The sequence below is a fragment of the Garra rufa genome, chromosome 23, assembly GCF_049309525.1.
Source record: "Garra rufa chromosome 23, GarRuf1.0, whole genome shotgun sequence".
NCBI lineage: Eukaryota > Metazoa > Chordata > Actinopteri > Cypriniformes > Cyprinidae > Garra > Garra rufa.
In genome coordinates, this window is record NC_133383.1 from 6,688,409 (window position 1) to 6,824,641 (window position 136,233).

At 35.4% G+C, this 136,233-nt stretch overlaps 8 protein-coding genes across 9 annotated transcripts in view; 5 read left to right on the forward strand and 3 right to left on the reverse strand.

Annotated features, from left to right (window-relative positions):
• Nucleotides 1–18,841, reverse strand: part of LOC141299855 (huntingtin-interacting protein 1-related protein-like) — a 28,622-nt gene extending 9,781 nt beyond the window's left edge. Inside the window, exons 1-20 of the mRNA XM_073830224.1 lie at nt 18,746–18,841; nt 16,960–17,023; nt 15,134–15,276; nt 14,984–15,040; nt 14,790–14,870; nt 12,977–13,053; nt 12,827–12,888; nt 12,281–12,421; nt 12,140–12,197; nt 9,745–9,820; nt 9,479–9,607; nt 9,341–9,390; nt 7,797–7,869; nt 7,528–7,711; nt 5,414–5,502; nt 4,527–4,643; nt 3,778–3,879; nt 3,469–3,663; nt 3,261–3,371; nt 434–628 (exon numbers count right to left, since the gene is read on the reverse strand). Coding sequence (XP_073686325.1) covers nt 434–628; nt 3,261–3,371; nt 3,469–3,663; nt 3,778–3,879; nt 4,527–4,643; nt 5,414–5,502; nt 7,528–7,711; nt 7,797–7,869; nt 9,341–9,390; nt 9,479–9,607; nt 9,745–9,820; nt 12,140–12,197; nt 12,281–12,421; nt 12,827–12,888; nt 12,977–13,053; nt 14,790–14,870; nt 14,984–15,040; nt 15,134–15,276; nt 16,960–17,023; nt 18,746–18,841 — 2,100 coding nt within the window. The remainder of the gene's footprint in view (nt 1–433; nt 629–3,260; nt 3,372–3,468; nt 3,664–3,777; nt 3,880–4,526; nt 4,644–5,413; nt 5,503–7,527; nt 7,712–7,796; nt 7,870–9,340; nt 9,391–9,478; nt 9,608–9,744; nt 9,821–12,139; nt 12,198–12,280; nt 12,422–12,826; nt 12,889–12,976; nt 13,054–14,789; nt 14,871–14,983; nt 15,041–15,133; nt 15,277–16,959; nt 17,024–18,745) is intronic.
• Nucleotides 18,842–19,074: 233 nt separating this feature from the next.
• On the reverse strand, nt 19,075–32,762 carry ccdc62 (coiled-coil domain containing 62). Its single transcript, XM_073829388.1, has 13 exons — nt 32,233–32,762; nt 32,099–32,139; nt 30,463–30,600; nt 29,802–29,994; nt 26,872–27,038; nt 26,654–26,755; nt 26,394–26,565; nt 26,077–26,193; nt 24,453–24,541; nt 23,834–23,934; nt 21,587–21,722; nt 19,749–19,958; nt 19,075–19,643 (listed from the first exon to the last, which is right to left on the reverse strand). Exons 1-13 carry the CDS (start codon nt 32,291–32,293, stop codon nt 19,590–19,592), a joined length of 1,581 nt encoding a protein of 526 aa, XP_073685489.1. The 5' UTR covers nt 32,294–32,762; the 3' UTR covers nt 19,075–19,589.
• Nucleotides 32,763–32,899: 137 nt separating this feature from the next.
• denr (density-regulated protein) lies at nt 32,900–37,151 on the forward strand. The gene is made up of 8 exons (XM_073829389.1): nt 32,900–33,049; nt 33,802–33,912; nt 34,040–34,059; nt 34,842–34,926; nt 35,129–35,239; nt 36,421–36,537; nt 36,631–36,770; nt 36,849–37,151. Exons 2-8 carry the CDS (start codon nt 33,813–33,815, stop codon nt 36,891–36,893), a joined length of 618 nt encoding a protein of 205 aa, XP_073685490.1. The 5' UTR covers nt 32,900–33,049; nt 33,802–33,812; the 3' UTR covers nt 36,894–37,151.
• Nucleotides 37,152–39,361: 2,210 nt separating this feature from the next.
• LOC141298817 (hydroxycarboxylic acid receptor 2-like) lies at nt 39,362–40,294 on the forward strand. The gene has a single exon (XM_073829131.1). It carries the CDS (start codon nt 39,362–39,364, stop codon nt 40,292–40,294), a length of 933 nt encoding a protein of 310 aa, XP_073685232.1.
• Nucleotides 40,295–47,170: 6,876 nt separating this feature from the next.
• LOC141298816 (hydroxycarboxylic acid receptor 2-like) lies at nt 47,171–48,157 on the forward strand. The gene has a single exon (XM_073829130.1). The coding sequence runs from the start codon at nt 47,171–47,173 to the stop codon at nt 48,155–48,157; it is 987 nt and encodes a 328-aa protein (XP_073685231.1).
• A 2,103-nt stretch (nt 48,158–50,260) lies between these two features.
• LOC141299704 (B-cell CLL/lymphoma 7 protein family member A-like) lies at nt 50,261–55,506 on the forward strand. The gene is made up of 6 exons (XM_073830086.1): nt 50,261–50,400; nt 52,271–52,352; nt 52,450–52,543; nt 52,633–52,782; nt 54,371–54,471; nt 54,566–55,506. The coding sequence occupies exons 1-6, from the start codon at nt 50,309–50,311 to the stop codon at nt 54,635–54,637; spliced, it is 591 nt and encodes a 196-aa protein (XP_073686187.1). The 5' UTR covers nt 50,261–50,308; the 3' UTR covers nt 54,638–55,506.
• A 6,648-nt stretch (nt 55,507–62,154) lies between these two features.
• clip1b (CAP-GLY domain containing linker protein 1b) lies at nt 62,155–109,514 on the reverse strand. 2 transcript variants are annotated; one of them, XM_073829098.1, is made up of 22 exons: nt 109,380–109,514; nt 106,324–106,481; nt 104,271–104,758; nt 104,064–104,188; nt 101,771–101,972; nt 101,490–101,687; nt 101,292–101,395; nt 101,114–101,174; nt 99,354–99,458; nt 97,526–97,654; nt 97,301–97,417; nt 95,293–95,350; nt 94,758–95,008; nt 92,406–92,468; nt 74,153–74,238; nt 70,669–70,774; nt 70,510–70,553; nt 68,849–68,909; nt 68,454–68,610; nt 67,247–67,299; nt 67,043–67,155; nt 62,155–64,136 (listed from the first exon to the last, which is right to left on the reverse strand). In XM_073829098.1, the coding sequence occupies exons 2-22, from the start codon at nt 106,409–106,411 to the stop codon at nt 63,908–63,910; spliced, it is 2,838 nt and encodes a 945-aa protein (XP_073685199.1). In that variant the 5' UTR covers nt 106,412–106,481; nt 109,380–109,514; the 3' UTR covers nt 62,155–63,907. The 2 variants fall into 2 exon arrangements, with proteins under 2 accessions (XP_073685199.1, XP_073685200.1); XM_073829099.1 differs by lacking the exon at nt 99,354–99,458 and having other exon boundaries at nt 62,156–64,136.
• A 14,661-nt stretch (nt 109,515–124,175) lies between these two features.
• On the forward strand, nt 124,176–132,620 carry LOC141299341 (uncharacterized). Its single transcript, XM_073829696.1, has 2 exons — nt 124,176–131,732; nt 131,960–132,620. The coding sequence occupies exons 1-2, from the start codon at nt 124,197–124,199 to the stop codon at nt 132,461–132,463; spliced, it is 8,040 nt and encodes a 2,679-aa protein (XP_073685797.1). The 5' UTR covers nt 124,176–124,196; the 3' UTR covers nt 132,464–132,620.
• The last annotated feature ends 3,613 nt before the right edge of the window (nt 132,621–136,233 follow it).

The window sequence follows — 136,233 nt, forward strand, 5'->3', positions numbered from 1 at the left end:
TCAAGTTTGAGATTTCTGGCTTTTTGGTTTTTCATTAAGTGTTTTTTCAGATTAGTGGAAAGAAAACATCCAAAAGACACTGTTAAGTGTTTATTATATAGCAATTATTCAATTACAATACATATTTTTAAAGGCCATTTTCTCAAAATGAGTTTTTTCTTCTACACTGAGCCATAAATGTAAAAACGTAAAAACGTTTGACTCTAATATGTAAAAAAAAAAATTAAACAAGAATTAAGTCTGTCTAGTTTATGAATAGTTAGTGTCTCGCCTAATGATAATATGGGGAACTATAACTTAATTAGTTTGTGTTTCCTGCTGTTAAATTTCATATACATAAACAAAAATCTTACACTAAATCTCTCTTTTCTTTACACAAAGTTGATCTAGACAAGCATATGGAAAATTGCCCACAATCCCTAGTTTTTCTGACCTTGGCCTGCATTTGGCTCTGCAGCACTGCCATCTCTCTCTGACTCCTGTCTCTCTCCTGCAGCATCGCGGCCTGGTGGAGTTGGGCGGCCTGACGCAGGTTAGTGATCTCAGCCTCCTGTTCCTTCACTGAACGCAGAAGAACCTCCTTCTGCGCCTGCAGACCCACTAACACACTGCTCAGCTGGTCTCCTGTCTAAAAAACACATGCAAACACAAATAATGTTCAGTTTTGAAAGAGATTACATCCTTTGTTTTTAGTATATAATCGCCAGGCTATTTATATATTATATTATATTTCAGTACAGTCCTCTTCAGGTTGGTGGGGAGTCTCTGCCCCAGGTGGAGGAGTTTAAGTATCTGGGGGTCTTGTTCACGAGTGAGGGAAGGATGGAGCGGGAGATTGACAGACGGATCGGTGCAGCTTCTGCAGTAATGCGGTCGATGTTCCGGTCTGTCGTGGTGAAGAAAGAGCTGAGCTGTAAGGCGAAGCTCTCGATTTACCGGTCGATCTACGTTCCTACTCTCACCTATGGTCATGAGCTTTGGATCATGACCGAAAGGATAAGATCCCGGATACAGGCGGTCGAAATGAGTTTCCTCCGTAGGGTGGCTGGGCGCTCCCTTAGAGATAGGGTGAGGAGCTCAGTCACTCGGGGGGAGCTCGGAGTAGACCCGCTGCTCCTTCACATCGAGAGAGGCCAGCTGAGGTGGCTCGGGCATCTGTTCCGGATGCCTCCTGGACGCCTCCCTGGGGAGGTGTTCCGGGCATGTCCCATCGGGAGGAGGCCCCGGGGAAGACCCAGGACACGCTGGAGGGACTATGTCTCTCGGCTGGCCTGGGAACGCCTCGGCGTTCCACCGGAAGAGCTGGAGGAAGTGTCTGGGGAGAGGGAAGTCTGGGTGTCTCTGCTTAGACTGCTGCCCCCGCGACCCGGTTCCGGATAAGCGGAGGAAAATGGATGGATGGATGGATGGATTTCAGTACTGTATAAGTTATCAGTCAGCCTGCACTCGAAATATTGTACAGTTGAGGTCAAAGTTTACATCCCTTTTCAGAATCTGCAAAATGTTAATTATTTTAACAAAATAAGAGGGATCATACGAAATGCATGTTATTGTTTATATAGTACTGGCCTAAATAATATATTTTACATAAAAGATTTTATATACAGTCCACCAGAGAAAATAATAGTTCAAACCAACCCTGTTCACAAGTTTACATCCCCTTAATTCTTAATACTGTGTTGTTACCTGAATGATCCACAGCTGTGTTTTTTGTTTAGTGATAGTTGTTCATGAGTCCATTGTTTGTCCTGAACAGTTAAACTGCCCGCTGTTCTTCAGAAAAGTCCTTCAGGTCCTACAAATTCTTTGGATTTGCAGCATTTTTGTGTATTTGAACCCTTTCCAACAATAACTGTATGATTTTAAGATCCGCCATTTCACAAAGAGAACAACTGAGGGACTCATATATAACTATTGTAGAAGGTTTAAACGCTCACTGATGCTCCCGAAAAAACAAACAAACAAAAAAAAACATTAAGAGTGCAAAGGGTGCAAACTTTTTTAATTTAAAGATCAGGGTAAATTCAGTGTTGGGGAAAGTTACTTTCAAAAGAAATGCATTACAATATTGCGTTAGACCCTAAAAAAGTAACTAATTTACGCTTTTTATGGAAAGTAATGTGCAATTTTTTGCATTACTTTTTAATTCAGGGCAAGACTTACTTGTTTTGTTTTGTTTTTTATTTAAAAAGTTAAATTTTTAGCCAATGTAAAAGCCCTTTCACACCAAAAAGTGAAATGAATAAGCCTAAGGCTGAAGGAAACATATATTCATGTCTGTAGAACTGTAGGAACAGGAAGTTTAACATTCTTTAGCAATGACAAAAATGAAGCAAAAATGTTAGTTAAATGTTAGTTATGGTAGAATTGAATCAACAAAGGTCAGCAGCAAAGACACTGGTTAATAAAATGCGATTATATACATAACGGAAACAAAAAGTAACTGGCATTACTTTTTTTTTAATAAGTAACTCATATTTTCTTGTAAATAAAAATGTGTTACTTTACTAGTTACTTTAAAAAAAGTAATCTGATTATGCAACGTTATGTAATGCGTTACCCCCAACACAGGGTAAATTAAACTTATTTTGTCTACTGGAAAACACGTCTTATGTAGCCTCTGAAGGGCTCTTTATGCATAGTTTTTCCTTTTGAGCATCAGTGCACATTTGAACTTTCTGTAATAGTTGCATATAAGTCCCTCAGTTGTCCTCAGTGTGAAAAGATGGATCTCAAAATCATACAGTCATTGTTGGAAAGGGTTTAAATGCACAAAATGCTGGAAAACCAAAGAATTTGTGGGACCTGAAGGATTTTTCTGAAGACCAGCGAACAGTTTAATTCAGTTTAATTGTTCAGGACAAACAAGGGACTCATGAACAACAACAGGGTCATTTTTATAAATTCAAATTTTTCTCTTGTGGACTATATGTAAACATCTTTTATGTCAAATGTCTTATTCGGGTCAGTACTAAATAAACAATAACATGTATTTTGTATGATCCCTCTTATTTTGGTAAAATAATTAACATTTTGCAGATTCTGAAAGGGGGGTGTACACTTTTGACCTCAACTGTATCAGCATCTGATTTTGTAAAAATCATACTGGTCACCCGCTAATATGTTCAACTAGTGTCTGCATGCTTGTGTAAATGTGTAGTTGTCATGAAATTCATTGGGAAGCTGGAAAAGAAAGTCACATTATGCATAAGCTGCACGAATGGCAACAGAAACGTCTACTGAAGAGGAAATATATTCACCGTTTCTTTACTATTCAGAGTGCTTTGAGCACGCAGCAGCTCCGATCGCTTCTCCTCCAGCTCACGTCTCAGTTTGTCCATCTCCATCTGCAGCTCCTGTTCGCGAATCAACTGACCACACACACACAGCAAACACACTCATTTAGACCTCATGCTGTCTTGTTTAAAATCACAATAGCAAAACACATGTAAAATCAGTTGCACTGACTTTTTCCTGCAGCTGATTCTGCAGTGCTGTCATCTCTCTCTGATGTCGGTCTCTCTCCTGCTGTAGGGTGGTCTGGTGGAGTTGGGCGGCCTGACGGAGACTAGCGATCTCAGCTTCCTGATCTTTCACTGTACGAAGTAGTGCCTCTTTTTCTGCCTGAAGACCTACTAACACACTGCTCAACTGGTCTCCAGCCTAAACACACACAAATATCAGAGAAACATTACAGTACATACTAGAACGTTTGAATACATTCAGTTGTTCATCTAGAAATCTGGAGTCATTTATGTGCACAGACAGAGCTCTTACCTTCTCCTTGCTCTGCAAAGCATTATGGACTTGGGATACTTCAGCCCTCTCGGTTGCTAGCTCTAGCTTCAAACGTTCGATTTCTGCTCTCTGGGCCTCCAGCTGAAAATTACAGTTCAGTTAAAGTTAATGAGAGGCAGATATTTCAGCCAGGCCAATAAATCAGCAGATATTTTTGAGATTATGTGCAATAGATCCAATTAAATCTTGCAACCATTTGTCCATGGAAGATGTTAACACTTTTATTAAGAAAGATCTAATTTAATTAATCAAAAGTGACAGTAAAGACATTTATAATGTTATAAAATAATCTATTTCAGATAAATGCTGTTCTTTGGAACCTTCTATTCATCAAAGAACTCTGAAAATGTTCTTGAGCAGCAAATTAGAATATTAGAATGATTTCTGAAAGATCATGTGACTCTGAAGACTTGAGTAATGATGCTGAAAATTTAGCTTTAAATAACAAATAAACTATATTTTAAAATATATACAAATAGAAAACAGTTTTTTTATTGTTATAATATTTCACAATACTACTGTATTTTTCAGCATATAAATGCAGGCTTGCTGAGCGTGATTAACTATTGTAACTGCAACTGTTATTGATATTACAATATTGGAATATCTGCATCAGCTTTAAAATCATTGAATGGTCAACCAATAGTATCAGTGGAGCGTAGTGGTAGTGTGAGATTCTAAATCTCAAGAATTTCTGGAATTATCAACATAAATGTGTGTAGTGTGACCTTGGAGTTGTTGTCCTGTTTCAGCTGCTCCATTTCTACTGCCATCTGCTGTTTGTATGTGACCAGCTCCTCCTGTACCTGCTGAGTGTTGCTGACCTGTTTCACCATCTCTGCATTCTGACAGAAAATCATGACCATTAACAAAGACAATAACCATATGGCACAAACATTTCACCACCTTTAAGGGGATAGTTCACCCAAAATGAAAAGTCTGCCATTAATTACTCACCCTCATGTCGTTCCAAACCTGTAAGGACTTTGTTCATCTTCAGAACACAAATTAAGATGTTATAGATGTCAATGGTTCAACTGTAAATTTTACAAAGTGAAAAGAATACTTTTTCTGTGCAAAAAAACAAAACAAAACAAAAAAACTATTTAAAACGATTTGAAAAACTATTTAACATTTTTGTTTGGGTTTTTTCTTTTTGCGCACAAAATGTATTCTCGTAGTTTTACAAAATTAAGGTTGAACCACTGATGTCATATGGACCATTTAGACAATGTTCTTCATACCTTTCTGGTCTTTAAACATGGTTGGACCATTGCTGTCTACGGAGAGGCCAGAGAGCTCTCGCATTTCATCAGAAATATCTTAATTTGTATTCCAAAGATGAATGAAGGTCTTACAGGTTTGGAACAACATGAGCATGAGTAATTAATGAGAAAATTAAAATGTTTTGGTGAACTATCCCTGAGTTTATCTAGGATGAATAAAGATACTTTTTTCTCCAAAACTTCTTATGACAACATATCTGTGGAATATTTTTCACATTAGGCACAACAGAAATAGATTTTACTAGGGGTTCACATAACGCATAATTGATAAAGTTACCAGCACTGTTTGTCAATAATATTTAAAGGAAACAGCACAAAATTGTCTTTACCTTCTGCATGAGATCAGCATGTCTGCTGACCAGCTCGGCGTGTTTCTCTTTGAGTCGAGTGAAATGTATCTGAGCAGTCTGAGCTCTGCCTAGAAAACATTGGAACAAGAGATTTTCGTTCATACGGCTGTTTGAAAAAAGGTTTTTTTTAATGTTTCTGAAAAGCTCTTATGCTCATCAAGGCAGCATTTATTTGATTAAAAATACAGTAAAAATAGTAATATTGTAAAATATCTTTTTGATTTAAAATAGCTGTTTTCTATTTGATTATATTTTTAAAATGTAATTTAAAAATGATGCAAAGCTGAAGCTTTCAGCATCATTACTCCAGTCTTTAGTGTTACATGATCCTTCAGAATTCATTCTAATATGCTAATTTCCTGCTCAAGAAACATTTCTGATTATGATCAATGTTGAAAACAGTATTTTTGTGGAAAACATCACACATTTTTGTTCAGGATTCTTTGTTCAAAAAGAATAAAATAGAAATAGAAAATAGAAATCTTTTGTGACATTATTGCCTTTACTTGCACTTTTGATCAATTTCTTGCATCCATCCAAAAATGACAATTCTGTCATCCTCATGTTGTTCCAAACTTGTAAGACCTTGATTCATCTTCAGAACACAAATTAAGATTTTTTTTATTTTAAATCTGAGAGCTTTGTAACCATGCATAGACAGCAAAGGAACTAGTCATTATTTTAGTATTCTCTGCGCACAAAAAGCATTCTCGTATCTTCATAAAATTACGGCTGAACCACAGATGTCACATGGTTTATTTTAACCATATCCTTACTACATTTCTTTGCCTTGACCTTGGTAGTTCCCTTGCTGTCTACAGAGGGTCAGAAAGCTCTCAGATTTCATAAAAAATAAAGTATCTTAAGGGAATTTTTTTTTTCAGAGTGGAAAGTGGAAAGAAAACACCCAAAAGAAAGCATTAAGTGTTTCTTTTATAGCACTTTATCTATTTATGTCAATAGATTTCTATTACAATGATTCTCAAAATGATTTTTTTTCTCCTACAGTGAGCCATAAATCTCCATTTCAGTAGCACTTACACAAACCAAACTTTACATTTTTATTCCTGTCTATATCCTGAAAGTTTTTACAGAGGGATTTGTTCATATATAATTTGCTTGATTTTATATTTTTTCCCCCCAAAAAACTGTAAAAAATATATTGTTTTCTGCCTGTTCTAAGTATTTTCTGAATCGGAGTGACAAAATGAGATACCCAAAATTCCTTCTGTAAAATCATTTGACTCTAATATGTAAAAAAAAATCAACAAGAATTTTGCAACTGACTTTATCCAGTGTTCAGATTTCTGTACTAGAAATGTATGCAAATTAGCACATATGTGACCCTGGACCACAAAACCAGTCATAAGGTTAAATTTTACAAAACTGAGATGTATATAGAATATGAAAGCTCAGTAAATAAGCTTTCTATTGATGTATGGTTTGTTAGGATAGGACAATATTTGGCCGAGATACATCTATTTGAAAATCTGGAATCTGAGGGTGCAAAAATATCAAAATCCTGAGAAAATCACCTTTAAAGTTGTCCAAATTAAGTTCTTAACAATGCATATTACTAATCAAAAATTACATTTTGATACATTTACAGTAGAAATTTTACAAAAAATCTTCATGGAACATGATCTTTACTTAATTTCCTAATGATTTTTGGCATAAAAGAAAAATCAATAATTTTGACCCATGCAATGTATTTTTGGCTATTGCTACAAATATACCCCAGCGACTTAAGACTGGTTTTGTGGTCCAGGGTCACATATTTCAAATAAATAACGCCTCATTTGCATATTTAAACCTAACATTTTTCAGAAAACTTGTAATACAATTTTTTTTTTGCAATTATCAATGTGATTAATTAACTGAGTAAGTAAGGTGATAACTATTAGTTATTTTTTTTTACCCTATTCACCTGCAGTGTCTCGCCTTAATTTGTGTTCCACAGATGGACAAAGGTCTTACGGGTTTGGAACGACATGAGGGTGAGTAATTAATGAAAGAACTATCCCTTTAATTTCTGCCAAACAAGCAGTATAGTATGCGTTGTGCATGTGTGTCTGGGGTCAGAGGTCACTTACTTCCCGCATCCTCAGCCGTGGCTTGTATGCTGGCAGCGACTGCGGTCTGTGCTCTGAGGTTCTCCACCTCCATGCGCAGACGTTCGTTTTCCACCAGTGCCATCTGCTTGTGTGTCCGCTGGTCCTCAAGCTCCGATTCCAGTTCATTGACCTGACTTTTGAGATGGACCACGGCACGCTGGGCCTGCAGACACACGGATGATGGGAATCAGTGACAAGAGAAGGAAACACTTCTTCCAGACAGATGTAAATAAAGACAAATGTCTAACCTCCACTTTTATGAGCTCCAGCTCTGGTTTCACCACCTCAAGTTCCTTTCTCAGAGTATCAGCCTCAGTCTCTCTGTGTGAGAGTTCATATTATAGAAAAAATGAAAAGAAATAACAAACGTTTGGACATAAATTTGTTCTTTTATTATGTTACTATTATCCACAAATTTAAAATAAAAGTCATCCAAACTCTACAAAATTAATTTAAGCATCAGATTAAAAGGTTTTAAAGGGGTCCTATTATGCTCTTAAAAAAAAAAAAAAAAAAACTTTATTTAGTTTTGGGGGTGCACTATAACATGCTCTCATGCTTGGTGGTTCGAAAAACGCATTATTTTTCACATAATTCACATTATTACAATAGCTTTCTCCCCAGGCTGGCACAAATGGCTTGATTAGCTCCGGGTTTGATGAAGGTCTGCCTTCCGAAAAACTAAATGTGTTCTGATTGGTTTCAGTCCTGCCACGTCCTTTGTACAACTGCACAAACTAGATTGAAGTGATTCTTACATTTTAAATATGGATATTTTCTTATAAAAACACAATGGATCATATACATCTAGGATGCGTGGAGGGCGAGTAAATAGTACGCTACAGTAGTGTTGGTCCTATCAACATCCTGCGAGATCGCCGATACATGATATTATCATTATTGTGCTTGCTTTTTTAATTATTTACATGCCCGAAACCAACTCCAGCATAAGGCTTGTGAAGCTATCTACACTGTATGATAAATAAATCTCTTACCACACAATGCACACGGCACGGCTCCGACACGACCACCGATGATCGTCACTCTAGTCAATGCTTGTGTTTACATCAGCCACGGCTCCGCATGTGTTTCGCTCTATACTGCACACATCAGCGGCGCAGCTCCAGCACTGCTACCGGAGCAGTTTGCAGACACTTTAGTCAATGCTTATATTTATACGGGCTGCCCTGCAGCTCGCTGAAGCATCCCAGAAGCGGCTGTCCATGCTACATTGCTAAAGTTAGGCGAATCCCCCAACTCGTCCCTCCCCACCCGCCAACAATTTGAATTTCCGTAAGCGGGATTTACATTGTGACATCATAGAATCCGGAAAACAAACGCTGTAGTCCGAAGGAGCTGTTCGTTGTAGTTCTTAAAAAGTTTTTTTTTTTTTTTTTTTTTTTTAAACTAAATATCTTCCTTTGGAGTGGACTGTGAGATTTGTAACTTTGTAGATGTTTTTACGCCCAAACATACACACCACACACTGGCTAAAATTCAAAAAGTAAAAAAGCAAAATAGGAGCTCTTTAATGATCATAGCAAACATCATTTCAGTCAAGTACGTCTAAAGATTTGATTGACTTGTAATTTTGAAACAGATATTTCTCCTAAAACTCAGACATATGTGCGATACTAGAGTATTTTTCCAGGAGAACCATCTGAGAGGAAAGCATTTACACTAAAGTCTGCATTTGCTCTCCATTTAGTCTCATTGTTGTCAAGGAAAAAAGATCCAGTATAAAAACAGATCTAATTTGTGCAACAAAAAAAAAATTATTAAGGGGTGTTACCTTTGCACTGATATGTCACTTGGAGGTTCAAACTGGTTGTATCCGTAATTCTGTTGAACAAAATAAAGGAATGTTAAAATTGTCACAAATGTGTAAAAGCATAATCTACAAAGTTTGACCAATCCAGGTTGTTTTTACCATCTGATAGTCTCGGTCACTAAAATCCAGATGTGTGTCCATTTCATTATAGTCAGGTGTTTCATTCTGAATGACCACAGGCTTCACGTGATCAGCGAATGAAGCCGCACGCAGGAAATTCGGAGGCTCCTACAACATTCATAAGAATACATTCATCTGTTCAACATTTTACGCCATCTGATCTGTCAATATTGTTTCTTTGATTGCATTTTGTAAAAATGTTTGATTCAACGAAATTCAATAAAATAAGAGTGTGACAATCTTACATCAGGAAGATCAGGGATCTGAATAATAGATTTGAAAAACTCCATCCCTCTTGCTCTCTCAAAAAACTGTGTCAAACTGAGGAGGACAAAGACAGACCAAAAAAATTCAATGCAGCAGTAATTTCCAAGGGTGTAGAAACTCTGAATCAGTTAAACCATTGCACTACGTATCACGAGTCATTTGATTTAGATCGGGACTTCAGGAGTGGGTTCGCGAATCGTTTGATTCAGATCGGGACTTCTGAGTGGGTTCGCGAATCATTATTCAGATCAAAACTTCGGAGTGGGTTTGCAAATCATTTGATTCAGATATTAACTTTGGACCGGGTTTCACAAATCATTTAATTCAGATCGAAACTTCGGAGTGGGTTTGCAAATCATTTGATTTAGATCAGAACATCGGAGTAGGTTCGCAAATCATTTGATTCAAATCGGAACTTTGAAGAGCGTATCGTGAATCATTTGATGCAAATCGGAACTTTGAAGAGCGTATCGTGAATCATTTGATGCAAATCGGAACTTTGAAGAGCGCATCGTGAATCATTTGATGCAAATCGGAACTTTGAAGAGCGTATTGTGAATCATTTGATTCAAATCGGAACTTTGAAGAGCGTATCGTGAATCATTTGATGCAAATCGAAACTTTGAAGAGCGTATCGTGAATCATTTGATGCAAATCGGAACTTTGAAGAGCGTATTGTGAATCATTTGATTCAAATCGGAACTTTGAAGAGCGTATCGTGAATCATTTGATTCAGATTGGAATTTCAGAGCGGGTTCGCAAATCATTAATCAGATTGGGACCTTGCAGCTTGTTTGCGAATCATTTGATTCAAATCGGAAATTTGAAGAGCGTATCGTGAATCATTTGATGCAAATCGGAACTTTGAAGAGCGTATCGTGAATCATTTGATTCAAATCGGAAATTTGAAGAGCGTATCGTGAATCATTTGATGCAAATCGGAACTTTGAAGAGCGTATCGTGAATCATTTGATGCAAATCGGAACTTTGAAGAGCGTATCGTGAATCATTTGATTCAAATCGGAACTTTGAAGAGCGTTTCGTGAATCATTTGATTCAAATCGGAACTTTGAAGAGCGTATCGTGAATCATTTGATGCAAATCGGAACTTTGAAGAGCGTATCGTGAATCATTTGATGCAAATCGGAACTTTGAAGAGCGTTTCGTGAATCATTTGATTCAAATCGGAACTTTGAAGAGCGTATCGTGAATCATTTGATTCAGATCGGAACTTTGAAGAGCGTATCGTGAATCATTTGATGCAAATCGGAACTTTGAAGAGCGTATCGTGAATCATTTGATTCAAATCGGAACTTTGAAGAGCGTTTCGTGAATCATTTGATTCAAATCGGAACTTTGAAGAGCGTATCGTGAATCATTTGATGCAAATCGGAACTTTGAAGAGCGTATCATGAATCATTTGATGCAAATCGGAACTTTGAAGAGCGTATCGTGAATCATTTGATGCAAATCGGAACTTTGAAGAGCGTATCGTGAATCATTTGATGCAAATCGGAACTTTGAAGAGCGTATCGTGAATCATTTGATTCAGATCGGAACTTTGAAGAGCGTATCGTGAATCATTTGATGCAAATCGGAACTTTGAAGAGCGTATCGTGAATCATTTGATTCAGATTGGAACTTTGAAGAGCGTATTGTGAATCATTTGATTCAAATCGGAACTTTGAAGAGCGTATCGTGAATCATTTGATGCAAATCGGAACTTTGAAGAGCGTATCGTGAATCATTTGAATTGGGTTCGGAACTTCAGGGTGGTTTGCGAAACATTTCACAAACAATTTCTTAGTTTTTTTCTATACACAGATACAAATCCCTTAAGATAATTACCCATGGTTTTATTATAGTAGGCTAAAGGTGTAGTAACCATGTTTTTTGGTGTATTGATTACCATTTGTCTAACCACAGTTTTACTACAAATACCATGGTTAAAGAAAGGTTACTGTAGCAAAACCATGGATAATTTGTGGTTACCATAGTAAAACATTTTTTGTAGTAAACAAAACATGGTTAATTTTCAAAAGGTTAACAAAAATGATAATGAATGTACATCTTAAGAGGACACATAGGATGAATATAAAGATGCTGTATAATCTTTAAGATTAACAGAACATATTATTTTTTACAATATAACTTGTATATAAGGCCAAATGTTTAGTACTTTTAATGTGTGCGTTATATGCGTAATACACACACACCCATTATAATGCATTGATACCTGAATTTACTTGTAAATTTCTACACTGGAGTTTTGGCATGGGGCCTGTTTATTTGAATAAATATTTGTAAAAATATATATTGGTTAGTGGCAATAACAAAAATAATTGTCCGCTTTTTCTACTGCACATCAGTTACCCGTCGAATTGCTCACGGAATCGTTCCCTGTGTCCTAACAGAGCGTCCACCGGTATTCCTGTGACACAGATGCACAACGCTGTTAAGCTCAATGAAAATGATGGATATAAAAGAGAGCAGCATGTAAACAACAAGACTCACGGCTGTGTAACTTGAACAAGAGCTTGACCAGGAAATGGTAGAGCGGACCGCAGTCCTGAATGACGAGAACCAGCGGTGCCAGACGGCACTGACCCACTGGTGTGGTAGAGCTGGTGGAGCTGGACTCCATTTGCCGAAAAACTGCATTTAAAAAGTACACAATATTTATTATACACACACTAACTGCAAAGAAAATATTGTGAAATATTATTATATTTTAAAATAACGGTTTTCTACTTTAATATATTTTTAAAATGTAATTTGTTCCTGTGACGCAAAGTTGAATTTTCAGTATCATTACTTCTGTCTTCAATGTCACATGATCCTTATTATTTATTTAAATTTTGTGCAATTTATGATACATTTTTTCAGGATTCTTTGATGTGTAAAAAGGTTTAAAAGAAAAAAGTGTTTGAAATAGAAATTTTCTGTAACATTATACATGTCTTTACTGTCACTTTTGATCAATTTAATGTGTAATTTATGAATTAAACTATTAAAAGCATTTATTTGGGTTGCATTAAAAACAAAAAACATTATGCTTACCTGTCTCTTGCAGCTTTAGAGCTGCTTCCATGTACTCCAGAACCTCACCTGTCATGTCAAACCTATATAAGTAACGATCATGAGTATGAATTAATTAATTTCTATTAACGGATTATTCAAGATCACTAAAATCATTAGCAATGTACTTACACTTTGTTGATATCAATGGCAATGGCTTTATCAAGAACTTGTTCAGGAGCGTCAAGGTTTGGTGGGATTTCCAGATGCTGTGGTGGAAACAAGATAAATACATACATAATTTGTGCATATATATATATACACACACAGTAAAGCCCGAAATTATTCATACCCCTGTTAAATTTTGACTTAAAGTTAATTTTATTCAACCAGCAAGTTTTTTTTTTGACCGGAAATGACACAGGCTTCTCCCAAAAGATAATAAGACAATGTACACATCAGTGTGGAAAAAAATATTTCTCAGCTTTTATTTACATTTGAACAAAAAGTGTCATGTCCAAAGTTATTCACATCCTTTGCAAAATGTCACAGTCTATAGAAAAATCCAAAGTTCTATACCATTCCAAATAGTCCAAGCTGTTCTAAAGCATCCTAATTACCCTGATTCATTGGGAACAGCTGTTTTAATCAACTCAGCAGGTGAAAAACAGAAGCTCTCTGCTGTTGGTTTGTGGACAGTCATGGCTAAGACAAAGGAGCTCACTGAGGGCCTGCGGCTGCGCATTGTGGCTGCAAGTCAGGAAAGGGCTATAAGACCATATCTAAATGTTTTGAAGTTTCAGTGGCTACAGTGCAAAGTATTATTAAAAAATACAAGACGTTCCGCACTGTGAAAAATCTCAGAGGACGTGGTCGGAAGCCAAAAGTGACACCTGTGCTGGCCAGGAGGATAGTGAGAGAGGTAAAAAATAATCCAAGGATTGCCACCAAGGCCATCCTGATGAATCTGGGCTCTGCTGGTGGCAACATCTCAAGACAGACAGTCCAACGAACACTGCACACCGCTGGGTTCCACAGACGCAGACCAAGGATGACAAAACTTCTCCAGATAAGGCACACAAAAGCCCGCTTGGCCTTTGCAAATGCTCATCTGGACAAAGAAGAAGACTTTTGGTCTTTTGTTTATGGTCAGATGAAACAAAAATTGAATTGTTTGGCCACAATGATGTAGCCTTCACTTGGCGTAAAAAGGAGAAGCCTTTAACCCTAAGAACACCATCCCCACTGTCAAACATGGTGGTGAGAACCTAATGTTTTTGGGGTGTTTTTCAGTCGGTGGACCAGGAAACCTAATCACAGTAAACAGCATCATGAAAAAGGAACAATACATCAAAATTCTCAACAACAACATCACCAGTGGACATTTCCAGTGGACATTTCAGCACGACAACGACCCAAAACACACAGCAAAAGTGGTGAAGAAATGGTTAGCAGACAAAAACATTAACGTTTTACAGTGGCCCAGCCAGAGTCCTGACTTAAATCCAATTGAGAATCTGTGGAGGGAGCTAAAGATCAGGGTGATGTCAAGGAGACCCTCCAACCTGAAAGAGTTGGAGCTCATCGCTAAAGATGAATGGGCAAAAATACCAGTGGAGACATGCAAAAAGCTGGTCAGCAATTATAGGAAGTGTTTGATTGCTGTAATAGCCAATAAAGGCTTTTCTATTGATTATTGAGAAGGGTATGAATCATTTTGGACATGCCACTTTTTGTTCAAATGTAAATAAAGTAAAAAAAAATATTTTTTTTCCACAATGATGCCTCTTGTACATCGTCTTATTATCTTCTGGGAGATGTCTGTGTCATTTCTAATCCAAAAAAACTTGCTGGTTGAATAAAAGTAACTTTAAGTCAGAATTTGTCAGGGGTATGAATAATTTCGGGCTTGACTGTATATATATATATATATATATATATATATATATATATATATATTTTTTTTTTTTTTTTTTTTTGAGCTCAAATGTCACATTAAACTTACCTTCAAATGGAAATCGATTTTAATGCACAGCAGCTTGGCATACAGTGCAACAATATGTCCATATCTATCATGCAGATTCCCCTAAAGCACCGCAAACATACAACATTTAAGTTGAAAGATTCCCATGAAAGATTAATGTGATGATGTAAATGACTCGCTCAACAGAAAAACATCCAGATCATTTCGACACGCACCCATAATGTTCCCATTTGTCTAATGCTTGCGGTGTGACCTCTGCTGTCTCGTAAAGTCTACAAGACAAAATTATATTTGGGTCATTTTAGACAAATAAAGTTAAATGGAAGTCATTTTAATCTTTTGATATTGTGGTAGACAGGACTGACGTTAGGATGACCGTCTCTTAGCAGTTTGTGCACCACGTGGCAGAACTTCCAGCTGAGGATGGCGTTACTGGACAGCGGCAGACTCACGGCATGAGACCAGAACGTGACGGCACCGCCTTCCTTATGTGTGCCTAAAATGATATCTGCGTCAAAGTTAAGGACAATGTACTAGTTCAAATGATATATAGCAAAGATGATTCATAGCATGTCTATTTGTAAATGCCTGAATTTTCAAAATGCAACTATATCATCACCCAGCTCTTTATATAAAGTTGGAAATAAATCCAACTTTATTCATTTACGTACAGTACAATTACATAAAGCTATATACAGGTGAAGTCAAACGTTTACATACACCTTGTAGAATCTGCAAAATGTTGAGGGATCATACAAAATGCATTTCATTTTTTTTATTTAGTACTGACCTGAATAAGATATTTCACATAAAATGACTTGATTCTTAATACTATGTTGTTACCTCATTGATTACATCTGTTTTTTTTTTGTTCAGTGATAGTTGTTCATAAGTCCCTTATTTGTCCTGAACAGTTAAACTGCCTGCTGTTCTTCAGAAAAAATCTTTTAGATCCCACAAAATCTTTGGTTGTTCAGTATTTTTTTTTAGCATTTTTGTGCATTTGAACCCTTTCCAACAATGACTGTATGATTTTGAGATCCATCTTTTCAGACTGAGGACAACTGAGGGACTCACATGCAACTATTACAGAAGGTTCAAACACTCACTGATGCTCCAGTGCTCCTGCTCATTAAGAGCCAGGGGTGTAAACTTTTGAACAGAATAAAAATGTGTACATTTTTCTTATTTTGCCTAAATATTTTTTTTTTCATTTAGTACTGCCCTTTAGAAGCTACAGAAGATACTTACAGTACATATTTCCCAGAAGACAAACTAAGGTAAATTTACCCCGATCTTCAAAATTCAGTGAGCGTTTGAACCTTCTGTAATAGTTGCACATGATAGTCCCTCAGTTGTCCTCAGTGTGAAAAGATGGATCTCAAAATCATACAGTCATTAGAAAGGGTTCAAATACACAAAAATGCTGGAAAAAAAAAAAAAAGAAGAATTTGTGGGACCTGAAGGATTTTTCTGAAGAACAGCGGGCAGTTTAACTGTTCAGGACAATAATGAACAGCTAACTAAATCATTAAAAAAAAAAAACATCTGTGGATCATTCAGGTATCAACATAGTATTAAGAATCAAGTGTATGAAAACTTCTGAACAGGATAATTTTTATGAAAAAGTCTCTTATGTAAAAAAAAAATCTTATTCAGTTCAGTATTAAATAAAAAATAACATGCATTTTGTATGATCCCTCTTATTTTGGTAAAATAACATTTAGCAGATTACGCAAGGTGTGTGTAAACTTTTGACCACAACTGTAGCAAATTTCAAATGCATGAATTTTTTATTGTGTCTCAAAATGCAACTATATTATTACCCAGCTCTTTATATAAATGGAAATATATCCAACTTTATCCAAACACATACAGTACACTCACATAAAGCTATATATACAATATAACAAATCTCAATTGCTGCAAAATGTAAACTATATTATCACCCAGCTATAATCTGCTAAATGTGACTATAAGGCATGAAGATATTAAGATATTATAAACATTTTAACATTTTTTTGTGAAGCGTCTTTGAAACTGTGTATATTGTGAAAAGTGTTACACAACTAAATGACATTCTCTTACTGTAAAGCCTGGGCATCTGTGTGTAAGCTCACTCCAACACACAAAAAGTATGACTTGATTATAAATATAAGAATTGATTTATTAAACCAAAACTAAAGGATACTGCGTCCATATTTCTCTTTGATAGGGGCCTCCGCATTGGTGATGGATTTGGTGATGCTTTGAAGCTGTAAAGCAGATGAAAAGGAGATATACCATCATTAATAAACACAATAAATAATGTATCATCTAATGTAAATGAATATGACGGTTTAAAACATTAAATAATACACTTAACAATAAAGAGAAGCACAAATTAATATCTGTAGCCAGGATGATCATCCAAGTCTGATCTTAGATGCGTTTTCCATTACAAATAGCAGTCCAGGTATAGTATCAGTTATTGGTGATATAATAATACAACACCATATTTATACCATGGTATTTACATGGTGGTACTCTAAAAGTATTTCAAATAATAACATATTCAATATGCATATTCAAATACATAGATATATACACTACCAGTCAAAAGTTGTTTAATGTTTTTAAAAGTATCTTCTGCTCACCAAGCTTGCATTTAATTGCTCCAAAGTACAGCAAAAACAGTAAAAATGTGAAATAATTGTACTAGTTAAAATAACTGTTTTCTATTTGAATACATTTTAAAATGTAATCTATTCCTGTGATTTCAAAGCTGATTTTTTAGCATCATTACTCCAGTCACATGATTCTTCAGAAATCATTCTAATACTCTGACTTGCTGCTCGAAAACATTTAGTAATATTAATATGTTGAAAACAGTTGAGTAGAATTTTTTCAGCTTTCTTTGATGAATAGAAAATTCAGAAGAACAACACTTTTCCGAAACAGAAATCTTTTGCAACATTATAAATGTCTTTTGATAAATTTAAAGCATCCTTCCTAAATAAAAGTATTATTTTCAATAATTTCTTTCTAAAAATAAATAATACATAAATACAAAATCTGACTCTATGCGTTTGAATGGTAGTGTATAAGGTTACAAAAGCTTTTTATTTCAGGTAAATGCTTATTTTTGGATCTTTTTATTCATCAAAGAATCCTGAAAAAAATTACTCAACTGTTAAATGTTGATAATAATAATAATAATAATAATAATAACAACAACAATAATAATAATAATAATAATAATAATAATAATAATAATAAATGTTTATTTTTTTAAACAGAAAATCAGCATATTAAATTGATTTTTGAAGGATCATGTGACACTGAAGACTGGAGTAATGATGCTTAAAATTCTGCTTTGATAACAGGAATAAATTACATTTTAAAATATATTCAAATAAAAAGCTATTTTTTAATGGTACAAATATTTCACTATTTTTGCTGCATTTTAGATCAAATAAACGCACGCTTGGTGAGCAGAAGAGACTTAAACAAAAAAATAAAAAAAACATTAACATCTTACTGTCCATTGACTGGTAGTGTATTACTATGGTAAAAGACATTACCATGGTACAAATCCAAACTATTTCTGGATTACAATTCCATACAAAACATAAAAAAAAGACTACTGTATTAAACGGACTGTTATATCAGGCCCAAAAAAACAAACACGTTATTACCGTAGTACATACCCAGAAGCATTATTACCGTGATACATATCAAAAAAACATGGAAATATAATGGCGCAAGTCCAAAAATAAATAAATAAAAAAATGTAAACGAGGCGACACGTGACGTAACGTATATACAATCTCGCGGGGATTCAAAGCGATCTAAAGTGAGGATTTAAACGCTGAAAACAATTTATGAGGTGTTTTCTGCCACATTACTTTTAGTATTGTCGAAAGAAAAAGTAAAATCCAGTAAATAAAGAAGCGACCACTAAATATCAAATACGTGAATAAATGCGTAAATCTCACCTGAAGTTTGACGAATTGCTCCTTTTCCGCAGCTAAAGCCTTTTCGGATTTATCCGTTTTCTCGTTTTTCTTCGATTCGGTTTTCTTTGAGGCCATGTTTAACTCCTTCCTCAGATGAAACCAGATGTACAAATGATCGATTGAGCCGCGATACACGCACCTGAGATCTACCTGTCACGTAAACGAGTCACACACAGGTGAGTTTCCTCACACACGCTCTATAAACAGAGCTGACTCAATATGAAAATGCATTTCAGTCAAAATAAAATTACATTCCAATTCCAATTAAAATGAGAGTCACTCAAAATCACCCTTTAAACGAAAAAAGGTTAATGACAAAGACCTTTATTGTTCTTTTATATGTCCTGAGATGAGGCAAATAAACTGCCTCTCAATGGCTTTTGAAACGGCTGATGGCTCCTTGTCCTTTCTGTGAGAACAAGACTGCATTTCGGGTGTAAAACACAATGATCTAGACAAGAGCCACATCACAGTTCATTATCTTTGAAAGCAAACAGGTTCGATGACAGTGAAACTGGAATGACAAAAAACAACCAGCACCATTGTGTCATCTTGTAAGACAGGTTTAACACTTGAAGAAAGTAGTTTATAAATAACAACAGTCTTTTCATTGCTCAGAGGTAGTGCTTCTGTAGGAGAAATCAGTAATGCCTTTTTTTGTGCATACATCATTAAAATATATTTTGATAAAATCTGTAAAAACTACTTGTTAGCTTCACAAAACTCTTTGTTTGCCAAAAACTGATTTATTTTCTGCATTGAGCATTGAGAGAAGATGCCAGTAAATGGGGATTTGCTGCTTCTTGTGGTTTTACGGATCACATTACTGGCTTCCTTGTTGCAGGCGTGGGCTGCTTTCGATCTGAGAGTCAGTTTCCTTTAGAAAAAATCAAGGAGAAAATGCCATTCAGTTGCAGTTTCATCCCAAAGCATCATATGCATTAAACTATTATGTAAATGAGTTTAGTGAGGTAATAGGTACCCCATGTGTTTGGCTGCCCTCCTGGTGATGGGTGGAGGTTTGGGAGTGGCTGCCATTACTTTGGAGGCGACGGCCGGCGTCGCAGTTCATTGGGCTTTGAGGTTTTGTCGGGCTGACAGATTTTTTGGTAGAGCTCTCCAAACATGCCACCATTTCCTGAGACTCAGCCAGCAGACGCTGTAACCGTGTTGTGGATGAGCTGTAGCCCTCCTGTGTGATATGAAAATGCACATGCAATAAGGCCAGAGATTGATAACACTGATACCTTCATTCAAACATTCATAAAACAGGCATTAGGACAAAAAGAAATAATGTTTTTAATTCCATTCAATATGACTATAATAATAATAATAATAATAGACTTATTATTTCTTAAATTATACAAATTAAATATATTACTTTTGCAATAATACTACTGTACAGTAAAAATGTGTATTTATTAACTAAAAATTTCTTAATATTATTATTAACCAAAATACTATTTTTTAATTTATTGTTAATTAAATGATAAAAATCTTTTATTTAAATCTTTTTTTACTATTGCAATAATGCACAAAATCATTTAAATTACAAAAACTATATAAAGAAATGTACTATAATTTACTATGAAACTATACAAAATTAGTCTTTCATAATTAAATATTGTACTATTGCAATAATACTACTGTATTGTAAAAATGTGTATTTATTAACTGGAAACATTATTAATATTATTATTCATCAAAATAGTTTTTAATTTATTGTTATTTAAAATATACAAAATAAATCTGGAAAAATGTACTATTGCAAGAATACTGTACAAAATAAGTAAAATATTAATATTATTTAATTAGTTATTTAATGATGGAAAATTAATTTAAAAAATGTATTGCTATTGCAATTATACTATTGTACTGTACAAAATGAGCATTTAACAACAATCATAATCATAATTAACTATTATAAATCTACTGTTTTATAATAGTTAATTATATTATTATTATTATAAAAAATAAATAATTGAAAAAACCTTACTAATACAATAACACTGCACAAAATAATATAAAAAATAATATTATTTAAAATACAATTTTAATTGATTACTGTACTGTAAAAAATGTTTATTTATTAAATGGAAACATTAATATTATTATTGATCGAAATACTATTTTTAATTTATTGTTATTTAAATGATAAAATTATATAATTAAAAAAACTTTACTATTGCAATAACACTGCACAAAATAAGCATAAAACAATACTATAATGCAAAATTAAATGAAGAAATGTATTGCTATTGCAATTATACTATTGTACTGTACAAAATGAGTACTTAATAATATTCATTACAACAATAATTAATATTATTAGAAATGTTTTTTTTTTAAATTATATAAATTAAATCAATGAAATATTTTACTATTGCAATACTACTACTGTACTGTAAAATAAATAAATAATTGGAAACATTATTAATATTATTATTAATCAAAATACTTTTTTGAATTAATTATCATTTAAATGATAGAAATTAAATAATTTAAGAAAAGTTTTACCATTCCAATCACAAAATAAATATTAACAATAATATTATTATTTTTTAAATACCATTTTATATACTATTGCAATAATACTGTTAAAAAATGTACTTTTAATAATAATAATAAAAATAATAATATATTACAGATAAAAAGAAATGCAATTTAAATGCATTTGAAAATGCAGCAATTACTGCAATTTACATGGATGATACTTTTCTGGTAGGAAAATATGAAAATTCATATCTTTTTCTGTATAAATACAGAAAAATCTAATTCCTGCTATAAAAACATATATATGTATACTGTTTGTTGAGGTACCTCATTGCAGTGGCGAGCTGCATCATTGGCACAAAGTTCAATGGTTAGCATAGAATCAGGTAAACAGACGGAGCTCCGCCTACTTCTGTGAGAAGGGGAGGGGCAATCCAGATGAAGAAGGCTCAGATCTGCTGTGCTAGTTAACAAAGAGAAGGTCACAGTTAACATCAGTCCAACAAACTTAGCATGATTTTTTTGCATGCTCGATCTGAAAAGGGTCATTGGATGCAAAACTGACTTTTACATGTTGTTTGAACATTAATGTGTGTTGGCAGTTTGTGTACACAACCACCCTACAAAGATAAAAATCCACCCAGTGGTATTTTTTTCAACTCAAAAAATATCCCCTTTTTAAAATCAGGTCATTTTCAGCTTCTTGTCAGTATGCGTCTATGTTCGTGCAAATCATTCGTGATGCAGCTTCACCCACAGCAGAAGTGAGTACAAAGGTGTTTTATGCATCTTTGCAAATGGCCTTTCTTAATAATGTGTTAGTTAGCAAGTTTTGCAGCTAAACATGGCTAAAGTAAACATTACGGCTCGTCATCCCATGGCAGAGAGGGGCGGGGCGAGCAGAACTCATTAGCATTTAAAGAAACATGCAACACAATAGCTTGCTCTAAAAAGGGCTGATTTTGACAAGGTAAAAAGAGTGTTTTTTACACTACCATTGAGAAATTTTAACCAAAGTATGTTATAGAATTATCATTAAGACCCTAAAGAATCATATCAACTTGTGGAAAATGGGCATCCAGTGACCCCTTTAAAACACACCTACATAAAATCTGCAATTAGATAAAAGCATGTCACATAAATGTTAATGCTTTTATCTAAATAAGGGGAAAAAACAAGCAACTTTGGTTTCAGATTCATTGGAGTTTTTGTACAAACCAATGACTACAACCTAACTCTCAAGATGTTTTAATAACACTAGAGAAGCCTACCAAGAGATTCTTGGACTGATATCCACATCGACTACACAGACAGGAGTTCCTGTCTCTGAATCATAGTCAATGACAGCCATTAAATCCACGTCGGCTCTGGTGTCAGAACACACTGCCCGACTCTGTGGATCTTCTGACAGGTTGTCAGCATTATCACAGCAGCAAGACTGGGATGACAACTCAACACAGTTGTTCGCTCTTTTCTTCAATTCCTTCTTGGGTGATTGGCGTTCACTGATGTCACACTTGCCAGTTGCACAGTTGTTCTTCTTGTTGGCGCCAGAGCAACTTTTCCCTATGGCTGACTGCTCTGCGACTTCATGATTTGTGGTGCTCAAAGCTGCACCGACGTCATGCTCAAAGTCAGTCTGCGTTTCCATTTCGACACAAGGCTGCTGCATTAAAACCGATGGGGCATTTTGGCTTCTGCTGTGGCACAAGGTGGACACTAGCCCTGTTTCTAGTTCTGTCCCTTCCTGATGATCACTGTATTTTAGCACATGACTTTCTCCTAAACCAGAATCAGCCCTACGAACACAATAACACTCATAACTCAAGACGTCTATAGTAGTCAACATCTGAAGAGGATCAAAACTTTTTATCTAAGTTGTTCTAAAACCAAAACAATACTTGTTCTTGTCTTAGCACATTTTTGATTAACTTTTTTGGTCCTCTTTAAATTGACTACTGTAAACCAGGGTTGTCAACTAGAACTGAAATAAAAATTTAAAAATACTAAATGGAAATAAATAAACTGAAACTGAAATCAAACTAAAATAAAAATTAATTTAAGCTATATAGTAATATTGTAATATTAAAAATAAAGTTTATAATTTAAAATGAATTAAAACTACGACTGAACTAAAACTAAAACTGAAAACTACTATAACAAAATGTTTACAATATTACTAAAGACACTAAATACATTTCTAAAAATAAATTAAAGTGGAAATGAAAACTGAGAACATATACAAATAAAAATTAATTGAAAATAAAAATGAACAAAAACTAAAGCTGAAATAAAATTATATTAAACATATATTTAAATATATTAAACTTAATATTTAAAAAAGGATAGTACTATATCAAACTTTCTACATGCAACAAAATTACTAAAAAATTACCTAAAATTAAAATGAAAACTTAAAATATAAGAGAAAGTTCAATGTATTAATAAAAACTACATTAAAATAAAATAATTTAAATTAATTATATGAATAAATAAATAACACTGGTCTGGACAGAAGTAAAGCCAGTTGCTGAAGTAAACAATTTAATTTTGTAAAACATTGTAGATGCCCACCTCCCCCGTGACTTTTGACCCTCGTGATGTCGGAGTGCCTCTCTGGTGCTCTCCAAGTTCAACTTTAGCAGCTGGAGGTCATTCTGTTGGTTTTCACACACCTGTCACAAACATATGCATATATCATAACCCTGTCAATGATTCATTATTTGTGCTGACTTAGTGTGAAGCAAATCCTTACCAATCAGAACATACCTGATGCTTTACATACAGTATGTGGAGCAGGATTTTAGAGAAATATGAAATGGCCTATCATAAGTACTTAAAATAAGAAAATTATTTATATTTTTTTAAATGAAAAAAGGTTGAATCAGAGTATATAAGTAAATGGAAATGACAAAATACCCAACAGAATTATTTAAAAATTAAAATTACACTGAAAACTGTAAAATGTAAAAACAAGCATGTCAATAATACTAAAGTAGCACTTGGTTATAGCCTGTTCTTAAGATTCTGTTCTACGAGATTACGACCATGGTAAAATCAGTAAGTCATGAAAAAGGAATGCAGGAAGTCTTACAAGCATGCTGAAAAACCGGAAAAACGGACAGAGATTTCTAAAAATGAACGTAGGCTGGCATTGGATAATGTAAAGAGAGGGAGTTTTGAAAGACAGTACCTGACGCAGACAGAGCAGCTCAGATTCGGCACGAGCTTGTTTTGATCGGGAAAGTTCAAGTAAATCATCCCTCCAGCTCTTCTCTTCATCTGGGAAACAGAACGCTCATGAAAAGACTATAAAATATGTTTCTGCACCAATCAGTGTTTAGGCATCTAAGCTGTTTATTATCAGTTTTTGACAGATGCAGTCTACAGCTCTGTTCTGAACCTTCTGAAACCCTCTCTAAAAGATCTCCTAACATGAAATAAAAAAAAAAGACCTGCATCAACAAATTCCCTTTTTTGGTATTAATAAAAAAAAAAATTAAATATTAAAAGTTATAAAGGTGTTTAATTTACTGACAATTTTTCAACTTCTAAACATATTTTCCAAAATACACCTTTAAAAATGTCATTACAGCAAAAGCCTGCTAGACAATACATTTTCAGATTTTTTTTATGCACAGTTGTTTAAAAATAATAGAGATGCCTCGCTGTCTACATACATAAGCAAAAAGACAAGGTTCCCAAACTAGAGAATACTGCAGGACTGATGAAAAGCTAATAATTAAATAATTAAAATGTCAAATAAAAAAAAAATAAAATAAAAATAGAACTTCAAATAGAACTCAGGGTTCGTACAGATACTGTAAAATTAAATTCCAGGACTTTTAAGGACTTTTCAAGCAGATATTTCCCTTATCAAACAATGTCTTCTATTTCAAATTCAAAAAAATAGAAATAAACAAAAATATACTAATAAAAAACTGCAAAAATAAAGTGAAGCACATGCAGAGTAATACTACTGAAGTATTGCAAAGTATAGTACACTTTTACTATTATAATAAAAATTCTTTGCAATTGTGTATACTTTCTTTTTTCTTTGTTTTGTTTTATAACGGTACTGCCTTAATGGTTTGATGTTTTCTACTGTTTGAAAAAAAAAAAAAAAAAAAAAAGATTAGCAAAATCCTGATCTGAAAAAAATGATCCACAAACCCACACTGAAGTCCCGATCTGAATCAAATGATTTGCAATCCATACTCCGAAGTTCTGACCTAAAGCAAAAGATTTGCGAACCCACACCAAAGTCCAGATCTAAATCAAATTACTCCTGAAGTCCTGTTCTGATTTTTTTTGCAGGAGCACTCTAAGTGCTTGAAGTTGAAAAAAAGCAACTCTGAGCGGAAAAACATCCGTCGTCCAATCGAATGAATGGAGAGGCGGGCCTTCTGTTGTGGTGACAAAAGTTTACCGTTACTTAGAAAGTCCGGAGACTGCAATAATGGAGGAGAGACTTTTTGTGTCTGTCGCGGGTAACCTGGAGCTGTATTTAAGGTTTCTACTAATATGACAGTTTACTTAACAGCAAAAACCAAAGATTTTAGAGCGCTGGCGCTATAATCCTTTGATTAGACTGACAGGACAGTTGTTTTGGTCCTTGCCTAGCAACATAAAAAAACTGCACCACACTGCTCTTTTTTAAAAGTCACTAAAAAAAGGCAGTGCGGTGCGCCTCACGTTTTCAGACATAAAAAACGCACTTGGTGTAATCGGGCATTATGATGCCATCTAAGTAGACAGGTCACTAGGCTTTGAAACAGAGCCTTTATCACACAATGAAACGTGTATTAGTGACATACTCATCATCTGAAATTCAACGGCAGTGATGTCTTTCTTCAACAGCTGGTTTTCCTGCTTTAAACGGATGAGCTCTTCTCTCTGGCTGTTGTTCTCAATGGTTTTCTCCTGAAGCTCAGCTGCAAAAAAAAATGTAACATGTACAGACAACATCCTGATGAATCAAGCATGAATTCATTCATACTACACACATTAATGCCATTTAGAACATTCTTTTTAACAGTCATGAAGTATGTTTCAAACCAAATAAACCTAAACAGTACTTATACAGTATTCAATATCGGATGCAGGAAAGTAGATGTGACATCACACTGTCTACCTTTCAGTTGTGTGTTTTCGTGTCTGCTCTCTCTGAAACGGTGCTTGTGTTCCTCCAATTCTCGCAACGTTTTGCTCTCACGTGTTCGCAGCTCTTCATTGGATTTCTCTAGTTCACACAGACGACCAGACAGCTCTAAAATGTGATTGGTGGCCTCAATCACATCTTTATCCTTATGAAAAAAAAATCATATACTTAATGTGTCTGAATAAACATGATATAAGTCAATGGATGTGCGTGAGCGTTTGAGTCTCTGTTACCTTCAGTTTAAGCATGGAGCTGAGCTCCTCCTCGCGTACCTGCAGCTGCCCCACCTGTGATGACAGCATCATAACTGTGGAGTTCAGACTCTGGTTCCTCTCCTATGAATAACATATGGAGCATTTAAGAGAGTGGACAAGAAAAGATGTGGGAAGATGGAGGAATGGGAACAGGATATGGGCCAAACGTTCAGACCTAAAAAGAGATCTGACTTCACCTCTAAGTCCTGCTCATGTCTGGTGGTGTTCATCTCTCTGCGACTCAGCTCGTGTAGCTGCTGTTGGGTGCTGTTGAGCTCTCTGTACACGTCTTTTTCTCTCGATTCCGCCACCTTCGTCCGCCTACCGAGAGCTCTGATCACCTCATTACGCTTCTCCAGCTCATCTAGGGAAACACGAGCAGTCAAAATACATTACCATTCAAAACTTTGGGATCAGTATGCTTTTTTTTTTTTTAAAAGATACTTTTAAATCAGCAAGGATGCATAAAATTAACTGTTAACTTAAACAAAAATAAGACGCAGCACAACTGTTTTCAGTATTGATAATAGTAGGAAACGTTTCTTGAACATCTGTAGAATCATGTGACACTTAAGAAACTAGTAATGATGCTGAAAATTCAGCTTTGCAACACACAAATAAATTACTTTTTCAAATATATTTAAATAGAAAACAGTTACTTGAAATTAACATAATATTCCACAATTTTAATGTTTTTACTGTTTTTTTTATCACATTAATGCAGACAGGATCTAAGTATTTATAGATTAAAGGAAAACTTTAAATCAGAAGAGTTCACAGCTTAAAATGATTATTTAAATGTATTTATTTACTGAAAACGTATTTATTTATTGAAACTACGGTGCAAAAGTAGAGCAATGTTTTGAAACTACAGCAGTTTAAGTGTTTACATTTAAAGGTCCCATATTGTCAAAATCGAAATTTCCTGGCTTTTTTATGATAACTAAGGTCTAGGGGCTATGTAACTACCATATGAGTTTCAAAACAGTCAATCCACAGTAAACGTCACACAGCCTGCATAAAGTAGCTGTTCCTTTTCAGGAGCAGCTGTGACTTCCGTAAAAATGTGACGTCCGTTCTACTCAGTCACCGCCTTCAGTCACCACCCCGAGCACCAATCAAGTCCCACCCTCCTTTTGTCAAACCCCAACAACATTGTGTCCATTCCATTGCTAAGCGAAAACCAGTCAAGAATACCCTGTTCAGTCGATAGATGTCGAAACTACATCATTGCGCAGACTTCCACTGGCACGTCAACTTTAGCCTCTTTCACACAGCCATTCCGGAAAATACACTGATAATGTGTCCCATGATTTGTTCCGGAATTGTTTAATTTGGTTCATTCACAGTTGTTTTCCGGAATCTGCGTGCTTTACACACAACTCGTAAAGACGTGACATTTGGATGTGAGATGTAATGCGACGCATACATTTCACCAAACTGAAACTAACCTGATGAAGGATCTGTGCTTCAGCGCTAATAGTGAGGAGCTCCCTGATCGCTGCTTCAATCCAGTTTGCACGTATTTTTCCGTTGTGAAGAGTCGTGTGCATCATCACAACAACACCGCCTTTATGGCATTTGTTTCTGGCTTTTGTTCACACAGCGCTCGTTCCCGTAATTTTCCGGAATCAGCGCGCATTGTGAAAGGGGCAATTACGAAGCTTACTGCATTCGGTGTTTGAAAAAGAAAAAACTTTAATGATCATTCTGAAATATCCTGTTGAGTATCAGCTCTCTCTATGGCTCTGGGCTAGGCAACAGCACACATGACTGTAGTCACTTGTGGTTGGCCTGGCTGTGCGTCAGTCAGAAAACAACAGGCCAATCAGAAGAGAGGCTCACGAATATTAATTAAATGGGCCAAAATCGACCTGTTCTTGACAGAGCTCCTAAAAAAGGAGCTGTAAAAATAAATTGAGATGGATTTTGGCACTTATACCGCAAATATATATTCTTAAGGACATCAAAAACTAAATTAAACCTCCAGAAATGTTTACAATATGGGACCTTTAAGGAGGAATATACAATTCTTAAATGTATAGTAGCAAAAACTACCTAATTCTGAGGGAAAGAAAAAGAGTGGAAATGGTCATTTAAAACTAAATTATAGTGCTTTGGTGCAGGAATTTAAGGATTATATTTTAGTATCTGAATTATACAATTATATTATTCTGTTATTACTATGCTATCGGATTAGCATTTATATTTCCAGTCTTAATTTTTTGGAATGTGTTTTTGATATATATATATATATATATATATATATATATATATATATATACATATATATACACACACACACACACACACACACACACACACACACACACACACACATATAGAGCTACAACTTAAAGGATTAGTTCACTTACAGAACAAAAATGTACAGATAATGTACTCACCCCCTTGTCATCCAAGATGTTCATGTCTTTCTTTCTACAGTCGATAAGAAATTATTTTTTTGAGGAAAACATTTTAGAAATTATCTCCATATAGTGGACTTCAATGGTGCCCCCAAGTTTGAACTTCTAAAATGCAGTTTAAATGCAGCATCAAAGGGCTCTAAACCATCCCCCAAAAACAAATGGACAATTTCTATACTTTATAAACTCAAATGCTTGTCTTGTCTCGTCTCTGCTATGTGCATGCGTAGTCTGTGTAATCTGGGTCAATATAGTTAGGGCATGTCAAAAAACTCCCATCTCATTTTCGTCTTCAACTTCAAAATTGTACTACAACTCTGTTTTAACTTTTTTTGTAAAGGGCGTTTGATTTTCTTTGTATGTTCCCTTTGTAAACACTGGATCGGTACTTCTGCTTAAAGGTGCACTTAAACTGCATTTTTAAAGTTCAAACCTCGGGGCACCACTGAAGTCCACTGTATGGAAATTATTCCTGAAATGTTTTTCTCAAAAAACATAATTTCTTACCGACTGAAGAAAGAAAGACATGAACATCTTGGATGACATGTGGGTACATTATCTGTAAATTTTTGTTCTGGAAGTGAACTAATCCTTGAAACTTATTTAAGTTTTTTTTTTTCATATTTTATTTTAGTTTTAATTCGAGTAACAAAAATGTTTTTTAATAATTTTAGTTAACCCCAATCTGGAGTCACTCTCACCCTCCAGGCGGGCACATCTCTGTTCCAGGATCAACACTCTCTGGCGGTCCTGCTCCCAGGACAGCAGCTGCTTGTGATGGGCTGCTGCCATGATGTTGAGCTCCTGGTCACGGTCCTTCAGTTCGGCTATGAGAAGCTGCAGCTCGAGCCGCTGCCTCTGGATAGTGGAGACCTCTAATCCATTAACTGGAGTCTAGTAACATCACAAAAATGGCCCAATACTTAGTTAACGAAAACACAAACACATACAAGAGTCACCATGCCAGTCAGTTTTAAAGGAGTAATTAAACCAAAAATTAAAATGAGCTAAAAATGGATTTATTACAAACACGCAGCCTTTTGTTTCACAAGACGTTAGTTAATGGACAGGAGTGGTGTGGATAATTGTGATGTTTTTATCAGCTGTTTGGACATTCATTCTGATGGCACCCATTCACCAAAGAGGATCCATTGGTGGGCAAGCGATGTAATGCTAAATTCCCCCAACTCTTTTCCTATGAAAAAATCTCACCTACATCTTGAATGGCCTGAGAATACATTTTCAGCTAATTTTAATTTCTAGCTAAATTCTATATTCTTTTAAAACAGCACCGGGAATTATAAAGCAAATTGCACCAAACAGATTCGAGAAACCGTTTAAGCCATTTCAAACATGTGTTACCTGGAAATCCTGTCCTAATGAGTAAGAGGACATTGGTTTTGAGAGGTCGTGCAGACTTAGCGCTGCAATTCTTGATCTGTTTACATCTCTGAGCTTGGTGGAGGAAATGTCTGGGGTCTCAGTAGCAGCAAAAAGATTCTGAAGGATTGAGAATCATTAAACTCAGAATCAAATCTCTTTGATTCACCAAAAAGTGCAAAATAGAATTTAAAATATAACTGCTCCATATCAAAACAAGGTTACATTAAATACAAAGGAACATGAATACAGATACAATGTGCAATATAAAAAATGCAAACAGAAATGTAAACAATACAAATTCAAAGTGTAATCAGTATTCAATGTTTACAGAGAAAATGCAAGACTTATAATAGAAAGTATCTATTTTCTACATTTAAGGACCATCATAAATGAATCAAATGTATGAAATACGATGGGAATGGAACTATACAGTGACTAAAATGTTTAACAAAAAATTACTACCATTTTATATTTTAAAGGAGTAGTTCACTTTCAGAACAAAAATGTACAGATAATGTACTCACCCCCTTGTCATCCAAGATGTTCATGTCTTTCTTTCTTCAGTCATAAGGAAATTATGTTTTTTGAGGAAAACATTTTAGGATTTCTCTCCATATAATGGACTTCTATGGTGCCCCTGAGTTTGAACTTACAAAATGCAGCTTCAAAGGGCTCTAAATGATCACAGCCGAGGAAAGAAGGGTCTTATCTAGTAAAAAGATCGGTTATTTTCTAAAAAATAATTACAATTTATGGTCACACTTTATATTAGGTAGCCTTAACTATTATGTACTTACATCAAAAGATAAGTAAAATACACTTAATGTGGTCATATTGCATTGCAAAACACTTTTGCTTCTATTAAGGTGGGATATGGGTAAGGTTAGGGACAGGTTTGCTGGTATGGGTAGGTTTAAGGGTGGGTTAGGGTGTAAGGGTTAGTTCAACAATGCTAATTACAGAAATTAATTACAAATGTAGTTACATATAGGTTTTTCAAAATATATAAATACAATGTAAAAGCATGTATGTACACAGTAAGTACATTGCACCAAATTATTAATTTAAATGTAAGTACATAGTAGTTAAGGCCACCTAATGTAAAGTGGGACCCAATTTATATACTTTTAAACCTCAAATGCTCATCTTGTCTAGCTCTGTGTACTCTGTGTAGAGATTAAAAAGTATTTGCTAGATAAGACCCTTCTTCCTCGGCTGGAATCATTTAGAGCCCTTTGAAGCTGAATTTAAACTGCATTTTTGAAAGTTCAAACTCAGGGGCACCATAGAAGTCCATTATATGGAGAGAAATCCTCAAATGTTTTCCTCAAAAAACAATTTCTTTACGAATAAAGAGAGAAAGACATGAACATCTTGGATGACAAGGGGGTGAGTACATTATCTGTAAATGCCTGTTCTGAAAGTGAACTACTCCTTTAAGCTTCTTCAAACTTGAACTAATGTCTCAAATCTAATGTCTTTTTTCTTTTTTTTAAACAGCACTAAATGAGTTCCTATATATTTGCTAAACCTTTCCTGGTAAGCCTCCATTATCCACCAAACTCACCCATTAATAACTCATACTGTGCATAAAACAATAAAAAAAACAACCAACCTTTTTTACAGGAGTACTGTGCCAGGGTTCCATAGGAGATCCTGTAAATCAATACATTAATTAAACGAATCATCATCATGTTTTAGATTTAAGGGTTTTCTAATATTCATTCGTGTTTGCATGATGTTCATCACCTTTCGATATCGAAAAACCTCCAGGAGTTTTGGAGTTTCTTCTTTCATTGTACCCCTCCATTACAAATCACATTGGACAAACACTGACAAGTGGCTGGACTAACAGGCAATACTTCATATTACATCTAACTTTACTTTAAATGAGCAAAGTAGCAGCGTCAACATCACAGCGATGTGCAATATCAATATCTTGTTTTCAATGCCTGGTTATACCACAGTTCAATTTGATTGTTTTTAAAGATGCATTATTTAAGTGTAAACAAGACACTCCGGATTAAAAACAACAACAACAATAAATGCAATATAAACACTATAACTCTTAATCCTAATGACTATTAACTTAAAAAAATGTGCAACTAAAAATTTTAATTCAGAATCGCTATGAAACTTATGTGACAAGAAGCGGGTGATTATTTCGGAATTCTCAAACTGCATGTTGTGATCCGCGTTTAACGGGGCTGACCAACGCAATGCCTGATTTAAAAGATTCGCTCAAAAAACAGTTACTATATATTAATTTCATTAAATTCCGTAAATGTCTTATATATAAAAAATCATATTACATGTTTTACAATTATTAATTCAGTATTACCTGAAAATATTCCAAAACGAAGTACTTACGTAATACGGCAACGCCGCGAACACCGTTGTTGCTCTGCCTCAGAGAGGCGTTGTCAGGACCCAAAGCCAAATCAGACAGTGAAGGTGTGCGAGCAACAGTGGAACTTTCACTCTTTAAGGAACATCCGCACGAGTTAATGTAATAATGATCAAGGTGTTACTCAAAAGCAAGTTGTACTGAGATTATATCGACGGGGTATGTATGAGTTTGAGCGCGTTGCTGCTGTAGGAGAGCTGTGATTAGCAGTGCAGGCTAATGAATGGGTGCTCAATGGTGTGGATGCATGATCATTGTGCGGAGGCTCATAGATTCAACTCGCTGTCAGTGACTAAAAACGACTTTTAAACTATATTTGAATGCATTTATTAGTGTAGTAAAAAAACACCTTTTATTAGATCAATCGCATCTGATCTTAGTGTGTTGGTTAGTATCTCTAAAGCACCAGTAGGGTGTTGCTGGCACTTGACAATTTATGTTTACATGCATTTAAATGCATCTTTTTTTTCTTAGTGATGATCCAAAATAGCGTTTTGAGAGTGTGATTATTTAAAACGATTTTTAAAAATTCCCCAAGGTTGATAAATAGTGCAGAAGTGACATGTGGAAAGTCTCTCTCCTGTCAGATAGGCCTTTTGTAATTAGATGGATAGATTCGCACATCTTTGGTTATGACATTTACCCTTCAACCCAACAATATAAAACAATGCCTGATGTGTGCTTAGTATCGATTATAGGTTTTGAGTAGGCTATAACCATTTTCAGTCAGACCACGTTATTTTATTTATTATGAAGGCACCATATTGTGTGCAGTTTTTACAAACTAAACACTTTATTCTTGATTTGTGTGATTTTAATGTGTATTGCAAATGCAATTTTTTCTTGCATGATATCTTAGAATTCAAGTGGTTTACTGTCAGTCTAAAATAACCCATTTGTATTTTGTGTAGATTTATGTAATATGGCTACTACTGAGAATGCAGAGTCAGGTTCACCAGAAAATAAAGTGGATCGGTTCGACCCAAATGCGAAATACCCACTGAAAGTTCTCTACTGTGGAGGTGAGACAATACAAAAAATGTCATTAATGCACTTCAAATGCTGTCTGAAATGTATTCATTAAAAAATGTAAATGTTTTTGTCTTAATAATAACAATATGACTAACATTTGTCTTCTTTTACTTGCAGTGTGTTCTCTGCCAGTAGAGGTGAGTACATCGCATAATAAAGAAATGGTTCACCCAAAAATGAAAATTTGCTAACAATATACTCGCCCTCAGACTGTCCAAGATGTATTTTGTTTCTTCGTCAAATTTAAAGAAATTTAGCATTACATCACTTGCTCACCATTGGATCCTCTGCAGTGAATGGGTGCCGTCAGAATGAGAGCTGATATAAAACCACTCCAATCCATCAATAACATCTTGTGAAGCAAAAAGCTATCTTTGTAAAAAAGAGACCCTTCATTTAAGCGTTTTATCTACAAACCATTGTTAAAATAAGTAAATTAGTCATAATAATTGCATTCTCCAGTGGAAAAAGTCATCTAGTCTGAATCAGGAGAGAAATATGCACAGATCAAGCACTGTTTATAAGCGAAAACCGTTTTAAACATTATATGTCAGTGGATTTTGGTGTGAGAGGACCTCAGGAAATGGACTTTTTCCATATGAGGAAGCATTTTTATGGATTATGTACTCATATTTTGCCAGGAATCAATGGTATAAAGCTAAAAAGCTTGGAAAAAAATTTAATCAGCTGTTTGGACTCTCATTCTGATGGAACCCATTCACTGCAGAGGATCCATTGGGGAGCAAGTGACGTAATGCTAAATGTCTCCAAATCTGTTTTGATTAAAAAAAAGCATACTCATCTGCATTTTGGATGGCCTGAGGGTAATGAAATTTTCTGCAAAACTATTCCTTTAAAAATGATCACATTCTGTTGGTAGAAAGTGAATTAATAAAATGTTTCTGCTTTGCTCTGCTAGTACTGTGAGTACATGCCTGAGCCGGCCAAATGTAAACATTGGCTTGAGAAGAACTTTCCTGATGTGTTTGCTAAACTGACTCTTGGTAAGTACATTCTCTTTCACAGCACCTTTTAAAATGTCATTATCTTATATAATGTCTTACCATTTTAGACTCTTGCAGGAGTCTTTTTCATATTTGCCACCGAGACAAATAGAATATTTGGTCAGCACCATTATGACGTGCACTGCTGTATGAGTTTGTCAGCAGTTTGCTCACTGATGTCACTGCTGTTGTGTAAGTACAGGACCCAAGCAGGAAACTACAGGAAGAGGTGGAGGTGGTGGTGGTGGTGGTGGAGGTGGTGGAGAGGCGCCCCCTGCAGTCGAGGAAGAGGAGAAGAAGAAACAGAAGAGAGGTTCAACATTTTTTACACACACACACACACACACACACACACACACATATATATATATATATTACACATTTTAACATATTTACACATTTATAAACACAAATATTTTGGAGCAGTGGTAGTGCATGTAGCACATTCCACACTTACCCCCGGTTTCACAGACATAGCTTAAGGCTAGTCCCAGACTAAAATGCATATTTGAGCTGTCTCAACTCAAAATATCTTGCTCTGACATATCTTAAAATGTCAGTGCCCTTTTTTCACTACAGCCCTTTCTCTAGTCGTGTAGCACCAATTTAGAAAAAATGTGTTTGTACTGCAGAAACGGATACCTTTTATTAAAACCCCATTTTGTAAGCAGTAAATGACCATTTATTTAACATTCGTTAAAATTAAATGAGCTAAAGAGAAGTGTAATGTGGTTGTATGGCCTTGGTTATATAAGATTAATTAACAGGTTTTGATTTCTTAAATTTTTATGTCAAGATTAATTTAAACCCAACTCTATTTTAGATTTAATTTTAGTTACAGAAATTTTGTGCTTGTCATATTATATATATATTTTTTTTAGCTTTTTTATGTAAATAAACAATACATTTAATTATTACTATTTCAGTTTTAGCAATTTTAGTACTTCAACTCATTTCAGTTAATTGCCAAGGCAACTTTATACATTTTCATTACAGTTAAAGGCTTTCAGAAATATGTTTTTTTTTTTTTTTTTCAGTTATTATTTCAATTGCCAAAAAATTTAATCTAATTTTTAGTAGTTTTAGTTTACCAAGCAATACCACTGACTTGTCTAATATGTGACCATGGACCACAAAACCATTCATAATGGTCAATTTTTTGAAATTGAGATTTATACATCATCTAAAAGATAAATTAATAGGCTTTCAATTGATGTATGGTTTGAGAAATATTGAGAATATTGAGAAAATGGCCTTTTGAAGTCGTCCAAATTAAGTTCTTAGCAATGCATATTACTAATCAAAAATTAAGTTTTGATATATTTACGATTTACTTAATATCCTGATTTTTATATATCCTGATAATCTTGACCCATAGAATGTATTTTTGGCTATTGCTACAAATACACCCGTGCTACTTAAGACTGGTTTTGTGGTCCAGGGTCACATATTTGAGTTTGTCTGGTTATAAAATTTGTTCCTCTTTTTTTGCAGGTGGAAGAGGTCAAATCAAACAGAAAAAGAAGACCGTCCCGCAAAAAGTCACGATAGCAAAAATCCCACGTGCTAAAAAGAAATACGTCACAAGGGTGTGTGGCCTGGCCACGTTCGGTAAGGCTGTGATTGTAGTTGCAAGACTGTCCTAATGTTTATCATCTGTATTTTCACCTTGTAACTTCGTTGTCATTTTGTGCTCCACATCAGACATCGAACTAAAAGAGGCTCAGAGGTTCTTTGCTCAGAAATTCTCCTGCGGTGCCTCAGTGACAGCAGAAGACGAAATCATCATTCAGGGAGACTTTACAGATGACATCATCGACGTCATCCAGGAAAAGTGGCCTGAGGTAAGAGAACATCCCAGATCCAGTTGCAAACCCCAACCTGTAGCGAACCCATTTTTGACACGTTCTCTAACCCCACAGGTGGATGATGACAGCATCGACGATCTCGGAGAGGTCAAAAAGTGAAGCCCGATATGCACTTTTACTGAAACGGATGCGACGTGACACAGCAAACCTGGCCAAATGTACACATTGACATAAAAGCCCTTTTATATCTATTTTATTTACTGTATAGAATTTCCGTGGACTTGGCTTCATCCTTGGGGTTTTTCAGTTCTCGATAGCTGCTTTGTCTCTTGGTTGCCAAAGGTCTGGAATGTTGTGACTTAAATCATTTCACACATGCAAACAATAGACTAATAAATTTCGGTCTCATTCGACACACTTCCTTTGTGTATTGTTTCTTTCATCACTTCCTCCAATGCAACAATGTGGCTTTTAGTTTGATTTACGAATACATTTCAAAAGGGTAATAACAAAAAAAGAAAACTGTTTACTCACCCTCATTTCGTTCCAAAATCATAAATCTTTTTTTTTCCCCCTCTGTAAACCACAAGAAACATTCAATAAATATTTCCAGTTGGGTGAACTCAATACAATGTCAGTGCAATTTTGTCTTTCAATTTTGACTTACTTTAAAATTTCATCAAAAGTGTCAGCAGAAATGTCCATGAAGCTCGCTGATCTTTTTCCAAGTGCTCCAATCGGTTTTGGTAAAAATCACTCTGATATTTATGCCATACTACAATAAAATCACTCTTCCATGCTTCAGTCCTCACTCTGGTCCGGTAAGTGGTGGAAACGCATCCTTTATGCTTGACATCTGTTATTAAAAGTCCAAAAGAAAAAATATTTTTACACATACTTCTCCAAAAATATATCTATTTGAAAGTTAAAATGCATTCTGAATCAAAGTCCTAACACACAAAATCAGCACATACGCCACTAGCTGAAGGTTGTGTAGAGCAGCAGTTCAAAGACCCCTGGTAATTTGATTCATCCCTAAACTCCTGGTCGGTCTGACGGACTCTCAAGTCCTCTGGTGCCAATTTATTCACTACGTCCTCCATGGGGAGCAGGTCCTTCAGCGCAACAGCCCCTAGATGCTAGAACTCTCTCCCCCTGCATCTCCATTAAATTCCCTGCCTTCTCACCTTTATAAATTAACAGAAAGCATTTGTTTACTAAGTGATATTGAAATATTGTGTAATAAAAACAACTGAGAGACTCATATACAACTATTACAGAAGGTTCAAACACTCACTGATGCTCCAGAAGCAAAAACAATGCATTAAGTTCAAACTTCTGAACAGAATAAGGATGTGTGCGTTATTCTTATTTTGCCTAAATATCATTTTTATTTTCATTTAGTACTGCCTTTCAGAAGCTGCAGAAGATACTTGCATGTTTCCCAGATGACACAATAAGTTAAATTTACCCTGATCTTCAAATTCAAAATGTTTTCACCCCTGTGTCTTAATGAATCGTGTTTGCTCCTGGAGCATCAGTGAGCATTTGAACTTTCTGTAATAGTTGCTACTGTAACTGAGTCCCCTCAGTTGTCCTCAGTGTAAAAAGATGGATCTCAAAATCAAACAGTCCTTGTTGGAAAGGGTTCAAATGCACAAAAATGCTGAAAAACTAAAAAATTTGTTGGACCTGAAGGATTTTTCTGAAGAACAGCGGGTGGTTTAACTGGTTAGGACAAACAAGGGACTCCTGAACAACTATCACTAAACAAACAAACAAAAAAATTATGTGTATTATTCAGGTAACAACACAGTATTAAGAATCAAGTGTATGAAAACTTGTAAATTCAACTATTATTTTCTCTTGTAGACATATGTAAACATATTTTATGTGAAATATCTAATTTCAGGTCAGTGCTAAATAAAAAAATAACATGCATTTTGTATGATCCCTCTTATTTTGGTCAAATAATTACATTTTGCAGATTCTAAAAGAGTATGTAAATTTTGACCTCAACTGTGATTAATAATTATAAAAAACATGAACAAAAAAAAAATCTAAATAAAATATTGTGCATGGAGGAAGTTATGTTTCATACAATTAAAAATGTTTCCATTAAGAATGTGCTTAATTAAGCAAAAAAAAAAAAAAAAAATTACTAATCATAAAAGTATTTTCTTTTTAAGCAAAATCTAATGATTTTGGATTAAAATATAACCTGGACATTTCTTGTGAGATTCACATCAGGAACAAAACATGCAAAACCATGTCCAACAAAAACAAAAAGTTCTCTGTTAATTATATTATTCACTTTTTCATTGTTTGCCCGTATGCCCAAGTGTAAAGTATCCTGCCCGTAATCACTTTAATGGTGCTTTTGGAGAGTCCCAAGTTGCAGAGCGATGTGATTATTAAACTCACAGGAGGCACAAATGCCCCTGGAGACCATTTACCCATCACACCTGGGTTTTTGTTGTCCTTGTGCATGCTTACAGCTACAGTGTTTGCATGTGAGCAAACATCCTAAGAACAAGTCTCATGGGAATCATTGCCATTTATACCTAAACAGTGAAAAGAGCTGAAGTTCTCCAACTTTTGTCTAGTTTCACAGCAGCACCATAATCATGAACAACTCCACATTGTGCTGCACATACGAAACGCCAATGCTGGACCAATACCTTCCCCCTGTAATGTTCACAGAGTTCGTATTGGGCCTTATGGGGAACGTTATCGCCCTCTCAATGTTCTTCTTCCACAGGGACACCTGGAAGCCTAATTCTATTTATCTTGCCCATTTAGCTCTGGCGGACTCATTGGTCCTCTTCTGCCTTCCTTTTAGGGCCGACTACTACCGCAGGGGCAAGGACTGGGTCTACGGAGACGCCTTCTGCCGTATTTTGCTGTTTCTTTTGGCCGCCAACAGAGCCGGCGGTATATTCTTCCTCACTGCCGTCGCCATGGACCGATACCTGAAGATCGTCCACCCTCTCAACCGCATCAATCGAATGGGTCTGCGCTATGCCCTATGGGTCTCTCTTGGCCTTTGGGTTCTCATCATATCCATGACTGTCTACCTCCTAACAGATGAGCATTTCTACTATCTGAACAACCACACACAGTGCGAGAGCTTCAACATCTGCTTTGGGAATAACTCACGGTTCAACTGGCACAACGTATTCTACGTAATGCAGTTCTTTATACCTACAGCTATTGTTATCTACTGCACAACCTGCATAACGTGGCAGTTAAAGAGAAAGACAGTGGACACAAAGGGCAAAATCAAAAGAGCCATGCAGTTTATCTTTGCAGTGGCTGCAGTCTTCATTATATGTTTCTTCCCGAGCAACATCTCGCGTATCGCCATGTACGTCCTGAAACTCAGGTATAACGAGTGCCGCTATTTCATAGAGGCAAATGATGCGTTTAAAACCAGTGTCTGCTTTACCTACTTCAACAGTGTGCTCAATCCCATCGTTTATTACTTCTCAAGCCCTGCCTTCAGTGGATCCTTCAGGAAAATCTACATGAGACTTCTAGGGAAGAAAATTGAGGAGTAATTATTGTTCAGTGACAATATTCAGGTAGACATTGGCCCTGTCCTAAATGTTGTCCTAAGCCCTTGCAGTTCCTCAAAGAGGTCATAGTTTGGTAACATCAAGTGTGCTTGGCAAAAGTGCATTCTGGTGAGCACATTACTGACGCCTAAACTGACTAAATTGGATGCTTTTGTCTGACAGACACTCGCACACAACAGCAAAGGTGTCATTTGGGACAGGGCCACTATGTGGTTTTGACATTTTAAAGCAGGATATTTATTCATTTAAATGTAAATGATACCTCCTAATATATGTGACCCTGGACCACAAAACCAGTCATAAGGTAAAATTTTACAAAACTGAGATTTATACATCATATGAAAGCTCAATAAATAAGCTTTCTATTGATGCATAGTTTGTTAGGATAAAACAATATTTGACCGAGATACATCTATTTGAAAATCAGGAATCTGAGGGTGCAAAAACATCTAAATACTGAGAAAATCACCTTTAAAGTTGTCCAAATTAGGTTCTTAACAATGCATTTTACAAATCAAAAATTACATTTTGATATATTTACAGTAGGAATTTTACAAAAAATCTTCATGGAACATGATCTTTACTTAATTTCCTAATGATTTTTGGCATAAAAGAAAAATCAAAAATTTTGACCCATGCAATGTATTTTTGGCTATTGCTACAAATATACCCCAGCGACTTAAGACTGGTTTTGTGGTCCAGGGTCACATATAATCATGTAAATGTTTTAACAAACAACCCTATCTATTACATATTTAGTGATATTCTGTGCCTTTATTTAAACCATTGTTGGGTTATATTTAAACTTATTTTTTTGCTGTCCGCTTGGAATACTAATTGTATTTTGTGTATTATTTTAGTTTTTTCAGTGCAGCAGACAAATATTTCTTTTCAATAACTTCATTATTGATTCGATTATGACTAAATGAAGACATATTCTTCTGTATGGACAAAATAAATCAATGAAGCATTTAATAAATGTCTTCAATAGTCCTCCTGGTTTTCCTGAGTGATTACTTTATTGGATAGACTTGTGTAATGTTTTAAACCTTTGGCATGAATTACATTGTTTTTGAAGATGTGTCTTTTTATATGTTTTAGCTTTCATTAAGTTTTTTTTGAATTTCTGTAATAACTCATTTTATTTCTTTATTATTAACAGCTTGAAAGATTGTGTATCTTTAGCCAGATGCATTTACATTTGTGAATGTGCCTCAACTGCAATCAACTGAAACTGTGTCTGTAAAGGTATGAAGGTTTTGGGAAAAGCTAGGACTCTTACAAGGGTTAAGCTCTTTTGAAGACAGACAAGATAACTTTGCTGTTAAAGACCTGCTACACTGCTACCTTCAATAAATTCTTCTCACCACAAGAACTCTGGTCAAACTTACTTATTTTACATATGAAAGAAATGTAATCCATTGGTAAGCCACCAAAATCTATCAAGCTTAATGCTGTTGGATAGTTTGAGTATCAAACTTCAAACTTTGCTGCTCATTAACTCATTTATTGCTTAAATTTATGACCTTTTTTTTTTAAAGTAAAATCAGCAAATACATACTCTCATGAACTGCTCATCCAACTTAAATGAAATTTGGTGTACATCCTCTTTAGACAAATATCTAACAAATCTGTGAAGAAATAGTCTGCAAAACAAATTTTTGCAGACTTAAAATGACTGTTTATGTTGTGTAATATTGAAATCTGAAAGACTTACTTTACTAAATGCATATCCACAAAGATTTTTGCACTTTGTAGTGTAAATGTATATATGTCTTACCACTAAAATCCAGAAGAGGGAGTGTCACAGACAAATTTTGAGCTTTGAAATTATGAGAGCAGGTGGATCCTGCATGATAATCATGTTATATAATAATATATAACATATACATATATATATATATATATATATATATATATATATATATATATATATATATATATATATATAATAGATCTAAATCTGCAATGATTTTCCTACATCTTTCTGTTCATCTGCTCTGAACCTGCAGTGCTGCTTACATTTTTTCATTTGCATTTTTAATATTTAGCAATTTTTTAGGATCCATCTTGATTACATTTGTTTCCATATGACATATATTTTTTTCCATGTGACATAATATATAAATATGTTACTTTCTTTTCTTAAACGTGCGTGCAAAAATGCCATTTGAGTTCATTATGCTAAAAGTTTGATTGCAACACATAATCATTACTATAAATAGTGTTCATCGTCTGTTTGATTACACCATTACAGATTTAACATACATCTATACTATATGTACATTGACTTGACATACAGTAGTCACCACTAGTAAGCTACTAAATATATTGTAGTAACCTAAATTTTCTGTACAGCTTCTTTGCAACGATTTGTATCGTGAAAAGTGCTATACAAATAAACTTGAATTGAATTGAACTGAATTATTTTGTTGTCAGTAAATTAAACATGTGGTCTAAGAAAAATATGAACATATTCACTCCTATATTATTCATTTTTTTCTTTTCTTACATGAGTGTAGTAGCCAGTGTGATACACAACCAATGGAGAATAGCTGTACCACAATCCTGACATCAGAGGCCACTGCTGCTGCTTACGCTGATGGAAACAAGTGGAAAGGAGAACAGGCGCCATCCCGACTAAGGGATGAAAAACATGAACAGATCACAAATGATTATTAAATCCATAAGAGGCACAAATCCCCCTTGAGGCCATTAACCAACCACACCTGGGTTTGTTGTCCATGTGGACCTTTACAGCTACGCCCTTTGCATGTGAGCAAACTAGTGATGTTATGAAGATGCTTCCTGGGAGTGGCCATTTGGATATGTGAAGTGGGCAACAAAAGTCAATATGTTAAGAAATAGAATTCATTTTTGGAAATTTTTCCCCTTATTTTTATAGGACAGTCAAGTGAGAGCATGGAAAGTGGGGAAAACACTACTATCACTAAGAAAACTGCAGTGCAATGCGGTGCTTGAATATATGAGCATTGCTTTAAAAAAGTGGTTCTATTTAGCCTGTTAAAAGCATTAAACTAAAATAGTATTTTATTTATATAGATAAGTTAAAATCTAAATATTTATTTTCATATATTCATTAAAATAAATACTTTTTTGAGCTTGTTTATGTGATTATCAAATAATCAACCTATAATCCCATATGAAATATATGTACATATATGAAATATATTTTCATATTAAATAAAAACATATATGAAACTTATTAGATACTGGAACAATTTCATAGTAACACATCTAGCCCATACAAATATCTATGATTATTTATGTATAATACCTTTTTAGACATATCTGTAATACACATATAAATCTATTAGTGTTGGGCGATATGCTCAGTTTTCATATCGTCCTATTGTCAGCCTGTGAGATCGCCGATACACGATACTATCGTGCTAATTTATTTAATAATATGTAAATGTGTCAATATGTAATAAATTCCTTATTCGTTTTGTAAGGGTAGTGCATGTGACTTGTGACACAGCTGTGCGTGTACAGAGCGCTGACGGTAGTTCTGTCAGAGAGGTTCAAGTTTACTTTCGGTTTCATTCTCTGCTATCTTCAGTGAGTGGTAAATGTGCGTGCTTGAATGTAAATGAATGTATCTTTCTTTACCCGTCATATCGCGATAATGTTACCGCTGTATGTCTGATCTTTGTCATCAGTTCATGTTGTAGTTCAGTTCATATAGAATGTGGAGAAGCCATGTGCGTGTTATTCACGTGCGTATGTTTAGCGCCATTTTATCGCATCGTACTTCTAGTTAATGCATACAGATGTTACTGAGGTGAATGTTTATGTTTGCTATATACAGACGGATTCTGATATATTGTATTTAATTCAGCCTAAACCACATTTTACTACCTCTGTTATCCTAATGACTGTCTACACTTAATCTATGTACACTGTATGATGAATAAATCTCTTAACCATTTTCACTGTATACATCTGCGGCGCTATCTACTCTATGCATGTGTTTATACCGCGGCAAGTTTCTGAGGCATCCTAGAACCGACTCTCTCTTTTTGACGGATAATAATAATAATCGTCTTACTATCGTCAAAGGCATCAGCAACAGGCGATATCTCTGACTATCGTCGATACACAATACTATCGTCTATCGGCACAACCCTAAAATCTATCCTAAAACCCATCATTTACATTTGGCAGACGCTTTTATCCAAAGCAACCTAAAGTTGAGGAATACAATATATGTTGATATTATATAAGTAAATATAACTGATAGACATGTATTTGAAATCTATTACAAAACATACATAAACACACATATATATATATATATATATATATATATATATATATATATATATATATATATATATATATATATATATATGATATTTCAATAAAGTTGCATACATAAAATAATGCTATATTGTTGTATTATTCCATGGAATGTCTGGATACTGGATTCTGATTGGCTGGCAGGTGTGCAGTAAAACCGTTTAATGCACAGGTAGTTCCAAGTCAGTTTAATCACCGTTCTATATTAATGCGCTGCTTTAATTGATGCACGCAAAAGCACAGAGAGAGAGAGAGAGAGAGGTCGGAGATCGCATTGTGCTGCGCACATACATAAACTTCTTGTCAGCGTTTGCCTGCGATCCTTATTAAAATAGCATAGATACTAGATCGCTACATTATATTCCTCAGCAACGGGGTGGTAAAACTGCTGTTTTTGAATGAATTGTTGTTTGTAGAGAGAGACGCACAGCATGCAGGTACGCACGCACATTCACATACACACACACACACACACACACACACACACACACACACGCAACTGTCATCTCTCTTGCCTTCACACTCTCTCTTGGTCGATCGATAATCTACTGAAACAAATGCTATTTTTCATTCAAATAAATGTGATCTTACCGGACTATTTAATCTCTGAGTCTGATTTGAAGCGGGCAGAATGCTAGAGCTGCGTGTCATAACTGACAAAAATAACCGTCTTTTTTATCCATTCAGTCAAATTTTGCGCTGCAAATATCAATCCTAGTTTTAATTTGTCTATAACCATGGAATAAGCGGGATAATCAACGGCTTGCCGTGCGTTAAAGGATTTAAAATGCACTTCGCGGAGGCAACCACCCTCCGCTTCGCGTCGGGCGGTTATTAGCCTCCACGTCGTGCATTTAAAATCCTTTAACGCACGGCAAACCTTTGATTATCCCTTACATATATGGTGCATATAATAATTAAAACATAATAAAAATGTGCACCATGGGACTGAATAAATAAGCTTTCCATTGATGTATGGCTTGTTAGGATAGGACAATATTTGGTCAAGATACTATTTGAAAATCTATAATCTGAGGGTGCAAAAAATCTAAATATTGAGAAAATTGCCTTTAAAGTTGTCCAAATAAAGTTCTTAGTTATTACTAATTAAAAAATTATTTTTGATATATTTATGGTAGGAAATTTACTAAATATATTCATGGAACATGATCTTTACTTAATATCCTAATGATTTTTGGCATAAAAGAAAAATCAATAGTTTTGACCCATACAATGTATCGTTGGCTATTACTACAAATATATCCGTGCTACTTACGACTTGTTTTGTGGTCTAGGGTCACATATAAATATTATTAATATATGTACTAAAGTTTAAAGTACTTTAAAGTACATTTTACTTTGGGGATTTTATATATGTTACAAACTTATATCTTCATCTACCCAAACAATGCACATAATAATATATCAAAATAATATATATCATCTTATAGGTAACATACATCACTTTTTATATATTACATTTCCGTATGGGATATCATTGTGAACAAAAACCACTACTGTAATTCAGTTAACCACGACCATAAGCTTACACATAACTGGTTATGATAGAGCTTCTGATAAAAGGTTTAAAAAATAAATTTCATAATCTGTATCGAATGATTCCAATAACAAGAAATCAGTCATTTCTATCAGCTACAAAATAATCCAATCAGTACATCCCTTCTCTATAAGATCAATGGTTTAAAAGAGCATCAGACTCTCATTTTACACATACAGAGGTGAAAAAACATGCACAGACAAGACAATACAATCACTGACATACTGGTTTTCCAGTGACGGCTGTTTGTCATTTGTCAAAAAGATATTAATAGGGATTTTACTTAAAAGTAAAGTGTGTAGTCATGTAAAACAATACTTCTAATCACTATTTTAATTAGTGGATGGTCATCTATAATGGATTTTTGAGTAACTTACCCAAGTCACGATCGAAACCAGATGACAATCTCAGAAAACATAAAGCATAAGTTCCAGCGCTGACAACCTAACAAAATAAAACATATTAATTATAACATATAATTAAATATTCCCATTTTCAACAGAAAAAGTGCAAAAAGTGAAGGGTAAATGACATCCATGCTACGGGTCAACAAACAATTCAGCTAAATGTGTATATGAGTGAGGCCAAAACTACATTAAAACACTTGACACGAAAAAAATGGTTCAATAAAATAGATGTTACATTGGTAGCACACAGACAACTTGCACTGTTTGAAAGGAAAGCTTCAGTGCCAGCGTTAAACGGTGACTCCTGAGGTTCCCGATGATGCCTCTTCTACGTTTAAGACTTAAACAGCCAATGACAAACTAGAAAAAAATATAAAAGCCAATCTAAGCTTAAACATCAATTTGACTGATTTTCAATTGGGTGGGCAGTGCCCATCCTTGCCCACACGTAGCCACGCCTCTGGAGCAAACATCTTAAGACCAAGTCTTGGGGGAATCATTGGCATATTCAGTACCGAGACGAAGCTATAAAGAGCTGAAGTCCTCCGAATCTCTCTCGGCATCAGAATCATGGACAACTCCTCAAAGTGCTGCGCTTTCGAAGCACCCATCTTGGATGAAGTCCTACCTCCTATACTTTTCATCGAATTTATTTTTGGCCTTATGGGGAACGTTCTCGCCCTCACGATGTTCTTCTTTCACAGGGACAGCTGGAAGCCTAATTCTGTTTATCTTGCCCATTTGGCTGTGGCGGATTCAGTGGTCCTTTTTTGCCTTCCTTTTAGGGCCGACTACTACCGCAGGGGCAAGGACTGGGTCTACGGAGATGCCTTCTGCCGTATTTTGCTGTTTCTTTTGGCCACCAACAGAGCAGCAGGTATATTCTTCCTCACTGCCGTCGCCGTGGACCGATACCTGAAGATCGTCCACCCTCTCAACCGCATCAATCGAATGGGTCTGACTTACGCCCTATGGGTCTCCGTAGGCTTGTGGGGTCTCATCATGGCCATGACTGTCTACCTTCTAACAGACAAGCATTTCTACTATCGAAACAACCGCACACAGTGTGAGAGCTTCAACATATGTTTAGGGCGCAATTCATTGTCTGACTGGCACAATGCATTCTACGTGATCCAGTTCTTTGTGCCCACCGGCATTGTTATCTATTGCACGGCTTGTATTACATGGCAGCTGAAAAGTAAGACAGTGGACACGCAAGGCAAAATCAAAAGAGCTGTGCAGTTTGTCTTAGCAGTCGCTCTAGTTTTCATAATATGTTTCTTCCCGAGCAATGTCTCCCGTATTGCCGTCTGGGTGTTGAAGAGCTGGTATAGTGAGTGCCAGTATTTTCGTGACGCAAATGTGGCTTTTTACACAACTGTCTGCTTTACCTACTTCAACAGTGTGCTCAATCCCATCGTCTATTATTTCTCCAGCCCAGCGGTCAGTGGATCCCTCAAGAAAGTCTACATGAAGTTTCTAGGAAAGAAAATGGAGGATGAGGACGATGAGAAGAACAATCAAAGTTCTTTGACAGTATCAGCTAATGTAACTTAAGTTTATAATAACATGTAGTGCTGGCATTATAAAGTCATACACTTTATAGTTACAATAATGGTAATTCAGATATTAATGTTAATGTATATTCATGTAAGCATCGATTTGTGACCTTCGCATTCATAATATGTGACCCTGGAGCACAAAACCAGTCATAAGGGTCAATTTGTTTTAAACTGAGATTTATACATCATTTGAAAGCTGAATAAATAATTCATGCTTGTTATGATAGGACTATATTTTGCAGAAATACATCTATTTGAAAATCAAATCTGGAATCAGAGGGTGCAAAAGAAATCTAAATATTAAGAAAATCGCCTTCAAAGTTGTCCAAATGAAATTCTTAGCAATGCATATTATTAATCAAAAATTAAGTTTTGATATATTTATGGTTGGAAATTTACAAAATATCTTCATGGAACATGATCTTTACTTAATATCCTAATGATTTTTGCTATAAAAAAGAAAATTAATTTTAACCTATGTATTGTTCACTATTGCTAAAAATATACCCACCCTACTTATGACTGGTTTTGTAGTCTAGGTTCACATATTTGTTGATTTTCTCTGCCCTTGGCGTTAGTTTAGTCAGTCTGTTCATACAAATTAATTACCTTCATAGATGACTTCACTAATACTTTAATAAATGTCTTCAGAAGTCCTGTCACTATGTCTGATTATTTAATTGTAAAGATGAAAATGTAGTAAAATTATCACTATATGCAAATATTCAAAGTTTTATATTTGAATGAATTATTTTTTAAATAACAGTTGCATAATTTACTTAGTAAATTAGGATTGAAAGAACTTTTATATGCTTTTACTTTTTAAAGCATATTCAATTTAACTGTAGTTAGAGCAAGCTTTTGTTTTTGTGTATATTAAATCATGGATTTGCTAATTATTATTTTATTATATTATTAGAATACTGCATTACAGTATTAGTAATCTTGATAAGTAATAATAGAAAATAAAACATTATATTAACTGCATTTAATATTGTTAAATGTTATTGTTAATATTAATAAATATTGTTGATTGTTTTAGGTCAAATCTAGAAACGTATATAAAATGTCTATTAATATGGATTTTAATCTTGAAAACATAATATTAAATGTGACCCTGGATCACAAAACCAGTCAGAAATTGAGAATTATATATAATCTAAAAGCTGAATGAATAAGTTTTCCGTTGATGTATGGGACAATATTTATATATATATATATATAGGACAATATTTGGATGAGATACAACTATTTGAGAATCTGGAATCTGAGGGTGCAAAAAAAATCTAAATATTGAGAAAATCGCCTTTAAAAGTTGTCCAAATAAAGTTCTTAGCAATGCATATTACTCAAAAATTACATCTTGATATATTTACTTCAGGAAATTAGCAAAAAAAATCTTCATGGAACCTGATCTTTAAAAGAAAAATCAATCATTTTGACCCATACATTGTATTCTTGGATAATGCATAGTACTCAAAAATTACGTTTTAATATATTTAATTTAGGAAAATTAACTATAAAATCTTCATGGAACCTGATCTTTAAAAGAAAAATCAATCATTTTGACACATACAATGTATTTTTGGCTATTGCTACAAATATACCCATGCTACTTAAGACTGGTTTTGTTGTCCAGGGTCACAAATACTATATAAAATACTGAATTAAAACCATGTTTTCCGTCAATGTTTTATAAGCGTATTGTCTTATTGACAAAAGTGGCAACCAAATGACAAATCCATACATTAACAAGATTACTAAGACAATTATAGAAATTTATATAAAATGTCTTTTATATTAATATGAATTTTAATATTAAAATCATAACATAAAACGACATAAAACACTGAATTATAACCACGTTTTCATTCAATGTTTTATAAGCGTATTGTTTTCTGTACAAAAGTAGCTACCAAATGACAAACCCATACTTAAGAAGATTCCGTTAATTACTGCACGCTAATTACGCGAAGGAAACACCACGCCAAAAGAACAATAGAGTTTAAATCGTGTCTTGAAGGACTCGCTCGCTGTGTATTTGGCGCAGGCGCGCTCCCGGCCCAGCGTTCACTGTATGCGGGTGTGTGCGCGCATTGTGTGTGTGAACTGCCGGCGAGCTTAAAAATATTATCGAGCGGCGGGAATGTCTGGCAGGTCAGTGCGCGCGGAGACCCGGAGCAGAGCCAAAGATGACATCAAACGCGTTATGGCCGCTATTGAGAAAGTACGAAAATGGTAAGACCGCGGGAAAAGCCCTGTGTTTGTTCCACCGGAGAGAAAAAAATGCGCTTGTGGGGGAGGAGAGAGAAAGAACAAACGAGAAGGACAGAGAGTGAAATTATAAGGGTCATTTTTGAGCGCGATTTCCAAGTGAACTCGAGCGCACGCCAGGTGCTGTGCGCGCACCCGACACCATACACTAAAAAACGAATGTTTTGGAGGGATTTCAAACGTTTCTGATAGAGATGAAGTGGGTTGAACCCAGAAGCCATTTCGTTGCAGTCACATGAAGCCATTTCTCGCTGCAGTTTGGCGCACTGTGATGTGTAACATCTGTGTTTTAGGCGATGAAAGGCTAGATAAACTCACCTGTGCGCCCGACAGTCACAGTCGCTGTAACACACACAGTGAGTTGAAATGCAGCTCAGAGTCTCTTTACATCAAATAAAGCTGAACACATGGAGCGCTGTGGGGGCTGGGACAGGGAAGTGAGCGACTGCATGCCTGATATTTCATTAACAAAATTAAAGCAACATTTAAAAGATGTGGCTTTTAGAAAAAAGGATGTTATCGTTAGACATTTTACTTATAAACTCATTTTTGCCTGTATTTATTTTCATTGCATAAAAATAGTATGATCTTTTTTTCTTGCTTGCATTTTATTTTTTTTGGTTTTTGGTTCCATCTTTCATTTGTTGCATATGACTTTTTTTTTAATATGCTCTTGCTATCATCATATACACTACCAGTCAAAAGTTTTTGAACAGTAAGATTTCTAATGTTTTTAAAATAAGTTTCTTCTGCTCACCAAGCCTGCATTTATTTGATCTAAAGTACAGCAAAAACAATAACATTTTTAAATATTTTTACTCTTTAAAATATCTGTTTTCTATTAGAATATAATTTATTCCAGTCATATGATCCTTCAGAAATCATTCTAATATTCTGTTTTGCTTTTCAAAAATATTTATTGTTATGTTGATTTTTTTTTCCAGGTTTCTTTGGTGAATACAAAGTTCAGAACAGCAGCATTTATCAGAAATAGAAATCTTTTGTACCATTATAAATGTCTTTATCATCACTTTTTTATCAGTTTAATCAATTATCAATTTAAAGCATCCTTAGCTAAATAAGAATAATAATTTCTATAGTTTCTCCCCAAAATAAATAAATTATACACTATACCATTCAAAAGCTTGGAGTCAGTATAATGTTATAAAAGGTTTTTCTTTCAGATAAATGCTGATCTTTGGATCTTTCTATTCATCAAAGAATCCTGAAAAACATGTACTTAACCGTTTTAAATATTGATAATATTAATAAAATATTAGAATGATTTCTGAAGGGTCATGTGACACTGAAGACTAGAGTAATGATGCTGAAAATTCAGCTTTTGATGAAAGGAATAAATTACATTTTAAAATATATTCAAATAGAAAGCAGTTATTTTAAATAGTAAAAAAATTTCACAATATTACTGCTTTTGCTGTATTTTGGATCGAATAAATGCAGGCTTGGTGAGCAGAAGAGACTTCTTTAAAAAACATGAAAAAACTTTTGACTGGTAGTGTATATTATATGGTATGTTATTTTAAAAGTACTGCTATTGCAGACAAACTTCAGGTTTATTAAGTGCATATTATTTTAAGTAAACACCAAATCAATGGCCTATTTACTTTTTTAAATACTCATTCCTGGTCTTATTGTGCACAATTAATCAATATTGCAATGCAAATATTTGGCATTTTAAATTAAAATGTGAGTTCCTCTTAAACAATCTTAGGCCGTTTAAGCTATTAGATAATGCTAACCAGTAACAAAATAGCTATTCAGGCATTTAGGTACTTCTTTCTATGCTTCAGATATTTATTTTAACAATTCACAGGGAGAAAAAATGGGTGACGGTTGGAGACACTTCACTGCGTATCTTCAAATGGGTTCCAGTGACTGAACCAAAGTCAGACGATGTAAGTGTTATGAAAAAGTGTGTGACAACTGTGCATTCTGTTCTTTATATGAAGTTGTAGTTCATTGATGTTCTAAAACTTATTTTCTCCTAAACAGAAGAATAAAAAGAAAAAGGGTAGAGAGGAGAAATATGGATCGGAGGTGACGACTCCAGAGAACAGTTCCTCTCCGGGAATGATGGACATGCACGGTCAGTCTCTTAACCATGCCAAGATTTTAAAGCTGTGCATAATGACAGTATTGACTCTTAAATGACAAGCTGTGGTTTTTCTCTAATAGATGAGAATAGTAATCAGAGTTCAATAGCTGATTCATCTCCGGTGAAGATGGAGAACAGCTGTAGCACAAGCCCGACACCAGAGGCCACTGCTGCAGCTCACACTGATGGAAACAAGTGCAAGGCAGAACATACGCCATCCCCTGACAAAGGTACCAAAAGCCAGTCTGATCACATTAATAAATTTCATGCTTGCACAGATAAAAGTCTGGAAGGAATAATTCACCTAAAAATAACAAGTTGGTGAAAGTTAATTAGTTTTTTTCGTGGGAACAGATTTGGAAAAATTTAGCATTACTTCACTTGCTCACCAGTGGATTCTCTGCAGTGAATGGGTGCCGTCAGAATGAGAGTCCAAACAGCTGATAAAAACATAACAACAATCCACAAGTAACCCACACCACTCCAGTCCATCAGTTAACATCTTGTGAAGTGAAAAGCTGTGTTTGTAAGAAACAAATCCATTATTAATGTTTAAACTTCAAACTGTTGCTTCTGGCCAGTCAATTATCCATAATATTGATTTCTCTAGTGAAAAAGTCTATCTCCTGTTGTCCTCTCACATGAAAAATTAACTAAAACATCTGTTTAGAATTGTTTTGGACTGTTTTCTCTTGTAAACATTGCTGAATTGCTTGCTTGATCTGTGCATATTTATCTCCCGATTGACTGGAGAAAGCAATTATTATGTATACAGAACGGAGGCAACAGTTTGGAGTTAAAAACATCTTAATAATGGATTTGTTTCTTACAAACACAGCTTTTTGCTTATCAAGTCCAGGGTTCATACAGATACTATAAAATTAATTTCAAGGACTTTTCAAGCACTATTTTTTTTATTTTCAGGAAATTCAATTAGAGATCTCACTTATCGAACAATGTCTTCCAATAAAATTTCTAAAAAAACTAAGTATACTACAATTTTACTATAGTAAAACCGCTGTTATTTTTCTTAAGGGATTTGTATGTGTATACTTTTTTGTTTTTATAACTGTTTAAGAAAAAAAATCTGAAAAAAGATTAGCGAAATTGCTCAAATTCTGGTGATTTCAAATGATTTGCGAACCTGCACTAAAGTCCCGATCTGAATCAAATGATTTGTGAACCCACTCTGAAATTCCAAACTAAATCAAATGATTCACAATCAAATGAATTGCCCTCTAAAGTTCCGATCTAAAGCAAAAGATTTGTGAACCCGCTCTGAAGTTCCAAACTAAATCAAATGATTCACAATCCATGCTCTGAAGTCTCGATCTGAATTTGATTTAGATCGGGACTTCAAACCAAGGATCGCGAATCATTTGATTTGAATCATTTAATTTGCTAAATGATTCACAAACCTGTTTTGATTTAAATTAAATTATTCACAATACGCACCCCAATTTCAAAAAGTCAAATTCAAGTACTTCAAGCAATTTAAGCACCTTGTACGAACCCTGCAAGTCATAACTTGATGGACTGGAGTGGTGTGGATTATTTGTGGATTACTGTATTTTTATCAGATGTTTGGACTCTCGTTTTGATGGCACCCATTCACTGCAGAGGATCCAATAATGTGCAAGTGCTGTAAAGTGCTCTAAATTTCTCCAGATCTGTTCTGATGAAGGAACAAACTCACCTACATCTTTGATGCCCTGAGGGTGAGCACATTTTCATAGAGACGGTATTCAAAACATTGAATGCGAGATCTTCCAGCTGAAAGAAATGCGATGAATCACAGTTGTGGTTTATTTTTCATAGGGAATTGTACCTCCACCCCTTCAGAGACCTCAACAAGCAAAAAAGATCCTCAGTTATCAGGGGAGAAGGAGTCCCCGTCAGACACCTCGACAAACACTCAGGTAAAAGCATCACTTCCCTTTAAATCAGAAGAAAATAATAAATCTGGAAATGACTTGAGGTTGAGAAAATGTTTTGCTTTTTGTGTCTTATTAGGAAAGTGAAGATGGTTCCCCACCCACAAAGAAAAGTAAAATGGAATCATCTTCTCAGGACTTAGATAACTAAAGCTGACTAGTTTGCTCCCACTTGTTTTAAACATGTCACTGTCACAAACCAATGAGGAAACGCAACCCACTCAACTTCAAGTACAGCTTCACCCTGTTTTTCATCTTCTCACCTGGAGCGAACGTTTGCAGATGTCACTGTGCCGGTTGAACCGAGGCCGACGGCAAACACTGACCTGATCCTGTGAGAAACCTGCAACCTCGCTCCATCCAACTCGTGCACGAAATACAGCGTTAGTTTAACAGTAATGAGAGTGAATGCACTGCATAGATTTGTCAAGCTAAAAGATGGATTTGCTGCTGTGATCATCTTTGTTTTAAGTCTTTTATTATTTAATTTAATCACTCTACTAGTTGTTTTTCTAACTATTTTGCAGGTTGTTGTATGGTTATAGTGCAGGTGTTTGGTTTGTTCATAGATTCTCTACTGGTTTGTGTGCCTTCTGGCTCCATGATGTGTGCTTTTATTTTTTTGTGACTTGTTTTTAAAGCTTTTTTAAGCACCACTGCTTTTTAAGGGGAGGAAATTGTTTTTGTTACATGTCAAAATGACTCGATATATATACCTCATTTTCGAACCAGCTGAGCTGGAACTTAATTCTTGATTGATGGATGATAAATCTAATTCACTGAACACAATCTGGCAGTTTTTAAATGATGTCATTTTCAACAATAAATCCACTCTGACTTCAATCTGATGTAGCAATGTACAAGAAACTCACAATGAAATACTCTAGATACATTGGGACCATGTTTTCTTGAAATGATTTTGTCTTGTACAGTTGATTAATTTTGGTTTTATTTATTTCATCATTAGTGCTTGTTTTTAGCATATTCAATTTGTTTTAATAAAAAACTTAACTGAGTTGATTATGACTAGTCTTTTTTTAGCTATGTCTCTTTTGATCTAAGTATTTTTATGTTTTTTTAATCAAAGATCTATAGCCCAGCTAACACTACTAAACGTTTTGTTTTGAAAAGAATAAGAATGTTTGAATCATATTTATTATACATGACAGACGTGTTTTTCATATATTTATTCGATGTTGCAGAAAAGTTATGCCGTTTTACCGCATTACCACGTGAAACCTTCTTGCATTTTGTCAAGAAATGTTTTTGATACGAACTCAGATACTGTAAAATAAAACTCCAGGACTTTCAAGGAGTACTTTTACGTTTTTTTAAAGACTTCAATCAGAGATCTCACTTATCAAACAATGTGTTCCCTTTCAATTTTTAAAAAAGATCAATGAAAATATACTAATAACAAACGGCAAAAAATAAAGTGAAGCACATGCAAAGTATAACACACTTTTACTATAGTAAAACCATGGTTAATTTTCTTAAGGGATTTGTATTTGTGTATACGTTCTTCCTTTTTTCTTTGTTTTGTTTTATAACTGTACTGCCTTAATAATGTGATGTTTTGTACTGTTTAAGAAAAAATCTGGAAAAAAGATTTGTGAAATCGCTCTGAAATCCTGATCTGAAACAAATGATTCACCATAGGCGCTCCAAAAAAAAACGAACGGAATCAAATGATTTGAGAACCCGCACCAAAGTTCCGATCAATTCTCGAACTGAATGATTCAAATCAAATGATTCGCGAACCCACACCGAAGTCCCAAACTGAATCAAATGATTCGCGAAACTGCACCAAAGTTCCGATCAAATCGAATGATTCAAATTTAATGATTTAAATCAAATGATTCACGAACCCGCGCCGAAGTCCCGAACTGAATCAAATGATTCGTGAACCCGCGCCGAAGTCCCGAACTGAATCAAATGATTCGCAAAACCGCACCAAAGTTCCGTTCAATTTGCCAATTGAATGATTAAAATCAAATGCGATTTGAAGTCTAAATTATCCGCGATACGCAAAGTTCCGATCCAGGTCAACTGATTCGCATCCTAATCTAAAATGATGGTTGGCGAATCATTATTCAGATCGGGACAGAGCATGCATCGCGACTCATTTCATTCAGGAACTTGTGAGAGGGTTCACGAATATTTTGCTTTAGATCGGGACTTCAAATCATCATGAAATGATTCACGAACCTGTCACAATTTAAATCAAATGATTCGCGATACGCAAAGTTCTGAACTAATTAAGTCAAATAATTGGCGAATTTGCTCTCAAGTCCCAAACTGAATAATGATTCGCGAACCATCATTTCAGATCACGACTCGGAGTGCGAATCATCTGCATATCGCAAATCATTTGATTTAGATTGGCCGTGCGTCCCAATGTTCATACTATCCATCCTAAATAGTATGTGGGATTACAAAAAGTGTGTCCCAAATATAGTATGCTGAAAAGAGTATGCCAAAAGTCCCTGGATGGTCTACTATTTCAGGTCGATTTTTAAAGTGTGGATCCGTGCACTAATATGGCTAATATTGCCCACAATAACTACAAGCATGGCAGATGTGTGCGACCAGCGGTTAGGCAGAGATGTTTAGAAAAAGGGGTTAAAGTTACTAATAATCAACATTTTACCTAGTAAAAAGTGTTATATTTAATCTGCAACAGCAATGTGAACTTTTATAAACACCCGTTTGGTCGTAAACCTTTAAATGCATCATTATGCAGAAAATATGTGACCCTGGACCACAAAACCAGTCTTAGGTAGCATGGGTATATTTGTAGCAATAGCCAACAATACAATGTATGGCTCAAAATTATTATTATTTTTCTTGTATGCCAAAAATCAATAACCCAATCATTAAACCAGTAACCCAAAGGTTGCAGGTTCGAGTCTCAGGTCCGGCAGGGATTGTAGGTGGGGAGAGTGAATTACCAGCGCTCTCTCCACCCTCAATACCACGACTGAGGTGAGTCCCTTGAGCAAGGCACCGAATCCCCAACTGCTCCTCGGGCGCCACAGCAATGGCTGCCCACTGCTCTGTGTGTGTGTGTGTGTGTGTGTGTGTGTGTGTGTGTGTGTGTGTGTGTGTGTGTGTGTGTGTGTGTGTGTGTGTGTGTGTGTGTGTGTGTGTGTGTGTGTGTGTGTGTCATACTTGGCCTCACGTCACCTCCTTTCCTTTCCTAAAGATCATGTTCCATGAAGATATTTTGTAAATTTCCTACAGTAAATGTAACAAAACTTAATTTTTTATGTCAAAACGTCCCAAACTGTCTGGTGCCCAGGGGAGGAAAAACAGAAAAGAAGAGGAGGAAAACGCAACAAAGACAGAGGTAATGTTACAGTAAAAATGATGCCAATTATGTTATTTTGCTGTTTCCTAACGATGATTGATGACAAAAGTAGCTCGTGTGCGTGGTCGCATTAAAAATAATTAGATCAGATTGAGAAACTGAATATCTACATCAAGCATGTATCTCTAGGTGTTTCATTTATATTATTTCATTTTATTTTATTCTTTGCTGCAAGGAAAACCAGGAGAGTAAAGCTGTAGCAGGTTATGTGAGATTGAGGAGGTGATGGTGTAGTTTTTAAGTTAAGGCAGTACCAAAAACACCACTAGAGGTCTTTGTAAGATCATCTTTTTATTTTTTTATCCATCGTAAAGTAGAGGGCTCCTGCAGGTCCTTAAAAACTCCTCAATTTAGTTGTATCAAATTTAAGGCCATAAAAAGGTTTAAATATGTTAAATAGTATAAGAAATGTAATTTTAATTTAGGAGGCCTTACAGTTGAGGACGGAAAGACGAGAATCGCAATAGGGCTGGATTAAAGGTTGTATCAGCGATTTCTAGCCTGAAACATAAAGTGTAAAATTCAGCTTATCTTTCATCACGATCCGCTCGCTGCCTGCCCCATAAATTGTCTGTGAAAAAACCGCGTCTCTCTGGTCAGCCTAGGGTCCGAGATATGCCAAAAAAACAATCGGCACTACCAGAGCCATATAAAAAGAGAGTTGCGACACTCCCATAGGCTTCCATAGGAACTGAGGAATGCGGAAGTAAAGCGTGTCATGGAGCGGTCAATAGTTCCAAACAACCAATAGCTCCTCCATTGAAGCCCATTCATTTCAGCGCTTCTCAAGCACAGTCGCAAGTATATTGAAGAAATTACTGCATTTCTTAAAATTTTAACGCATCAGTTGACCTCTCGAAAAACTGGCCAATAGTGGTGTTTTATGAAGCGTGTTATAGTTAATGTTTGTCGTTAAAAAATAAACAGTTAAACTGTAAATGCAGCTGGATAACATGAGAAACACCGTAATAGCGACCATAACCAGATACTAGTTGTCATATTTTTATGTTTTTAGTCTTTCTGCAATCTTTCTCTCTCTGTAGGAGGTTGAATGAGTTTCAGTAAAGACTGCATTCAAGAAACACGATAAAAATGTATGCTGAATGCAATTCGTTGCCTTGTGTTTTTTTAAACATTATTTTCATCTTTTCTATTATGTTAAATGCCATTTTTGCTTGCCTTTTATAATATTCACTTATGTTGTATATTTGAATATCATAAAACGAGAGTAAATTACTTTTTTTTTATTTAACATTAAATCGTTAAATCGAAACATACTGTATAAAAAAGAGTGTTTGATCATGTCCAAATACACATGCAGATGTATTTAACCTTAAATATTACACGAACTGTAATCTAAATACTATATTAGAAAATTTTATCTTTTAAATGGTCAGGATCATTATTGCACATATTAAATACAAAAAAACCTCCCCAAAATATTTACTAAATAGAACTTAACTATATATATTACAGTTATTTAATTGAATAAATGTTACACTTAAGGTGTTTTGGTCACATTTGACTGCCAAAGAGTATGAGAACATATTAATTATGTCTCTTTATCACTCCCCTGAATAAAATGCGATTGTGAAGCGTATTCAGAGAAGTTATCAATACACAATCAATGCACATTATGTGTTAATAATTACTCGAAATTGCTGCAAATATAGTAAAACTGCTGTCTATCCTATTTAACTCCATTCAAACACATTGACAGCGCGGAGCTGTTTGGAACTATTGAGAGCTCCATGAACCACGTGACCGTGCGGCGGCGAGATCAAAGCGTGTCGCAACTCTCTTTTTATATGGCTCTGGGCACTACCAACCTTTCCACAGCAAAAACAAACATTGTTCCAACCAATCAGCGTCAGGGGTTTGGTGTTGTGGACTTTCGCTCCGCCTCCCTCACATCCCTGCACCAGTAGGAAAGTCCACAACACGAACCCCCTGACGCTGATTGGTTGGAACACGGTTTGTTTATCTGTGGTTATTGTTGATAGCGCCGATTGTTTTTTTGGCATATCTCGGACCCTAGGCTGACCAGAGAGACGCGGTTTTTCCACAGACAATTTATGGGGCAGGCAGCGAGCGGATCGTGAATAAAGGTCAGCTGAATTTGACACTTTATGTTTTAGGCTAGAAATCGCTGATACAACCTTTAAACTTCAAAAGGCAATGATGTAAATGAATAAATATGCACGCTGTAGGTTTCAAAGTCAAAACGTGGCACTGATGTCTTTATATGAATGTATCTTAAAGGAGCCGACTGTCCTCAGAAACATGTCGTTGGCATTTTCATTTCAAGTCTGATAAAACTGCGTTAATGCTGCTTTGTGTTCAGCCGTTACTATGGAAACCGTAGTATTTCAGCGCTCCTAAAGCGCCCCCTCGTGACAGAGAATTAATTTTTATTTCCACATTTTTTCAGCTGTTTATGTTTAAATGATTGCAATTATCGACCTACATTTTTATGCAGCAAACACATAGTTGTAAATGTGAAAGAAGTTAATGTGCCTTCTAAAAATCTAAACAATTAAGACAGTAATATTTATGTTTTAAATAAATATAATAAATGATATACTCGATTTATCCCTATTAATGGTATAAAGGCTGAAATGCCATTGTATAAGATATTTTGTTTTTGTGTGAACCTGTATCTGCATTATAAATCATGCCATTTTATGGCTGAATATTCTACCGTTCATTGTCCAATCCCACACATACTGTTCATTTTACTTGTGCAGATCTTAAAAAGGGTCATAAATTGCCTTAAATTCATATTTAAAAATTCAGCTTTAACTTAAACTTTAACGTAAACTTTTTATTTTGGGAGTATTTAAATCTAATACTTTATGTAAGCTATTTATATTGCATTTCATATGTTCAGTTCATTTTTTTGTATTTGTTTCTTTAATTCTTTCTAAGTATTTTGAATGTGCAATTTCTTTATTTAAATAAAAGAATGTCCAAGACAAAGCTATTAAGTTTATTTTGAGTATATATACACTAGCAGTGGAATTTACTGCAATGCAACGGGGCGCCACCTAAAATCTTGCCTAGGGCGCCAAATTGGTTAGGGCCGGGCCTGCTAACAAATCATATATCAATGGAAATCTTATTTATCCATCGGAGCCTTTCCAGCGTAAATGACTCAATTGATTTAGTTCACCTGTTCCTTATTCTTTAGTCACGTTTACACTACACTGTAAGTACTACTAGTGGCTTAGCTCGCTAGTTTTCTGCCATTAACTGAAAAAGTTATGTTTTTTGAATTGCGTGAAAAGACATGTGCTTATTGAAAAAAAATGTAAAAAATTTCAGATACCACTACAGGAATACAGCTATTTTCAATAGTTTCCAGACCTTAAATTTTAAAGTCAAATTCAAGTACTTCAAGGACTTTAAACACCACGAACCCTGACGAATTGAAAGCGTTCACCAAAACATGAGAATAAGAAAGCTAAAGAGGGACAGATATTAGACATTTTTCACCACAACTAACTTAGTTCGTTGTTCTGATTACAGTTCACATCTGTATATGATTCTTAATCAACCTTTACCTAATATAACCTGCAGTTAACCTACACCTCAGTGTTAAAACATTGCTTTTATATGTTTGTTGTTAACTTTTAAAGAGTTTGTCGATGTAATTCGTCGCTAAATGTCTTACCTCAGATCTGGCGTCCTGTCAAACTTCCTGTGCGCGCGCTTTTCAGTCACTTCAACGGTTTTTGATTTGTCTCGCGATCTTTTAGACATTCACAAAATAAAATGATGAGAATTATAAATTGTTTGACCAACTTTTGGCTGTCATAAATTCCCTTTTTATATAAAAGAGACATTATTCAAATATTATAATGTCACTTGGATTTTGGTCGTAAACATATTAGCAAAAACCACTAACTAGGAGTTAGCAAAAAGCATCAAATTCACATCAAATATGCTATTTTTTATTATTTTATGTGGGGTTCAAATTTGTCTTATCAGGATGCATTTTTAAGGGCCATGAATTATTGACCAGACCCCTTCTGTTCTATTTAGGAGCTGTAGGACGTTGTGATGGGATCTGACTGTTGACCATCCTTGCGTGAAATTGAGAGACTATGATGGCAGCGTTTCAATCTTTGGCCATAAGTGCAGTTATAAAACTTGAGATATAAATTTAGATGAAAGATCAAGACTAAAAATCATTTAGTAGGTAAAGTATTTGGATGGAAAACTGGTTTTATGATGTAATAATTGTACAAAATGGATCACAACACTTGACTTAGATACTGAATACAAAATATAGTAACAGATGAGTGAAAAGTGTTCATCAACTACTATATATACCACTGCACTAACAAAAAAGCAACCAAACCAAGACAAATCTAGAATTACATTTTTTTGTGTGAAATGATTAACAAAAACATAATCAGAATCAATGTGTAGTCAGAAAGCATAATATATTCAGACAATTTTGTTGAATGTTTGTATTGAGTTCAAGTGAATATACAGTACATGAAACAGTACAATAGTTAAAGACTGTCACAACATTTCAGTAGAAACAGACCATATATTTGCAATTAATGCTAAATTTTCTTTAACAAAAGGGGAATAATGATGAATATTATACATATTTAATATAATCTTGTGCATTGCGGGTTACAAATTTTAACACTTGCAGTTTATTAGGTTGCTAAATAAACTTTGTTGTTAATATTACATTAATAATGAGACATACAATATGATCTTGTGCTTAAAAATTGTGCTTTAGTATAGGTCTGTTCACACCAAGTTTGAGGTGACTAAAATACACAGAATTATACAATTTTTGCAAGCCATTTTTTTGCACCAAAAGTATTCTGCACTGTATTTTTTTGCAGAATTATCTTCATTCTTTAAAAAAAAAGTCTGGATACCTGAAGTAACTGTTCGGCATTTTAAATAAATCAATCTTGAATCCGTACACAAAGAATCACGTTGTGCATCTATTTTGTGCCGAAACTTCGGACTTAGTGTGAATAGGCCTGAAATCTACAGGACATACCATCAAAAAACACATAAAAAGCCATTCATATAACAATATCATAACTATATGTCTGACATTTAACAGTAAAAATAATAACTTAGTTCCAAACAATGGCAGTTAAACTCATGTGCTGTATACATTTAAAGTGAGAAGTGCAATAAGTTAATAGTGGTTAGCTTCAGCTTTGTTGGTGCACTGGTTGTACTGTTTTGTCTGTGATAACAATCCGTTATGAGTTTTTTTAAGCTGAAGTGTGTAATTTTGTTTCATTAAAATAACAATTAAAATCTATCCTGGTTTAATATGCAAAGCTTTAAGTAAACAATTCATAGGGCACATTACTGAAAAGTGCAACAACCGTGGCCATGTTCAGAATAGCATACTACCATACTATAGTATGTATACTGTGCATAGTATGTCAAATTTTTATTGTTGCATAATACGTACCGTTTCACATACTATCTAAAAAATTGTGGGCAGTATTTAGTGTATACTGACTAGTGTGCAGTACGCAGTGTGCTAGTATACCAATCTGAACACAGGCTGTAGCTTTGTAGCACTTTCAAAACATTGCTGTTTGTTTGCGCATCCTGAAACGTAAACTTCTGACTCAACAAATGATGTGAGTTTAGGGGCGGCGCTACAATGGAAAAACCAGTTCGGAAACAGTCATTATTTTTGCAATTCCATTGTGTGCCACTAGAAATTACACACAGCAGCTTTAAATACACGTCAAAGTATCGCTAAATCATTCCCAATTTTCTTGCTGGTAATTCATCATTAGATCAATCCACACAGGACAGTGAAAAACTTACGAAACACACAAAACAGTATTGATAACATAGAAATATCTCTCACCTTAATAACCTTCAAATTCCATCAATGCAGCATACCTTAGCCTTCATTCGGGCGGATTCATTTAGGGAATGTACAAGAGGTTCGAATGTATATTATGCTGTGTACAAAAATAGCGTATAATCTGGTTTAAAGCGATCTGTGCATAGCCTGCTCACAGGCCGAGGGGGTTGAGGGGAAGTTCAGAAGGTTTGGTCATCGTTGCAAGAGTCTGTCCAGTGACCGAACGCCTCGCAGATGTCGCAGTACGGCCGTTCGCCGCTGCGGCTCCCGTGGTACGTGGTGTGTGGAGGCGAGTCTGGGGATTGCGTCTGCGTGGGACAGTCTTCCGTGTCGTGCATGTCGAAGCAGTCGCAGATGTCGCAGAAAACGCGCGGCGGGGCTTTCTTCTTCTTTTTGACCTCAACGAGACTTGAGAGAAAGTGAATAAAAATTAACATTTTTCGTAAACCCAAGTAGCACAACGCTTGTCACTAATTGCGAGTTTACATCTCACAATTCTCACTATTTTTTTCTCAGAACTGCATGATACAAACTTGCAATTCTGACTTTATTTCGCAATTCAAGACTCCGTCCACACGAAGCCGGTGCGTTCCCTATCCGATCATTTTTTTTCCTCGTTCTAAAAAAAAAATTCCGTACACATGAAACCACTGAAAACGGTGTAGTATATATGCCAGACCAGTGTGGGGTGCTGTAATTCTGCCATAGAGATACGCTATACACGGAGAAGAAGACTTTGAGCATGCGCATAACCTTGCGCGCTGTATACGAACTAAGAAGAAGACGGAGATGCGAACATTATCGCTTGTTGCTCATAACAGTTGCATAGAAGCAATAGATTTTGCTGTAATAAAGCTAGTAGGCTTAGTAGCAACACGAACACAATCATGTAGTCCGCCATTATTGTTGTTGCTGTTACGTGTGACGCAGCCGACACGTGATGTGATGACATCATCGTTTCACAAAATATACGTATTGGCTGTACACACGAAACCGCGAGGGTGTCGTTTTCAGATTTATCCACTTTGGGACCCGGTTTCAAAAAATAGCGGATTCAGTCTCCTAAAACGCCGGATCCGTGTGGATGAAACGCCAATACGATACAAAATTTATACGTATACAGCGAAACACGTCTCCGTGTGGACAGGCCCTTAGAAATAGTTATAACTGTGTGATATAAACTTGCAATTGAGAGTTAAAGGTCCCATATTGTCAAAATCGAAATTTCCTGGCTTTTTTCATGATAACTGAGGTCTAGGGGCTATGTAACTACCATATGAGTTTCAAAACAGTCAATCCACAGTAAACTGCACACAGCCTGCATAAAGTAGCTGTTCCATTTCACGAGCCGCTGTGACTTCCTTAAAAATGTGACGTCCGATCTACTCAGTCACCACCCCGAGCACCAACCACCGTCCCACCCTCCTTTTGTCAAACCCTGACAACATCGCGTCCATTTTATTGCTGAGCAACAACAACACGAAAACAAGTCGAGAAAACCCTGTTCAGTCTATAGATGTCAAAACTACATCATTGCACAGGCTTCAGAACAACGTTAATATAAAAGACCAGTGGCACGTCAACTTCAGCCTCTTTCACACAGCCATTCCGGAAAATACACTGATAATGTGTCCCATGATTTGTTCCGGAATTGTTTAATTTGGTTCATTCACAGTTGTTTTCCGGAATCTGTGCGTGCTTTACACACAACCCATAAAGACATGTGACATTTGGATGTGAGATGTAATGCGACGCGTACATTTCACTAAACTTAAACTAACCTGACGAACAATCTGTGCTTCAGCACTGATAGCGAGGAGCTCCCTGATCGCTGATTCATTCCACTTTGCACGTATTTTTTCCGTCGTGAAGAGTCGCAGGGTAACGTGCATCATCACTACAACTCTGCCTTTATGGCATTTGGTTCTGGCTTTTGTTCACACAGCGCTCGTTTCCGTAATTTTCCAGAATCAGCGCGCATTGTGAAAGGGGCTTTACTAAAGCAACAGTTACGTAGCTTACTGCATTTGGTGTTTGAAAAAGAAAGAAACATTAATGATCCTTCTGAAATATCCTGTTGAGTATCATCTCTCTCTATGGCTCTGGGCTAGGCTACAGCATACATGACCGTAGTTACTTGTGGTTGGCCTGGCTGTGCGTCACTCAGAAAACAACAGGCCAATCAGAAGAGAGGCTCTTGAATATTAATTAGACGGGCCAAAATCGACCTGTTCTTGACAGAGCTCCTAAAAAAGCAGCTGTAAAAATATATTGAGATGGATTTTATACTGCACTTATTGAACTTATACTGCAAATATATATTCTTAAGGACATCAACAACTAAAATAAACCTCCAGAAATGTGTACAATATGGGACCTTTAATAAAGTCAGAATTATAAGATATAAACTCGCAATTCTGAGAAATAAAGGCATAATTGCGAGACAAAATCGCAATTCTAAGACATAAACTTGCAATTCTGAGAAATAAAGTCGCAATTCTGAGAAATAAAGTCAGAACTGCGAGATTTAAACTCTTTTTTTTTTTCTCAAAACTGTGCGATACAAACTGCATATAAACTCACAATTGGCAGTTATGAAGTCAGAATTGCGTGACAAAGTCGCAATGCCAAGACAAAGTCGCAATTCTGAGGTATAAAGTCTGAACTGCAAGATATAAACTCACAATTCTTTCTTTTTTCTCAGTTAATACTGTCAGAATTGTGAAAAAGTCACAATTCTAAGACTAAGTTGCAGTTCTTAGAAATAAACTGGCAATTCTGACTTTTTTTTTCAAAACTGCATGATATAAACTCACAATTGGCAGTTATGAAGTTATGAAGTTATGAAGAAATAAAGTTGCAATTCTGAGACATAAAGTCAGATGTCAGATTGCGAGATGTAAACTCAATTATTTTTTTCTTAGAATTTCATGATGCAAACTCGCAATTCTTTATTTTTTTCCTTGAATTCTCAGATATAAACTTGCAATTGCGAGTTATAAAGTCAAAATTGTGAGATGTAAACTTGATAATCTGAGAAATAGTCAGAATTGCATCACATTGCCAGCTAATACAGTTAATAAATTGAAAAAAAAGTCACAATTCTATGACAAAGTTGCAATTCTGAGAAATAGAACTGCGAGATATAAACTCATAATTCTGAGAATTGTGTTTTTTTTCTCTCAGAATTGCGAGTTTGTATCATGCAATTTTGTGAAAAAAAAAAGTGTGAGATAAAAAGTCACAATAACCTTTTATTAATTTTTTATTCAGTGATGGAAACAAGCTTCCATTCAAAACTCAATTGGACTCACCCATCATTTTCCTCATTTCCGTTGAACTCGGTCAGTGCCATTTTCTTTAACTTCACCTTTAGTTCTTCATTCTTCCTCTGGAGGTCCACAATGACTGAGTTCAGGAAGTTGATCTGATACATGCAGGAAAACATGGCAGAATTTAGAAATGTACACATATGGTAACCTACAATCATTACCAAACATAGAGCAGAAGAGTTTTACCTGTCCCTCAGCAAACTCCTTCTCTTCTCTCAGTTGGTCTATAGCAGCATCGCCTACAGGTGAGACAAACAAACAGTAATTTAGGGCAGTGAGAACAGTGCTAAATGTTAAAGGACAAGTTAAAGTTTACTCACCCCCTTGTCATCCAAGATGTTTATGTCTTTCGATCTTCAGTCAAAAAGAAATTTAGGTTTTTGAGGAAAACATTCCAGGATTTTTCTCCATATAGTGGACTTCAATGGGGATCAATAGGTTGAAGGTTTCAATGCAGCTTGAAAGGGCTCTACACAATCCCAGCCAAGGAATAAAGGTCTTATCTAATGAAAAGATTAATAATTTTCTAAAAAAAAATTAAAATTATATACTTTTTAACCACAAATGCTCGTCTTGCACAAGCTCAACTTCACACATTATGTAGTCACGTTGGAAAGGTCACGCGTGACATAGGCGAAAATACAGACCCAGTGTTTACAAAGCGAACGTGCAAAGAAAGTCAAACACACTTTACAAAAAAGGTAAAATATGTTGGACGATTTTGAAGTTGGAGAAGAAAATGAGATGGAGTTTTTCCCTCTACCCTTTTAGACATTTTTTCAATGCATTTTTATTTTTAGAAAATTACATTGTTTTGCTAGATAAGACCCTTATTCCTCGGCTGGGATCGTAGAGCCCTTTGAAGCTGAATTGAAACTGCAATTTGGACCTTCAACCTGTTGATCCCCATTTAAGTCCACTATATAGAGAAAAATCCTGGAATGTTTTCCACAAAACTTACATTTCTTTTCAACTGATGAAAAAAAGACATGAACATCTTGGATGACATGGGGGCGAGCAAATAATCAGGATTTTTTTACTCTGGAAGTGAACTAATTCTTTAAGTTAACAAATGAATTCAAAGCAAAAGCAACTGTAATTTTTTAACAAATCCGGAGCGAAAAAATTAATAATTTTAACTAAAATTGTATTTAAAATAGAATAAAAATAACCATACATTTATTCAGAGATGATAACTGAAAGGCATTTCCTAGAATTAAACATGACAAATCTAAATTTGGCAGTCCTGGTGAGCAGAAGAGAGTTTTACAAAATCTTACCAACCCCAAACTTTTGAATAATAGTGTGGATTTAAGTAGCTGAAAATGTACAGTATATTGTACAGAATGTAATATGCTGTCATTCCATTCCAAATATAAATACGCTGATGGACCTGAAGTGACTTCCTCTCCGTTCCCCGTCTGCCGGCCCTCCAGCTTTTGCTCCAGGCTGTTCACTTGGGTCTGCAGCTGGGCTTTGTCCCTCTCTAGAGACGTCACGGCCGACTGGAGCGTCTTGGCCATGGCATTTTCCACACGAAGCACTGCAATCTGCAATGACAAATTATTTTTTCCCGCATTATCCGACAATATTAAGTGCCAACAACACAGTATAAATTTTATATAAAAAAAGAAACAAATAGGAATGACTGCTTCAGACAATAGTGTTTTAATATGAAATGAATCTACTAAAAGCATTCTTTTTAAATAAGACAAATAAATTAAACACTTTGAAGAGTGATCCAGAGGTTGAGCTAACCCTATGAAACCCAAGAGTCAATGTTCTTACCTCATTTCGTAGTGTCTCCAGCTCTTTGTCTTTATCAGACATCACTGCATTAGAGTTTTCCCTGTGAGAACAGATGAGAGTTTTACAGTCATGTTACAAAAGCCATATGCACTGGGAACATGCATAACCCCATCTCCCAATAGAGCTCCGCAGATTAAAAGCTTACAGAAAAACATGAAAAAAATGAACAGACATCCAGTAGGACTGCAGAGCATTTTTAGGGTGGAAGAAAACAATAGATCTGAATCCAAAAAACTTTTACTAAGTAGCAATATTTGAGCTGTTTGACTAAACAGCGGTCATGGAAACAGATCATCTCTCTAGATGTGGTAATCTTGGTGTATCATAAAACACTAAAGCACAGATCTTATAAAGAACGTGTACTGACAAGCTTTTATGAAAGCCTTCATTTCCCATGAGATGAAATGACATTTAAGCCTCCAGAGAGCATGTGAACTCAAATCCAGCCCTCGTTTTAAGGCAGAGCTCCATTAAGCACTGTCAGAAACATCTGTGACATGCTGTTTATAACCACAGATAATAAATTTGTTTTTTGAAAGCTTCACATAAAAATTTGCTAATAACGTACTCGCCCTCACGCCATCCAAGATGTAAATGAGTTTGTCATTTCATCAGAACAGATCTGGAAATATGTAGCATTCCATCATTTGCTCACCAATGGATCCTCTGTAGTGAATGGGTGCCGTCAAAATGAGAGCTGATAAAAACATCACAATAATCCACAAGTAATCAACACCACTCAAGTCCATAAAGTAACATCTTTTGAAGTGAAAAGCTGTGTGTTTGTAAGAAACAAATCCCTTTTAAAGACATTTTTAACTTTAAATGTTGCATCTAGCTAAAATTCAAAAATCCATAATTCATAATAATGCTTCCTCCTGTGACAAAGCTGTCTCATCTGAATCAGGAGAGAAATATGCACAGATCAAGCACTGTTTACAAGTGAAAACAGTCCAAAACAATTATGTTGGTGGATTTAGATGTGAGAGGACAACAGGGGTGGACTTTTTCACTTGAAGAAACGTTATTATGGATTCGGGACTCATTTTTTTGGTCAAAAATGACAGTTTGAGGTTAAAAACGTCTTAATGATGGATTTGTTTCTTACACTGCAAAAATGCTTTCCTTATTTAGATTTTTTGTCTTGTTTCCAGCCAAAATATCCAAAAATTCTTAAATCAAGAAGGATTTTCAATGAGTAAAAATTATTGTCTTATTTTCAGAAAAAAACAAGTCAAAATTACCATATTTATCCTCTAAAAAATCCTCCTTGATTTAAGAATTTTTTGATATTTTGGCTGGAAACAAGACAGATTGCTTTACATTTTTTGCAGTGTACAAACACGCTGCTTTTCACTTCTCAGGGTGTTAATTGATGGACTGGAGTGGTGTGGATAACTTGTGACTATCACTATTGTGATGTTTTTATCAGCTGTTTGGACTCTCATTCTGACGGCAGCCATTCACTGCAGAGGATCCACTGGTGAGCAAGTGACGTAATGCTACATTTCTCCAAATCTGTTCTGATGAAGAAACAAACCCATCTACATCTTGAATGACCTCAGGCTGAGTATGCTTTAAATTTGTGCTTTTAAACCAACTTGAATGAACGTAATACCGCGTCAATAACTTGCGCTTACCTCTCTGTAATCTCCAGCTGGCTAGTCAGAGCTTCCTTGCCAAGCTGCCAAAAAAAAAACATGATACATGATAACTCAATCCCTCAAACTGACGGAGAATGTCACAGTTCAAAAGAGCTGACAGGAAACGTGTAAGGAGAGACGCAGACAGATAAACACCTTCTGCTGCGCGTGGACGTCCAACTCCTGAGCCAACGTCCCTTTCTCGTCCTGGAGCGACACCTGTCTTTGAGACTTCTGATTGGATGACAGTTTTAGCTCCTCACTACACAGAGAGAGATAAAGAGGGAGTTAATGCCCATACTATGTAGGACTAGAGTTTCTTGAACAGCAAATCAGCTTATCAGAATGATTTCTGAAGGATCATGTGACACTGAAGACTGGAGTAATGATGCTGAAAATTCAGCGTTGCATCACAGGAATAAATAACATTTGAAAAAATATTTAAATAAAAAACAGCTTTTTAAAATTGTAATACTATTTCACAATATTACTGCTTTTACAGTATTTCTGATTAAATAAATGCAGCCTTGGTAAGCAAGAGTCTTTTTTTGACTTCTATTCGATTTATGACAAACTAACTGGAAGTGATATTAAAATGCAACATTTAACATCAAAATTTTGCATTTAATAAATTGCATTTTAAAAGTCATTCTATTTTAGTCAGTCTGGTCAAGATGTTTAATGTTTTTCCCCTTTTTAAATCAAAAAATGGCAAAATAAACATTATTCCATGTGGCATACTACTGATGTACATACTACTGTGTAGTATGTAGTGAGCAGTGCACTAGTTTTCATTATGTACAATTCAGGCATTCACTCTTAAACTCTGTATATTCTAAATCACCATATATCTCATTGGTTTTTCAAAAATGATGAGCATAAAATACAATTTAATTATTTATTTATAATGCATAGTGATTTTATTTTCTTTCAACGACAGTGATAGTGGTAGTAAATAATGTGAGCTCCAAAAAAGCAAAAAAAAAAATGAAACACTTTAGAAAGGTCACTGTCATCCTCCTCATGTGTAACGAATGAGCCAATTTATTTTTATCCAGAGTGCATTATGATGCAGGAATAAATCAAATCATGCACGCTCAAAACTCAAGCAGAAAATCAAGGTGAAGTCTCCAAACTAATGTACGACAGGCTAAAAGAGCCCTACAAATTTAAAAAGAATATGTTGTTTAATAAAGCATAATATTTTTTTCCATAAAGTAATACCAAGAAAAATATATAATTTTATAAGCTTACACCATGATGCATATTCATGAGCGTCAGAAGATCAACAGAGTGTTATGAAAAAAACTCCACCGGATCTCACGTGGAGTCGAGAGCATTAGACAGGCGGAAAACAGCAGCTGTAGTTGGAAAGATGCGGTTACGTAAAACTCCCTGGAGGAGAGACTCACTTCTGAAACGTTCGGCTACGAATAGCTTGAGTGCGAGAGTTCAAAAGAGGCTCCGCATGGGTACCTGCTCGCATCACTGGAGCCGTCACTTGCTGGACGTGCCAATCAACCGAGGCTTGAAGGAGTGTGTTGGATCAGCTGGAGTGTGTGTTGGTTAAATTTCAAGTCAGCATGAATTCAGAATGGAGCCCAATAGATTTTACGCCACCAGAAATGTGACCATGGACCACAAAATCAGGCATAAGGTAAAATTTTACAAAACTGAGATTTATACATCATATGAAAGCTCAATAAATAAGCTTTCTATTGATGCATAGTTTGTTAGGATAGAACAATATTTGACCGAGATACATCTATTTGAAAATCAGGAATCTGAGGGTGCAAAAAAATCAAAATACTGAGAAAATCACTTTTAAAGTTGTCCAAATTAGGTTCTTAACAATGCATTTTACAAATCAAAAATTACATTTTGATATATTTACAGTAGGAATTTTACAAAAAATCTTCATGGAACATGATCTTTACTTAATTTCCTAATGATTTTTGGCATAAAAGAAAAATCAAAAATTTTGACCCGTGCAATGTATTTTTGGCTATTGCTACAAATATACCCCAGCGACTTAAGACTGGTTTTGTGGTCCAGGGTCACAAATGTGGTTGTAAAAGCATTTTGAGCTAAAGGTTTCTGCTTAAATACTTAATTATTTTTTTTAACTAATCCGTTTTAAAAATGGTCAATTCCTGGTGTATAAAATCAGGTTCTCCCCTATATTTTTTCTTACTGACTATCCTTCTGTATGTGAAATGGTGCAAGCCAGATTTAAAAGCTCATTGTGTCAGAATGTGTGCATGCTTGTTATTAAAAAAAAAATAAAGTATAGTAATTTTGCAAAAAAAAAAAAAAAAAAAAAAATCAAATGTAAACATTTTCAAAATTAAATAAAGTCAAAATAAAATGCATTTTATTGCAAATAAATTGTGCTTAAATATCAAAAGTGAAACATTTTATTCAAACTTTTTAGGTATTTTCAGTACTTAGTATTTTAAGAGAGTGTCACCAAACCCTTTGTTTAAACACTTTTATATAGAGACACTTTTTTATCCAATCAATTACCAATGGACAAAATCTGCCCTACATTTTTTTCTTATTGATTATCCTGAGTGTGAAATGCGGCAAATCAGATTCAGTTGCACGTGAGCAGAATGATCAATGTGTCAGAACGTGCATTGTTGTTTTTCAGAAATTTTTAGCTAAATGATTCTGCTTAAATGTTTGAAATTAATTTAGCAAAAAATGTAACTGCTAAATAAATATGAAAACTGAAAATTACGCAAAAAATTTTTTAAGTATTTTTTATTAGCAGGTGTCACCAAACCCTTTCATATAGATTAGTCAAGTCAAGTATAGGCATTAACTCTCTCTTCATCTATAGAGACACTTTTTACCATCCAGTCAATTCCTGATTGATAAAATTAGATTCTGCCCTACATTTTTTCTTAATGGTTATCCTAAATATGAAATGCTGCAAGCCAGATTCAAACACTTATTGCATGTGAGCACAACCACTCAATATGTAGCTAAATGCTTCTGCTTAAATGCTTAAAATTAATTCTGCAAACAAATAAAAATAAATAAATAATTATTATTTTAATCACAATTTTTGGAATTGATTAATTTTTTTTTGTATTCTTTAAGTATTAGTATTGTAGGAAATCACCAAACCCTCTTATTTCTCAAAAACTTTTATACAAAGACACTTCATGGTCAAAATCCAGTCAATTCCTGACGTTTAAAATCAGGTTCTGCCCTACATTTCTGTTTGTCGATTATTCTGAATGTGAAATGCTGACAATTCGTCATGTTATTTTTCAGAAATCAAAGCTGTTGTGACCATGTGGACTTCTGATGTCATTCAGTGACTCACTGATCTAATTTAATCACCACAGTGACGCCACCATGGTACTTAACCCACTAATTAAGATCAAGATCCTTTATAGCTCTAACAAAGCAGACAATTAATGTAATACGATGCAGTTGAAAGACATTAAATGCCATTCATTTTTGCAGCTGTTGTTTAGTGGTCAGCAACTGTGCACTAGACTGGATTGTGTCATTTCCAGTCCTCTCTCTACTATCACAATCAATGAAAGTGTCAAAAAGTCCTAAATAAATAATGAGACAGTCAATGAAGAGAAAATGCACGAGTGCTTGTCAGCAAGAGACTCACATTTCTTTGCGGAGGCTGTGGATGTTCTGCGTTTCTGAACTCAACTGCTCCTGATACTGGGAGTTCTGCTGCTTCAGGGCTTCAAGCTGGTGGAAGAGATAAAAGACAAATAAATAAAGACAAAATAGAAGTTTAGGAAAACATTACAAGGTCATGGACAAAACGTATTGGGGTGAATGTCACGAAACCTTTCAAGAACATGCATTTCGCATAAAGAAAATCATACATATTTAAAAAACATCATATATTTTCTTGCGTTCTTAAATTATATTAATGATAATTAAGCACACCTTTTATTTTATTTTATATTATTATTATGCCAAATTTTCATAAAAATATAATTTGCAAAAAACAGGAGATTTTAATTAGGCTTTAGTTTCTTTATGTAAAATATTTTATTTAATTTCATTTGCCCTAAATAGACTTTATTTTTTCTCTAAATATTTAATTTTTTAAATAAATAAATTTTAACTTTACTTTCTAATTACTACTAAAATTCTAATTTTCATTACTGCAATGTAAAAAAATTATTATTGTATTATGTAATAACACTATTAAATAATATTTATGCTCATTTACACAAAATATCTTTATTACAGTACTTTTTCTAAAAATGTAAGTAAAATATCCATGACAAGTTTTGGCTGAAAAGCGGCATTTTTATTGTTACTAACTAAATCTATAGTTCTTAGTTTATTTTAATGATAATTTAGCACACTCTTTATTTTATATTATTTTTTATTATTATTTTGCCACTTTTCACGAAAATACTGCTATACTGCAAAAAATATAGAAATTATTACGCATTTAAAATCTATTATATGTAAAATATTAAAATTTTATTTCAGTGGTCCTAAATAGACCACTATTATATTCTCCATACCAAATATTTCATTTTTATTTTTATTCTGAAAAATAAACAAAAATCTAATAACCACAAAAAAGGAAGAAAATCTAATTTTCATTACTGCAATGTAAAAAATATAATTATTGTATTATGTATTAATAATATTAATAAATAACATTTATGCTCATTTACACAAAATATCTTTATTACAGTATTTTTCTTTTTGAATGCAAGTAAAATATCCATGAGAATTTTGGGGGGAAAAGCAGCGTTGTTATTGTTTACTAACTAACTAACTAAATATATTTTATGCATTTTATATATTCATAATATAATAAATAATATTTTTGCTCATTTACACAAAATATCTTTATTACAGTATTTTTCTTTTATAGTGTAAGTAAAATATCCATGAGAATTTTTGGGAAAAAAGCAGCGTTGTTATTGTTAAATTAAATTAAATTATTTTAATGATAATAAATCACACTTTTTATTTTATTTCATTTTATTTTTTAGTATTATTCAACCAAATTTTTTTTAAAAATAATGCTATACTGTAAAAAATATAAGAGATTTTGGTAACACTTTACAATAAGGTTCATTAGTTAACATTAGTTAACCACATTAGTTAACATGAATTAATAATGAACTGCACTTATACAGTATTTATTAATCTTTGTTAATGTTAATTTCAACGTTTACTAATACATTATTAAAATTTTGTTAACATTAGTTAATGCAGTGTGAACTAACATGAACAAACAATGAACAACTGTATTTCCGTTAACTAATGTTAATAAAGATTAGTAAATACAGTAACAAATGTTTTGCTCATGGTTAGTTCATGTTAGTTAATACATTAACTAATGTTTACCTAATGAACCTTATTGTAAAGTGTTACCGAGATTTTAAATAGGCTTTAGTTTCTTTATATAATATATTTAATTTTATTTTACTGGCCCTAAATAGGCTTCGTTGTCTCTATACATATAATAAATTATATGATAAATAATTCATTTTTTTTTTTGTTTAACATGTCTTTATTGAGCTTTCACTTTTTAGGACAAAAACATTTCAATCCCCAACCAAACCCCAGGCAGGCATATAGAAATACACAATAGTAAGTTACAAAATTAGCTAGATTCTTCGTACATATAAAACTTCACACATCTAATGCATCTTCAATATTTCCATTTTTAAGAAAATTCAGAAACATCTCCCATATGTTCGCAAATTCAGATGATTTCTTCTTTGTTATATATGTAAGCTTTTCAAGAGCCAAACAAGATGACAGGTTTCTTAGCCATATTCCAAGAGAGGGGCAATCAGCCTTTTTCCAATATAAAGCAATAGACCGTCTGGCTTGCAGTAAACACAAATCCACCATTTTTTTCTCTTTTACAGACAAGGAACAATTTTCTGCATATAAATTCAATACACATAACATAGGACATGTCGTGACTTGAGAAGAAGTAAATTGAGAGATGCATTGGGTCACCCCATCCCAAAATTTCTGAATCTCCTCACATTCCCAAACACAGTGAAAAAATGTACCAGGGAGTTTACTGCATTTAAAACAAAGATCTGGGATATTTGGGTTAAATTTATTTAATTTTACAGGGGTTATATAGGTCCTCATTATCCAATTATATTGTAAAAGTCTAAGACGAGTATTTATGGTTTGTGTTTGCGACTTTAAGCAAATTGTACTCCACTCTTCTAATGAGATATCGTTTTTTATATCCTGAATCCAAGCTTGTCTTTTATTTTCACAGCTTTCCTTATTATTTTCTCTTAATATTCCATATAACTGAGTAATCCATCCTTTATTGTTGCAATTTTGTAATGTCAGCTGTTCTAATGTTGACATTGGGGGTATTTTACCCAAATTCTTTGAATAGGAGAAAATAAAACTTCTAATTTGCAAATATTTAAAAAAATGTTTCTGGGGTATGTGAAATTTTGCTACAAGTTTATCAAATGACATCAAGATATCATCTTCATATAAATCGGACAGTCTAGAGACACCCTTATTCATCCATAGTTTAAACCCCAAATCTTTTTTACCAGGGCAAAACTGGTCATTACCCCACAGAGGAGAGAAGCGGGAGAGATCTGGAAGATCCCCCAAAAATTTATGGGCTTCATACCAGATAGCAATAGTATTTTTAACAAATGGATTGTCTGTTCCTTTTATAAGTACTTTGAGTGGTGCTGAATATAAAAAACTATCAAGTGACAAGCCTTTTGCAGCTAACTTTTCCACCTGTAACCATGGTAAGTCTGATTGTTTAGAAAACCAAAACATCGCAGCTCTCAACTGAGCTGCCCAGTAATACCATAGAAAATTAGGCAACTGTAGCCCTCCTCTTTCATATGGCAAGTAAAGTAAAGAGAGTCTCAGTCTTGGCTTCCTATTACTCCAAATAAACCTAGAGAGAAGTCTTCTTAAATTTTGAAAAAACAAAGGAGGCGGAGGGAGGGGTATTGATTGGAAAACGTATAAGAATTTTGGCAGAATATTCATCTTGATCACATTTATTCTACCCATTAATGAAATAGGTAATGTCATCCATCGATTTGTCTCTTCAGATACTTTAGCCAGCAAGGGATTATAATTAGCCGGACTAAGAAGGTTCAGTTTAGGAGTTATTTTAATTCCAAGATACTTAAATCCATTTACTGCATTTACAAATGGGTGAGACAGCTTTGGATTTAATCTATCTTGTTCATTAAGAAACATAATTGACGATTTATCTTTATTTACTTTAAATCCAGCAAAACTTCCAAATTGACCTATAGTTTCTAAGAGAGCTGGAATAGATTTTTCAAGTTTTGATAAAAATATAATAGCATCATCAGCATATAAGGCGATATGATGTTCTATATTTTCAGTATATATACCCCGAATTGTAGGGTGTGACCTTATTGCTACTGCTAGGGGCTCCATAGCCATTACAAAAAGAAGAGGAGAAAGCGGCGAGCCCTGTCTAGATCCACGAGTAATTTTAAATGGGGGTGAGATTAGATTATTAGTAAGTACCATTGCAGATGAATCAATTAAAAGGATTTCCATCCAACGGCGGAAATTGTCACCGAATCCAAATCGAGCTAATACCTCCATTAAATATGGCCATTCCAGTCTATCAAATGCCTTCTCGGCATCGAGAGACAGAATAGCCAAATCTGGATCATCATTGCCCGCATGCACTAGGTTAAGTACTCTCCTAACATTATGGAACCCCTGACGGTTTTTAATAAACCCATTTTGATCTGGATGTATCAATTGGGGTAAAACCTCTTCAAGTCTCATTGCCAGTACCTTAGCAATGATTTTAGCATCTGAATTCAATAATGAAATTGGCCTATATGAGCCACATTCTATGGGTGGCTTTTCTGGTTTTAGAATAAGAGTGATCAGAGCACTTCTTAATGAAAGTGGCAGGCAACCTTGTAGAAAGGCTTCCGAAAACATATCTAATAATGGTGAAATTAATTTCTCTTTAAATTCCTTATAAATGTCAATTGGAATTCCATCTGGGCCCGCCGCTTTATTACTATTCATACTGTTTATAGCATTAACAATTTCTTCAAATTCTAGCTCCCTATCAAGGTCCAGTCTAGTCTCTTCCGAAATAGTGGGAATGTTCAATCCATCTAAAAAGATATTTTGATTCAAGGGGCTTGCGGGAAATTCTGATTGATATAGAGATTCATAAAATGACACAAAGATGTTATTAATTTCTCCTGGATCTGCAGTGATTTTCCCTTCCTTATTCTTGATTTCATTAATGGTTCTTTCAGAAGCTAATTTCTTAAGCTGCCAGGCTAATAATTTACTAGGTTTCTCCCCCTGATCATAAAAAGTTTGTCTCAATTTTAATATACTATTTTCGGCTTTTAGTGAAGAGAGTTCCTCATATTCCGCTTTAAGGGTTAATAGTTTTTGTTTAAGTTTTTTAGAATTATCTATTTTTATCACTTTCTCTAAATCTCTTATTTCAGCATCCAAATTAATCATTTTTTGTTTAAATTTATTAAATTTAGAACTGGTATAGCTAATCATTTGGCCCCTGATAAATGCCTTAAAGGCTTCCCACCTAATAATTGCAGAAGTCTCATCAATATTTGTCGCGAAGTATAAATCAATTTGTGCACCAATAAATTTTATAAAGTCAGAATTTTGCAACCATCTATGATTTAGGCGCCAGTTAGGGGAGCCTTTATGTAATTTTGAATCTATATATAATAGTGAGGTGGGGGAATGATCTGACAAAACCGCGCTGTCATAAACACAACTGTCTATTTTAGGAAATAAGGAGAGCGAAATTAAAAAATAATCTATTCGTGATGATGTCTTAGAAAGTGACGAAAAACAAGAAAACTCCTTTTTTAAAGGATTCAGAGTTCTCCAGGGGTCACATAGATTTAAATCCTTAATGAACTGTTTAATTTTCCTCCTACTTTGAGAATGGGAGCCATCCACCCCTGAGGAACGGTCAAGCAGTGGGTCAAGGGTACAGTTAAAATCACCTGCCATTATAACCGTTCCATGGAGTGAGGCAATCAATATGAAAAGCTTTTCAAAAAACACTGGATTATCTTCATTTGGGCCGTATATATTAACCAAGTTAATAACTTTACTCATAAATGTTCCCTGTACTATTAAGTATCTGCCCGCTTTGTCTGTAATACATTTATTTACTTTAAAGGGTACAGACTTGTGAATCAACACTAATACTCCTCTAGAATGGGTTGTGTAACACGAAGCCAAGACCTGACCAGTCCATCTTCTTTGTATTTTCGGTAACTCTTCTTTGAGAAGATGAGTTTCTTGTAAAAATATTATTGAAGACTCCATTTGTTTAATCCGCGTCATAACCTGTTTGAGCTTAACTAATCGAATCATCCCCCTTACATTCCAGGAGGTGAGCTTAAGCTTAATTTGTGTGATTTTCTTTAACTCTAATTAGCATGTAAACTATTATGTACACATATGAAAAACAAGTAAATTATAGATGCCGAAGTTATCCGCCGTATGTGCTCACTAAAGAAGCTAATATTGAAAATAGAACAAAACAGAAACATATATTCAAACACCTGCCACGAACACCTTACATTAGCTGTCAACTCGAACATGACAGCTTGAGCCCTCCCCCTCCCCACTCGAACACTTTGGGATACGGATATGTCTCCACACTGATCCATCCTCAAGGAAGGAGCAATTAGACAACCTAAAAGCGCATAACTGAGAGACAAAAACAAAACAAAAAACTACTAAAGGAAACAGATTATGAGTAACTCCTGGCAACCTTTTAAGGATTATGAACCACCCGTTAAGAAAAAACAAGAAAAGAAAAAATAAATAAAATAAGAGATAAACAAGTAACTAGAGTTACAGCATCCAAAATGTCCTTAAGTATTGGGTAACTGTGCCAAGCATTTTAGCCTTCTCACCAAGTCCATTATAGTTCACCTGTGTTTTGTATTCCCTGAAGAAATTTTTCTGCATCCGACGGGTCATCAAATTCACGGGTCTGTCCATTCACTGTGACACGCAGTTTAGCTGGGTAGACTATTCCGTATCTGAGATTCAGTGATCTCAAGCGTTGTTTGATGTCGTCGAATCGCCTCCGTTGTCTAAGAACCTCTGCAGACAGATCCGGGAAAAACTTGATCTCCTGATCGCCGTACATGACTCGGCCTTTTTGTCTGGCCGCGCGCATCACTCGAACCACATCTTGGAAATTTAGAAACTTCATAATCATCACTCTGGGACGATCAGTGTTCTGTCTGCCTGGTAGTCTATGGGCTCTTTCTATAATGGGAGGTGTAGGGAAGATTGAGCGGCCCAGCGTTTCACACAACCACTTTTCTAGGAAAGCTACCGCATCCGGGTTTTCAACCTTTTCGGGAAGATTAACCACCCTGAGATTCGATCGCCTCGAACGGTTTTCCAGGTCGTCAAGCTTACGTGAAAGAAAGGTAATACGCTTAGTAGCTTCCTCCAATTTGCTCTTTTCCGTGTTTACCACATCTTCCATGCTGCTGATGCGCTCTTCGGCCAAATCCATGCGTCCAGAAAAGTCTCTTACGTCTTTCTTAACATCCTGTATCGCGTTTAGGACGCCATCAATCTTTGTTGCAAAGTCATTTCTCATTAAATCCAGTTTTTGGATTACATTCAGATTTTGACATGTATCGACACATGTTGCATCACTAGCGTTAGTGCTTACGGAGCTTGAAGAGCTAGCAACGCTGCTAGCATCCCCATCATCGTCAGGCTTCACAACTGGAGAACTCAGCAACTTACTTTTATTTTTGCGTTTTTTGGACGGCATCTTTTCCACAAACAGTCAATGAAGCACGTCAACCTTGTGTCGATGAAAAATGAGGGTGATTTTTAAGTTTTAAACAGAAAATGCCAGGAGCTCCCAAAAACGCGTGCAGTTAGGTCCGAGTCATAACCACGCCCCCCAATAATTCATTTTTATTTAAAAATGTTTTATTTAATTTCAAATTCGAATTATTTCTAATATCTATTTTCATTTCTGCAATGTAAAAAAAATGAATTTTTTAAAAAGTGGCATTATGTAATAAGAATATTATATTAATAACTAATGAAAAGTAAAAATTTAACTGAAAATGTTTGTTGAAGCACTTAAATGACAAACTATAAAATGATTAAATTAATAAAAAAAATTAACTAAACATGAAACAATAAAAAATTACAATATCACATAAAATTACTGAAAGTTTCAACTTACAGTAATAAAAAAAACGGTTTACTAAATATGTACAAATATTATAATAGTATATAAAACATACGGAAAAAACGCTGGGAAAGCATTACATTTTCTTGAAAATAATAATGTGATTATGCAAGGTCTTCAGGGTCTTTTTAATGTCCAAAAATTGTAAAACCAGACACCTTTCCTCAACTAGACTCTAATACTAATTATTTCTGTAGTACAAAAATTGCAAGTTACATGCTAAAGTTTACAACTAAGAGTAGGAACAAATACCTAAACCTAAGCATGAGTACTAATATTAGTGATGCTTGCTTTAGCAAATACTTCTAAAAGTCATGCAAACAAAGAAAACTGTGTTTACCAAGTACAATCAATGAAAGCTTAAGAAGACGTGTCAAATCGAGAAAAAATGCATGTACAAAAGCATGTCAGACCATGGCATCTGCTGAAGTCAGATTACTGTTCCCGCGAGACCCATAATTCAATCCCATCACACCGGTGCTGGCTCACTGCAACTATCCGGTCTGCATCAGACTGAAGCGTTAATTACACTCTTCAGCACAAACGCCCACAACTGGCCGAGTCGATAATTAATATCATCTACATGCCAAAAATCAACATCAGTGTTTTATTATGAACCAGCAAAGCTGATATCTCCGAGTGATTACATTCAGAAAGCTAAAGAGAATCAATGATGGAGGAATTATTCTGTCATCAAAGAATGAAATGTCATCAAACAACCTTTCCATTCAGACTCAGACACATGAAAGCAATCTTCAACTTAATGTGCATGGCTTAACATCTCTATTACTCAAATAACACGCAAGAGGTATACTGTAGTGACACAAAGCTTTTGCTGTCCTTTTATGGATAAAAAAATCATAAAAATCAGAAAGCCACTAAAAAAAAATAATAATAGCTGAAAATGATTTTTATGTTAATCACCAACATCCAGCATTATGGTCAATATCAGGGTAAAACTGGCACAAAAATGCCCTGCATATATAATTTTTTTAATTTGTAACATCTGATATTAATCAATTAATCGTTGCCAAGCACTATTTACAGTACATCTACATAATGGTAGTATTTGTTGTACTTACTTTACTGCTCATTTTACACATTACATTTTTAAGGAAAACTAGTGTCGTTATTGTTAACCAAATGTAAAACTAAAATTAAAAAAATGTTTTGGTTACTTGAAATAAACCTGAAATAAAATAAATATAAATATTAGATGGAAAAATATAAAGTAATAATAATGATAATTAACAAAAATTTATAAATGGTTATATATATTAATTAATTAATTAATTAATTAATCAGTTAATTAGCATTTGAGGGTCTTTTTTGGTTATATAATCATACACATAGTTTCTGAAAATAAATATTTATATTGTTTACAGGATTTCTACATAATGGAAGTATTTATTGTACTTTACTGCTCATTTACACGTTTTTGTTACACTATCCAGTCATTTTTAGGAATAGTAGTGTTATTGTTAATCTAAAATTATAAAAAATGTTTTGGTTAAATTTTTAGGCTGAAATAAACCTAAAATAAAATAAATAAAATTACTGGATAAATTTTTTTAAAATACTACTACTACTACTACTACAACTAATAATAATAATAACAATAATAATAATAATAATAATAATTAACACAATAAAATTATAAATTATTATACTTACTTAGATGGAGAATTTATTTTTATTAATTTATTAAATTAATTTGTTAATTAGTATCTGAGGGTCTTTTCTGGTTATATAATCATACACATAGCTTCTGAAAAGAAATATTTACATTGTTACTATAAAAATGTTTTGGTTACTTAAACCGTAAATAAAATAAATATAATACTTGATGAAAAACGTAAAATAATAAGAATAAGGATTAACACAAAAAAATTATAAATTATTTTACTTATTTAGATGGAGAATTTATTTTTATTAATTTATTAAATTAATTTGTTAATTAGTATCTGAGGGTCTTTTCTGGTTATATAATCATACACATAGCTTCTGAAAAGAAATATTTACATTGTTACTATAAAAATGTTTTGGTTACTTAAACCGTAAATAAAATAAATATAATACTTGATGAAAAACGTAAAATAATAAGAATAAGAATAAGAATAAGAATAAGAATAAGGATTAACACTAAAAATTTATAAATTATTTTACTTATTTGGATGGAGAATTTAATTTAATTAATTTATTGAATTAATTAGTTAATTAATATCTGAGGGTGTTTTGGAAGTATTTATTGTACTTTACTGCTCATTTACACGTTTTTGTTACACTATCCAGTCATTTTTAGGAATAGTAGTGTTATTGTTAATCTAAAATTATAAAAAATGTTTTGGTTAAATTTTTAGGTTGAAATAAACCTAAAATAAAATAAATAAAATTACTGGATAAATTTTTTTTAAAATACTACTACTACTACTACAACTAATAATAATAATAATAATAATAATAATAATAATAATAATAATTAACACAAAAAAATTATAAATTATTATACTTACTTAGATGGAGAATTTATTTTTATTAATTTATTAAATTAATTTGTTAATTAGTATCTGAGGGTCTTTTCTGGTTATATAATCATACACATAGCTTCTGAAAAGAAATATTTGCATTGTTACTATAAAAATGTTTTGGTTACTTAAATAAACCGTAAATAAAATAAATATAATACTTGATGAAAACCGTAAAATAATAAGAATAAGAATAAGAATAAGAATAAGGATTAACACTAAAAATTTATAAATTATTTTACTTATTTAGATGGAGAATTTAATTTAATTAATTTATTGAATTAATTAGTTAATTAATATCTGAGGGTGTTTTTTAGTTGTACAATCCAACACGGTATCTGAAAATAAATATTTACATTGTTTAAAGTACATCTACATAATAGAAGTATTTGTTGTACTTACTTTACTGCTCATTTACACGTCTTTGTTACAGTATTTTTCTAAAATATCAGTGAAACTATCCAGTAATTTTTAGGAAAAGTAGTGTTGTTATTGTTAACCAAATCTAAAAAAGGAAATTACAAAAAAAAAAAAAGATTTATTACTTGAAAAAAAAATATATAAATATTAGATGAAAAAAAAAAGAACACTAAAAAAACAAAAAATTTATCAATTATTGTACTAATTCAGATGAGGAATTTATTTTAATGTGTTAACTGAATTTAAGTATCTTAAGGTGTTTTCTGGTTAAAAATCATACACATAGTTCCCTATTAGTGTTTGTTGTACTGCTCATTTACATGTTTTACCATTCAGTATTATTTAGGAAAAGTAGTGTTGTTATTGTTAACCAAATGACCAAATGTACCAAATGTAAAACTAAAATTATAAAAAAATATATATATATTACTTGAAATAAAATAAATATAAATATGAGATAAAAAACTTAAATTAATAAATGAACACTAAAAATGAATAAATTATTGTACTAATTCAGATGAGGAATTTATTTTAATGTGCTGACTGAATTCAAGTATCGGAGGGAGTTTTATGTTTATAAATCCGATTATAAAATCATAAATTTGCTACTAAAAATACACTCTAGGAGCTTTAACTTAATAATTAAGTTTCTGACACTGGCTAAAATCCTAAATAAATACAAACAGCGCTTACTTTAAATCTCCAATCTAGCATTTTACACTATTCAAATGCAATCAAGCAACAAAACATTCATGCTACTAAAAATAGTTTTAATTTTCAGATTCATCCTAACCTAATTGCAATATTTAATTTTTTTTTTAATATTCCTGAATACTAACAGGGTCACCCATACACAGTATCATGCATCCCTTCAAAGTGCACAACAGAAGAACGATCTTTACCTGGCACAGAGAGCTATAAACGCTGCCCGTGTAGTTCTGTTGGAGCGCTGTCACATCCATGCTGCTGTGTCTTTCCTGTTTTTTCCAAACAACTGTGCCCTATCAATAATACATCCCCCTATGGCCCCCTGCAGCGAGAGAGAGGCACGAGCTCTCGCTCCGCTGGCGTTCCAGCACACGCTCACGTTTGCGCAAACACACGCTCTGAAAAGCATCACACAGGGCAGCCTCATTATGTAAGGACGACAAGCCCCGCCCCTCTTGACATCCCCCTACTGTCTCCGCCCCCTCCCTCTGCTGCTCTCCGTCATCTGCCTGTTCTCGTCCTCAATGCTCATTCATCCTGTATTAGCTGTTTCTACATGATGAGACATGTTTGTATCTGGTGATATCAGAGAAATGGAAATCCTTGGGTGAGCAAAACCTCCTGTTTATTTTATAAATAAATATGTGACCCTGGACCACAAAACCAGTCATAAGGTTAAATTTTACAAAACTGAGATGTATACATCATATGAAAGTTCAATAAATAAGCTTTCTATTGATGTGTGATTTGTTAGGATAGGACAACATTTGGCCGAGATACATCTATTTGAATATCAGGAATCTGAGGGTGCAAAAAAATCAAAATACTGAGAAAATCACGGTAATCACCTTTAAAGTTGTCCAAATTAGGTTCTTAACAATGCATATTACTAATCAAAAATTACATTTTGATATATTTATAGTAGGAATTTTACAAAAAATCTTCATGGAACATGATCTTTACTTAATTACCTAATGATTTTTGGCATAAAATTAAAATAAAAAATTTTGACCCATGCAATGTATTTTTGGCTATTGCTACAAACATACCCCAGCGACTTAAGACTGGTTTTGTGGTCCAGGGTCACATATATTAACATATTATAATGACTTCTGAAGGATCATATGACTCCGAATACTGGAGTAATAATGATTTTGCATTATAGGAATAAATTACATTTTAAAATATATTTAAATAGAAAACAGCTATTTTAAATTGCATTAATATTTTACACCATTACTGTTTGTTTTTTTCCCATGCATTTTCCTATGCATTAAAAATGCTTACAGATCTCAATTTTTTCCAAGCTGGAGTTCAGGATGTGCAAGACACTTCAATCCTTGAATAACGCACACGAAAAAAAGAACAAAATTCAGGCTAACCTGAAATAGCTCTTCTTTTTTAAACCTTAAGGGGACAAAAGTCCAAAATGAGGTCACAATAAGGTTGTCTCTTTCAATACAGAAACTAAAAATACATTTAAAGGGAGAGTTCACCCAAAAATGTAAATTCTGTCATAGGTTACTCACACTCATGTCATTTCAAACAATCCTTCTTTCTTCCATTAAAAACAAAAGAAGAATTTTTAAAAATGTTCACGCATCAGGTCATAGTGACAAATAAGTATTCCATATGACTTGTGTGCTAAAATATGAAGTAATCTGATATCTTGGTGTAAGAAATAGAGCAAACTTTAAAGGGATCGCTCATCCAAAAATGAACATTACCACATGATTTACTCAGCCTCAAGCCGTCCTAGGTGTATATGACTTTCTTCTTTCAACAAGAGTTTGAAAGCTTTATAAAGCTTCGCAGTGAAAGTAAAGGGGTGTTATTTTTCAATAGTCCAAAAGAAGTCCAATAAAGCGCATCAATTCATCATAAAAAGTGTCCTACATGGTTTCAGGGGGTTAATAAAGGCCTTCTGAAGTGAATCGATGCATTTGTTTAAGAATAATATAGAAACTTAAAACTTTAGTATTGATATTATTAGTATCTAAAGATGTTTTTGGTTTTAAAATACACATAGTTCTTGAAAATAAATATTTAGATTGTTTACAGTACATCTGCATAATGGAAGTATTTGTTGTACTTACTTTACTGCTTATTTACACGTCTTTGTTACAGTATTTTTCTAAAATATCAGTAAACTATCAAGTAATTTTTGGGGAATTTTTGTTATTGTTAACCAAATCTAAAACTTAGAAACTAAAAATGTTTGGTTACTTAAAATAAAACTGAAAAAAAAAAAAAAAAAAAAAAAAAATTATATATATATATATTAGTGGTGGGCCGTTATCGGCGTTAACGTGCTGCGTTAACGTGAGACTCTTATCGCGCGATAAAAAAAATATCGCCGTTAATCTATTCTCAAATTTGGGTTGGGAGCTGGGTCTAAACTACGCAAGCTATGATGACTTTCACCTTGATAGTTTAACGCGGATGTATACCGAAGACTGTAGAATATGGTTGCGCGTTTATGTTTCCTCCGCCAAAACACAGACGGGATCACGTCGTCCTCCATTCATAAAAACCGAATCTACTATAGCGAAATGCCACGTAAATTCGTCGTTTTTTGGATTCATAAATCAAATGTTGGTCAGTCACTTAATTCAAATCGCGATATGGACTAGTGTATGTGAAAACTGAAATGCAGAAAGACCGTTTTAATATGAATCCGGTATGTTCCGTTTGCCTAGCTGTATGTATGCATTGCGGAGACGAGCTTTTACTACACGCATACCGAAACACACGTGACGCTCCCGGTAATTTTTGGCATTTTCATCTCACATGAACAGATAAACTCAATCTCCAAAACTGCTGTGAGTGTCACTTTTACCGTTTCATTTGAGAAAACTAGCATCATATCATACTGTATGACACAGAAACTTCACGGCAACCTGTCAAAATAAAAGTACGGTGTAACATGTAATGGGCTGGGTAGGTGTTGACGTTAAAAAAACCCACAATCTAATAGGGAGAAAAAATAATTTCAGTGTTAGTTAGTTAGTAAACACAAGTACATCTAATTGAACATAATTTATTTTCATCAACAAATTATCATAGAACAGCTTTATGAGCTTTATGATCCATTCTCAAAGACTTTAAGTCATTATTTGGGTAGCACACATTCTGAATGCCTTCAGCAGAATTCAAATTAGCCATTTTAATCTAGATTAATCTAGATTAATTCCAAGATTTAATCTAGATTAATCTAGATTAAAAAAATTAATCTATGCCCACCCCTAATATATATATATTAGATGTTAGATGAAAAAAATACATTAACACTAAAATGCAATAAATTATCATACTTATTTAGATGAGGATTTTTTTTTTTGTTCACTGAATTCAAGTATCTGAGGGTGTTTTATGGTTATAAAACCGATTATAAAATTATTTAAAAAAATGACTCTAGAAGGTCAATATTATAACTTAATAATTAAGTTAATTTCTAAAATTGGCTGAAATTCTAAATCAATACATTTGGGGGGGAAACTAACAGCAACACACAGCACTTATCTCCAATCTAGAATTACACACACTTTAAATGCAATTAGGCAAGATACTAAAATTAACTTATATTGGAAAAACATTTGCCCTTAAATTATCCAGTTTTAATATCATCCTATCTCAATTCCAATATTTAAAAAATTAAAATATTCCCAAAAATTAGCTAAATATTCCCAAAGAAGTTCACCCAAAAATTAAAATTACCACATGATTTACTTGCACTCAAGGCATCTTAGGTGTATATGACTTTCTTCTTTCAGACAAATTCAATCTGAGTCATATTAAAAATTATCCTGGCTCTTCCAAGCTTTATAAACGCAGTGAACGGGTGTTATTTTTTTAATAGTCCAAAAGAAGTCCAATAAAGTGCATCCATCAATCATAAAAAGTGTCCCACACAGCTCCGAGGGGTTAATAAAGGCCTCCTGAAGCAAATCAATACATTTGTGTAAGAAAAATATCCATATTTAATCCTTTATAAACCGTAATCTCTATCTAAGTACAATGTAAAGAAAAATGTGGGAGGATTTTGATATAAGCCAAGAGGAGACTGGTTTTCCCATGCTTCTGTAAACAAAACTTGGTTTTCGCGAGACTAGCATATTCTCATTGAAACTTACATAGCGTAAGTCTGCGTCATCTGCTGGAACACCACTCTCTTCTGAACATGCGTATGTCAGTTAGCAGACGATAAAGATTAATGTTTATAAAGTTGTAAATATGGATATTTTTCTTACACAAACGCATCGATTCGCTTCAGGAGGCCTTTATTAACCCCCTTGAGCTGTGTGGGACACTTTTATTTTGGATGGATGTGAACAAAAAACACCCATTCACTGCCATTATAAAGCTTGGAAGAGCCAGGATAATTTTTAATATAACTCAGGTTGGATTTGTCTGAAAGAAGAAAGTCATATACACCAAAGATGCCTTGAGTAAATCATGTGGTGATTTTAATTTTTGGGTGAACTATCCCAGTAACTTTCCTCTGTCATAACACACCAAGTTACTGTATAGCTCCAAATGAGATGGAATATAATGCAAAAAGAAGTAATGCATTCACTAAACCTCAGTTTGTGCTCAGGTTTAGAACAACACTCTTACAAAATAAAGTTTCTTATTAAAAAGTTAAAATCGAAAATTATTTTTCAGCTGAATATTTCCACTTGAAAACACCCAATATGACCACAGACTAAACCAACAACACCTTCTGAACCACTGCAGGTCAGTCCCTATAATACAGATGCTAAATCAAGCAAGACCCTTCACTTGAGAACCAGTGACATGAGAAGACCTGTTATTACTCTTTCACGCAGTCTTACCGTATGCGTAAAGCACAACCCCAAGAGGTAAGTCTCCTCTGATAAGTGCAGGCCATTGGGATGATTATGTAAGGCCACGTATGAGCGCACAGAACATGCTTTACATGCAGCCTCCAGGCGGTCAGATGTAGAGGACACATGCATGAATTAACAATGCATCTGAACCATTATGTCAGTAACAGGACAGTTACACAGTGGAAAAATCTCTGCTCGCCTCTTAAGTAAACATGTTTATTTTAGCTACAAATGCTAAATGTTTTAGTTTCAGCATCATATTAACAGCAGTAAGTCTAAAATTAAAATTCACTGCCATTCAAGATGTGGAGAAGATTTGGATTTGGAGAAGTTAAGCATTACATCACTTGCTCACCAATTTATGCTCTGCAGTGAATGGGTGCTGTCAGTATGAATCTCCAAACAGCTGATTAAAACATCTCAAAAATCCGCAAGTAATCCACACCACTTCAAGTCCATCAATTAATGTCTTATGAACAGTGTTGGGGAAAGATACTTTTAAAAGTAATGCATTAAAATATTGAGTTACTCCCTAAAAAAGTAACTAATAACGGTTCTTGGTTACTTTTTATGGACTTGTGCATTACTTTTAAAATTTAAAATTTAAAATTTTTACTTGCTTGTTTGTTTTTAATATAAAAAGTTCTATTTCTGGCAAATGTTTTTGGCTTAGAGAAAAGTAAATTCACGTCTGTACAGTAAACTGCAGAAGAAAAATGTCAACTCTTCAGCAATAATAAAGGAAAACAAATGTTAGATTATTTTGAGTAATTTTTGATTATTGTTATGGATGAATTGGATCATCGAAGGTCGGCAGCAAAGACATCGGTTAATAAGATGGGATTAAATACATAAAGAATATTTGTATTATTTAACATATTTAATTATCGCAGGTTTGTGTTGAATTGCACTGTTTTTATTCATTTTGAGGAATACTGTATTTGTTTTTTTAGTCAGTGAGATTTAATGCATGTTCACATTTATTCTAGAACTAAAGTAACATCTTACAATTTCTCTCAACATGGGGACAGGAGAGCTTTTAATCAATAAATGGGGGGAAAAAGTAACTGGAGTTACTTATTTGAAAAAGTAACTCAGATATTTTCTTGTCAATTAAAAAGTAATGCGTTACGTTTATAGTTACTTGGAAAAAGTAATATTATTACGTAACTTGCATTACTTGTAATGCGTTACCCCCAACACTGCTTATGAAGTAATAAGATGCGTGTTTGTAAGAAAAGTACAAAATACAAGTCCTCTATCCAAAATATTGCTTTCTCTAGAAAGTCACCTCGTCTGAATCAAGAGAAAAAATACGAAAAGATCAAGCACCGTTTACAAGTAAAAAACAGTTTGATCACTGGAGGAAACATTTTATGGGTTAAGGACTGTTTAAAATTACAATGCCTTGATGGATTTGTTACTTACAAACACACAACTTTTCACTTCACAAGATGTTAATTGATGGACTGGAGTGGTGTTGATTACTTGTGGATTACTACAATATTTTTATCAGCTGTTTGGACTCATTCTCTCATTCTGACGGCACACATTTACCATCCATTGGTTGAGCAAGTGATGTAATACCACATTTCTCAAAATCTGTTCAAATGAAAAAACAAACTCAACTACATTTAGATTGACTGAGGGTAAGTACATTTACAGCAATTTTTTATTTTGGAGTGAACTATTCCTTTAAATTCATGATTTCAAGAGCAGCTATTGTTATCCCAAATTAGCATTCATTTAGCATTTTTTTATGATTATTACTGTTGTCTGCTAAGGGGAGCATAATGATCACTGTTAACTAAGGTCAGTGATTTGGACAAACTCCAAACACTAAGTGTTAAACTTCACTATTTACAAGTAGTATTGTATGAACAAATAGTTTAAATGATGTCGTCTGTGAATTAAATCTAGGGAGCAACCACCAACCAACCACCCAGAGCACCCTAGCAACCACTCATGACATCCTAGCAACACGGAGCTGACTTTTGAACTGGTAGAGCACTAAGTCAAATAACTGAATTAGTCACACCTTTCCAAGTCCCGTACAGACATCAGATATGGCCTGACAGTAACCAGGTGTCACTGTTTATCTTTTTGATATGCAGAATAAAGCATATTTACCTCTTTCTGCAACTCCTTATTCCTCTTTGTCACCTGCTCCAGCTTTTCATCAGATTTTAAACTCTGTTTGAGGGTGAGAAAACCTCTAGTTAGTCCTGTGCTAAAACATACTCTAACATTTAAAAGTTTGGAGTCAGTAAGATTCTTTAATGTTTTTGATAATGACTCTTATGCTTAGCAAGGCTGTATTTATTTTATAAAAAAAAAAAAATTAAAACAGTAATATTGTGAAATAGTATTACTATTTTAAGGATTTACTAATTTCCAGAATAAAAATGTCAGAATAATTTACTAGGGAAGTTAACGTTATTATCAGTATCTTGATATTGCAATAGCAAAACTGTGTCGATATTATCATGGCCAAATGAAGATATGAAATGATAGCAAAAAGTGTTATTAAAATATTTTTTAAATTCTTATTCTAACATAAAATGTCTTTAAAGTTGTGTTTTGGCCCATTACGCTTTGGCACAGTATCTGTCAAATGAACTAAAACCGAAAGTGCAATATAGCTTAATCCCCTTCATCAAGTCTGCTTTCGTTGCGTATTTCAAAGCAAAGCACACACGTTGTTGAGCCGATCAACTCGTGACTCAGTGTTTTCTGCACCTAAGAACAGCTCCATTTACTGTGAATGAATGAGTGTGCGTTTGCGAGAGCAATGGCCACCAGTTAAGTCTTATTTAGACGGCAGATGATTACAGCATTTCACTAGATTTCACTAGATCCTTTTACTTTAAAATGAAAGCTCTACTGCAATTTTCATCAAAATAACAGCTCAAAATTGCAGCATGAATTGCTGACAGCTAGCGGTTTTAATGGGTGATGTTACTAAAATTCAAATTCAAAATGTCTTTAAGTGTAGAAATTAGGAAAGCAGTTTTGTAATTTCCCTACTGTAGTGTAAAGCAAAAAATAATGTACGTATGAAATATTCATTTTAATTTATTTTGCAGTGCAATTGTTTTACAATGTATGGCTATTACTGTCATTGTTGTTATTATTATTATATTGTAATTAGTTTGGCTTCCTAAAACAGTGTGAATGTAATTGAGACTGAGACAGTATATCACAAATAAAAAGAGGGTTAAGTCCACTTGAAAGTTCAGGTTCACTTTTTTCTGACTTAAGTTTTCTTAGTTAAGAACATGGGTTGGAGCTTTTCATTTTAAATTCTCAAAGTGCATTACAGAAAATAATTATTTAACTTTAAAATGTAAAAATTAAATTTTTAATTTGTCTTATTTTTATTTCACAAAAATTACTGTATAATAGACTTCATATTGCGATATTATCATATTGAAAGATTTTGATATCGTTATTTCCCTATAATTTACCCCCATGTCATCCATGTTCATGTCTTTCTTTCTTCAGTTGAAAATTGATTAAGGTTTTTGAGGAAAACATCAAAGGGGACCAACAGGTTCAAGTTTCAATGCAGCTTCAAAAGGCTCTACCCAGCCGAGGAATAAGGGTTTTATCTAGCTAAAAGACTGGTTATTTTCTTTCTTTGCATGTACACTTAAACACTGTAAACACTAGGTTGGTAGTACTTCCGTCTGCATCACACGTGACCTTTCCAATATGACTATGTAATGTGTGAAGTCGAGCCAGTGCAAATATGAGTGTTTGCGGTTAAAAAGTATATAAATTAGATTTTATTTTTATTTTTTTAGAAAATGACTGATCGTTTTACTAGATAAGACCCTTATTCCTGAGCTGGGTTAGTGTAGAGCCCTTTGAATCTGCAATGAAACTGCAGTTTGAATGTTCAACCTATTGGATCCCATTGTTCCACTATATGGAGAAAAATCTTGGAATGTTTTCCTCAAAAACTTTAATTCTTTTCAACTGAAAAAAGAAAGACATGAACATCTTAGATGGCATATATGTGACCCCAGACCACAAAACCAGTCATAAGGATAAGGTAAATTTTTACAAAACTGAGATGTATACATCATATGAAAGCTCAATAAGCTTTCTATTGATATATGGTTTGTTAGGATAGGACAATATTTGGCCGAGATACATCTATTTGAAATCTGGAATCTGAGGGTGCAAAAAAATCTAAATATTGAGAAAATCACCTTTAAAGTTCTCCAAATTAAGTTCTTAACAATGCATATTACTAATCAAAAATTACATTTTGATATATTTATAGTAGGATTTTTACAAAATATCTTCATGAAACATGATCTTCACTCAATTTCCTAATGATTTTTGGCATAAAAGAAAAATCAATAATTTTGACCCATACAATGTATTTTTGGCTATTGCTACAAATATACCCCAGCGACTTAAGACTGGTTTTATGGTCCAGGGTCACATATTTTACAAACATCATTTGCTCACCTGGGTTTGGTCTTTGTATGCTTTCAGTTCCACCACCTGCTGTTCCAACTCAGCACTCTTTTCTGTGATTCTGTTAAGCTCTTCTTCTGTTCGGCCCAACTTCTCCTCCAGCTCCTTCATCTGCAGCTCTCTCTCTTCACCCTTCGCTTGTTCCTGCTTTTGTCGAACGGTCAAATCCCTCAGCAGGTCCTCCTGCTCCCTGGACACCTGATCCAGCTTCTCTTGCTGCATTTTCATGTTCTTTTCCATTTCTGCTGCCACACAGAAGTAGTCATAGAGGAACTTATGCAGGAGTATTTGTGCTAATATGATCATTTTCCCCAAACTTTAACACAAATTGGATTACTGAGCAAGTAAAAGTGTGTCGTTGTGAATTATGGTTCAGCTGAGAATGGCTGGTTTATCTCATGAGCATGCAAAAACGACAGCGCAAAGCTGTTCACATTGGTGCAGGGATGCAAATATAAAAAGACTCAGATGTTTAACGGCAGTTATTGAGAATTTAAGTGCTTTTGATGAGTCATGCTTTGCTTACCTTGCATGGCTAGTGTTGCTTTATTATTGTCCTCTGCAGCTGTGTCAAGTTTCTGCTTCTGAAATCAAACAAAGAATATAATCAAATACAATAGGTTAGCCTGTTTTATTTCTTTTGCATTTTTAAATATCATTTGTTATTATACAGGAAATGACCAATATTATTCTTTATATACTTCTTGTGCATACAAACATCTCACTGGATTCCCTAGTAAAAAAGTAATAGATTTAAAATGCATTTATTTTATACTAAGTATAGTTTAAGTCTATTATTAACACATTTAAACACTGAAATATCGCTTGATACTTACTAATATAAAAATTGTAATTAAACTGAATTTGGAGTACTACTTGTGCACAATGCACATTTCTTAATATTAAGCTTAAAATATGTTTTAAATGTCACTATTGATGAGGATTGTATGATCCTTAAATAATATCAGTCTTTAAATGCAAAATACTTAAAGTGTACCTGAAGCATACTTGCAATAGTTCCACTTAAGCACAATTAAATACACTTAAGTACACCTTTAGTTGGACTTCAGCACTACTTTCGCTGAATTAAAGTGCATTAAGTAATGAATGAGAAGGTGTGTCCAAACGTTTGGTCTGTACTGTAGATATGAATTCAACTGAAAAAACTTGTGAAAAAATATCTTTCAGTTGGTCAAATAGCAAATAGTGGAGCTCTGCAGCCACCTACTGGTAAACGTTATTTGTAGTTTTTTTTTTTTTTTTTTTTTTTTACTTTTAAAACTGGATATTCAAAAAGATGGGCAAAAATTTTACACTAATCCATGTGAAATTATCCATGTTATCCCCATGAATTAAAGTTAGAAATGTGGGTCTTTTATAAAGTGAATTTTACATAAAAAAGCAGTTTTTGTTTAAAAAACCCATTAAAAAATATATTTATTTAATAATTTAGTGTCCAAACTTTTGGTCTGTACTGTATGTAGCATTAGATAAATGTATTTTAAATACATTTTAGTTTATTTTTCACAAGGGTATTACAAATAACGGCAAAAGGATGTCTGGAAATGTAAACTGATATTTCCTACTGACAAACTACAACAAAAGATAGAAACAACTGACTTAAAATCATTTTTGTTGGTGAAAATACTAGTGGTCTAAAACTTTCGCACAGTAGTGTAAAAAATTATTGTAAGTTGTAAAACAAAGATTACAGGAGTATATTTTAAAAGAAAATACAATTTCAGTCATTTCAATATTTTATATAAATGTGCTTTACTTGGAAAAATAACTGTTTATCATGATAATTCATGTCAATTTTTCAAGTATTAAACTAAATAAATATAGCTATTTTATGTATTATATCCATTTATTTGTATATTGTATATATTTTACATAAATGTGCTTGAATTTGCAGAAAGAACAATTTATTGTGGTAATGTTAATACATTTAAATGTTAAACTAAAAATATAATAAATAAATGAATTAATAATAATTTTAATAATAGTTTTTCCTTCTGGAGCATCATTGAGCGTGAGTCCCTCAGTTGTCCTCAGTGTGAAAAGATGGATCTCAAAATCATACAGTCATTTTTGGAAATGGTTCAAATACACAAAAATGCTGGAAAACCAAATAATTTGCAGGACCTGAACAACTTTTCTGAAGTACAGTAGGCAGTTTAACTGTTCAAGGCAAACAAGTGACTACAACTATCACTAAACAAAAAATTATTTTGGTCAAATAATTAACATTTTGCAGATTCTGAAAGGGGAATGTAATCTTTTGAACTCAACTGTATTTGCCTAAATTTTTAAGCATTTAATTTGGAAGAAAATTATGTATCCCCAGACACACCTAAATAATTTAATACCATAAAAAATTCAATAACATAAACAGCAGTTATTAGATAACCATATGGGCTGGAGGGAGGCGTAAAGTACTGCAGAAACAAAAACCTTTAAAAACAAGTGCCATTATCATTATGTGAAAGTAAACAGGCTTTTCAGGTTAGTAAATAAGCATTAGTGTTGATTACCAGATCTTGCAGCTGCTGCTGGAGGGATGTTTTGTCCTGTTCAGAGGAGGCGAGTTTCTGCTGGAATAGGAGCACTTCCTTCTGTCTGTTCTCCAATTCAAAGTTCAGCTCCTTTATCTATAAGAACAAAGCAAAAAAACATTATGATGCAAATGTCTTCTAGTGTTCAATCATACGTCATAATGTATATTGTTTAGATGGATTTGAGGAGGGGGTTGAATAGACCTTTTTGTCTTGTAATGGAGGTGAGGCTGATCCTGCGGTCTCGGCCCGGAGAGTTCTCAGCTGGAGATGAAGGTCGGACACCTCCTTTTCCAGCTCCATGATCCTGGAGCGCTCGGAAACCGTGGCCACCTACAGCAGGACACAAAACTTCATTAACTGCTTAGGGTGAACAAACCGGGTGACTGAAGGCATTAAACGTAAACTAGACATTTTCTACATACAGTCAAACCAAGATTTATTCAGACACCTTCAACATTTCTCACATTATCACGGTTTATATAGTTAAGAAAATGGTACTTAAATATGACAAGAACTCAGTTAAACTGTGTCAGAACAAATTCATCTTGATAATGTCAGATAACTGATGATAGAAAGGTATGTAATGGATTACAATCAACCAAAAAAAAATCAGACAACCATCAATACCTCATTGACTAATTACCAAGCAATGCATAATTTGTTCAGTCTGTGGTGTAAAAAGGTTGCATTAGAAGTTAAAGAAAAAACACTTGAGCAAAACATGGTCAGGTCAAAGTGTTTGAATAATTTTGGTCCCAGATTTTTATTTTTTTTTACTGGCATTCCACTATATGAAGAATTATTTGGCTATACTGTCACAGTTTATTTTAATTACCTATCCTAACTTATATAAATGAACTATACTGTCCTGCACCCACTAGTAAAAAAAAATCTCAAAAATTACATCTGGTGTCTGATAATTTTTGGTATGACTGTAGAAACATTTCAGATTCACATTATGGTCATGTGCCGAAAAAAAGGAAAAATTATCATGTCAGAAAAAAAAACGATTCAGCACAAAATATATACTATAATTTAAAGGATTTTTAAAAATGATATTAATACTTTTATTCAGTAAGACTGCATTAATATCAATCAAAGGTGATAGTAAAAAAAAAAACACATTACAGTTCCCACAAGAATTTATTTTACTATTGACTTTTCTCTCAAAATTCTGATTTTGTACCTCACAATTAAAAATGTTTCCCCTTGGAATTCCATGTTTACACCTTGGAATTCTGACACTTTCTCAGAATTTCTGCCGAGCAAAAAATTAATTAATTAATAATAATAAAAAAAGATAACTGTGACTTCTCACAACTCTGACATATTCACATTTCTTCTCAGAATTGTGTTTATATCTTGCAATTTTGAGCATGAACCTCATAAATCTAGCAAATTCGGCAGCAAATGATGGAAACAATGTTTCATTTATAATAATTTATAATAATAAATGTCTTTTTGGCCAGCGAATTAGCATATTCAATTGATTTCTGAAGAATCAAGTTGCAATGATGCTGAAAATTCAGCTTTGCTTCATAGGAATAAATTACATTTTAAAATATACTAATAGAAAACAGCTCTTTTAAACTGTAATATTTTACAATATTACTGTTTTTACTATATTTTTGATCAAGTAAATGCAGTCTTGTAAATAAATGCAGTAGTGTAAACCTACAAATATACCTATAAAATATACGTTTCCCACATTACATAAGGCTACCGAGGCTGTTGTGATGAAAATGTGCTTAAATGTCATAAAAAAACACATGGACCTTAAAAAAAAGAAGAACTCAAAATATTTTATGCAAAGCAATTTCTTATTTTCTTCACTTGATTTTGGGATGAAAAATGGCTTGCAGAGATGCACCCAGCGGTGCTTACAAAAAAAAAAGACCTACCTCAATCCATCATGGAACATAAACATAATCACTTTCCCAAAATAAGCCAAATCTCTTCCGTGCATGGGGATCTGTCATCTACCCCGAGAGAAATCTCTCTCACCCTCCCATCTGACAGATTGATTTACCCTAGTATCCTCTAACTCCCTCTGGAGTTTATCTGCTTTGGTCTTTTCAAAGAGAAGACTCTGTTCGAGCTCCTTAATGTGGGCATGCTCCAGTTTGGTCTGCGTCTGTTAGTAGACAGAAGAGGAAAAGAGAGAGACAACACCAACGGCGCGGTCACGTGCCAGCCAAAAGCCAAGTACGAAGAGCTTCATGCAGACCTTGACATCATCCTCCTCTATGAATGAGGACAAAGACAGCAGTGACACACAGAGAGCGGCGTGAAGACGGAAGAACGCATTAAAAAAAAACAACAAGAACACAAAGACATGAAACAAATGCGGCTCAAAAAGCAGGCCGATGAAAAAAAGATGGAAGGGGTCAATAATAGAAGAATGAAGGAAGGAATGAAATGTGTGAATGTGATCAAAGATGAAAAAAGAAGAATGCACGGATAAAAAAAGTGAATGAATGAACAAATTAAGACAATAAGGTGAATGAAGCATCAAAGAATCAAAGTGTCAATGCTACAAGAGCTACAAATGGAAGTGATGCACTGTTTACTACTTACAAAAGAAAGTTTAATAGATCTTCTCCGAAGTGATTTTTGAAGAACTTGATTCTCATATAAAAGCATGATTTGATCTTGAGACAAAATGAATGAATGAAAGAATTTATCTAGTGGTCATTCATTTACAAATACTTTTCTATGAATGAATCAGTGAATCAATAGGTCACTGACTCAAAAGGTCATTGAATCAGCGAATTAATGAAATAATAAATGAATAAATTAGTCTATATCTCTCTCTCTATCTGTGGTCATTCTTTTACAAATACCTTTCTATGAATGAATCATAAGTCATTGAATCATTGAGTCAGCGAATTAATGAATTAATAAATTAATGAATCTATCTATCTATCTATCTATCTGTCTGTCTATCTTTAGTTGTGGTCATTCGTTTAAAAATACCTTTCTATGAATGAATCATGAGTCATTGAGTCAGCGAATTAATGAATTAATAAATTAATGAATCTATCTATCTATCTATCTATCTATCTATCTATCTATCTATCTATCTATCTATCTATCTATCTATCTATCTATCTATCTATCTATCTATCTATCCCTTTTTATCTGTGGCCATTCATTTACAAGTACTTTTCTATGAACAAATCACTGAACTATTGAATTAATGATTCTATCTATCTATCTATCTATCTATCTATCTATCTATCTATCTATCTATCTATCTATCTATCTATCTATCTATCTATCTATCTATCATCTATCTATCTATCTATCTATATCTGTGGCCATTCATTTACAAATACTTTTCTATGAACAAATCACTGAACTATTGAATTAATGATTCAATGAATCTATCTCTCTATCTGTCTATCTATCTATCTATCTATCTATCTATCTCTGGTCATTCATTTACAAATAACTTTCTATGAACGAATCGCTGAATCATGAGTCAGCAAATTAATAATTTAATCTATCTATAGCTATGGTCATTAGTTTACAAATACTTTTCTATGAATGAATCACTGAACTATTGAATTAATAATTCAATGAATTATCTATCTATCATCTATCTATCTATTAAAAACAATCTTTACATAAATCTACTCTTCTCCTGTGAATTTGTCTCGCTATAATAGAAGTATAAAAGACTGATAATTTCAGCATTAACATAGACTGATGCGTTAAAGACAGGTGACTGTGCCGGTCCGCTCGTATCCAGTTTCATTGTAAACGTATATGACAGGATCACTTTACCTCTAGGTCACCTTTGGTAATGCAAGCTTCTTCTACACGGAACTGCAGGTCCTCCACTTTTCTGTGGGACAAAACGTACACTTTAAGCCCTCAAATGTTTCTTCCAACGTTCACAATATTGCATTTTTCTCTGCAGTAAACAATTACTTCACAAAGTATTTTTAATTATAAGGGTTACCTTTTTTCCTCTTCCAGCTGATTCATCAGCTCCACTTTATCTCTGTCTGCAGTCTCCACGAGTCTCCGCAACTGGTCCAACTTGGCTTCCATCTCCACAGCATACTTCAAAAACATGCAACTCATTTAAAGCTCAGTCTCTTTTATCATTCCAAAAATTAAAACTTTCACATAATGCCTCCAATGAACAGCTTCTGACCTGTTCCTGACCCTGTCTGAGCAGCGCCAGCTCTTGCTGCACCTCTCCAGCATGACTTGTGGCTCGTGCCACTTCTGTCCTCTCCAGGTCCCGCTCGGCAAGGAGCTGCTCGATGTGCTGCTGCTTCTCCTTCAGAGCCTCCTGCAGGGCCGTGGTGCCTGAGATCTTCCGCGCATACCGTGCTGAAGTCTCTGTGAGCTGAAAGAATATTGATGAGAGTATTATTTCAAATATTAATCGAAGAAAAGCATTACATAGGAAGGAAAGATGTGGGACTGTACCAGGCCTGCTCGGCTGGGTTTGCCTCCAACTGAGGAGGTGACAGAGCTGAGGGAGCTGATGGAGGACGCACTGGGGCTGTTCTTTAGTGTCGACCTGCGTCTGGAGGTTTTGGATTTAGCGGGAGTGGTGGACGGGAATCCGATGCGAGTGACTTTGTGAGTAGGAGCGAACAATCCATACTTTGGTAGGCATTGGAAATACCTATGGAAGTGAAGCATATAGTTGAGCTCAAAAGTTTACACACACATTTCAGAATCTGCAAAATGTTAATTATTTTACCAAAATGAGAGGGATTATTCAAAACGCATTCTATTTTTTTATTTAGTACTGACCTGAATAAGAAATTTCACATAAAAGATGTTTACATATAGTCCACAAGAGAAAATAATAGTTGAATTTATAAAAATGACCCTGTTCAAAAGTTTACATACACTTATTTCTTAATACTGTGTTGTTACCTGAATCCACAGCTGTTTTTTTTTTTGTTTATTGATAGTTGTTCATGAGTCCCTTGTTTGTTCTGAACAGTTAAACTGCCTGCTGTTCTTCAGAAAAATCTTTAAGGTCCCACAAATTCTTTGGTTTTTCAGCATTTGTGTGTATTTGAACCCTTTCCAATAATGACTGTATGATTTTGAGATCCATCTTTTCAGAAGGTTCAAACGCTCACTGATGTTCCAGAAGGAAACACGATGCATTAAGAGCCAGTGGGTGTAAACTTTTTGAATTTGAACATCAGGGTAAATTTAACTTTTTTCTCTTCTGGGAAACATGTAAGGATCTTCTGTAGCTTCTGAAGGGCAGTACTAAATTTTAAAAAAATATGATATTTAGGCAAAGTGAGAAAAATGTACACATCCACAATCTGTTTAAAAGTTTTCACCCTCTGGCTCTTAATGCAACATACATCATATCCTTCTGTAATAGATGCATATGAGTCCCTCAGTTGTCCTCAGTGTGAAAAGACGGATCTCAAAATCATACAGTCGTTGTTGGAAAGCGTTCAAATACACAAAAATGCTGAAAAACCAAAGATTTGTGGAACATGAAGGACTTTTTTGAACTGTTCAGAACAAACAAGGGACTCATGAACAACTCTCACTAAACAAAAAAAACACGGATCACTCAGGTAACAACAGTATTAAGAATCAAGGGGATGTAAACTTTTGAACTGAGTCATTTTTATAAATTTAACTATTATTTTCTCTTGTGGACTATATGCAAACATATTTTATGTAAAATATTTTATTCAGGTCAGTACTAAATAAAAAATTAAAATGCATTTTGTATGATCCCTCTTATTTTGGTAAAATAATTAACATTTAGCAGATTCTGCAAAGTGTATATAAACTTTTAGCCTAAATGTATCACTACTGTTCAAACAGCATGATTTTAAAATGTTTTTGAAAGAAGTCTCTTATGCTTATCAAGGCTTCATTTCTTTAATCAAAAATACAGTAAAAACAGGAACACTGTAGAATATTATTACACTTTAAAGTGACTTTTTTGTATTTGAAAATTTAATTTACGCCTGTGATGCAAAGCTGAATTTTCAGCATCATTACTCCAGTCTTCAGTGCCACATAATCCTTCAGAAATCATTCTAATATTTCAATAAATTATTTTATTATTATTAATGTTAAAAACAGCTGTGCTGCTAAATACTTTTGTGAAAACCAATATTTTGTTCAGAAACATTTGTTAAATAGAAAGTTCAAAAGAGCAGAATTCTGTTTAAAAAAGACATCTTTAATTACACTATAAATGTCTTCACGGTCACTTTTGAACAATTTAATATGTTTTTGTTTTAATAAATGTATACATTTCTTTCAAAAAACTTTCGAAGAATCTTACTGACCCCAAACTTTGAAACGGTAGTGCATAAGTTGTCTGGGGAATAGCTAATAGCTACTTTATCATTTAGCTCACAATCACTTCCCATAATGCCAGTTCAGACAGAGTAACCAAAGGTTAAAGCCAACATAAAAAAGCATTAATAACCCATTTTACTTCTATAATGTGACATTTCAGAATGAAACAGGACATTTATCATTTTTTTCCATTGAAATTGAACATGAAATGTGTTCTTTATGATTTCAACCTGAAAAAAAAACTTGTAATCTCACATTAATTTTACAGTTTTAAAAGAGATCTCAAGAGATCTCTTAAAACTGTTCTTTGATTCACCTACATAAATAATACCTGAAAGATCTGTTTTAAAATATGTTTTAAAACAGATCGCCCTGTTCCCATGGGTTGATCTTATGCAATTCTGACAATTTGTGGCCTTACCTTGCACCAGCCACTGCCCCGTCATTCTTGCCAAGAGGCTCGTCCAACTCGACGCCACACCAATCACCTTTTGCAAAGTCAGTTTCGCCCAGAAAACGCACCACGCCTGCCTTGGTTCCACCAACCTGAGGAATGCAAACAAACATTACTTCAAACGGTCCCTCAAAAGCTTACTAAGCATGAAGAAAGACCAGAGACAGGCCTTACCAGCACACGATCACCCATCTTCAGTTCCCGCTGCAACTTCTTGGCCGAATCCGTCTCAGACAGATTGGATGCAGACTCGCTGGCGGCCCTGGTTAGGTTTGTTGAGGTCTTGGTGGTTGTACTAGTGGTTTGAGTGACAGGAACGGGATCTTTGGCAGGGGAGGTGGACGTTTTGTTGGCAGGCGACTGCGTGCCATTGGCCTCACGCTCTGCCACGGGAGTGCGGGACAGTTTGGAGGGCCGGGTAAATATACCTCGCAAGTCCTCGCACTGGAAGTAGCGTATTCCAGCCACGGAGCCATCGTTCTTCCCGATGGGCTCGTCTAGAACTATTCCCGCCCATTGGCCCGGTGCAAACTGGGTCCCTCCGATGAACTGCACATAACCTGGTTTATTTCCATTGACCCAAACTCGCTCTCCAACAGCGAAATCTGACGCAGCATCTTGGGCCGTATTAGAGGTTGGGGAAGTTACTGCCTTGGCGCCAGCTACAATCAGCAAAAACAAAAGCAAGTCAGATCTGAATCAGTGTGTTTATGTAACCTACAGTGAGGAAAAAAGTTACTTGATCCAATGCTGATTTTGTACGTTTGCACACTGAAATGAAATGATCAGTCTATAATTTCAACGGTAGGTTTATTTGAACAGTGAGAGACAGAATAACAACAGAATACTCCATTTTAAAAAAGTTATGAATTGATCTGCATTTTAATGAGTGAAATAAGTATTTGACCCCTTTGCAAAACACAACTTAGTACTTGGTGGCAAAACCCTTGTCGGCAATCACAGAGGTCAGACTTTTCTTTTTTTGGCCAGCAGGTTTGCACACTACTCTCTGCAGATCCTCTCCAAGTCATTAAGGTTAGGAGGCTGATGTTTGGCAACTGGAACCTTCAGCTGCATCCACAGATTTTCTATGGGATTAAGGTCTGGAAACTGGCTAGGCCACTCCAGGACCTTAATGTGCTTCTTCTTGAGCTACTCCTTTGTTGTCTTAGCCGTGTGTTTTGGGTCATTGTCATGCCCATCCATCCAATGCCCTGGCTGAAGGAAGATTTGATGGTACATGAGCCTGTCAATCGTCCCTTTGATGTGGTGTAGTTTTCCTGTCCCCTTAGCAGAAAAACACCCCCAAAGCATAATGTTTCCACCTCCATGTTTGACAGTGGAGAAAGTGTTCTTGGGGTCATAGGCAGCATTCCTTCTCCTCCAAACACAGCAAATTGAGTTGATGCCAAAGAGCTTGATTTTGGTCTCATCTGACTACAACACTTTCACCCAGTTCTCCTCTGAATCATTCAGATGTTCATTGGCAAACTTCAGACAGGCCTGTACATGTGCTTTCTTGAGCACCTTGCGGGCACTGCAGGATTTCAGTCCTTCACGGCTTAGTGTGTTACCAATTGTTTTCTTGGTGACTATGGTCCTAGCTGCCTTGAGATCATTGACAAGATCCTCCCGTGTAGTTCTGGGCTGATTCCTCACCGTTCTCATGATCATTGAAACTCCACCAGGTGAGATCTTTCATGGAGCCCCAGACTGAAGGAGATTGACAGTTATTTTGTGTTTCTTCCATTTGCGAATAATCGCACCAACTGTTGTCACCTTCTCACCAAGCTGCTTGGCGATGGTCTTGTAGCCCATTCCAGCCTTGTGTAGGTCTACAATCTTGTCCTTGACATCCTTGGACAGCTCTTTGGTCTTGGCCATGGTGGAGAGTTTGGAATCTAATTGATTGATCGCTTCTGTGAACAGGTGTCTTTTATACAGGTAACAAACTGAGATTAGGAGCACTCCCTTTAAGAGTGTGCTCCTAATCTCAGTTTGTGACCTGTATAACAGACACCTGGGAGCCAGAAATCTTGCTGACTGATAGGGAATCAAATACTTCACTCATTAAAATGCAAATCAGCTTATAACTTTTTTTGAAAAAAAAAATTGTTATTCTGTTTCTCACTGTTAAAATAAACCTACCGTTAAAATTATAGTCTAAAATCAAAAACAGGAATATATTGAGCAAATATTTTTTTTCCTAACTTTATGGGTGACTCACCTGAGGTGGGAGAGGTTTTGGTTGGCGTCGTAGCTGGTTTACCAATCTTGGTGGGTGGTTTAAGACCACTCGGCTTCCCCGTACTCATTTTCCCTGCTTTATGCACACAAATGTGCTATTCCTGCAGGGCCTTTACCAGATAAGACCAGATAAGACTCCTTAACAAAAGAAAATAGAAGTTTAGTTGCATCTTAATTGTGAAGTCATGATGAAACAGAAATAGCAACAGATATTTATTCTGTATTATGAAGTACATTTGAGTGATTATCAAAAAATGCAGGACAGTTCTATCCATCAGTTGTTGTTTGGATTTTAAGATGTGGGCGTGGCACTCTACCATGTGCTTGTAGGGGCGGGGTCCAAACAGACCACATGAGTCACAAGTTTTTGAAGAGTAAGAAGTCTCTTCTGCTCACCAAGCCTGCATTTATTTGAAGTATGTAAAAAACAGTATACTTTTTGAATCTTTATCACTACGTAAAATAACTGCTTTCTATTTAAATATATTTTTAATATAATTCATTTCTGTGATCAAAGCTGAATTTTCAGCATCATTACTGCAGTCTTCAGTGTCACATGATCCCTCTGAAATCATTCTAATATGCTGATTTGCTGTTCAAGAAACATTTTGTATTATTATTAATATATTTAAAACAGTTGAATACATTTGTTTTAGGACTCTTTGATTCAAAGATCAGCATAAAAAGCTGTTGTAGCATTATACACTATACTATTCAAAAGCTTGGAGTCTGTATAATTTTTTTTTTTTTTTTTTTTTGGGGGGGGAGGGGGTATAGAAATTAACATTTTTATTTAGCAAGGATGCTTTAAATCGATCAAAAGTGATGATACAGACATTTATTATGCTACAAAAGATTTCTATTTCAGATAAATGCTGTTCTTCTAAACTTTCTTTTCATCAAAGGAACCAGAAAAAATTATACTCAGCTGTTTTCAACATAAAAAATATATTCTGTGCAGCAAATCAGAATATCAGAATGATTTCTGAAGGACCATGTGACTGCAGTAATTCTGCTAAAAATTCTGCTTTGAAATCACAGGAATACATTATATTTTAAAATATATTCAAATAGAAAAGAGTTATTTTAAATAGTAAAAATATTTCTAAATTTTACTGTACTTTGGATCAAATAAATGTAGGCTTGGTGAGCAGAAGAGACGTACTAAAAATCTTACTGTTCAAAAACTTTTGACTGGTAGTGTACATCATCAGAGAGCAGAGATCACTATAAAACAATAGGGGCCACAACTATTCTTAACATCAATGTGTAAAGTTTCCTGTTTCAACTGTTTTCAGTTATTTTAGCTGTACAAAACAGTCTCGTTGCTACAAACTAGTATTTGTTATCATATGATTTGAAGTATTATGGCAACCATAAACAAACTGGAGTGTTGCACAAATAGTTGAACCATTTACTGCATTGTTATTCACCTATATACACTACCAGTCAAATGTTTTCTTCTTTTTTTAAAGAAGTCTCTTCTGTTTACCAAGGCAGCATTTATTTGGTACAAAGTACAGCAAAAACAGTTTTTGAAATATATTAACTATTTAAAATAACTGCTTTTTATTTTAATAAATTTTGCTATGTAATTTATTCTTGTGATTTCAAAGCATCATTACTCTAATTTTCTGATTTGCTGCTAAAAAAAAATATTATTATTATTATTGTTGTTGTTAAAAACAGCTGAGTATAACTTTTTAGGGTTCCTGAATAGAAAGTTCTGAAGAAAAACATTTCTTTTAAGACATTATAAATATCTTTATCACCACTTTTGATTAATTTAAAGCATCCTTGCTCAATAAAAGTATTAATTACTTAAATTGTATAGTCAAAAGCTTTTTATTTCAGATAAATGCTGATCGTTGGATCTTTCTATTCATTAAAAAATCCTGGAAAAAAATTACTTTTTTAAATTTTGATAATTTTCAAATATATTCAAACAGAAAGCTTTTAGATAGTAAAAATACTTTGGATCAAATAAATGCATGCTTGGTGAGCAAAATACACTCTAAAAAACAAAACAAAAAACCTATCTGTTCAAAAACTTTTGACTGGTAGTGTAGGTATTCACCCATAACAGCTAAGGAATTCAAAGTCCGGCACATTTACAGGAAATAGCTTACTTCCTCTTAAATTTATGAGGTGGGTGTGTTGGTATTGCTTTGATACATAACATTGTATCTAAAGATTACCATGTTCTACCATGTATCATGGTAAAACATGGTTATAGAAGCACTGGCAACACATGATATTAGTGACTGCTGAAGAAAGAATCCATATTTATTATGATGATGATGGTTGATTTACATTCTGCCATCACTATGGTATTTTGGTGGGAACTGTTGTTACCATGGTAACCATGGCTATTTGTGTCAGCTAATGACAGTTAATCCTGAGTCCAAAATCATTTATACTTGCACTAATCCACAGAATGACACACAATAAAACTTAACGGTTACTCGCTTACAAAAAAAGCACCATGGTACTACATTGGCAGTACCTTGTCTTTGCGATGATAATATCACCTACCATCAAAGAACTTTTCTGTGACACCAATTATAACATAATTGTTTACTGTATCAATAACAAATCAGTTATTCATTTTAAGAAAGAATAAATAAAGTTAGCAGTACTTTTGCCTCTGGTTTGATCAAAATATTAAAAATAAGACGAATTAATGCCTCTTAAATGTAATTCGCGATTTCAATCAAATTCGGACTGGGCTGACTAAACATTATTGTTATTGTTTATTTTTTTAGCGAGCTAACGTTAACTAGCCAAACGATAACTGTCAACACAAATATCACAACTATCCACAAATTTCACATTGTGTTCCTCGAAATAAATATCAAAATGTCTGTTTTCAGTCAGTAATTCAGTATATTTGTGTTTCTACGTGGCTGTGACTTCACGTCACAACAAACTGTCTGCTAGCCGACATTAGCCAGAAGAGCTAAATCCTCTAAATCCAGCACAAATTAGCTCAATGCCGTAAGCTTTAGAAGGAATAAAGTTATGATATTCTCTTACCTGAATCGTTTTAATGTGTAGCATTCCTCCGTGATAAGCGAAATGAAGGGATTTCGTGTTTGTCTTGATGATCTCACACTAGTGGTGATGATGATGGGTGAGGCAGTTCAACACAAAGCTGCACCCAAACACTTTAATTACACTGACTTTTGTACATCTGAATAATGTAAAAATGAGCAAGTTCAACAACAATTCAAATGGGCTGGCATCGAAGACAGTGGAAAAAAAGTGGGTTAATGAAATAATGCACAGAGACTTTTGTTGTAGAATAAGTTTGATGGTAAAACACTTGTCTTTTGGGCTCTAGGGAGAAGCAGAAAATTAGTTGGCCTGTGATAAAAATGCATAGTTTTGAGTCTCAATCCTGTAATATAGTTTCATCATTTATAAACAACACAGACATATTTTTGGATTGAATGGATGTGACTAGAAAGTGTCAGTGGTCTATAGCGGCCACTAGTGGCCAAATCTACATAGTGACCAAAATGGTAAAAAAATAATAAATCGTTTTTTTTTTCTTGTCGCGTTCTTTTATTAATTCATTTTTAATAAAGTTGAACTACCAGTCAAACGTTTTTGAACAGTAAAATTTTGAATGTTTTTAAAGTGTCTTCAGTTTGATTTTTTTACCATTTAAATTAACTTTTCTATTTGAATATATTGAAATGTAATTTTTTCCTGTGATCAAAGCTAAATTTGTATTTATTAAGCCTGCATTTATTTGATCCAAAGTACAGCAAAAACAGTGAAAATTTTGAAATATTTAAAATAACTTTTCTATTTGAATATAATTTACAATGTAATTTATTCATGTGATTTCAAAGCTGAATTTTTGCATCATAACTCTAGGCATCCTCCAGAAATCATTCTAATATTGAGATTTGCTGCTCAAGAACATTTATTATTATTATTATTATTATTATTATTATTGTTATTATTATTATTATTATTATTATTATTATTATTATGTTAAAAACATATTATTATTATTATTTCATGAATAGAAAGATTAGAAGAACAGCATTTATTTGAAATAGAAATATTTTGTAACATTATAAATGTCTTAATCATCACTTTTAATCAATTTAAAGCATCCTCACTAAATAAAAGTAATAATTTCTATAAATTCTTTCCGAAAAAATAAAATAAAAATATACTGACTCCAAGCTTTTGAATGGTATAGTGTATAATGTTACAAAAGCTTTTTATTTCAGATAAATGCTGATCTTTGAACTTTTATATTCAAAGAATCCTGAGAAAAATGTACTCAAATGTTTTAAATATTGATAATAATAATAATAAAATGTTTCTTGAACAGCAAATCAGCATATTAGAATGATTTCTGAGGGATCATGTGACACTGAAGAGTAATGATGCTGAAAATTTAGCTTTGATCACAGGAATAAATTACAGTTTAAGATATATTAAAATAGAAAACAGTTATTTTAAATATAGTAAATATATTTTACAATATTACTGCTTTTGAAGTGTTTTGGATCAAATAAATGCAGGCTTGGTGAGCAAAAGAGACTTATTTAAAAACTTTTTTTTTTTTTTTTAAAGTCTTTTGACTGGTATTGCTGATGTGTTTTAACCATGTTTCTGACAGTAACTGGTTGTCTGGTAGTAAATTCCAGGTACATTTGCACAGATTTAATGATGATATAGCCTCATTATTATCAGTTTTAGGCCCTTCCTACTGTATTCTGAACCTGCACACATTCCTGATGCATTACTCAACAATAATTAAAGGATTATCAAGGTGTTATTTGCATGCATAGCTGTTTCATCTGTGCTTTATGCAGCTTATAACGGAATTACATTAAAAACAGCCCATGACGGTATTGACTGCAACATTGCAATTTGTAATTGCAAAATTAATGCATGCATATTCACATATTCCCTCATCGAACATCCGGGGAATTTAGAAAATATTCTACAGATGAGATGTGCAACATCTGCATGACTGTGTGTATGTGCATCACCAGAGGGCGCATGCACTGGACATGAGGACTGCTGAACTGATCCATTACAAAAATACGGTCATATCTGGACCATAATATAGTCGTTTCTAGACCTGAACTCAAGAAGACAGTATAGATCTTGCAGTTATCAGCACATGGATGTTTCCGTTTGAATGCAGCGCTGGTGTTGCATGCTAATCACATGCATCTATGTTCAACGCAGACCGAAAGCTTCTGCAATACACTCGAAGACCAGGAACCCGAAGGAGTCCAAAAAAGATTTGTGTCCAATAAAAAACATCGTGTTTAAGGTAAGATGCACAAGAAGCATGATTTGAATTAAATAAAAATAAAAATGTAGAGCTGTTATGTTTTTACCCAAATAATAGGATGCGTTTTATAGTTATCACATTAGTATTATACACATCAAACAAGAATAAATGGAATATGTGCAAAGATCTTATGCACGTGTGGAAGGATCTTTTCACATTCCAGCTGCTGCCATTTTGTTATGTTTTAACCCCCCGGTTCTGTGCGGTCATTTTAATCAGATACGACTTAGATAGGAGTCGGACATATTTACATTTCCCCAAAGCATTGTGACCTTTTCTACACTAGCCATCTGAACACACACGTTTAAGTGGTTGTTGTATTTCCGGTCAAATTTAATCGATCATTGTAAAATAGAAAATGGAGACTATAACACTGAGAAAGTATTAAACATTTGGTCTTACAAACCAATCATGCACAATGCAAAACAAGCAAACACAGAAATGAAGACATTAGATTTTAAGCGCATCCATAATCATAATGCAGAACAGACGCAAACAAATGGATGACGCTTTTTCTTTTCGTCAATATTCAAACTTTATGATTGTGATTATTGGCTTTGCTTTAGAGTAGCTATATTTGAAATGCAAATAAAAACATACTAGCGCCATATGCAACAAATGGCAAAGTTGATTCAGAGAGCAAAGAGTTAAGTGAGTTAATAAATAAATAAGTACAAGCAGCCACAATGCAGAACACAGAGAGGAAAGTGTGATACTATTGGCTCGTTTGATATAAGCAGGTTCTGCGCAGAACCGCTCACAGGTGATGGTCTCACCAAGGGGCGGGGCTGTGGTGATGACGTAATGCGTGACAAAATACTCTCGCGAGAGGCTGGCAGCCGCAGTTGCTTTTATCAAACGGCTCTGTCCTGGACCAGAGCCAGAGCCATATAGAAAGAGAGTTGCGACACGCTTTGATCTCGCTGCCGCGCGGTCAAGTGGTTCATGGAGCTCTCAATAGTTCCAAACAACTCCTTGCTGTCAATGTGTTTGAATGGGTTTAAGCAGGATAGACAACAGTTTTACTATATTTGCAGCAATTTCGAGTAATTATTAACACATAATGTGCATTGATTGTGTATCGATAACTTCTCTGAATACGCTTTACAATCGCATTTTATTCTAGGGAGTGATAAAGAGACATAATTAATATGTTCTCATACTTTTTGGCAGTCAAATGTGACCAAACACCTTAAGTGTAACTTTTATTCAATTATATAATTGTAATATATATAGTTCAGTTCTATATAGCTAATATTTAATTTTTTTTTGTACTAAATAATACAGTATGTGCAATAATGATCCTGACCATTTAAAAGATAACATTTTGTAATAAAGTATTTATATTATAGTTAGTGTGATATTTAAGGTAAAATACAGTTGAATGTGTATTTGGACATGATCAAACACTCTTTTTTTATGTTTCGATTTAACGATTTAATGTTAAATAAAAAAAAAAAGTAATTTACTCGTGTTATTTTATGATATTCAAATATACAGCATAAGTGAATATTAGGCAAGTAAAAATTGCATTTAACACAATAGAAAAGATGAAAACAGTGTTTAAAAAAACACAAGGCAACCAATTGCATTCAGCATACATTTTTATCGTGTTTCTTGAATGCAGTCTTTACTGAAACTCATTCAACCTCCTTCAGTGAGAGAAAGATCGCAGAAAGACTAAAAACGTAAAAATATGACAACTAGTATCTGGCTATGGTCGCTGTTGCGGTGTTTTTCTCTTTATCTAACTGCATTTACAGTATAACTGTTTATTTTTTAAAGATTAACATTAACTATAACACGCTTCATAAAATACCACTACTGGTCAGTTTTCCGAGAGGTCAACTGATGCGTTAAAATGTTAAAAAATGCAGTAATTTCTTCAATTTACCGGCGTCTGTGCTTGGGAAACGCTGAAATGAATCGGCTTCAATGGAGGAGCTATTGGTTGTTTGGAACTATTGGCCGCTCCATGACACGCTTTATTTCCGCATTCCTCAGTTCCTATGGAAGCCTATGGGAGTGTCGTAACTCTGTTTCTCTATGGCTCTGTCCTGGACGACACAGGTTATCGCTCATTGGCTTATGTAACCGGTCTGTTTCAGCCGCTGTTACTCCCCTCTGCGTTGTGTAAGAAAGACCAGGACACTTGCCACTTCAATTCACTGGAGCAGGTTTATTAACAGTCACGCCCAACATGGACTGGCCACCTTCTGTGGATTAACATCAATAAAGCAGATAAATGACTTGTGGGCATCTCATTACAGCACATTCCTCTCGCCAGTGTATGCAATATGAACTCTGATGTATAACAATTGAGCAATATGATCATTAACACTGAAACACACTATTAACACAATAAAAGAATATAAAAGACAATGAAAAGGTAAAAAGAGAGAAATACCTGTGGATTAACATCAATAAAGCAGATAAATGACTTGTGGGCATCTCATTACAGCACATTCCTGTATGATATAACACCTGTTAGCTGACTTACAACTCAGAACCATGCTAACACATATGCACATACAGCCCACACGATATATCTTCAGATTATTAATCCATCCACACATAAAACATGCAAAAGAACACTGCATATAACTTCAGTAATTCTTACAAAATGAAATCAAACCGATTTATACACTTTGCAAACTCAATTAATTCAGAAAATGAAGAGCTCCGAAATCGCTTACCTCTCGCCAGTGTATGCAATATGAACTAACGAGAAGTGTGCGCTCACATCAAAATGGTAGCGCTAGACGCAAATTTCAAAATAAAAGCCTCTAAATGGTATAAACATATATCAGTCCTAGGAATGCAGAAATAAATCAATAATACAATAATAAGGATTTTAGTGAAAAAGCAACAATGTATTATGTTCAAATTGTACTCAATATAACCCGTTACATTCACCCCTTCTGGATTTCGCTAAAATCCGTACTGAATATAAGTCAATTAGCTGGTACAGGTCTGCAATGAAACATTCATTAGTTCAACTTGTAAGTTACCCAATAATGGGTCAAGAAAAACCTCAGGGTGATCAAGCCCAAGACCATCTTGGAACAATATGATGCCTTGTACACCATAATATGACCTGACCCTTACACCGAGTTAACGTCTCTTTATATGACATCACACAGAGCAAAATGCAATAGAATACTCCTTAAAACAGAGAAAGAAATGACTCAGATCTCCTTTTCAATTGATTTCCTACACTTTGGAAGTAAAAGGGCTTCTGAACCATTGACTCAATTAATCTGTTGACTTTCTTAACGACTCTACCAGCCCTTGTTCTGACACCCTGAACGTCAGGAACTGGAATTTGGGTATCAGCGTCAGTTTGAATGTCAGTGGAAACTTGTGCTTGTGTATGTGTGTCTGTTTTATCGTCAAGGTCAATGTCAAGAGAAGTCAAATTTGATTTATCTCCATGTCGAAGATGATTCCGGTCACTGCTCTCTTCAGATTGTTCCTGATCACTGGAATCTCTCTTGCCCAAACTGAATTGGTCTGTTCCCTTAGCTTCCTCAACATCAAAGTCCTGGTCTAGATAGTTTTCAGACTCATGGACTTGAAGGCTTTCAGACTCATGGACTTGACGGCTTTCAGACTCTTGGACTTGACGGCTTTCAGACTCTTGGACTTGACGGCTTTCAGACTCTTGGACTTGACGGCTTTCAGACTCTTGGACTTGACGGCTTTCAGACTCTTGGACTTGACGGCTTTCAGACTCTTGGACTTGACGGCTTTCAGACTCTTGGACTTGACGGCTTTCAGACTCTTGGACTTGACGGCTTTCAGACTCTCGGTTAACCCATCTCATTGTCCTTCCCTCCAGGTCTGCTGGATCGAAGTCTTCCGCATCAAACTCCCTCCTGGACCAACATGTCTCATCCTCTGACTCTCCCGTGGAAAGCAGCATGCTTCCTTCCTCATCAGGCGACTCAACAGGTAGGAAACTAATATCCAACATCAAGTTCCTGTGCACTATCCTCACGTTCTCCTTCTCATCTTTGAGCTTGTAAGTGTGTGTCTGCAGGTTTCTGTCTACTACAGTATACACTACAGGATCCCACTTATCCGCTAATTTCCTCTTCCCTCTTTCTCCTTTATTCGCCACCAGCACACGATCTCCAATATTCAGACATGTTCCTCTGACTTTCTTGTTGTAACCTTTAGCCTGCTTCCTCTGCTCTTTTTCAGAGTGTTTCTGCGCGATCTCAGCCGCCTCATGAAGATATGACATTAATGATTTCAGGTATGTACCATGATCTACAACTACAGGGTCATGTAGCACCTGTCGGAACATAACATCCACCGGCAATCTTGGTACACGTCCGAACATAAGCTGAAAAGGAGCGTATCCTGTTGTTTCATGGACGGTAGCATTGTAGGCGAAGGTCAACGTTTGTATTTGCTCTGTCCATTTGTGTTTTTCTTTTAGAGGCAGTGTTCGGAGCATACTTCCCAAAGTCCGATTAAACCTCTCTACCCCTCCATTTCCCATGGGGTGGTATGCAGTGGTGTGAGACTTGGCGACCCCTGACAGTTTAAGAAGTTCCGCTAGAAGGGCACTTTCAAAATTGGCTCCCTGGTCTGTGTGAATGCGACTTGGGAATCCGTACACACAGAATACACGGTCCCACAGCTTCCTTGCGACTTGTTTCGCTGACTGATTCGCACAAGGGAAGGCATGAGCCAACTTTGTGAAATGGTCCGTCAGAACGAGCACATCAACTGAGCGTTTCTTCCCATCCTCTGCAGTCCAGAAATCTAGACATACCAACTCCATTGGCATAGAAGTCTTAATACTTTCGAGCGGGGCCCGCGCAGATGGTTCCGGAGCCTTGGCTAGAATGCATCTTTGACAACACTTGATGTATTCACTAATATCATGCCCCATTCCTGGCCAAAAGAAGCGTTGGCGGGCTAGATGAATGGTCCTTGCTTGTCCTTGGTGGCCTGCTGAATCATGCACACCTGTCAAAGCTTGGCCCTTGAGACTGGAAGGTAAGACCAACTGATACCGCCTTTGTTTACTGAATGGATCTTGTATGAATCGGTACAGTATCCCATCGACGACCTTAAGTTTATCCCATTGCCTGAAAAGAGACAGAGTTCTGGAATTCATATTTGTCCTTTCTCGCCTTGATGGTTGTCGCTTTAAATTCATAAAGGACATGACTATTGAAATGGCCAAATCAGCCTCTTGCGATTCGCGAATTTCATCTGCAGCAATTGTAGGAATGGTGTCAGAACCAGCTGACACTAAATCTTGGTAAGACTGAATCAACTGCACAGCTCTTGCTTGAGTTGTCTCTTCCCACCGGTCATGTGCACTTAAACAAGCATTGACAGTGTCACTATCAGAAGGTAAAGCAATACAAGACTGGTGACTGATCTGTAGGTTCTGAGCTCCTTGACGAAAGACATCCCGAACTCCATCTCCATCAACCTCCTCGGCCTCTACAAGCAAATCATGATAACGCTCCTTCATTAGCCTGCTACTCACAGTTTTAACAAAAGGGTCTCTACTCAGAGCATCGGCGACCACATTTTTCGTCCCTGCTATGTGCTTCAGTTCAAAGGTGTAAGCTGCCAGTTTGGACACCCAACGCTGCTCACAAGCGTCGAGTTTTGCCTTGGACATAATGTATGTGAGCGGATTGTTGTCCGTCCAGACAGTAAATGTTTGACCTTTCAACCAATGGCTAAATTTCTCGCAGACGCTCCATTTAAGTGCCAGGAACTCGAGCTTATGAACCGGATAGTTTCTCTGTGAATTGTTTAAAGTCTTGCTTGCAAACGCGATTGGACGAGCTCGTTCTTGGTTTGCAGGCACTTGGGATAACACCGCTCCGAGTCCATCTAGTGAAGCGTCAATTGCCAGAATCAAAGGTCGAGTAAAGTCAGGATGTGCCAAAATCACACTTTGTAGCAGACTCTCCTTGAGGCTACATAAGGCTTGATCGCATTCCTTTGTCCAATCTTCGGGCTTGAGCTTCCTGTAAGTTCCTGCTTTAGGGTCTCCCTTGGTCCCTCTCTTCCTCCTCTGCCCAGCCGTGAGAGCAAAGAGCGGCTTTGCCAAAGAAGAACAACTAGGTATGAAATGTTGGTAGTAAAGTATCATCCCGAGGACCGATTTAATTCTCTGAACTGATGGGGTACATCTATCGTCTTCCATCAAATCAAACTTCGACAGCCTTGAGATAACCTCTACTTTAGCAGGATCTACAGAAACTCCATCCCGATCTATAATGTGACCCAAGAATTTTACAGAGGTTCTCATTAGATGACATTTCTTAGGGCTCAACTTGAGGTTGTACTGCCTCAGACGACCGAACACAACTTCTAGCCTCTCCAAGGCTTCCTGCTCACTAGGCGCGAAAACTAGCAGATCATCAAGATAGCACAACAAACTGTTGAAGTTCAAGTCTCCAAAGATGCTTACCATCATTCGCATAAAGGATGCTGGACTGTTGCATAGCCCTTGCGGCATCCGATTGTACTCGTGCAGCCCAACAGGTGTCGTAAATGCTGTATACTTCTTATGTTCTTCGGCCATAGGGATGTTATAAAAACCAGACGTTAGGTCCATGGTGCTGAAGAGAGTGTTTCCGCCCAGAGCCGCCAAGCAATCAGACTGGTGAGGAAGTGGATGTGCATCCTTTATCGTTCTCGCATTCAACCATCTGAAATCTGTGCATAGTCTAAGACTTCCATCCTTTTTCCACACTAGGACTAACGGGGAAGCATATTCACTTACAGACTTCCTGATTATCCCTTGTTCTTCCATCTGGGATAGAACCTGCCTCAGCTTTTGGTAGTGTGCGGGCGGTACTCTACGATAAGGGAGTCTGAATGGACGCTCATCCATTAGCCGAATGCGGTGAACGAAGCCCTTTACTTCTCCACAGTCCAAAGCATGCTTAGAAAACACATCATTATATCTCTCCAGCAACTGGACCAACCTCTCTCTTGTTTCATGGCTGACAGAACAAGAATGGACGTCAAGATCAGCGAGGCCGACAGTTTCCAATCGCTGTCTGAAATCAGCTGATGAATTAGCTAAACACTGACTTCCACCAATCCCAAACACCTCAGCTTGACTCAACCCTTGGAAAAGTTCAAAATCCTCTAAGGCGACACATGGGAATACGTCTGCCAGTTTTCGATTCCTCTTGAGGGTGACTGGTTTGTTAGAGAAATTTGTGACTTTCACGGGAACCCAGCGATCACCCCATAATGGCGTAACGACTCGCCCAACCATTATGTCTCGTGAGGCACACCTTGAAGTCGTTGGTTCCACTACAACTGTGCTCCCTGGTGACATGGGGACATTTTTTGGCAACTTTCCCCAGACAAGGTGCTCCTGTCTTGGTAAGAGGGTGACACACTGCTGTAACTTGATTGTTCCTACCTTGTCTGGCAGCTCTGAGCCCTTCCACCGACACGTGTTGGCCATAACATCTAGGAACTGCTCACATCCTGTCATTGATTCCACTGTCTGATTAGAAACAAGTCGCCAATAATCACTGATGCCTTTCATGCGATGCGCAAGGAATTTGATCACATTTGTGCCAATGATTAGATCATCTCGCTGGCCGGGTACAACAAGAACAGGCACTATGCAGCTCTCTCCATAAATTTTCAATTCAACCTCATACATACATGTTGGCCTTGTAGCTTTACCTCCACATCCTACTAAGATGACTTCCTGTTGAAGAGGTGTGGGTACTGGCAATGCATTCTCACTTAACATCCTCTTCTCTGCTTTGTCACTGATGGTGCAGGCCATGGATCCTGTATCAAGCATTCCCTTCATTGAAAACACGTTATTTACAGTGACTGGTGCATAGAATAATTCATCAAATGCCTCAACTGCCTGGACATTTTGTGCTATCACCTTGGTCCCAGTTGGCACCTGTGCACATGCATTCTCATAGAACTGATGAAGATCAACACTTCCTAGGGGTTCTTTACTTGTGCCCACGCAGCCCCCTTCCAAACGTGAGCCACCTAGTTTAAAGCCGATGAGCCCCTGAATGGTGTCGGGCTAGGTCTGGACCTGTCACTTGTACAGTCTCTTTTACTATGCCCAGGCTGAAAGCACACAAAACACAGATGTTCTCGCCGACAATGTGTTACTGTGGAGTGATCGTGAGATCTACACACTCTACAAAGCTTGCCTTGGGGGTGATGAGATGGCATTTGGACATTTTGAGAGAGTGCACGATCAAGAAGACTAATCAGCGTTCTCATACTATTGTCATCACTCTGTACAGTGTGTGCAGTGCTGACTCGATTACACTCACCTGGCTCTATCAAAGAGCCAACATCTACTTCATCAACCTCGTGGGATGTCTGAACATAAGCGGTGACATGTCTGGTAGTAGGATGACGGTTTGGCTTTGTCGACATCTGCTCTTTCAATTCTGTTTGATAACGGTCAAGTTGTTCTTGGATCTCCCTTGCGGTCCATTTTTCTGGAGCTTTGAAACGGAACACTGAGGCTAGAGTGGAGTCAGGGCAGTACTTCACAAACATCATGGCCGCTTCTTGACATGGATCCTCCATTCGTCTTCCAAGTCTCTTCAATGCTTCTTCCGCAAGATCCGCTGCTTTATTCAACCGCACCCAGTACTCCACAGAACCTTCTCCTGCTAATGGAACAGTGGCATAGAAGTCAGCCAAGGGCATGCAAGAATAATTTACATCACTAAAATGCTGTTTCAGAATATCCATGATGACCTTTGGGTTCTCAACTGGGTTTAAAGCTGAATTACAACGAAGAGTAACTCTGACGACATCTTTAGCTTTACCCATCAATCTGCTTAACATCTCTTGATGTTGCTCTGCCAATGGTATTCCTCTCTTTCGCAGATATGTGTCCATTAGCTCCTCCCACTCACGGACTCCAAGCTTGTCTGACGAATCGCCACGGTAGACAGGAGGCTCTTTTGCGTCAGACTGCATGACCAATCTCACTCCAGTCAGGTTAAGTGAAGGTATGTCTGAAAATGTCTTAGTGGTACCTAACCCCTGTGTTTGTGCACTTCTATTCTCTCCGTCCTCATAACTAGTCTCCCTTTGAGATGCTAACATTGTCTTTTCAACTTGTTGAGCGATATGTGCTATCAACCCTTGCCAGCTTGGATCGTTTATGTCTGGAACAGCTAAAGGCAAAGTGTCAGCTGTTGGATTAGGAATATTTTCAATTACTCGTGTGGAGCACAATACATGAGGCGTTCTGTTCAATCTACTCTCTCTTACAATTGGAGTGACTGGAGTTTCACCAAAAATCTTGCCCCTACCAAGACCCAACCCAGTCATTGTTTCATCAAATTCATCTCTGTTTAAACTAAATGCCATGTTTAGTGTCACGCAAAATAAATTCAACAGAAAAATAAATGTTCAAATAGAATTAACACTACCAGTAAGTATCACTCAGGAAATAACAATCACTGAATGAGAAAATTCAGCAATCAATAGCAAAAGTCCCAAATGTCTGTTTGTATTCTCACAGTTCTTCACTCACAAAATGATGAACCTTAAAGCAGCATCCCTCGGCGACCCGACTGACGTAGATCCTGAAGCAAATCTTCATCCGGGTCACGGCACCAATGTAACCGGTCTGTTTCAGCCGCTGTTACTCCCCTCTGCGTTGTGTAAGAAAGACCAGGACACTTGCCACTTCAATTCACTGGAGCAGGTTTATTAACAGTCACGCCCAACATGGACTGGCCACCTTCTGTGGATTAACATCAATAAAGCAGATAAATGACTTGTGGGCATCTCATTACAGCACATTCCTGTATGATATAACACCTGTTAGCTGACTTACAACTCAGAACCATGCTAACACATATGCACATACAGCCCACACGATATATCTTCAGATTATTAATCCATCCACACATAAAACATGCAAAAGAACACTGCATATAACTTCAGTAATTCTTACAAAATGAAATCAAACCGATTTATACACTTTGCAAACTCAATTAATTCAGAAAATGAAGAGCTCCGAAATCGCTTACCTCTCGCCAGTGTATGCAATATGAACTAACGAGAAGTGTGCGCTCACATCAAAATGGTAGCGCTAGACGCAAATTTCAAAATAAAAGCCTCTAAATGGTATAAACATATATCAGTCCTAGGAATGCAGAAATAAATCAATAATACAATAATAAGGATTTTAGTGAAAAAGCAACAATGTATTATGTTCAAATTGTACTCAATATAACCCGTTACACTTAGAATCGTCGTGACGTTTTATTATTGTCTAAAATGTCTTTAAACTGGAACAGACTTGAGAACGTTTAAATGAACCAGGACTATTCAAACTCCAACGGTCAAAAATTCAAATCTGCCTCTGTCTCTCTACCCCTCTCTTTTTCTCGCGCTCTCAGAATATGTGACTTTAATCATTACAGAATTTGTCTTTCTTAAACTAAAAATATTTTAAAAACAATATTTCAAAACAATATATACAGTGCCTTGCAAAATTATTCATACCCCTTCATTTTTTTTTTTACATTTTGTTATGTTGCTGCTTTATGTTAAACTACTTTAAATTACTTTTCCCCCACATCAATCTACACTCCCTACTCCATAATGGCAAAGCATTAAATAGGTTTTTAACATTTGTGCAAATTTATTAAAAATAAAAAACTGAAAAGATCCCGTTGTTTTCTGGGACACTCGAAATTTAGCTCAGGAGCATTTATATTGCTTCTAGATGTTACTACAGTTCGAGTGGAGTTAAACTGTGGCAAATTAATTTGAATGAGTATGATTTAGAAAGGCACACACCTCTCAGAAAAGGTCTTACAGCTGAAAATGCATATCAGAGCAAAAACCACGTCCTGAGGTCAAGATAACTGCCTGTAGAGCTCAGTGACAGACTTAAGTCAGTTAAGGCAATGATCTAGGGAAGAGTTCTGAAAAAAAATCTGCTGCCAGCCCCCATCCAAGCTGACAGAGCTTGAGAGGTGAAAGGGTGAGGCAAAGAATGGCAGATAATTGCCAAGATAATGTACAGATAATGTGCAAAGCTTGTCACATCATACCCAAAAAGACTTGAGGCTGTAAAGGTGCTTCAACTATCTACCGAGTTAAAGGAGAACTCCGGTGTGATTTTGACCCAAAGTGTATTGAATCATGATACCGAGTGTGAACGTACCTTGCATATCTCATCTCGGTTTGTGTCCAGCAGTCCGAAATCTGGGGTTAGTTAGCCGATGCTCACAACAGGTTGTCAATGAGAGTCAATAGGGCATCGAAGTAGCCATGTAAATAAATCACTGTTTTACGCCATTTACGAGGCACAAAGTAGCTCCACACTTCATTGGTAGACTTCCGAGGGCCCTGACATTTAAAACGAGACATTGAGAACTCAGAAAAAGCACTGGTAGTTTATTTATAAGAAGATTTTTACAGACATTTTCCACCAGAAACAGACCGGTCGCCGCCATCTTGAATTTAGTCACGATAAGTCGAGTGTCAAGCACCAAGGAATTTATCAGGTTATCAACATATCAGGTTGTAGTTTCCTTCGTGCTCGACACACGACTTATCGTGACTAAATTCAAGATGGCCATGCCAACTTGCTACTGTAAACACAGGCTCGCAACACTTGCCCCACCTCACAAGTTCTTCTGATTGGTCCACTGCTGGGAACTAACATTGATGTGCGGCACTGCGTGTAAAAGTTTAAAATCTTTCAACTTGACATGGCGTCTTAAAAATTCAGTACTCACTTGTGAGGCGCTGCAAAAGACTCGAGATCACGTCTGTCAAGCGCGTTTACCTAGAAAAACAATGGAAAAGTAGCGCATTGGAATGGAAAAACGCATTCTGTGTAAATTGCCCCTTAGAGATTATAGGCTATTTTCTGTCCCGTTTTAACCCCCCTAATCGGAACGCTTTGTTTGAATAGGCGTGGCGGATTGTAAACGTGGAAGTAAACGCCCCCCCTGCTATGATTGGCTAACAGTTATGCATGTTAGACAGCCTACATCCTCCATAGATGGACGCTGCTGTGATTGAGGTTAAAAGTGCATAAATACCTAGTACATATCAGATGATCCAAGCATCGTCTTTTAGTTTCAATCTTTCTGAAAATCCTGCGTTGTGTGTTATTTGTAAAAAATCTGCGGTAAAATGAAGTAATGTACACTACCAGTCAAAAGTTTGGACACACTTCCCCATCAAAGAGAATGGGGAAGTGTGTCCAAACTTTTAACTGGTAGTGCAATTTAAGTACAATAACTTCTCATATGTCAAAAGATTAAGGGAGTTTTGATTTCTTAGTTCATGACCCCTTATATATTATAAGACATGTGACCCTATCAAGTGTAATAAATAAAATTATAAACGTGACTTCCCTGAACCTTGTTTGCAGTTCATTCTGTAGCTGCACAATGAAGAGACGGTTTAGTGATGTGGAATCCCCAGTTCATTTATACGAGTCCAGTGGAGAAAAAAGAGCCCTACATACAACAAGTGATGGAGGAATGGAAGAGGAAAGAGACTTGACCCGACATACAACAAGTGATGGATGGATGAAAAAGGAACGAGACGCAACTGTATGTACTAGTGATCAAGGGATGGAAGATGAAAGAGATACAACCCTACATATGACAACAGATGAATGGATGAAAGAACAAAGAGACAGATCCCTATACACAACAAGGGATGAAGGGATGAAAAAGGAAAGAGACACAACCTTATGTACTAGTGATGGAGGGATGGAAAATGAAAGAGACTCAATCCTACATACAAGTGATGAATGGATGAAAGAAAAAAGAGATACGACCCTATGTTCTAATGATGGAGGGGGGGAAGTTGAAAGAGACACAACCATACATACAACAGGTGATAAAGGGATAGAAAAGAAAAAAGATGCAACCCTACATATGACAAGGGATGAAAGGATGAAAGAGGAACGAGAAACAGCACTATGTATTAGTGATGAAGACATGGAAAAGGAAATAGACTTAACCCTACATGCAACAAGTGATGAAGGGATTAAAAAGGACATAGATGCAACCCTATATACAACAAGGGATGAAGGAATAGAAAAAAGAGGTGCAACCCTACATACAACAAGGGATGGATGGATGAAAAAGGAAAGAGACACAACCCTATGTACTAGTTATGGAGGGATGGAAAATATAAGAGACTCAATCCTACATACAACAAGTGATGAATGGATGAAAGAAAAAAGAGACACAATCCTATGTTTTAATGATGGGGGGATGAAAGTTGAAAGAGACACAACCCTACATACAACAAGCGATGGAGGGATGAAAAAGGAAAGAGACGCGACCCTACAAATAACAAGGGATGAATGGATGAAAGAGAAAAGAGACACAAACCTATGTACTAGTGATGGAGGGATGGAAGTTGAAAGAGACACGACTCTTTGTACTAGTGATGGAGGGATGGAAGTTGAAAGAGACACGACTCTATGTACTAGTGATGGAGGGATGGAAAATGAAAGAGACACAACCCTATGTACTAGTGATGGAGGGATGAAAAAGGAAAGAGACACAACCCTATGTACTACTGATGGAGGGATGGAAGTTGAAAGAGACACGACCATACATACAACAGGTGATAAAGGGATGGAAAAGGAAAAAGATGCAACCCTACATATGACAACGGATGAAAGGATGAAAGAGGAAAGAGACACAACCCTATATAGTAGTGATGAAGGGATGGAAAAAGAAAGAGACATGAACCTACATACAACAAGTGATGAAGGGATGGAAAAGAAAATAGACTCAACCCTACATACGACAAGGGATGAATGGATGAAAGAAAAAAGAGACACGACCATATGTACTAGTGATGGAGGGATGGAAGTTGAAAGAGACACAACCCTACATAAAACAAGTGATGAAGGGATGGAAAAGGAAATAGAGTCGACCCTACATATGACAAGGGATGAAAGGATGAAAGAGGAAAAAGACACAACCCTATATACTAGTGATGAAGGGATGGAAAAGGAAAGAGACATGAGCCTACATTCAACAAGTGATGAAGGGATGGAAAAGAAAATAGACTCAACCCTACATACGACAAGGGATGAATGGATGAAAGAAAAAAGAGACACGACCATATGTACTAGTGATGGAGGGATGGAAGTTGAAAGAGACACAACCCTACATAAAACAAGTGATGAAGGAATGGAAAAGGAAATAGAGTCGACCCTACATATGACAAGGGATGAAAGGATGAAAGAGGAAAAAGACACAAAACTATATACTAGTGATGAAGGGATGGAAAAGGAAAGAGACATGAGCCTACATTCAACAAGTGATGAAGGGATGGAAAAGAAAATAGACTCAACCCTACATATGACAAGGGATAAAAGGATGAAAGAGGAAAAAGACACAACCCTATATACTAGTGATGAAGGGATGGAAAAGGAAAGAGACATGAGCCTACATTCAACAAGTGATGAAGGGATGGAAAAGGAAATAGAGTCGACCCTACATATGACAAGGGATGAAAGGATGAAAGAGGAAAAAGACACAACCCTATATACTAGTGATGAAGGGATGGAAAAGGAAAGAGACATGAGCCTACATTCAACAAGCGATGAAGGGATGGAAAAGGAAAAGGATGCAACCCTACATATGACAAGGGATAAAAGGATGAAAGAGGAAAGAGACACAACCCTATATAGTAGTGATGAAGGGATGAAAAAAGAAAGAGACACAATCCTACATACAACAAGTGATGAATGGATGGAAGAAAAAAGAGACACGATCCTATGTTTTAATGATGGGGGGATGAAAGTAGAAAGAGACACAACCCTACATACAACAAGCGATGGAGGGATGAAAAAGGAAAGAGACGCAACCCTACAAATAACAAGGGATGAATGGATGAAAGAGAAAAGAGACACAAACCTATGTACTAGTGATGGAGGGATGGAAGTTGAAAGAGACACGACTCTATGTACTAGTGATGGAGGGATGGAAGTTGAAAGAGACACGACTCTATGTACTAGTGATGGAGGGATGGAAAATGAAAGAGACACAACCCTATGTACTAGTGATGGAGGGATGAAAAAGGAAAGAGACACAACCCTATGTACTACTGATGGAGGGATGGAAGTTGAAAGAGACACGACCATACATACAACAGGTGATAAAGGGATGGAAAAGGAAAAAGATGCAACCCTACATATGACAAGGGATGAAAGGGTGAAAGAGGAAAAAGACACAACCCTACATACTAGTGATGAAGGGATGGAAAAGGAAAGAGACATGAGCCTACATTTAACAAGCGATGAAGGGATGGAAAAGGAAAAGGATGCAACCCTACATATGACAAGGGATAAAAGAATGAAAGAGGAAAGAGACACAACCCTATATAGTAGTGATGAAGGGATGGAAAAAGAAAGAGACATGAACCTACATACAACAAGTGATGAAGGGATGGAAAAGAAAATAGACTCAACCCTACATACGACAAGGGATGAATGGATGAAAGAAAAAAGAGACACGACCATATGTACTAGTGATGAAGGGATGGAAAAGGAAATAGACATGAGCCTACATTCAACAAGCGATGAAGGGATGGAAAAGGAAAAGGATGCAACCCTACATATGACAAGGGATAAAAGGATGAAAGAGGAAAGAGACACAACCCTATATAGTAGTGATGAAGGGATGGAAAAAGAAAGGGACACAATCCTACATACAACAAGTGATGAATGGATGAAAGAAGAAAGAGACACAACCCTATGTACTAGTGATGGAGGGATGAAAAAGGAAAGATACACAAACTTATGTACTACTAATGGAGGAATGGAAGTTGAAAGAGACATGAACCTACATACAACAAGTGATGAAGGGATGGAAAATAAAAAAGACTCAACCCTACATAAGACAAGGGATGAATGGATGAAAGAAAAAAGAGACACAACCATATGTACTAGTGATGGAGGGATGGAAGTTGAAGGAGACATGAACCTACATACAACAAGTGATGAAGGGATGGAAAATAAAAAAGACTCAACCCTACATACGACAAGGGATGAATGGATGAAAGAAAAAAGAGACACCACCATATGTACTAGTGATGGAGGGATGGAAGTTGAAAGAGACACAACCATATGTACTAGTGATGGAGGGATGGAAGTTGAAAGAGACACAACCATATATACAACAGGTGATAAAGGGACGGAAAAGGAATTGGATGCAACCCTACATGTGACAAGGGATGAAAGGATGAAAGAGGAAAAAGACACAACCCTATATACTAGTGATGAAGGGATGGAAAAGGAAAAGGATGCAACCCTACATATGACAAGGGATGAAAGGATGAAAGAGGAAATAGACTCAACCCAACATATGACAAGGGATGAATGGATGAAAGAAAAAAGAGACATGATCATATGTACTAGTGATGGAGGGATGGAATTTGAAAGAGACACAACCCTACATACAACAAGTGATGAAGGGATGGAAAAGGAAATAGAGTCGACCCTACATACAAGAAGGGATGAATGGATGAATGAAGAAAAAGACATAACCCAACTTACTAGTGATGGAGGGATAGAAGATGAAAGAGACACAATCCTATATACAATAAGTGATGGATTGATGGAAAAGGAAAGAGACAAGACCCTACATATGACAAGAGATGAATTGATGAAAGAAAAAAAACACACAACCCTATATACAAAAAGTGATGAAGGGATGGAAAAGGAAATAGACTCGACCCTACATACAACAAGGGATGAATGGATGAAAGAAGAAAAAGACATAACCCAATTTACTAGTGATGGAGGGATAGAAGATGAAAGAGACACAATCCTATATACAACAAGTGATGGATTGATGAAAAAGGAAAGGGACAAGACCCTACATATGACAAGAGATGAATGGATGAAAGAAAAAAAAGACATGACACAATGTACTAGTAATGGAGGAACAGAAAATAAAAGAGACACAATCCTATATACAACAAGTGATGGAGGGATAGAAAAGGAGAGAGACAAGACCCTACTTATGACAAGTGATGACAGGATGGAGGAGGAGACACACTTGTCAACCCTACATAGGACAAGTGATGGCAGGATAAAAAAGGAAAGAGACACAACCCTGCATATGACAAGTGATGACGGGATGAAAGAGGAAAGAGATACAATCCCACATACAAGTGATGGAAGGATGGAAAAGGAAAGAGACGTTACTCTACATACAAGTGATGGAAGGATGGAAAAGAAAAAAGACACGACCCAATGTACTAGTGATGGAGGGATGGAAGATGAAAGAGACACAATCCTATATACAACAAGTGATAGAGGGATGAAAGAGAAAAGAGACATGACCCAATGTACTGGTGATGGAGGGATTGAAGAGGAGAGAGAAACAATCCTACATAAGACAAGTGATGACGGGATGGAAACGGAAAGAGACATGACCCTGCATATGACAAATGATGATGGGATGGAAGAGGAGACACACTTGTCAACCCTACATAAGACAAGTGATAGAAGAATGGAAGAGGAAAGAGATGCAACCCTACATACGACAAATGATGGAAGGATGGAAGAGGAGAGAGACACAACCCTACATAAAACAAGTGATGACGGAATGGAAAAAGAAAGAGACATGACCCTTCATATGACAAGTGATAATGGGATGGAAGAGGAGACACACTTGTCAACCCTACATAAGACAAGTGATAGAAGGATGGAAGAGGAAAGAGATGCAACCCTACATACGACAAGTGATGGAGGGATGGAAGAGGAGATAGACACGACCCTACATACAACAAGTGATGACGGGATGGAAAAGGAAAAGGACATGACCCTACATACGACGTGGGATGAAGGGATGAAAGAGGAAAGAGACATGATCCGATGTACTAGTGATAGAGGGATGGAAGATGAAAGACACACAATCCAATTTACAACAAGTGATGAAGGAATGGAAAAGGAAAGAGACACAACCCTACATACAAGAAGTGATGAAGTGATGAAAGAAGAAAGAGACACAACCCGATGTACGAGTGATAGAGGGATGGAAGATGAAAGAGACACAATCCTATACACAACAAGTGATGAAAGGATGGAAAAGGAAAGAGACACAACCCTACGTACAACAAGTGATGAAGGGACAAAAAAGAAAAGAGACATGACCCGATTTACTAGCAACAAAGGAATGGAACATGAAAGAGACACAATTCTATACACAACTGATGAAGGAATGGAAAAGGAAAGAGACATGACCCTACATACAGCAAGTGATGGAGGGATGGAAAAGAAAAGAGAAGCATCCCTTCATAAGACAAGTGATGGAGGGATGGAAAAGGAAAGAGACAAGACCCTACATATGACAAGTGATGATGGGATGGGAGAGGAGACACACTTGTCAACCCTAAATAAGACAAGTGATGGCAGGATAAAAAAGGAAAGAGACATGACCCTGCATATGACAAGTGATGGAAAGATGGAAGAGGAAATACACACAACCCTATATAAGACAAGTGATGAAGAGATGGAAGAAGAAATAGACACAACCCTACATAAGACAAGTGATGAAGAGATGGAAGAAGAAATAGACAGAACCCTACATAAGACAAGTAATGAAGAGATGGAAGAAGAAATAGACACAACCCTACATAAGACAAGTGATGAAGAGATGGAAGAAGAAATAGACACAACCCAACATAAGACAAGTGATGGAGAGATGGAAAAGGAAATGGAAGCAACCCTACATAGGATAAATGGTGGAGAGATAGAAGAGGAGAGAGACGTGACCCTTCATACATATAATAAATGGATTGAAAAGGAAAGGAGCCTGGAAGAAGATGCTGAGCTGGATGAAGATCTTTTTGAAGGAGCTTCTGAAACAGAGGACAATACAGGGTTAGACCCAGACTACCACTCTACTGATGGAGAAGAGTCAGAGGATGAGCCAGAGGTCCCTGCTAACACAGAGGCAGCTTATCAGTCCAAAAACAAAAAAATATTGTGGACTTCAACAACTCCTTCTCAAAGACGAGGGAGAATCCCAGCTCATCGTATCATCAAAATGACCCCTGGACCAACCAGGTTGGCATGTGCCAATGCTGAAGACATACGATCAACTTTTGAATTGTATTTCCCAGATAATATTAAAGAGATTATGATAAAAAACACCAATTTAGAGGGGAAACGTGTGTATGGTGCTGCCTGGAAGCGTCTGGACTGGGTGGACTTGCAGGCCTTTTTTGGTCTGTTGATTCTGGCAGGTGTGTATCGATCTCACCATGAGGCCATGAGTAGCTTATGGCATGGTATATCTGGGAGAGCAATTTTTCGTGCTACAATGCCAATGAGTACTTTTAGCAAAATGTCAAGGGTCTTCTGCTTTTATGAAAAAAATGAAGAGGAGGGCAAAAAGAAAACTGACAAGCTGGGATCAGTAAGGTATATCTGGGAAAAATGGGTTGAACGCCTTCCACTATTGTACAATCCAGGCCCAAGTGTTACTGTAGATGAATGCCTGGTCCGTTTTAGAGGACAATGTCCCTTCAAACAATACATGCCGAGTAAACCTGGCAAGTATGGAATTAAAATCTGGGCGGCATGTGATTCCAGATCAAGTTACGCTTGGAACATGCAGATCTACACTGGCAAAGCTGCCGGCGGTAAGTCAGAAAAGAACCAAGGAATGCGAGTGGTCCTGGACATGACAGACGGTCTAGAGGGACATACCATCACATGTGACAACTTTTTCACCTCGTACGCCCTCGGCGAGGAGCTGCTCCAAAGGAAAATGACCATGATCGGAACAGTCAGATCAAACAAGCCAGAGCTCCCTCCTGCGCTTCTGTCAATAAAGGGCAGGCCCAGTTTATCATCCAAGTTCGCCTTCACTGATACACACACCATTGTCTCCTACTGCCCCAGAAAAAATAAAAACGTGCTTTTGATGAGCACACTCCACAGAGATGACAAAATAAGTGACAAAGATCACAAGAAGCCAGAGATAATCCTAGACTACAACCACACCAAAGGCGGAGTTGACAACCTTGACAAGGTATTTTACTACTTTAAATTATTTAGATATTTTCTGCATTGAAATAAATATATATCCATTTTTGAATGCTAATTTTAGATCTTTATCGATAATCTATTATAATAGGCATACAGAATATGTAAGAAAAGATCTGTTGCTACGTCTGTTTATTTGCGACTTTAAGCTCTGGATAAAAGCATCTGCCACATGCATACATGTAACTGTTTTGCTTGTCATTTCACTTCCAGCTTGTTGCCACTTACACCAGCCAAAGGAAGACGAATCGTTGGCCAATGGTGATTTTCTTCAACATGTTGGATGTCTCTGCCTACAATGCATTTGTGCTGTGGACGGAGATAAATCCTTCATGGAACAAAGGGAAAAACACTAAAAGGAGGCTCTTTCTGGAACAACTAGGGGAAGCTCTGGTGGCTCCCTTCATGGCAAGCCGGCATCACATTCCCCGCACGCCAGCCTCTTACAGTATGGTGTTGCAAGCACAAGCAAGCTCTTCTAAAAATGAAACCGTCACTCTAATAGCCTCCAAATATAAGGTGATGGAAGCACGAGCATGCTCTTCTCCAGCCAAAAAAACCAACTCCTCCCCAGTGTCAACCCCCAGCAAGAGGAAAAGGTGTCAGGTCTGTGATTCAAAGAAGAGCACAAAAACCAGTATTACGTGCAGTCAGTGTAACATGTACATTTGCAGGTCACATGCTATTATAACTTCTTACTGCTATGCGTGCAAGTAGGTATAAACAAGACTTTGCTTATGCGTTTGCTACTCAGTTTTTAGAGTGGGTATTTTCTTGCTGTTCTCTTTTTCTTTACATTTTTATTAGTTAACTTCATTAGAGTTAGTGAATGTTTATATTTGATGTTCTAAATAAACGAGAGGCTACAAAATAATGTGTACTCTGCGTCTTTTCATTTTAAACATAGTGTGGCATCCCTGGAAATAAAGGACATCTCAAAAGAAGTGGTTCTAAAAACAATAATGTTTACTAATATTAGTGATTCTAAATAAGTGCATCTAATATACAGTGCCCTCCACTAATATTGGCACACTTAGTAAATATGAGCAAAGGTGGCTGAAAATAAATCTGCATCATTTATTCTTTAGATCTTTCATTCGAAAAATTCACAAAATTGTAACCTTTCATTGAAGTAAAACGATGGAAAATGGGGGGATATTTCATTATGAAACAAATGTATTTCTCTAGTTCACGTTGGCCACAATTATTGGCCCCCCTAAAAATTTGTCTAAGTAAAATATCTCTCAAGTATATTCCCATTAATATTACAATTTTTTAGCACACCAGGGTGGCTACGAGTATAAAATTGTCCAGTCATGATTTTCTGTTCCACAGGATTATAAACATGAGGAACACAAAAGCCAAATTCCCGTAATCATCCATCACAAGAAGTAAAACCAAAGAATGTAGTTCTGATGTGCAGAACAAGTTTGTTGAGCTTCACAAAATAGAAAGTGGCTGTAAGAAAAGAGCTAAAGCATTGAAAATCCCCATTCCCACCATCAGGGCAATAATTAAGAAGTTCCAATCAACCAAAGATGTTACAAATCTGCCTAGAAGAGGATGTGTGTCTATTTCATCCTAATGCACGATAAGCAGGAGAGTTTGAGTGGCCAAAGACTCAAGGATCACATTTGGAGAATTGCAAAGAATTGTTGAGTCAGAAAGCCTAAAATAAAATGATCAAACAGCCCCTACATCACCACATGTTGTTCCAGAGGGTTTCAAGAAAAAAAAAAATCCTCCTGGCTCATCCAAAAACAAACTCCAGGATATTCTCTTGTCAGACATGATTGGAACTTCAAACAGGACTGGCTTCTATGGTTTTGGTGCAGACAGGGATAAAAAAAAAAAAAAAGTACCCCATGCCCATGGTTAAAAATACTGCTAGGTCTTTAATGTTGTGGACCTATTTTTCTGCCGGAGGTCCTGGAGATCTTGTTTAGATACATGGCTTTATGTATTCTATCAAATACCAGCAGATAAATAATCAAAACCTGACTGCCTCTGTTAGAAATCTTATAATGGGCCATGGTTGCATCTTCCAGCAGGACAATGATCCAAAACAAACACAAAAATTGTGTCACTGAGCACAGAATGAAGCTTCTACCATGGCCGTCCCATATCCCTGACCTGAACTCTGTATATAAGCTGAAGAGAAGAAGCACCAACATGAAGCTGGGAAGAGAGAGATTCTGGAGAATCTAGAGAGATTCTGTTTGAAGGAATGGCCTCTGATCTCTTGTCAGGTGTTCTCCAAACTCATTAGACATTGTTGGAGAAAATTCTTTTCTGAACTGTTATCTTGGGAAAAGGATGTTGCAATAAATGGGTGCCAATAATAGTGGTCAATGTGAACTAGAGAAAACATTTATTTCATAATGAGATTTCACCCCTAGGTTCTATTGATTTACTTCAATGACACGTTAGAATTTTGTGAATTTTTTAATGAAAGATCAAAAGGATAAATTATGCAGATTTATTTTCACTTCCACCTTTGCTCATATTTACCAAGGGTGCCAATATTAGTGGAGGGCACTGTATATATATGCATAATCATAACGTTCATCTAAAACGTAAGTTTGTGTTCCAGATATCAGAGACCATCATGTGTGGATTACTACCTCTTACTGGTTAAAGTTAGTTTAACTACACTTGGTTAAAAAAGTATTCAGTCATGACTAGGAAGATGGTTAAATTATGTAATTCCATGTAATTCCTAATTTATTCATGCATTACATACTGTATTACTTTCAACAAAACAAAAGAAACATTTTCACATTAAACATTTTCCATATGTATGTGTTTTTAGTGGGGACTGAAGAAGTACCATCTTTTCTTTTATTATACTATTATTCATTTAAACCTAAATATACACTTCCAGTCAAAAGAATTTGAACAGTAAGATTTATAATGTTTTAAAAAGTGTCTTCTATTCGAAAATATTTAAAAATGTATTCCTGTGATCAAAGCTAAATTTCCAGCATCATTACTCCAGTCTTCTGTGACACATGATCCTTCAGAAATCATTCTAATATGCTGATTTGCTGTTCACTAAACATTTATAATTATTATTAAACAATATTTAAAACAGTTAAGCACATGATGAACTGAAAAATCCAAAGATAAGCATTTATCTGAAATAAAAAGCATGTAACATTATACACTACACCATTCAAAACCTTGTCAGTATTATTCTTTTATTTTTATTTTTTTGGAAAGAAATTAATACTTTTATTTAGGATGCTTTAATTTGATAAAAAAGTGACGATAAAGATATTTATAAATAAACAAACCAACAAAAGTTTTTGATTTTAGATTAATGCTGCTCTTCTGAACTTTCTATTTATTAAATACACCTGAAAAAATTCTACTCAGCCGTTTTCAACAAAATTATATATATATATATATATATATATATATATATATATATATATATATATATATTTTTTTTTTTTTTTTTTTTTTTTTTTTTTTGAGCAACAAATCAGAATATTAGAATATTTAATTATTATTTAATATTAGATCATGTAACTGGAGTCATGATGCTAAAAAAATCTGCTTTGAAATCACATGAATAAGTAAAATTTTAAAATACATTCATATAGAAAAGTTATTTTAAATAGCTTTTGCTGTACTTTGGATTAAATAAATGCAGGCTTGATGAGCAGAAGAGACTTACTTACTTAATCTTACTGTTCAAAAACTTTTGACTGGCAGTGTAAGTGTAAAAATGTTTGTAATTTACATTTTTCTCTATTTTCGTTTTTTATTTCACTATCAATGTTTGTTCTTATTAGTTAGCAGCTGGTATGTCTTTTAGTATCAAATAGTTATTTGCAGGGTGCAACCCCCCCCCCGCGAAAACGTCCTGCGAAGCCGCTCCTACGTCCCGATCTAAATCAAATTATTCACGATACGCGCTTTAAAGTTGAACGTTCTGAATCAAATGATTCGCAATTCGATTGCAGCACTTCGAAACAGTGAATCTTTTTACGACGCAGTTGTTTACTGATTCGGAGTTTACAAAATGCTCCGTTGATACTTTGCTCACCTTCTCTATAAAATGTATTCGTTGTTTGAAAATAAATCATTACTATTAATAGACCTAACTTACGATTTTTTATTAAATTGTGTTAACATAATACAGCTTCCGTCGTATTAAAAACATTTCATGACCTGACACTCATTATCTGGTTCCTGCCTAAAAAGACGGGTATATAATGCGCAGGCCCGGCCCTAACCAATTTGGCGCCCTAGGCAAGATTTTAGGTGGCGCCCCGTTGCATTGCAGCAAAGACTATAGAATACCAAAGACATGTCACTCGTGTAGTTTTGAATGGGGAACAATGAAACGGTCATCATGGCCGCGAAGCTCCGCCTTCTTAGTGAAAGAGCTAATCGTTGATCAGTAAAGTCAGCGCGTCACTGCAGCTGCAGTTAGAAGTCCCGGTTGCTATAGAAACAGTCGGCGCTCTAAGACGTGC

What these genes read in the sequence shown, in the direction of transcription:
- LOC141299704 (XM_073830086.1), top strand. Translation starts at nt 50,309, where the DNA reads ATGTCTGGCAGGTCAGTGCGCGCGGAGACCCGGAGCAGAGCCAAAGAT. An exon ending in ATTGAGAAAGTACGAAAATG is followed by an intron (nt 50,401 to 52,270) that starts GTAAGACCGCGG and finishes AACAATTCACAG; the next exon opens with GGAGAAAAAATGGGTGACGG. An exon ending in ACACCTCGACAAACACTCAG is followed by an intron (nt 54,472 to 54,565) that starts GTAAAAGCATCA and finishes GTGTCTTATTAG; the next exon opens with GAAAGTGAAGATGGTTCCCC.
- ccdc62 (XM_073829388.1), bottom strand. Translation starts at nt 32,293, where the DNA reads ATGGAGGGGTACAATGAAAGAAGAAACTCCAAAACTCCTGGAGGTTTT. An exon ending in CATTAGGACAGGATTTCCAG is followed by an intron (nt 29,995 to 30,462) that starts GTAACACATGTT and finishes TGATGTTACTAG; the next exon opens with ACTCCAGTTAATGGATTAGA. An exon ending in AGCTGCTCTGTCTGCGTCAG is followed by an intron (nt 23,935 to 24,452) that starts GTACTGTCTTTC and finishes TGTTTGTGACAG; the next exon opens with GTGTGTGAAAACCAACAGAA.
- denr (XM_073829389.1), top strand. Translation starts at nt 33,813, where the DNA reads ATGGCTACTACTGAGAATGCAGAGTCAGGTTCACCAGAAAATAAAGTG. An exon ending in GTGTGGCCTGGCCACGTTCG is followed by an intron (nt 36,538 to 36,630) that starts GTAAGGCTGTGA and finishes GCTCCACATCAG; the next exon opens with ACATCGAACTAAAAGAGGCT. An exon ending in TCCAGGAAAAGTGGCCTGAG is followed by an intron (nt 36,771 to 36,848) that starts GTAAGAGAACAT and finishes CTAACCCCACAG; the next exon opens with GTGGATGATGACAGCATCGA.
- LOC141298817 (XM_073829131.1), top strand. Translation starts at nt 39,362, where the DNA reads ATGAACAACTCCACATTGTGCTGCACATACGAAACGCCAATGCTGGAC.
- LOC141299341 (XM_073829696.1), top strand. Translation starts at nt 124,197, where the DNA reads ATGGAAGAGGAAAGAGACTTGACCCGACATACAACAAGTGATGGATGG. An exon ending in GAGTTGACAACCTTGACAAG is followed by an intron (nt 131,733 to 131,959) that starts GTATTTTACTAC and finishes TTTCACTTCCAG; the next exon opens with CTTGTTGCCACTTACACCAG.
- LOC141298816 (XM_073829130.1), top strand. Translation starts at nt 47,171, where the DNA reads ATGGACAACTCCTCAAAGTGCTGCGCTTTCGAAGCACCCATCTTGGAT.
- clip1b (XM_073829098.1), bottom strand. Translation starts at nt 106,411, where the DNA reads ATGAGTACGGGGAAGCCGAGTGGTCTTAAACCACCCACCAAGATTGGT. An exon ending in AGATGGGTGATCGTGTGCTG is followed by an intron (nt 104,189 to 104,270) that starts GTAAGGCCTGTC and finishes TGCATTCCTCAG; the next exon opens with GTTGGTGGAACCAAGGCAGG. An exon ending in CACAGCCTCCGCAAAGAAAT is followed by an intron (nt 70,775 to 74,152) that starts GTGAGTCTCTTG and finishes CTCTCTGTGTAG; the next exon opens with TGAGGAGCTAAAACTGTCAT.